This window comes from Myripristis murdjan, chromosome 21, assembly GCF_902150065.1.
Source record: "Myripristis murdjan chromosome 21, fMyrMur1.1, whole genome shotgun sequence".
Taxonomy (NCBI): domain Eukaryota; kingdom Metazoa; phylum Chordata; class Actinopteri; order Holocentriformes; family Holocentridae; genus Myripristis; species Myripristis murdjan.
The window spans coordinates 21,415,408-21,559,586 of NC_044000.1; the positions used below are offsets into that span (position 1 = coordinate 21,415,408).

At 43.1% G+C, this 144,179-nt stretch overlaps 5 protein-coding genes across 12 annotated transcripts; 2 read left to right on the top strand and 3 right to left on the bottom strand.

The window, feature by feature from the left end:
• Positions 1 to 16,529: 16,529 nt before the first annotated feature.
• On the bottom strand, positions 16,530 to 68,007 carry LOC115380479 (LIM domain only protein 7-like). The gene is made up of 30 exons (XM_030081696.1): positions 67,888 to 68,007; positions 67,501 to 67,593; positions 61,262 to 61,332; positions 59,005 to 59,074; positions 54,058 to 54,164; positions 44,092 to 44,122; positions 42,792 to 42,905; positions 41,578 to 41,794; positions 40,359 to 40,608; positions 35,424 to 35,453; positions 34,483 to 34,597; positions 33,315 to 33,460; positions 32,089 to 32,770; positions 31,207 to 31,467; positions 30,610 to 30,724; positions 29,171 to 29,332; positions 27,615 to 27,799; positions 27,367 to 27,430; positions 26,998 to 27,054; positions 25,575 to 25,600; positions 24,987 to 25,094; positions 24,126 to 24,212; positions 22,624 to 22,979; positions 21,867 to 21,923; positions 21,457 to 21,512; positions 20,251 to 20,455; positions 19,274 to 19,597; positions 17,994 to 18,102; positions 17,384 to 17,486; positions 16,530 to 17,283 (listed from the first exon to the last, which is right to left on the bottom strand). The coding sequence occupies exons 2-30, from the start codon at positions 67,567 to 67,569 to the stop codon at positions 17,261 to 17,263; spliced, it is 4,200 nt and encodes a 1,399-aa protein (XP_029937556.1). The 5' UTR covers positions 67,570 to 67,593; positions 67,888 to 68,007; the 3' UTR covers positions 16,530 to 17,260.
• On the bottom strand, positions 36,270 to 38,235 carry LOC115380480 (LIM domain only protein 7-like). The gene has a single exon (XM_030081697.1). It carries the CDS (start codon positions 37,736 to 37,738, stop codon positions 37,025 to 37,027), a length of 714 nt encoding a protein of 237 aa, XP_029937557.1. The 5' UTR covers positions 37,739 to 38,235; the 3' UTR covers positions 36,270 to 37,024.
• A 1,549-nt stretch (positions 68,008 to 69,556) lies between the features above and the next one.
• uchl3 (ubiquitin carboxyl-terminal esterase L3 (ubiquitin thiolesterase)) lies at positions 69,557 to 74,211 on the bottom strand. The gene is made up of 9 exons (XM_030081698.1): positions 74,064 to 74,211; positions 73,860 to 73,871; positions 72,868 to 72,996; positions 72,468 to 72,624; positions 72,107 to 72,192; positions 70,982 to 71,029; positions 70,748 to 70,823; positions 70,497 to 70,555; positions 69,557 to 70,385 (listed from the first exon to the last, which is right to left on the bottom strand). The coding sequence occupies exons 1-9, from the start codon at positions 74,103 to 74,105 to the stop codon at positions 70,296 to 70,298; spliced, it is 699 nt and encodes a 232-aa protein (XP_029937558.1). The 5' UTR covers positions 74,106 to 74,211; the 3' UTR covers positions 69,557 to 70,295.
• A 2,625-nt stretch (positions 74,212 to 76,836) lies between these two features.
• Positions 76,837 to 80,776, top strand: commd6 (COMM domain containing 6). 2 transcript variants are annotated; one of them, XM_030081699.1, is made up of 7 exons: positions 76,837 to 76,913; positions 77,281 to 77,339; positions 77,933 to 77,998; positions 78,088 to 78,164; positions 78,489 to 78,657; positions 78,814 to 78,966; positions 79,126 to 80,776. In XM_030081699.1, the coding sequence occupies exons 1-7, from the start codon at positions 76,877 to 76,879 to the stop codon at positions 79,174 to 79,176; spliced, it is 612 nt and encodes a 203-aa protein (XP_029937559.1). In that variant the 5' UTR covers positions 76,837 to 76,876; the 3' UTR covers positions 79,177 to 80,776. The 2 variants fall into 2 exon arrangements, with proteins under 2 accessions (XP_029937559.1, XP_029937560.1); XM_030081700.1 differs by lacking the exon at positions 76,837 to 76,913 and adding an exon at positions 76,977 to 77,182 and having other exon boundaries at positions 77,933 to 78,164.
• Positions 80,777 to 81,533: 757 nt separating this feature from the next.
• On the top strand, positions 81,534 to 123,721 carry tbc1d4 (TBC1 domain family, member 4). Of its 7 annotated transcripts, none has more exons than XM_030080076.1 (24): positions 81,534 to 82,671; positions 90,859 to 90,987; positions 91,093 to 91,330; positions 99,931 to 100,175; positions 101,246 to 101,335; positions 101,723 to 101,827; positions 101,971 to 102,103; positions 102,244 to 102,335; positions 102,517 to 102,627; positions 104,176 to 104,298; positions 104,856 to 104,915; positions 106,798 to 107,015; positions 107,539 to 107,691; positions 109,538 to 109,698; positions 110,688 to 110,897; positions 112,851 to 112,853; positions 113,432 to 113,593; positions 113,721 to 113,879; positions 115,647 to 115,747; positions 115,870 to 116,013; positions 118,016 to 118,175; positions 118,384 to 118,553; positions 119,898 to 120,074; positions 120,813 to 123,721. In XM_030080076.1, exons 1-24 carry the CDS (start codon positions 82,273 to 82,275, stop codon positions 121,041 to 121,043), a joined length of 3,774 nt encoding a protein of 1,257 aa, XP_029935936.1. In that variant the 5' UTR covers positions 81,534 to 82,272; the 3' UTR covers positions 121,044 to 123,721. The 7 variants fall into 7 exon arrangements, with proteins under 7 accessions (XP_029935936.1, XP_029935938.1, XP_029935937.1 ...); XM_030080078.1 differs by having other exon boundaries at positions 106,801 to 107,015; positions 120,813 to 121,043; XM_030080077.1 differs by lacking the exon at positions 112,851 to 112,853.
• Positions 123,722 to 144,179: the final 20,458 nt, after the last annotated feature.

A 144,179-nucleotide genomic window follows, 5' to 3' on the forward strand; every position in this document is an offset into this window, starting at 1 on the left:
TCTGTCAAGCCAGACTCCCGATTTCTTTGGTGTGAGGTGAGTGCAGAGGAGCGGAGCCAGGGCCGGGTATTGTACTCGCATCAAATGGATGCTCAATCAGTGCTATTAGCAACACCTGTGTTTACTCGCTATTCATGTCGAAAATGGTTGCTGTGAGAAAGGTCTGCTCAGTGAGCCGGGGGAAAAATGTGACTTTCCTCAATGTGAGCCTCAAAGGATCACCGAACAATTTTTAAACAATAAAAATAGTTCATATATTCTGTAAAATTGCTTTAATATATTTTAAATAGGGATCATCTCATGTGTGATCGATTCAGAATGAGCTGTTTTAATCTGTGAAGTGCAGACCCTTTGCTGTGGCCGTGACAATGGCATATTCGCTGTGAAGCATAAAAGCTTCTTGCATTATGAGTAACTAACCTGTGATTGTGGCAAGTCTTGAACATTAGAAATCACAACTTTAATAACCTTCAGCTGAGTTCAGCTGGCCAAGTTAGGGTAGTATTGATGCACACATGCTGATTTAGGTTGAATGTAAAGATAAAACGTCCTAAATAAATACCTTAGTGCTCCTTTAAGGGAAAAAAAAATAGAAAAGTTAATATTTGTAAAAATGACTTCTACGGCATAGTATTTTCTTTAATTATTTTCTTTTCTTATTATTATTTTGCTAACTTAAAAAAATAGGAATAAATGAGTTTCCGAAAGCAATACATTTCATTAATTCATTAAAACACATTTTAGACACTTCTATCACACTGTATCTTACATTATATGCTTAACATCATTTTAATTTGTGGGCATTTTATTTACTGTGTCATAACTTGTGGCAGCTAACAAATTAGACTGTTAGACTCACCAAAAGGCATATTTCTTACTGCATTTTTGATGGCATGATATGACTGTGGAAAAATCAGGCCAGCTGCAATGAAAATCAGCTTTATTCTGTGAATTGGTTGTGTTTGCCCACATGCAACCCAAGGTACAATGTGGGTGGAAATGTGCAGAACTGGCTTGCAGCAAAGGAGAGGCCTCACTTTACTTGTGTTTGTAACATGGAAGTATTACAATGTCATATTAAAGTCCATATTCAGTCATTTTAAAGTGCCGCTACTTTAAGGTTTAAAGAACACTGGAAAGAGGTTGCCACTTTGAACGTGGCTCTTTAATAGAGGGCCTGCTGTGGCTGTGAGCCATTATGTCTTTCCATCAAAACTGTTTTATTATTGAGTGTGGTCAGCTGTGCCTTGTTTTTATGTGTGTCTTTATTGTTGAACTGATTACTTATCTTAAATTCTGATACAAAATGTGCTGTGTGGCGTGAGCTTGAGATGGCTCATAAAGGCACTGCTTAGTTGTAAATAATCATTTCACACTCGGATGCACACAGACAGCACATTGTGTCTTCTGACGGCAGAGCGACAGGTGGTCTCAACAATTACCCTCCAAAACATTCCATTTTTACTCGGAGGCATGGCTCACGCCGCGACAGGTGACATTAAGATGACACCATAGTTACTCAGGGAAAAGAAAGAGATTTTTCCTGGAAATGTAAAGGCCATTTGATGCCAAGGCAGAAGGAAATATCAGTATGCCAGTCACTTTTGCAGCACTGATAGCCTGTCTGGGATTTAGAGATTAAAGCTAAAGAGAGGTAGGAAAGTTTTTGTCTTTCTTTTTTATCTCATGAGTTGAAATTATTACACCATATAAATGTAACTTCCAGAGGGCCACTCGATTTTAAGACTGACTGATAACTGAAAATCACAACCTACCCAAGGCTGCTCTTTATACTCCGTTACACAGGATGAATGTAGAATTCATACATCGTCCCCTCGACAAGCTGCTTCCTCTGTGCAGCTTTCCTCGCTGCCATTGGGAATCAATTCTGCTTATTGTTGTCGGGCTCATTAGCTCAATAACACAGTACTAATGGGCCACTTTTTTCAATTCTACACCGTGCAATCAATGACTGCCGACGCTCGAGACCCTCATTGCCATCTTCTGTCCTTCGTCACTCATATCATGTGGCTTTTTTTTTGCCCACTCCTCTTGTTTTGCACCCATTCAAGTGCACCCTCAAAGATGTGATTGTACTCTACTCCGGTCAAAAGCACAAGGCAGACATAGAGAGGTTTATTGACTGCTTTATCCATCATGAGGGCCCACTGAGAGCAGCACTGACAGGTTTTGGAAAAGGCTTGTGGAGGAGAGAAACGCTTTGGTGCTCAATACGCATGGTAACTTGGCATATAAGTCAGTGAAGATGCCGCAGAAGTGGACGGCTGGATTCATTTATTTACATGTATTTTAATATTCCTGGTGTATGAGGGACTGTTTGTTGCGAGGAAGCTCAAAATTTAAATTGCTGAAAGCCTGTGGCTGCATGTGTGTGTGTGTGTGTGTGTGTGTTGTTTGCATGCATGTGCCTGTGCTGGATATGTATGAGAGTATTACACAGACGCTTTCATCATGCAAACATTCCTGTCAAACCCTCACACTGATCTTTTGTAATGTCCTCTGAGTTTCAGCTACATGTGTATGCTGTTGCATGCACGCTGTTGCATCTGTGCTGTAAGTGTATATGTGTGTGTGTGTGTGTGTGTGTGTGTGTGTGTATCCATCCAGGGGCGGATGTGTGCCAGCCCAGCCTGCTTTGATGCTGAGCACTCCCTGGTCAAGCTCCTTTGTTGTTGTTTGTTTGGCGCTGAATCGTGGATCAACCTCCAGCAGGAATAGATGTCCTCAGCCTTTCTCTCTCGCTCTCTCTCTCTCTCTCTCTCTCTCTCTCTCTCTACCTGCGAGGGGACGAGTGAGGCTTTGCCTTTCCTCTCAGAGCGATGTGAGAGGTCTGCGGACACACGCCGCTGCTAAACGCTGACAGCGGCTCAACCCTTCAGTCCAGAGGAGAGTTAGTAATTTGACCAAAAAGTAATCCTTACGTTAACAGCCTGATTCATGGGCTGTGCGGATTGTGGCTCACAACTAATGTTTGTTTGTCCAAGTGAGGAAGTCTATTGAATTTGCAGGGACCTAATTACCGGCCTCTGTTTCCGCATGCAGTTGTCTCAGAGAGCTGCCGGGGGTCACGCTGCTTCAAGTGCCTTTTGTCAGATGACCATATTATATCAGGTCATCTTGCTGACTCTAAGTATTTGCCTTTTTTTGTCAGATAATAAATGAATAAATAAATAAATCACACCATATTGTGCTTGTGCTGGCAGCATGTTTGTGGAAATTTGTTGTCATTTTAGTAATTCTGCACAAACACTTGCGCTCTGTTCCAGCATCACATGTCCTGAAAAGTGAATCCAAGTTAGAAAGTGAAATTTGGTGCATGGCAACAATGACACCCTCCGTCTGCTTTGTAAGAGCCGTTTTACACTGGTGAAGGAAAAAAAAATAGTTTTGCTGTAAGTTGAACATTTCTCTCAGGATATCCTCCTCCGATAGTTGTAGTGGATCGTTTCGACTGAAAAAAAGGCTTGATCCTGCATTCAGCGATATGAAATTACAAACGGTGTGGAGATAAGTCACAGATATGACTTTGAAATACAGAGCGGGGTTCGGATTCTTTACAGTGAGTCATCCAGGATCAATCTCTGTTTCTGCAGTGTGATTATCCATGCTGTGATGCCATGTGTTATGAAGTCAAACCTTTCATTGGATCATGATAGGATATTTATGTGGATGTAAATTACAGGTATAATTGGAGACGTCTAGTTCTTGGCTGTCAGTTTGTCTCTCTCCTGTAATGCCATTAGGGAAAAGGAACAATTATATAATAAAGAAATTATGTAATGGTCTAATGGCAGTGCCAACACTACATGGCAACGGTGGATACGGTCTTATCGGCAGCTGAATGCAGCTGTAGTATGGCATGTCTACGGTTAGTGTATGTTGACTTAGAGAGTCTTAAAAACGCAATAATTGACCTTTACGTACTGTAACAATGTCATTTATTGTGTGATGGCAAGAACATAGAGAATTCAAGAGGATGAAAATGGCTGCGAAACCTTGTAAAAAGATGAGGGAAGAAAATGATCTCCTCCAGTTGAAAATGGACATGGGCTGATGAGCATTTTGCTGCAGCTCCTTTCGGTGTAGCTGAATGAAAGACATCCCACCTGGGTGAAAGGAGATCTGTTCGCTCTGCTAGCACTTTACTCCCTCTGTTTTGCTCTTGCCTTTCTATTAGTTTCTGACTGTGCCAGCGAGCACATGTGCCAGTGCCCTCACGCCCCCGCTGCGGCCTGATCAATCTCCAGGGGTAGAAGGAGCGGCAGCAGGTTTTCACAGCTTCCCACCTGCCCCGTAAGGGACCGCGGTAATCAGCCACTTCACTTCGATCACCAGCCCTCTCGCCCAGGGTGGGCTGTTTGCCTCATCCTGCTCACGTAACCTGCTTATCTCCCCCCTACCTCGGCAGCCATTGATTAGGTATTGATTGAAGAGTGCTTATCAGCGAGATAAAGCATGGTGCTTTGGAAGACTTGAAGGCTACAACAGCTGTGCTTCAGCTGGTGAATCAGCAGATAGCTGCCTATGAATGGCTTAGTGGTAACAGAAAAAAACATCAGCCTCTCAAATCAGAATATCTTTTCTTCATACCAGAGGTCAACAGCTGCCTCTGAATGTGGAAAGCAGGGTAGAAGAGATTACTAAAGGGCACAGGAGATTAATCGGTACAACAAGGAAGGATGCAACATGGATCAATATGCATACAACAGTGGCTACTGTTCCACATTTGATGCCTCTTCCTCCACCGTTTATGGCTCTGTTACACATGCAACAAGTAGCCCGAGTTGTGTTTGCAGAATGTTACCCTTCCTTCTGGGCTTTGTATGGGTGCAACCATTTCTAACACAATCAAAGATAACATGACTTCTAGCATTTTGCACATTTTTAAGTCTTTCAGATAAAACAGAAGTGGCCTGACAGAACAAAGACCAATTTAAGTCACAGCACTCCTGCCACCACTGAGGCTTGAATGCTTGAAATAGCCAGTATGATTCATGTGGCGACATAAAGAGCTAAAGCCCTTGGAAATCAATCAGTGGCTTAGAGAAATGCATTCAGCCTGACAGACTGGAGAGGCTTGCTTTACAATTAGCTTCAGGTATTTATCAAAAACACTGACTGCCAGGCTTAGCGGTGTTGTTGACTGAGAAAGGGATTAACAGCAAAATGATATGAAAACTGCCACAATAATGTTGCATTAAAGGAACAGATAAATGGCCAGTGGAAGAAGCTTTGCTGAATGCGAGGCTCCTGAGGTTGAGAATAGATGGTGTTGGTGGAGGGCTGTCTAGGGGGTCTGGCAGAAAAAACCTGTTAATAGCTAAGTAAAGAAAGAAACAAAATCAAAAGAGGCACTCAAGACTGAGATGCCGCATCTACTGTATGGTAGCCATGGAAACAATAAGTGCACTGTGAAGAGTATAACGTTTTAATGTCATAAATATTACTGTTGAAGCACCATAGAAATAAGAACCTGAGGGGCCTGAGACCACTCACCCGTGTTAGAGAGAGAGAAACACATGAGGATTCATATGTTACACACATGCAGGTGATTGTGTGGTATATTTCCCTCTGTGTGCTTACAGTACAAGTTTGTAACTTTCAGGTTAAAATGTGCAGTTTGTCTGACTTTGCCTCTATTCATAGTGTGGCTAAGTTAATCAATAAAATGAAGAATGATGAAAGGATGAATCAAAGAGGCAAGAAAATAAACTCCCAGTTGCCAGCTCAATATAAAATAAATATCAAGATTATAAAATGTCCCCGCACTTGGATTGAATTCCACCTCAAATTATTCCAGTGAGTGGGCAAGCAGTAATAAGCACCATATACAACATGTACAGAAGTCCGGTGTCCTCGTCAGAACAGGCAGTGATGATGATTTTAGGAAGACCTTTGAAGGATACGAACGGAGAACCGAAATTTGTGCAAGAAAAAAATCTGAACCTCTGACTAACAGTTAAGCGTGCCTTTTTAAGCTGTAATGGACATAGAGGCTTCAAAAGTCTGACGCTGTCATTCCCAGTGGCACGAGGTCTTTCCTGGGTGCGTGCTGTACCCATGCTGAGTGCATGGCGAAGGGGTGATCCGCCCCGTTCAGCCCCTCCTTATCTCGTCCTCCTAAGGACATAAAGCATCAGCTCAGGAGAGCATGAAATTGAGTTTAGAGACAAACGGACATAAGTGATGGTTTTATGATCACCTAGAGCAAACAGCCAGACCATTAGCAAGTTAACAGGCCAAACATTCTAATAAGCTCAGCTTTTCTCTTTGCTTTCTGTAGGACCCCGGAGCACTTAAGGGGTTTAATGATGAACAGGAGCAATGGCTGCAGCGATCGCAAACAGAGGATAAAGGAGGGGGGTTAGATACTGCTGGGGCAGGACAGCTGGAAGTCCGCTTAATCTGTTATTGCAACCTATTAACTCTGTTGTCTGTTTGCCAACGGTGGAATTTCTGGTCAGTTCTGTCAGGACTAAGGGATGCAGAGGGAATATGTTAGAGTGATTAATACATGGCAAATCAATGGCTGCACCCATGATCAAGAGAAAACATTCATCTCTTCATCTCAGGGAAATGTGCAGTGGTACTTGTCAGGGCAGAACAGAGTACACCTTTCAAAGGCACCGTTACACTTTAACTGAGAGGCAAGGCGGACAGGACATGCCTGCTAATAAAACAGTATACAGAACATCAGATCTACCTTTGCCCTTAAGGTTACTTTCATTAGTCTTTCATTAAGCCTTAATTTAGTTCTTTCCAGCCGTGGAGGAGCAGCGAGTGTAATGAGACGAAGGCTCTGTATTTATATTACACTTTTATGGATACGAATGGGGCAAAGTTATTGGGGATTTCATTTAAACCAAAATTTCATTTCATCTCTGTGCTGGGAGCCTTCTGAGTTTGAATATGAATCATGTGCATTCATCCAAAACAAACAAGTTGTCGAACAGTGATAGAGGAGAGAGGGCTTCGGAGGATTCCCTAAGGGGAGCCCTGTTCCAGCTCCAGCTCCAGCTCAATTCCCCCCGGGGCTGCAGTCAAGTATGAAGAAGATAGCAGCTGGCGTATCAAACTCCCATACGCCTGGGACTCTGAGGGGCAAAACCCTCAGAAAGTTGTGTGAGCTCACTCATTTGCAACCTTAAACTCCAAATTAAATTTATTCTGGCTCTGGCAGTCCTAGAGTATAGGTTGTTTGAAATGGGGCAAGTGTTCAGGTTTGTAGCAGCTCCATCGGTGTACAGCAAACAACTGATCTGAGCTCTTTTAATGTTCTTTTTATTCCACTAAGAGCAGCTGAAGTAAAATCTTAAGAACATGGGAAGCTGTCAATAGTTCTTCAGCCAATGTTCTCATTGATCTCTCCTCTCATTCTTTGTGTATAAATGCCCGAGTCTGCACAGTGTTATTGGCATGAAAAATACTAAAATCAATATATTGACAATAGCTCAGCTCCTCTGCTGTAGGACAGACAAAAACAAAAAGCTTACAGTTCAGGAAATGATGGGTTTTGGAAAGCTATTCACCATAGAGTAATTACTGCCCTGCTGCGGAGATAGTGATGTTGAATAGACCACAAACAAAAGACTGGACTGACAGCTTCACGTTCTAGTGTTGCTTTTCAGATAAAGTATTATGCGCTTACTGCGGCAGCAACAATAAACTCCCATCTAGCCTGCTACGCTGCTTTTCAGGAATACACTCACTCCTCAGTCTTGTGATTCTTCATGGACGCAGAGGCTCAGGTGGGGTAGATGGAGGTAAAGGCATGAGATACAGTTATAATGACTGCTGATGCAGAAGTGAGCACAGGATAATGAGGTATCTCTGCTCTAATCTACGCTGCTCCCGTTTTGTCAAATTCAATCACTGTTCAAGCCAAATTTGTTATCATCATATGGCGTTCTAAATGGCTGTTCACAATTCACAGCATACATTTAATCTCCTTTTGATTTTTCAGTGAAACAAGGTCGGGAATGATTGAATCCCACGAGGCTGTCAGTATCACAGCCAATCATCAATGCAAATTACTGCAAATTTACAGCAGTGTCGCATGAACATAGCACAGCTAGTGACATTTACAAGAATTACATTTTTCCATCTTGCTTGCTCGATGCCTGTTTGCATGATCAGATTTCTCCGCAAGATAGACAGCGAAGACTGAACAGAGACACTTGTTTGTCTGCGCAAGTGATGTCTTTGTCACACGGCCTGTGCAATGCAAATAAACTAGAGCACCGTGCTGAAAAACAAAACAAAAAAAATAATGATGACACAAAGTATATGACCAATTATGGGCATTTGTTTTTATCTTTGGTAAAACAAGAGCAAAAACAATTAAGAACAAAAACTCAGAATTCTTTAGGATGACAAACTCTGTGTGTGTGTGTGTTTGTGTGTGTGTGTGTGTACGTGCATGCCCACTGGTTGAGATGAAAAAACTCACATCCTTGCATTCCTTCTTGCATGCCTCTGTAGGTGAGAACAAATTCAAACAACAACCATTTGAAAATGTCAAAACTTTACAAATGACTGTATTTTATTGGCCCATTGTGTTAAGACACATATGGTGGAGACGGTCCCTTTGTGTCGGGCTTCAGAGCCGGCCTGGCATTTAAAGTGAATTCTCACATCGCTGCTTTGTGGTGTTTGTGGTTGTCGATCGATGCTCTGACAAAAATATGCTTCAAACTGATGTGTCATCACGCTGGCCTTTTAAAATGTGTAAAATCGCATTCCACACAAACCAGACACTTAATGAATTTTTTTTTTTTTTTGAAAACACCCTCCAACATCAACAAGGAACTGCTTAAAGACACTGCAAAAACTTGTGGATAGAGGTGTGAAGGCTGTTATGGAGGAAACGGACTGCTGGAAGAGATTCAGTCGGGTCTGTCCTCCGCTTCGACAACAAATCCTAACAATCCGAGCTCCCCTCTGCCTCCTGCCATCCATCACTCTGCATTATCTTTCCGTGACAATAGCTGTGGGGCCGATCCCGAGAGCAAGTCTGACTGAACTGTTAGTTGTGCGAAAAACACATCTGACTCACGATTCAGTTTTTATAGGACGGTAAGAAACCAAAGAGGGACACGACAGAGAAAGTTGCTCATAGACGCATAGAAATTCAAAGCTGTGGGGTTTTAACTACAACACCCATCTCTATGCATCATTTTACATATGTTAGGCATCTTTATCCTTTATCCCTTTATCTCGGCTTATCTATATATCATTATCTATATATCTTTGAAAATGAGATTAAACCTGATACAGTAACGGGAGCTCATTAATCAAATATGTAACATAGCGTTCTACATATTTTGAGCCTCCAAACCAGGTGGTAACCAAACTGCCTGTTACGCTGAACACAGTCTCAGGCATTACATAATCTACAGAACAGATTTTTCTGCCTAAAGTGATTAGAGTTGCTCAGACAGATCCTGTTTCTGGCCAAATAAAAGCAAGGATTATAAGGAAATGCATGAACTAATGAACGAGCTGCGCAGTCTGGGAGAATCACTTAGTGGAAGTTGTCATTCTGAGATTGTGCAATGTAGCCCGTGCACAAGCCAATTACTGTTAACTGTTATAACTCTCAAAACTGGTCAGATGCAACATATGAATAGATCTGCATGTGCGAAGCATAACATGTATAATTCAGTATATCATGGTTCATTCTCATGCATTATGCACTCAATACCAAATATTGACCTGGGATAAATGGTCATGCTGATGCGGGGAAATGTCACTGACTGTTGACAAGGCTGTTCAGTTGCAGCTTCGGGCTGGCATTAGGATATTCAGAGGATTATCGGCCCATATGGTTACTCAGAGAGACTGAGAGAGAGAGACAGAGAAACAAAGCTGTGTCCTGGCATTGCAGAAACCACTGAATGAGCGGCACTCATGCACAGTCACAAACACTCTCCACAGCTCCCTACGGCACATGGAGAATTATGCTATAATGCCAGAGATAAGCCTAACTGTTCTGCCTCTCCTTTGTCAACCTGCTCCCCTGCACACACACACACACACACACACACACACACATACACACAGACGCACACACACATTTAAAACAACCCTCTTTCATCCTACCCTCATTTGTCCTTGTTACATGACATGAGCACAAGATACGCCACACAACAACAGAGATAAATTTTTGCATTTTTTTCCTTTTTTTTTTTTTTGCATCAATGTTTCTGTAAACCATTATGTGAGCTCATCATTTACATACTGCAGCCACAGCCTAAACACAGATCATTTGAAACACTATTATCTTCTTTTTATGTCTTTTATGTATTTTTTCTATATGATTGAGGATTAATGTCCAGCATTTGTATGAGAAAGGCTCAGTTGGTAAGGTAATGTATACTAGAAAACAAGCAATTCTGGCGAAAATTGCACGTATAAAAAGAGTTTTCCAGGGTGAGAGGTGGAGCGGAGGTTGGCAGGTATTACCAGGACCTATCTCTGTGTCTTTGCAGTGATGTGCATATTGCAAACGTCAAACTGATTTTCCTGACATCAAATGAAGGACAGATTAAGAATGCGTCATCCTCCCTTTTAAGTCTTCCTCTGATAAAATTCTAATTAACTTCAATCCTGTGTGACAAGTGATGACAAGGGGTGGGAGCAGAAATAGGGCTGCATTTGAAGACGAGGTAGGGCCTGTGATGTGCCTAAATACGATGCCATATGAACAACATCTGAAAGAGAAACATTGCAGTCCTGGTCAGGGGATACCTGTTTGGACACACTCCCGGTTCAACCAGCAAGTCTGGCTCACTAAACACTTGCATTCTTTAATGCAGGACATTATTTTAAGGCCATTTGCAAATACATAGTATTTAATGTTACATGCCTTTATACCATAATGTAGGATGAGCACTCATCTAAACGTTCAGTCATATGTCAAAATGTTGATGCAGTGATGGTGATTATAGAGGCTATGCCATTATGAATGTGCAGCACCTAATCTTAATGTTACAGGGCTGAGTGTGTGAGTGCAGCCGTGTCATTGGGGTTGTTGAGTGGGCATGTACCATCACAGATGTTTCCAGAAGGCTAAATAGTAGTTTCTGGCATCTTTGAACCTTTTTCTACACAGACTCATCCCTAATTCCCAACATCAGTCAATATGTTCCAAGTCCACAATTGACTTCAGCAACAACAGTAAGTCAAATGGATGCAATATCAACAATATAACAATAGCAATGCAATATCAGTGCAATATCAATATTGTATCGGCAACAATGCCATTCACAGAGAACTGCCACTACTCACTCCAGATACTGGTTAGATGGATATTAAACCCCTGTCTTAATCTTAAGATAGATGTCAGACCCCAGCTGACAAATACCAGCAGGAAGAGACATGACATCATATCTATAACTTTCCATATTTACACTGGTGCCAAACCATGATGCCACTAATGCTGAAGTGATTGGTACGGGCACTGAAGATCCCACTTTTACACTTATGCCTTCCGAACTTTGATGGGACAGATACAATTTTATAACAAAAAGAACTTTACATAATACAAACTGGTGTAGTTGTCCTTTTTATTGGTCTCAAAAGATTGAGAGGCTGTAATGGAGCTGCACATAAACTGAGGGGTGGCAAACTCGTTCACCACTTTCCTTGACATGCAGAAACCAACTTTTCATTTTGAAGCACAAAGGCAATTCAGAGAGGAACAAGGGCAACACAGGACTGAGTGAGTGCAGCTCTGACATTAGCCTATAACAAACTCTGATAGTTCTGGGCAAGCCAGGATACAACCACAAAACTGGGGTTGTTCAGAAAATGTGTTGTGGTTATTGTTAAGTTGCTACAGCAGCGTTCATATGACTGTGAAAACCCAACAAATCCAAGCAAATAAGCCCGTCATGCCCTTACAAACAAGCAACTTTAGCAGTCATGGCATCAGAAAGTGGCCTAATGTCGGCCAAAGACAAGAAAAAGGTGTAACTACATTCTCTCAATGTGTGTGTATGTGTGTGTGTGTTTTAAATATATCATTGTTTACTGAGCATTAGGAATTTTGACTAGCAGAGGACATGAACATTATTATTCTTTTTAGGTTGAAGCAACATCATATAATCTAATCTAATCTTTAACGTCAAGTATATGTCTAATGCTGTCATGTTGATGTCAACTGATTTTTTTTTGTGCGTGCATGTCTCTCTCTCTCTCTCTGTGTTTTAGTATAACAGACATAGAGAAATTCTTATTTTTACATTGATATTGAGGGAACATAAGCCTACTGTAGGCCTATTTTCAGTTTTCAGCATTGAAGGATTGAGGGAACATGAAGGGAGAAAGGACTTTGGGAACCAAAAAAAAAAAAAAAAAAAAAATTAACATGCCACATTAACTCAAATATACACGAGCTGCTGTCACACATCTGCCCTCCCACTTCTGAAATCTCTCCTAGCGAGCAGTCTACCTTGCAGTATGCGACATCTGTCCTTGACGAATAGTGCTATAAAGGCTGTAAACCGGAAAACGCGACCGTAGATTGTTCAGTAGACAGACGGCAATGATAACATCCGATCTAGGCAGCTCATCTCTTAAGTGTGTTCGTCCTCGCCTAAACAAGCAGCTGAAAATGCCACCAGAGAAGGAGAGGGGAACAATTAACTGTGAATCAGTATTCCAGCTCGTGCTCAGCCATAACACTGAGGAGGGATGAATTAATATAAGGCCAGAAAACTTGGTCCCCTATCACCCCAGGCATAATAATGTTTCAAGCATATCGGGGTGCCCCAGCTGTGACCATGCAGCCTTATCATTTAGAAGCCATGTACACTTTCTATTTTCTTTTTTCCCCTACTCCTCAAAATGTAAAAGCATCTCCAATGCATTTGAATGCTCGTCATACTCGCCTTACTCGGCCAGCAGAGGAGCAAAAAAAGAGAATGGAGGGCCAGCAAAGCCACGGAGGGAAATCTCAGGTGTTGTTGCCTCTGATTCTAACCCTCTGATTGCATTGAGTTGGAGAAAGCAAGCCCTTTAACTTTTTGAATAGACAGAAAAAATATGTGCATACTGTTCTTTTTTGCCCCATTTAACCTGTTTCATTCCAGTACCTGGAGCGCTCCCCCCCATACGTCTACCCTGCTGAATATTGTTGAGAATACACAGCGGAAGAAAAATGTCCTCCTTTGTCGAGACGGAGACATGTGATGAAAGGAGAAGAAAGAGCAACGGCATCGTTCATGAGTCAGGTCTAATGATCATTCCCAGGAAACTGATTTCTTCCAGCAGCAGCAGTGAAACCCAGGTATTCATTTGGCGTCTTTGAGCCTCCACTCATCAATTATATCCCACAGTCTACCAGAATAAACACTATCAGTGCCATCCCAGTTCTAAAGTTGAATCCCTTTTGAATGAGTTTGACCCTTTTGTGAGACAGAGATTAGAGTCAGCATTCATAGTGAGGATGAGAGGGGATCTAGGCTATTTTCTTTGTTTCAAAAGATCAAAGAACAATACCTCTTCAAGTTTTATTAAATTATTATTTTTTTTTTAATCCAGGGAAGATAATTGATTATCAGAGCTATTTGTGATGCCCAAAGACCGAATTGAACTTCAACTGGAAAAGAATTTTACATAATTTATGCCATTTGCTGAACAGTTTCATCCGAAGCACCTTAACCTCCAGGAGTTTATGCATATTCTCTATGGATAGCCCCACTAACCCTGGCAAGGTCTGTGTCGTGCTGTTCCCACTGAGCCACAGAGGAGCTCATACTTTTAAAAAATCCAGAAAGACATGACCATTGTACACCGGTGCCCTTTACAGAGAGTGAACATGAACCCTGCTTAAAGATTGCACTTGAAAATATTGTAAAAATCACTCAACATCAGAGTGAAGGGAACATTACAGAGTACATCCGAAAGAGCAAAAACTCATAGGATTTTTAATACCTACCCTAGACTTGCAAGATAAAAAAAAAAAAATGTATTTGTGATTACTTATGGCATTAGCTATAATCTCTATTTGCAGAACATCAGCCACATGAGCCTGTGTACACTAGCAGAAACGCTGCAATGTAAATTTGTGTTTTCTCCGTTCAAATAAGATTATAAACTAAAACTGCAGATACATGCACTAATTAAAGCAAATCTAACATGATCATCGTCATCATTAAAGTGCCTGTTGTGTAACGGGGCTGGAGGTGCCAGGAAAACAAGTTTGTTTGCATACATTATATAGTGACAAGTCTTTTATATTATGTTTGTAACTGGACTGTCTTTTGATATTTATGTGTACACAAGTGAGTTTTTTTTTAACATCTCCACCTTATTGTTTTTATGTGCAATATGTTAAAGATGATCTCTACAGAGCAGCTTGAACAGTGCCACCACAGGGGGACAAAAGCCCAATAGATTAATCCAGACAATTTGTCCATCTGATCTTTCCTTAATATCCACTTTCCTTAATCCCTGTAGCTAATTCAATTTAAGACGGCATTCGAGTCAGTCGCATGGATGCTGCAAGCCATGGCAACAGGTCTGCTGAGACTGTTTGCAGTGACATGACTAATTATAGAATCAATTCAGATTGCAGGTGGATTAGTGTCTGGTGGTTTCTCTGAAGCATGTAAAGGACTCTTTTAAGCAGCGGGGAGCTCGACTTTTTCAACGCCCAACATGATGAGGGGCTGCGGGGTCTTAGATGTCTTTGAACGAAACAGTGAACCAAAAAAAAAAAAAAAAAAAATCAGGTGCATGTGGCTGTTAAGGGTAAATGCAATTTAAATCAGGCAAAGCTTACATACACATATATGGCCTTAACCCTATAAAGCCATTCATATCATATATGATACACATTTTCAATTCCGTTTTTCATTTTCAGTTTAATCAATACTTGACCAAAATACTGTTGTATACCTTTGAACATTTCCCCTGTTCACCCTGGACCATACCATTGGCACTTCGAGTACATATCATATATCATACACCAGAAAGTTTGTGCAATGACATATTTTTTGAATTTTTTATATATATATATATATATATATATATATATATATACATTGTTATAGGACTAAATACAGGGTTAATAGTGTTTGCTGAGAAGATATTCACAGTTAAAGCACAAATACAATGTGTGATGTTTAATTTTTCAAAGTGGATGTATCACCTTTTCTGCAGTGTATCATCTCATGGAAAGGTGTAATGTTTTATGACAAGCTGAGTAGTGCAAGTAACAGCAGTCAACATCCAGCTAAATAAAAACTGGCTGCAGTTGAACAATAATTTAAACCTTTGATTATTGTAATCTGAGATAACAGTGCCCCCTACTGGCCAGATGAAACTACACTCAAGCCTCCAAAAAAAAGAAGGAATCATCAAAATGGATTGTGTTGTGCAAATAGAGCATGATTATCAGACTCAGTGTTGGGTGCTGACTGTAATGCAAAAAAATAATCCATATGGCCCTGAATGGGTATCTCCTGAAATATCTGTAATCTTCTCTCACAGCAGGAGAGCATTAGCAAGAAACAAGAAGCTGACAGTGAGCTGGAAGAGTTAAGATAGACTGTTCGATGGAGGGTATAGTGGGCATATCATCTAAGCTCCTCCATCTGTGTTCAATCTCCTTACAGACTTCATTCTCCTGACCAGCCAAGCATACTGTTTCTGCTGTAAGCCGCAGCAGACACACAAGCCATTCAGACCGACACTGTTCGATTCTCCACATCAAAGCTCCTCATGGAGGCTGGCTGTGGCCTCGGCTTTGGACGGAAGACGGGATGCTTATGCTGGAAGGTTTTAGATTTCTTGGCCATTCAACTGTGTTTGGCGCCATGCAGGCCCCGCTTGTTCTCTAAGCATTAGGATTCAAATCTCTCCCACAAGAGAGCCAAGAAAAATCTAAAAAAGGAATCTAAGAATTTGAGATGTCTGCCTCCAGGGACTGTTTGTGCTCCACCTCGAGAATACAGGGACTATTAATGCTCAGTCCAACTTATTTCCATCTATTGCTTCAAAGGGGCTTATTGTCATGTATGGAAAATGAGGACAATTTCTCACCTTGTCATTCGAATGCATCGGGGAACTCAGAGCTGAGCAATCAGAAGTGTTTCCACTCATTAACATATGAATATTGAATGTATGTTTATGCAGATAGCATTTCATTTAACTGCTAGAATGACAGAATACATTAGAATAGCTTATCACAGTGTAATCAAATGTAATACATGCAAGGCTGAATGAAATATGCATGACAAATTGGCTTCGGAGAACATAGGCAGGTCCTCTGAACCTTGCACAAAGGCTCATTGAAATTCCTTTCATTACCACTATGGCTCAACAGAGAGGGAGGGAGGGAGTGAGAGAGAGAGAGAAAGAGAAAGATAGAGAGAGAGAGAGACTGACTGGATAATGAATTCCTGATTGCAGAGAGAGGATGGGCCTCGTATCATATAGTGGAATATTATTGTGATGTATTAAGCAATTTCATGGTTAAATGAATAAAAGAAAACTAAGGATGAACATTTGGTCATTTTATTTACAAATATGTCTGAAGAAAGTTTGCCTCAATGCCATTCAGTATGATATAGTTTCTCATGAAAAACTTGCTCGTGTAGAATCTTAAATCGATGCGTTGGAAACTCCCGGTAAGTGCTCTCCAAGCAAACTGGAACATTTTGTTTTAAATACATCTCGATATAATTCTAATAATCTTTATTACTTCTCACCTGTTACAAACAAAAAAGGCACATAGACATGATAAGAATACCTTGGTCAACAAACATGTTAATTGCACAGGACTCAGCAGAAAAGAAGCCTAGGTGAGAGGAGAAGATAGTGCAGGGCTCCCAAAGTCTAACATGAAAACTCTTCCATCTCTAAAATCTGTCACAATAACAAAGCTCTGCCTTGGTAATCTTATAGACAATATAATGCTTGAGTAGTTTCTGGCTAAAACATCTAAAAACTGGTGGTGCATGCATATCCCTTATACTTTGTACAATTTGTAATACTTAATATGATATAACACATTAAATTTTGCTAACTTTCTGCCACAGTTACCCTCCCAATCACACACACACTGTAAAAAGAAGAAATATGATTCTCACTGCTGAGTCTCTTGCTGCTTTCTAGAATTATAAATGTAGATATGTTGCCATTAAGTGTCCCGGCTGTTGGTCACGGCTGCAACGTTCATGGGTTGTTGTCGAAAGTAGTCTCTTCATCAATCTGCTGGAGTATGGTCACGTCACATGGAGGTTGGCTGGCCGGCTACAAGGAAGGGAAAGGCAATGTTACACATGAAGAGAAGCCGAAAAAAAACAAAAAAACAAGAAGCCCTCATGCTGATCGGTTTGCTCATGTCACTCACTTTTGAATCGCATGTAGCAGGAGTTACAGTACAGCTGTTTGTTTCGTATTCTGACTTCTGCCCCGGCTTCCGATCCTCCCAGGTCGGACTTACAGTCGATACACTGAGGAGTTGTGGAAAGGGAAGGGTTAGAGAGGCACTCGGCTGAACAAAAGCTGGCCCACAAGTGTCCAAATCCATGGGAGGGGAGATGAAGACAGACAGACAGACCCACAGCCGCAGAAGGACAGCCATGAGGATCAACAAGTGGGAAAGAAATCAGAGACACCAGACAAAGAGTGGTGGACAGGATCACTTAATCAGATGCAGGAGACCATTAGCTCATACCCGAGGGAAGATTTCAGCAGGATGGATCAGCAACCAGATTAAAGCGTAAGGATGTTAGGAAGCAGTAAAGTGAGGGGTTGATTAGTTTGGCTTGCAGATTTTGGCACAAATAGAGAAACTGTTTGCACGCAGAAAAATCAACTTTTCTCAGCTGAAAAAAGGGTCCTTGTGATCCATTCCTGTTTACCAGGTTAGTAGAGAAAGACTGATCAGACACGGTTAGTTTCTGTGGATCGGCCAGGACGGGCTGCCGATCTCCAGGCCACAGCAGTCCAGCTCTCACCTTAAAACAGCCCAAATGATAACAGAGCCCGAGGGACTCGATGATCATGGCTGCTCCCTTTCCAAGCGGGGTGTCACAGAACGTACAGATTTTCTTGCCACTCACTGACCTGGATTACAGAATGTACAACCATGATTTGAGAAGCAAGCACACATGCGTGATGCATGTATGCACGCACATATACAGTACATACACACAGACACATGCTCAGGCACACACTCAGGTTAGACGGATATATCGTTTTTTGCTGATATATCTGCTATTGGTATATTGGCCTTTTGTTAAATGGGTCAGTCGTGTTGTCCACTGCCAGTGTGATGGGGGTTCTTCTCTGATGACAACTCCATAAAATGTCTCTAAAACCTGCAGTGAAAGTCGATTTTCTTTTTACATTTTATTCATACATTCAACTGAAATAATTTCATTTATATGTGTTTTAATGCAAAGTATTCGTTCCAAATGATGATGATTCAGAGGCTTTTGCAACCTGCCAAGAAAAAAAAAACTCAGGGGGAAACACAGTAAAAATCTGAGCTGTATTTTTTTTTTTTTATAATTGTTGTATAAAAAGACAAAAAACATCCGTACAAAAAAATGAGCTGTTGGTGACTGCAGTTTAGAGCTTGTGATGGCTGAGTCCAGCTGATCGTTCACATCAAGTCGGGTCAGGTTTGGACAGAACAGAAATTTCAAGCACACAGGCGGCGTCGAGATAAATATTTAACCAGTTAATGATTAATTCCTATAATATATCAGGTTTTATGGAGGCCGTGGCTGCGGTGGTTCAGCTGAGGTCAGGTTGGGGTGGAATTTTCTCTGGCTTCAACATTTTGTTCTGGTTGGCGGGTTCAGGTCAGGTGGGACAAAAATTTTTTTTCATCGAGCCAAATTAAAAACATCAGGCGAGATTCAAGTATATCAGTATTATATATCAGTATTGGTCTTGAGCTTCAAAAACCCATACTGTGCACACCCACACACAAACACATACAACATACACACACGACAAAAATATGTGCAAATGAAATGAAACAGGGCATCTGCATGAGTATAATCTGATGGGTCTAAAACAGAGAATGTGTGGATGAAGTGGTGTCAAAACTTAAACATGATCATTTTCAATTGTGTATAATAGTCTGCTATCAACAGTGAAAACAAAAGCACAAGGTTCAAGTCACCATTTAGCACCACTCCCGGTCCAAGGTTATGGTTTTACCCCAACAGTGACCCGGTGTACCAGTCAGTGATTAGAGGCCTCTAGCTGTAAGCATAGCTGTTACCTGCTCCGCTGCTGAGAGGAGCGGCTCTCAGAGGTGGGCTCTGGAGAGGTGGTGGGCGAGGGGGAGGAGGGCGAGGGGGAATGTGACTGCTGGGACCAGGGGTACGAAGGTGTTCCCGCCCCACCTCTGAGGGATCCCATGGAGTAGGAGGAGGGAAGGGTGGCGGAGCCGGGCCGAGCCGCGGGCCCGCCGCCGTAAAAGGAAGAGCTGCCAGAGAGGGCAGAGTGAGGCCGAGTGTAGTTGGGAATGGAGGAGGTGCTGCCTGGCGTCCACGACGACCTCCAGGAGTTGCGTGGGGCGTCCAGGTTGTCAAGAGACTCACCTCTGCAAAACCAACCCCCGCCGGCCCATGTAAGCCCGTTAGTAGAAGCTTGTAAACCGTCTGGCTACCAACTTTACCTGCTGGGATTTTTTTTTTTTTCGACTTAAAATACTCATGAATGCTATAACCGAATTTTACAAGGCAGATTAAGACTGGTAGCCAGACAAATGCCATCACCATTTAATACCAATACTACTCTCTTCCACATTACAGAATATTAGTAAGGTTAAGGCCATATTAGTAGGGCTGGGCAATATATATATATATATATAGGGTAAGTTTTAATTTTCCTACTTTGAAAGGCTGCATTACAGTAAACCAATGAAATTTTGCTCCAGGTGTTCTATAATTTTTGTCTGCTTGGCCATCATGTCCACATTACTAATGATTGTTTATCAAGTATTCAGGCGAGGACATTGTGACGTTTGACTTAATTGTCCATAATGCACAGCCCTAGTTCAATAAACATCCTTTGCACAAATGAAGCCCACACCACCGTGAAACAGTAGAAATAGGATTTCTGCTCACTTTTAGGGCACATTTACAGCAACACTCCAAACTTCTGCAGATTCTTAGATCCATCTACCTGTTTCACGTCTTTATTTCATCTCAGTGTGGTTTGCTTGCCCACAGTGTATATGTCGAGGTAGGGTACCTGCGCATGGGGAGGTTGATGGGCTCCTTGTTGGTCGCGGTGCAGGTGGAGCGCTGGCGGATCCAGCTGCTATCTGTCAGCAGGTGAGTTTTCTTCTTCATCTCCTGCAGGATCTGCTGCCTCTCCAGCTCGGCCTGGGACTGAGGCTGCTGGCCCTTCTTCTGAGAGTCCCTCCAGGACGCCTCACCCACTCCGTTGCCAGCCACTGCACACAGGGGGAAGAGATAAACATTTTGGTGATAGAAAATTATGCGGGGTGAAATGGAAAGTTGCTGGAAGTCACAAATAAATCCCAACTCGCATTCGACAGAGAAAACCGAAAGAGGGACGGAGAGGATGGAATCGTGATGAAGCAGACGTTGGCGTTCCTCAAGTCTGTGGCGATCCATCCTCATGACAGAGGGATCTGCTGTAGCCAGTGATTAGGGAATTACTTTTATTGCTTTTATAAATTACTTTTAGCACAATTAGAGCAACTGCAATATGAAGTTTTCATTTCTCATATTCAATCATTCGATGAATTAAGCTGTATGAGATGCATTAACTTGAGAGCAAAAAGACTGAACCTGGCAGGTAATTACAACAAATCAACTGCAACAGCTGTGTAATTTTCTTTTCAACTGACTGTCTGACTGATTGATCAATCGACTGGTTAGCTGTTAATCAAACAGCTGTAACTCAAACTGGTGACATGATTAAGGGATCAGTTGATTGAGGGGATCATAATAAAAACAAATTGATTGAGTGGCGGCGCTTCGGGGGCCGAGCCCACCTCTCTCCGGCTCTCTGTATTTCATGGCATTGAGGATGTTTCTCCTCTCCATCTCCAGCTCTGACGCAGCTCTCTGACTTTGGGCTTGTTTGTCACGCTCACACCTCAGCTGCTCTTCCAAAAACCAGTGGGCCATGCCCCCGGCTCTGCCATACACACCTAGGGTACACCCAACACACAACAGCCTCTTTGGAAAGGAACGGATTTAATTAAGCAACACGTGTACACTGATATGTGTAAATGAACTTATAAATCGGTGAATATGCAGAGAAACACACACAGACGGTACAACACTCCTAACTACGCCATGTAAAAAGCCAGGCTGTCATATTCCCATTTTCACTTTGCATTCACAAAACTGTCAACAGACCCACTTTCCACTGCATTGCCATTTTCATGTGAATTGATGGATGAATTGCATCAAGACGACTGACCTTTCCTCTCGGCTCTGTCCACTTCATCGAGCTGGGGAGTTGACTTGGACTTTGCCCTGTCAATCAAACAGAGCAGGTTTAAGGATCTTATACAGAAATCAATAAATTTAATCATATTTAGCTCTACTTACAGGAATGACATTGATTCATAACCACTCTGATGAATCCAAGGGGAAAAACAACACATTGAAATTATGACTTGGAAACAAGGTAATAAATATCAGTCGATGCTGGACTCTAATGTGAAGCATATTGTGTAAATGTTAGCTGCATGTGCATTATTGGTTATAGCTGTGTCAGTTTGATTAGCTGGGGAATGTTTACACAGGGAGGTTTTATATATACTGTATAGTCTGGGTTCATGATAAACAACCTTTTAAAGAAATTCATGCACGTTCTCCCATACTAACCTGTCTGCAAATGATAGCTCGGGCTGTACATTGGCAAAGCCAGAGGATTCACCAGCCCTTAAGTGAATTGCAGGAAGCAGAGAGAGGGGAGGGAAGAGGGTTACACAGCACACACATGAAATGAGGACAAAGCACATGCATACACATTAGCCGGAGTTACGGTAATGCACAGACAACAAGGCGGGCAATAGTTAACGCTTAGTGCTTAACTTGGTTAGCATCAGCATGACGGGCAGACGAGGTACATGGAAGACCGAACAGGCACAACCATCTTGTAAAATGCATGTCAGCAGAACCATTTATTACCTCTTAACACCGTATAAAAACACACGCTGAAGTGGCACTTTGCCCGTGCCACTGTGTCTTCAAGCACGCCAGCCAATGATGCTCTTTTCTTTATGTAGAGCTGATCACATGGCATGTAAGCACCTCAACATATTTTGAACCTTGATAGAAAGCTGTAATAATGAGCAGGTGATTTAGAAACGGCAACAGCCTTATGTCATGATTTGTTATGCTTGCATCTTTATCAAAGCTGCTATGCAAATAAAAGGGACATCACTGATTGAAGTGATTGTGGAAACGATGACACAGGCAAAAGTGCCACTTCAATGCATATATATTTAAATATGTGCTGTGTTGAAAGGTAATAAAAATCTGTTTGCATGTGGATGGTTTTTGCCCCACTGGCCTTCAGCAGAGGGAGGTAAGTGACATTCAAACTAAGTGTGAGGAGGAGAGCAGTGGCTCCACTGACCACTGCTGCTGCAGCTCGGCGGCTCTCTCCATCTCTCTGCGCTGCTGCTCGGCTGCTTCCTGACGCCGCCTCTCCTCCTCCTCCTCTCTCCTCCTCTGCCATCTCAACTCTTCCTCCTCCCTCCTCCTCCTCTCCTCCTCCTCCTGCTTTTCTCTCCTCTTCCTCTCCTCCTGGAGACGCTGAAGCTCCCGTTCCTCCTCTTCCCTCTTCTGTCTCTCCTCTGCCTGCCTTTGGTGCTCCTGCTCCTCCCTCCTCTTTCTCTCTTCCTCCGCCTGGTCTTCCCATGGAGGGCTGAGGGGAGAGAGGGGCGAGCGTGGGCTGATGCTGTGGTGGTTCACCTCCAGGCTGCTTGGCTGCTGGAGGGAAAGAGAAAAGAGGGAGTCTTGGAACACATGATGATGATTTGTAAAGGGGCATTACGTCTATGACTTCAACTGACCTCTGCTCAACCATTTTCTCAACAGAGCAGAAATCCAAAATACATTTGCGGTGAAAAAGTACTATATCAAAGCGCAAAACACTGGAATAGTCACAGTGCCTTGTTATTTGCCTTTTTGGCTAGAGAACAAAGCCTATTAGGCTGAAATGCTGAGATGATTTGTGACGCTGGTCGCTTGCTCATGGCACTGTCCCTCATCGCTGAGCAGCTGAAAACAGGAGTAGAAAGGGGGAGGATGTTGGTTGAGTCTTGAAATTCCAGTGGGCAAGGTTTTTTTTTTTTTTTTTTTTTTTTTTGTTCGCTGAACAGAAATCAGGCCAGAAATTTTGAAAGCCCAAAATCTCTGTGCTTGGTGAAGTAATTCTTGAGTCACTGGAACTGATCAGCAACCTTTTCAAACACCCACAGATACATTATAGTTATTTAGTGCTATGTGGAAGTAAAAATAGAACTTACCATTACCATTTTAATATCGTCTGGCTGGTGGTTTGGTAGTCAGGCCAAGAATTAATTCTAATCAGACTACTTTCATGAGAAATTTATGAAGTGAAATAAAAATAAATGGATAGTGCCATGTAAAATTGTGTGAAATGTGTATAATGTAGTGCGCTGGATTGAAAACCAAAACACCTTTTCATATCAGGTTGGCCTAGGGTGGGGCAGTATATTAATACCATATTGACACAGTAATATGAGAGGATTTTGGATATTGTAGTATTGTATTATGGCATAAGTGATGTCTTTGCCTGTTTTTAAAGGCCTCAATGCAGGAAGGGGATGCGATTTTCTGAACTTAGTAGTCAGTGGTCTGCTTTTATTAATTGACTACCTTGTGTGTATGTATCTTACTATTAGTCATCCCTATAATATCATCACAATAATGATATAGAGGATATTTTCTGATATTTAATTATGTCCATATTGCCCAGGTCTAGTCTCTAGGGTAAAATTGCTTCTTCAAATGGGAGTCAGCGACTTAATGAAGGTCAGTTTTGAGTTTCCAGAACATACAACACCCTTGATGTTGAGCAGCTGAGGGGTGAGTTGGTGAATTGCTCTCTACCTCCTGCTGGCGCGTGGTGCTGGAGATCTCCTGCTGGGCCTTGCGCCACTCCTCGTCCAATTTCTCCTGGTCACGCTTATATTTCTCCTGGATGAACGAACAGAAAGATGTTTCACATGTCATCACGCTCAAGCAGACGCGTACACCTACATACTCGCGCATAATGTGAAATTACACGACCATATTGCGCGGTGCGGCAGGGATACCATGTTTAATGGAGAGATGAATAACTAAATTAGTTCCAGACAATTTCACCTGAAAGCTCACCCATGTTGTATCTAACTGTCCTGAAAATAGATAAAGCTAGAGAACCTTGCCCAGGGCAGGAGGGCTCTCCGGCACATCACAAAACCAGGCCATTTAACCAACAGGGAATAAGACTAGAGGAGTAACAAGGCTTCCCGGCTGTATCAGCGCTCCGCTTACACACCTTTGATCTCAGTCCAGAAATAGGCCCTCAGAAGAATGCTTTGACAGGATTCTACTATATGTTAGCCGGATTCTCGACAGGTTTCATTTATTTTGGGCTGCCTGGGTGCTGAGTAAAGTTTCTATTCTGAGATGATTAGGAGCAGTCCTCAAATCAATATGAGGACTCCTAAACAAATCACGACTGGGATAATGCATAATTGGGTTAACGAGTGTGTCAGCTCAGCGCTCTGCACCCCATCTCATCAACAGACGCGACACAAAATAGATTTTGAGAGAGAATTGGAACCAAATTTCAACTCCAGACTGACTGAATTGTTTATTTGAGGTTCTTTCGTTCTTTTTTTTGACACTGGGGCTCATTTTGCTTTATTATTTGATTACCAAGGCGCCTGTGAAAATGGTCAGATAATTGAGTGTGTTCCTGTTTACCTGTAGGAGGCGCTCCTGCTCCTTCTGCCACTTCTCCTGTCTTTTGCGCTCCTCCTCAGGGTCCCAAGACCAGCGATTGGAAGAAGGAGTGATTGAGGGAACGGGTATCTGATGAAAGAGATATTTGACATAATGTAAACACACATTAAATCTTCAGTCTACAGCTTGTGGTGTACTGATATGAAAGCTGAATCACAACAGACAAAAACTGAATGGCATCTTAACCAATCTTGGAACCCAGTGGATGATGATTTGCCTCTGGGGCCAAAGACCAATTTTATGGGGTGCTAATTTGCGTTTTCTAGTCATTCAATTTTCCCATCTGGTCATGATCCCAGATGACATAAAGTTTGTGGAACACTTTCTACCAATTTTCCCCCTGTACTCAAGGTAATTGGGCAATCAAGAGCTTAAGAGGCAGGGTGAACTTGTCTCTTAAGCGGGACACAACAAAGAAAATATGCAATGCTTAATAACAGGCTGGGGCTTTGTAATAACTGCGGTATCCGCTTTCAAAGATGCTGTCATGCTAGAAGAGTACACATCAACACAGGAAAAATCCCCCCTTATGTCCTGGTTACTACTCACATCTGATACTGCAGACTCTGATCCCCCTAAAAAAGAAAGAAATTAATTCAATTAATTCTTCCATAAAGCAGTGGAACATAATGTAAATATGCAGCTTAACCTTAAGGCAATATAACAAATCGACACAAAGTTGACAGGCTTATTAAACCTTCAACTCGATGTTCAAGTCAAGTACCAATTCATAAATGGAAACGGCATTTAAAGCCACAATAGTATTGATGTTTTCAACAAGCCTCCAGCAACAAAGGTCTTCTAATTTCACCCACTAAGAGTTATTGAGCCACTGAATTAAAGATCGCTGACTTGTTGACATTTACTTTGGATTGTAGCCCTAGATGTTTGAGTGAAAATATCAATGTACTGATTGTAAAGAAAAATAAGAGCAAACAAATGGAAAGAAATCACGAAAACACAGCGTGCACATCAGCTGCATGCACAAGACGCACTCAAGTGCCGAGCAACCGGTCTAAAATGTTGAAAGGCATTTCAATACATGCATGGCAAGGGCGAACGGACTGCTATTAATCACATGAGTGCAACAGGAATGCTTCAAACAGCATGCACAGCAAAGTGAAAAGTGTAACCATGTGTTTAACCTGGACACCAGACAAAAACACCACAAACACACCACGATCTCAAGGTCTGTTTTTGTGGTGGGTACGCTGGCAAAGTGTCTGGCATGCTGCACAGCCTCTGGAGTCAAAGCCAGTGTTCTGTTTTTATACGCAAATTCTTCCATTTTCTGTTTTCTTTTCCATGCTGTCTTAGCTTATGAGGTTATATCCATCTTAACTAAACAGCCAAGAAGCAGCACTTTTTTTTTTTTTTTTTTGTAAATGATGGATATTTGGAGCCACTGGGCTTCCTTCAGTAATAAGAACAGTTAAAGATTGTTATGTAAGGATGTTTGTGGTTAATGTGCCACAAAGGTGGAGAAGTATTATGGTAGACTAGGTTGGCTCCTTTGGCTTAAACAGCATGTCAGCGCCCGAAGTAGTACCAGGTGGAGATGAGAAGGTCACCGCACACTCAACCCTGTTTACCACAGAGGTAGACCAGCGCACTGACACTGGACCCTGAGCAGCCTGAGGGGGGAAGCGGCACAGCAGAGGGGTTATGCTCTCACGGCAGACCAATCTGACAAAAGAAAAGCAATAGCCCCAAAACAGATCCTTGGCAGAATCTCAAATTTTGCATGGCAGGTTTTAAGGCAATCCTCACGGTGGATGATCAGCTGGCGTTACACAGGTTGCATATCGATTGAACATGAGGTTTCGACTGACAAGAACACATGCGTGCCAGGTAAGAACCCCGTTGGAGATCGGTGGTATTTGGTGAGAGGAAAGCACAGAGCGCCCAGCCACCAAATCACAGAGAAGCCAATCCATTATTAATAGCCCGGCGTAGGTCAGTGCCTTTTTACCTTGTTCAAAAAACTCTGACCTCCGTTTTAAGTTTTTCAAAGATATGGATTCTGACTCTACATGGGAAATAGAGAACAGGGAACAATGAGGTTTGGTAAAAGAGAGAAGCAAGTTTTACCTAGGGAGAAAATGTCTTATGTAACTCACACATTGACAAGAATTAGATACACACAGAGAAGCAAAAATGCATCGTAATCATATCTTGCAGATGATGGTCTCTCACAGTTATGTAACGCTTAAAGTCTGCAAAAATATTGTCCACAGAAGTTCAGTATCCTTAATAATGTTTCACTTTGCATTCAGCGCAGGTTTCATGGTCAAAGTGAGTTTTATAACAGCTCTGTAAGACTGCGTGTTCTGCTTTTTACCTTTGTTTCTCATGGTCACTGGCTCCTCACGGAAACCCCCATTCACTCCATTTGAGGACGCGTCCTGCAGGGAGACATTGTGGGGTGTACACTCATTTCGCAGGCGTTGGGCCAGGAACAATAAACCATATGCATTATGGAAATCAGACTGATCGGCGTGGCCTTATCCAGGCAGGAGATACCCTTTTTTTAAACAGACAACAAAAGCTAATTAACCCTGTCAAGTTTACTCACGCTAATTCACTTACAATGAGCGGGTGGGCGGGGACCTCCTTGCTTGCCAGAGTTTCCGTAGGTACCCGTGAAGTGAAATCCAAGCTGGCTTTGATGTTATTTGTGTCAGGGGAACCTACAAATGTTGGATGATCCGTAGTGGTCAGATTGATGGTCTTATGGCTTTTAAATGGCAGGGAAGGTAGATCTCTGTCCCAGTCTGCATGCATGTAGACAATGCAATGGAAAAGAATATAGGATGCATACGTGTGTTCGCACATAAGAGGGTATGTTTGTGCAAGTGTACAGTATGAGTGTGTAGTTGTGTATGCACATCTGTACACGTGAAACCCACGGTACCCACACACGGTCACATGGTGGGAAAAAAAAAATATATACATGTGCAAATCTGTACGCTCTGTTTCTAAATCTGTGCACACAGATTCACAGACCTTAGCCACAGATCTATAAACTGTGCCCTCAAATTCTGTAAACGGCATACCCTTGGACTCTCAAATGACTTTTTTCTGCAAAGAGAATGTACATGGCAAAATTCAAAGTCAGAGGGTGATATATTTAATATATGTATTATATATTTAGTTATATAACATTATAGTGCTTTGTATACTTCACTGCATGTATATTGTGTATACATATACTATACTACACTACTGATTACAGTATACTACACTATATTGATTCTGAGGTCAAAGTTCACACCTCTGAGGACACATTTTGCATATTTGAGAGTACGCATTCGAAATTCAGGGGTATGGTTTAAGGTTCTATGGGTACAGATTTGCACATACGATTTTTTTCTACCATGTCACTTCAAGACAGAAACCCAACATTTGACACGTTATTGTCTGTTATAATAAATTAAAAACCAGCTAATGAGCAGGGAGTGAGGCTGCTGTTATGGTGTTATTGTAAAGAGCAGCAGGGGATGACAGAGAAACCACCTTCCCCAGCCATGCAGTCTATCCAAGCTTTTATAAACCCCACAATGTTGCTAACAGGCTCACATCCACCACATTCACATGAACTATTTCAACAAAGTACATTCGCACGTACATTCGCAACTTGACATTTATATTGGAAGTAACAAGTAAGCCTGTTATACTAACACTGTTAAAAAAAAAAAAGCACACTTGCACTCAGGAGACTGTGTACCTGAGCTGGGTTATTTCTCCACACACAGGAAATGACAAGAAAGAGGAAGATGAAAGAAAACTCCGAAACATAGAGCAACAAGGAAAACAAAAACAGAGACAGACATATGATATGGAAATACAGACAAAAGAGAGCAGCGACTAGTGCCTCACCAGTTAGAAAACACTCTCCCTTCTCAGAATAGAAGACAGTTTGAGACCTTTACCACTTAACTGTCATGAAATCATTCATGGATGGTTTCACAACAGTTTACAGACCAATTTAAAGTGTCAAAATCGTTTAGCGACGCAACCAGCGTAAACAGCCCTGTCAGTCCAGGAATGCAGCCCTTAAAGTGGCTCAACTCTTTCATTCTCTTTCAATCTCCCTCTCCCTCTCGTGCACACGCGCATGCACACGCAGCGCTCAGATGACTCACTGTTCTTGCCGTGGCGGCGTATATCCACGATCAGACTGCCCTGCTGCAGAGCCTCCTCCATGCGGGCCTTCCAGTCTGTGTAGCTCATGTCTGCCACCCGGTGCCTGTTCACGGTCAGCACCTCGTCCCCGACCTGCAGCTGGCACATCTCCGCCGGGCTGCCTGCACGGGACAGAGGACCGAGACATCAGACAACCCAAGCCCACCACTCCTGTTTAGAGATGCACCAACACCGACACAGGTATTGGTAAAAATGGAGTATTATATCTGAGATTTTACCCAGGATTAATATCAGATAACACATGCCAGAAATAAAACAAATCTTGATTTTCCCTGTTTTGGACACACACACCTGTTTTCTCTCAAATTGTAGGAAAAAGAAGGATTTTTATTTATTAGTTTTTTTTTTTTTTTGTCCAGTGATTTCAAACGAATGGTCCAAGCATGCAGTGTCCATGCAGTGTAAAGGATGAGATCAGTGCTTGGTGTTGGTTGATACCTTAAATGTACTTGCTCAGTATCGGTATCAGCAGTGAAAATGTGGGAATGGGTGTATTCCATCAGTCTTGTTAGATAAAAACTACACCACTCGTGGCTACTGCAACTCCCTCAACACCAGAGTGGACTTCTTATCATTTTGACGTAATATTAAAACTATACGTGTACAGAAAGTGTCGCATACGTCAGTCGCCTCCATGGGCCTCCCCCAGCAAAATGAGCAGCAGTTTAATTTCATTATAAATGATTAGATATTATCCCAATTAAGGAGCGTGACTCTTCTAATTATAGGTTTCATTCTCACCACTATTATCCCCCTGTACACTGCTGACAGCTGTATAATTTAATAAAACCTTCCCATATGGGGGTGCTTTGGGGTAAAATCTTACCAATTAGGAATCAACGGCCTGACATAAGTCTATCTGGAGTCCATGACATGAAAATCAGTATTTTTTACTTACAGTACATAAAATATATGTAGGTGTTAAAACCTCAGTGTGAAAGTGAGGCTCAGACCCTGCAGATGTGACCCAGATAGATGCTGCCCTACATAGGTCTGGCAGAGCCACTGCAATGGGCTCCGACTGCGCTCAAGACTAACCAGCAGCGCCTGACTGCAATAAATGAGACAGTGCATGCACTGGTTTCCAATATTAACCACTGTATCTGGCTTTAATGAGAATGAGACATGACAATTGCCTGTGAGCTCTTTTTTTCCACTAGCACTGACCACTGAGAACATTAGAGATGACAGGTGCCATTTTTGATTGAACTGCAGTGCTGGACCTTTGCTGGACCAGTGCAATTAATGCACTGGTGATGAAATATTGATTGCAGAAGGTGAATGAAGTTCTACCCATATCCAAGTTCACATTAAATCCATCGGTTTTGAAGTAATTTTGATATTTTCAGGGCTTGCAAAATGACAGGCATCTTGTTACCTGGCTGGATAGATGTGATGCGAGCTCCTTTTGAGTCCCAGTTGGCCTGGAAGCCAAAGTCCCGGCTGCTGTTCGGCTTCTGATTCAGACTGATTCGCATGTCACAATAGTTCTCCTGGAAACACACACACACACACACACACACACACGCACACAGATGAACATACATAAACTGTTTGTCTCTCCTTCACATATAAATGGACGCACTTGAGTGTCTAACTGTGGTCCTGGCTTTCCATCTGCATGACAGATTGTGTGTCCGTGTGTAAAGCAGGCCTGCTTCTGCTGGGCTTCAACATCGGCGACTGGACAAACTCTTGTTCTTCGGGATGAATGATTTATAGCTGTTGATTAAGACTGCAACTTTCATTTACAAACTGTCACAACCAGTCGAGCTCGAGATTCAGCTGAAATGCACGCATCTGCATCATTCAACAACCAGGGCTCGATACGCCACTACTGTAGTCACGATAATGGCAGACATGCATTATTTGACTGTTCACATTTCAGACAGTTTGTGTATTGTTTTACAATGCCTGTGACATTGCCAGCAGATAAAAGCTGATCTGTTTTGTCAACACGAGGAAATTTAAGCACCTCGATGGTATCCTTGACTGGATCAGGACTGACTGGGGCTTCGCTCTTGCCCTGAGGAGGGACCGGAGAGATGCTCTGTGCCGATATGACACTCTTCCCTGTGGTCTCCTCTTCCTCCTCTTCATTGTCGCTGCTGTGAGCCGAGCTGGAGTGGGAGTGAGCCTCGTCCTCGGAGGTCATGAACTGGTGATAGCGGCTTGGCACGGACGACTTCTTTGAAACGTCTATGTCGCCGTTCACGCGCTTGTGAGAGTCCTCCATCTGTCAGGGAGGAAAGTAGAGCAGCACCGCACACAGTGTTTGAACCTCAAGTACAAGAGAATGGAAAGCACACTTTAATGAACACGAACAAAGAGCAAAGCTGTTGAATACCGAGTAATCTCTTAACCCACAACAGACTTTTGGATGGGGGGATTTGGAGAACATACAGTAAATATGTGGGTCGATTCCCAGAGGTATGGAGCCTAACAGTTTTAAGACTTGAGAATGACATAACCATATTGTGTCTGGGCCTGACAGACAAGCACTAACTCGCTGAAGAAGCCCGACAGTTATTTCCCCTGATAAAAACGAACATTATGTATCATCTATCACCGACTGCAATAGGGCTAGGAGTGGAGTCTGAAAATAACAGCTCTCCTAAGTGAGTTAGCAATATAAAAACACTTGCTTCATCAATTATTCACAAACAAAGTAACTAGATCTGACTTGTGAGTGAGTCTTACGCACTCTAAATAGATAATACTGCTGTAACAGACCAACAAGCCGAGGTATTCCTACTGCCAAACAGACGCCAGCTCATCCTGTCCTCTAGACGCCCTTCATCCCCACGCACTGTGCAGGTCCAGGTTAGATTTAGCTGTCGAATAAGCAGGTACTCACTGCGAAGACCCGGGGAAGAGAGGTGACACGGGTGGACTGGGTCCCGAAGGGCCTGGGCGTGACAACTGAGGTGAGCCGGGCGCTATCCGATCTCTGGTAGCTCCTGGGGAGGGAGGCGGAAACCCGAGACACCCCGGGAGGCTTCGGTTCCACTGAGTTGTACTGTGGTGGTTTGTATAGGGAACCAGAGGAGGGGGGCTCCATCTCGGGCTGCGTGGCCGCCAATGGACGCCTGGGCTCAGGCACCTTCTGGAGCGAGATGGATGAGGAGACCGTAGCTGTGGATGTCTCCTCAGTCTTGGCTGTGCTGGTGTTTGTCTCCATGGGTACAGCTGTTGGTGAGCGGCTGCGGTGGAGGGAGCTATGGCTGGTGGTAGTGATAGGAGAGATACTAGTAGTGGTGTCAGGACTGTCCAAAATGTCAACTTCCTGTGTGGTAGGAGGGGAAGCGGCCCTGCCAGGAGCTGGGGAAGCTGCAGGGGGGTCCTCCTGTCCCAGAGAGGGCACAGAGGGAAGAGGGGAGGGGTCCACTAAAGAGTAGGGGGTGTCAATAGTGTAGCTCCTTGGAGGAAGAGAGCGGGTGCGTGGGGCAATGACGGGGGGGTCGAATACGTCCTGGTCGTCGCTCAAGTAAGAGAGAGAGGAGAGACGGCTGCCAACGGAGTTCTGTCCTCTGTTCTCTCTGCACGCCAAACAGAGGAAGAAAAAAAAGATGGGATAAGGGGGCAGGATGACAGTAATTGGTAAAATAAAGGAAGAGAAGGATGAAAGGGAAAACGTAATAGGGAGATGAAGGGAAGAAGTACAAAGGGTTGGGGAGCAGGAGTTGAAATGAGGAGGGGAGTGAGTGAAAGGGAGGAGAGTAGAAAAAGGAAAACAGGTTGAAAAGGAAAGGGTAGAGAGAGGTGGGGCAAAAAAGAGAAAGGGGGGACAGGTTGCAAGCCATGATTAGATTACACTTTCACACTGACTAAAGGCACAATTAGAGAGAGAGAGAGTTCTTTCACTGTCTCAGGAGCCTGTGCAGGATCCTATGTCTAATACTGCAAACTATGCAGCTTTTCTTTCACTGTCTCCCTGCCACTGTATAAAAAGCAACGGGCTTCACAAAAGTTGGATTAGAGCAAAAAATAGCACCTGTATAGCATTAAATCTTATCTGTTCACAGTAGATGAGCATTATCCGCACACTGCACAAAGTACCCAACCAGGTGAGTTTTTCCTTACCTCTCTTCTTGCATCTCCTTGAAGGTCTTAGACCTTCTGGAGCTGGTGCCGCCGTATGTGACCTGCTCAATCTGCTCCCTTTCCTCCTTCTTCTTCACTATATCAGAGTTGACGCTCTTGCGCCGATTCTTCCATTTGGTCAGGTCCTGCAGAAAAAGTCCAGGTCATCTCATCCACCATTTTATATATATATATAAAAAAAGGAACACTTAGTTGACTAATTCAGCTAACACAGACAAAAATAAATTGCTCTGTTGCATGGCTAACTGTACAGTTGAAGGGAAGTTGAGAAGGACGGAGAAAGAGAGAAAGAAAGGAAGAAAGAGAGGGCTACATTTGAAGGTGTTCTATTTGTGTGCTTTAGGCTCCTCCCGGCTCACGTCCCCTGAGTGTTGGGCACTGTGTGTGACCTAAATGCTGCTTTATAGGACTCCATTATTTCGCGATGACACTATTCAATCAGACTGCTGATAAACACACCACTCTCATCGAATGAATATGGACAGTATATGGATAGTAGGAGTATTATCATGTTTCCTGAGAGGGATCGAATGAGCATGATGTGTTTGGGATCTGTGGCCTTCAAAAGTGGAGGACGGTCATGTCCTTTTAAAATGATTTTCCATCCACAAAGCTGCCCCAAATTTGCACCGTATAATAAAACAACTTCCTATTTCATGTCATTTTTCATAAAATCAGACAAAATCATTTCCATCCTAGAATCCCTGTTTCCATTTACTGTACATGTTAACATCATAACACCATTACACAGTAATTTTGACTGTTTATGTTGTGATTACTACCGCACACTGTGATTTGGAAATGAGGACAGTCCATAGCCAGAGGGCAGCGATGCACCAATCACCGTATGCCTCCGTCTCTGACTTCTGTCTAAACAGCTCTCCTTACACCCCGTGGCCACCGGTTGTGAAACAACACCTGCTCTCCTTATACTACAGATCCAATAGATAACACACGCTCATCTTCAACTTCACAGTCATCTAAGCCGCAAAGTTATGCCGTCTGAGCTCCTCGTGCCAGAGTCAGGTTACAAATATGCGCGTAAGTGATCAGACTAGCCTTTTTTTTGTTTCATATATCAAGGTGGGTAACAGACAGGTATCCTCCAGGTGTGCTGTCAGGTAGGGCCTGTCAGATCTGTACTCACATCCTGCCACTGGTCCTCGCTTGCCTTCACACGCTCACGATACTTCTGCAGCTCCTCGAAGCGAGCCTGCTGCATGATGGCGGGGTCAACTTGGATGTCGCTCATTGATTTGCTCCTGTGGACAGCCAGTGGAGAAAGGGTAGATGGGAGAGAAAGTGGGAAAAACAGACAAAAGCTCACGTGAGAGGTTTTAGGGCCTGTAAAGTATGCGTTTCCTGGCAGACTGCTCACATCGAGTTATTGCAAAAGCTGGAAATGAATTCCACTCCAGTTACAGTATGCATGCATCGTTTCTTACCATTACGTCAAACAAAGTTGTAGGAAAATACCATCACGTGTCAAAATGTATTCCACCTGTATATTTTGCATTGAGGCTGAAAATGGGTTGGATCAATACTTAGTGTTAGTCTGCACACACAACACACAAGTAAACCACAAAACGACTGGGGAGCGGTTTAAGCTCAGTGGGTTAGAAACATGCTGCAGTACTGTGCGCTGTTTCCACAGCCATCCCCTTCATGCAAAAATATTCAAAGCTTACAGACCTGACAAGTATACTCTTTCTCACTTACCTGCAAAGGTTTATACGTGCCTCATATTGCTATCAGTAGTGCAAGGAGTGTTCAGGGATTCACACTGAGCTACTGTCATAACTCTCAGTGGGACACACTCACCAGTTTGGGTAGATGACCCAGCGTATTGGTATTGTGTGCATCCTTTCACTTCACTTTGTTGCTTTGTCAATAAGAGCTTTGTGGAACACCGCCCCCCCCCACACCCCCAACTTGGCCCTGTGCCATACAATCCCCAATGTTCTGTGTCAGCGTTTAGCAGCGAGAGAGTGAGAGCAGCAACACAAAAGCAGGAGGCAGCGGGGTGCGACTGTAGAGGGCAGAGCAAATGCAAACGTGCCACATTCCTTGGACCACGTATCAACTCACCCGTCGCTACCGTCGTGCATTTGGGGCAGTCTAGGAAACCAAAGACAACCACAGACAAAAAAGTCACATTTCTCCTGACTGGCTTCTGTCAGTGTGTGTGTGAGAGTGGACTGTTAATAGATAAGAACATGGTTTCCCTCATAAGGCCAATTCTCGTATAGGCTCAACTCCAATGTCAACCCAGACAGTAAAGACTCAAGACATGACTCTCCCGCTTTTTGCTTTCTGCACTGAAGAGGACAGGGTTTAAGGTGTGTATTTAATAGGCCTCCACAACTGCATCACCTTTCCTTGGTCTGCTATTCGGCTGGGAAGGTGTGTGGTCATGTATCTTTCTCCAAACAATAGTGCCTTTCTCGAGACTCCAAGGTGATGTCAGTGGAAACGCGGCTTTCCATATGCAAGTGGAGTAAATCCAGATGGCCTTGACTCAGGTTAAATGGCTTCTTTGTGTTTGTGTGTGTGTGTGTGTGTGCGTGTTTGTTCATTTATGAGCAATGGGATATATCTTTGTTTTCATTGTTACCACAGAATCAACAAGCTTTATCTTCCTCCAGAACTATGGGGAATTTCCATTTGGCTTTCATGTCCATCTCAATAGACAAGACTACATTTGATGACTCTTTTCGGGGTAGTGTGTGTTCGGGACATGCCCGGGGTTATATCTGGCCATTACTCAGGCTTGAACCCTTCCACACTACCCTGCCACACTGCGCTGTCAGCTTTACATGTCAGTGTGAAATTCCCCTCACCGTGAGGAAACAACTTTGTGCTCCGGTCAGATCCATGTAAGTGCTGTCACGAGGTCATTTGACGCCAGGTTTAATGTATTTCATCACAAAATCGTAAAGTCTGCGGTTTTCTTTATTAAGCTTGCAGAAAGTTGTTCCATTCACAGGCAAACTCAGTCCAATGAAAGAAAAATGAAGGCAAATGTAAAACACTGAATTTGAGTTTACCAATGCTGATGATGTACTTCATAATAATTTTGGTCAATGCTGTGAGACAGTTCATGCAATTTTGTTCAAAAGTAACACTTCAAAAGACATAGCAGCAGAGAGTTATGATGTACAGTAAGGGCATCCAATCAGGGCTTTGCAATTATGTTACTGTTATGCTCAAGTACAGTATACCATAATCAAGTGCCCATTAAAGGCAGTGTAAATTATCTACCTGACAGGTAAAACCTCCGTTTTTCAAATATGAGGTAAAAAAAAAACAAAACAAAAGAACATTGAAAACAAGATATAAGCAATAAAGCTGGTGTTGTAGGTTTTATCACTTCATTTCCCCCACTGGAAATGTGTTCAAATAGTCGCGGCTGATCCAGTGAACGCAGGAGGCACCTACATGTATTACAGAAGTTTTCAGAAGGAAGTGCTTTGTTGGGTGAGATTCTTGTCTGTGATCACAGTGGCCTTAGCACCACTCCATCAACATGCAATGTAAATATAGGCCACTTCAATATCAGACAGAATATAGTCCAAGAGTGAAATGCCACTAATGAGCTCTCACAGAAAAAAAAAAGAATGAAAATGGAAAGATAAAATACACAACCTACAGTGAGAGTAAAAGCAACAGGCACTGTTTTATCCAACCACCTACAACTTCAGAACAGCCAGCCTCTCCACCATCAGCCGCTTCTTATACCTGAGCCGACTGGCTTCCCTAATAGCCTGCCACTTCTGCAGGTCACCTTCGCTGCAAGAAGTTGGTACTGAGGGAGTCATCTGATTGGCTGATGGCTGACTTTGACTAGAATAAATCCCAAACTTCCGGACGAGCATGTCGTCAGTTCTGGGGTGCATCTCTTTCTCATCCTGATTCCGTTTATCTGCTGCTGATTCCTGGGATAAAGGACATGGCGGGCACAGGAGTCTGGCTTTCAGATTAGGAGGCAGAGCCCAGGGCTCTGGGATGGGCATGGGGGCGTAGTGGTCAGGGGTGCCTGAGAGTGGCTGCTGAACAAGCTGAGGATTGACCTTTCTGTAGACCATATCGTCCAGCTCGATGTCAGGGAATTCGATCCTTTCCTTGGTGCTGCCAAGGCCGCGAGGCTGGGTAACGATATTGAGTTGCGGCTCAGAGGTGTAGCGACGACGTGAGGAGCGAATGGCAGACAGCTGAGTCTTCATCATAGCCAGATCTATGTTGGACTGAAAGGCCTGGGTTCGCCTTGCAAACATATCGTCGTTCTCCAGGTCAGGAACAATGCCGTCATAATCAAAAGGGTCTGGGGGCTCCTGTGGGTCTTGGCGGCCCAGGAGGGGTCGCTTCTCACATTTGACCAGTCTGGGACCCGATGTGGGGTCCATTCGGGCAAACAGCAGAGGGGGGGTCTCTAACAGAGGGGGTGTGGGGAGCTGGGGAGTAGTGTGCAGTTGAATATGAGGACTGGAGGGTGGGCAGAAGGAGAAAGAGAAAAGGATAGAGAGGTGATGAGTGCATGCATGTGAACCAGATCACAGAAAGAGCAAGAAAAGGAGGAAGAGAACACACGAGCAGCCAAAGTGGTTGATATCTGATTCAAACAGAAGTTGATCAAATCAAGATTTTACAATCACACAGCTACTGAATAACACTGCCATACTAGTTGCTATAAAACAGTGAAGGTTTCTCTATCATGGTCTGTGGTTAAAAAAAAAAGCACTCAAACACAGCCTATATCCCACAAAAGGTCAGTGAAAGCAGGCCACTTTATCAGTCACGTTAGGGCACTTCCAGTAGCTTGACAGTGCATTTTATCATTAGTACGTTAGGAAGCAGCTTATCAGAAACTATGCCCTGATAGGAGCCATTCATATTTCTCCTCTGATACTCCGATGCTCTAGAACATTCCTGCATCGTCACTATCATGCAGCTGTATCGACCTTTTCCCCACAACACGGGTGGTGTTGGCGGAGGCCTCGGGAGTGAGGGGACGATAAGGAGAAGGGCCGGAGGGGGCGGGGGCAGAGGAGAGCCAAGGACTGATGTCAGAGTCTGAATCGTCTGAGGAAGAGCCCGACTTCTTATAGCTACAGCCACGGAGAGCAGGATGGAGGAACGGGAGGAGACAGGAAAAAGGACAGTTAGGGGCAAGGAGACAGGAAAAGAAGGAAACACAGGTCAGATAGGAATTCAGTAAATGCTAGGAGAACAGATCTAACTGAGTCAAAACAGTAATTTAAGTCTCATGATCCAAGTCAATATGACATGCATTAACTCCCAGGATAGCATATCAGTTGAGTGTGTCAGACAGAAAAGGAAGAATAAACAGTGAGCAGAACTTGGGAAACACAACAGGGAATAACCTCTAACTGTGAAACACAGGAATGATGTGCATTTCAGGCAGCCACTTGTTTGGTGAAATTGTTGGATGGTTGAATAGATTGATCCTTACAGTATATGTTTTCCATGTTCAAAACAGAAATCTATTAAGCCATCCACACATATATGTCTACATACTGATGGTAACGTATGCAGACAGAAGAAATGGCAGCAAGCTATGTGTGTGTGTCTCTGTGAAATCCATCTCACACTGAGCTCTAATGTCCTCACACACCTGAAGCCTTGCATCTTCTTGTACCAGGGTCTCTTCTGAGAGCCCAGTTTGATCTTCTGTATGTGAATGTCTTCTTCAGGCGTCCAGAACTTGGGTAAGAACTTGTCATAAGGTACACTGCCAGCTGGTGGGGTTGTGAGGCCCACCTTACGGGCATAGAGATCATCCTGGACGGGGTCGGCGTAGCCCACCTCATCATCCTCGTCCTCAGAGTCATCGTACATCTCTCTGAGCAGGCTGTCGGCAGACAAGGGCCGGCGGTGGTCCACCCTCACTGAGCCCCGCTGGGGGGATCGCATTGCCCCGCTGTTGCTGCTGCTGCTGCTCAAGAGAGACAGCCAATCATAGTTGTCAAAAGTATTTATCAGCAATTAGAGCACACCAGGCACATAACAAGCAGCATACAGTCTGTTCCTTCAACACAAAATTCTCCAATGAGAGCACGCAAATGTTAGGAAGACAATGCAAACTCAAGACCAAACTCAAACTGCAAAGGAGGCCAAGGTCCATTTCAGGAGTTGCGTCACTGATTCAAATCACTCGTCCAGCTCATAAAATCCAGAAGGGGCAAAGAAAGACTTGCTCAAGCCCAATTTCCAAACAATTCAAACATAAATCAACAAACAAAAAAAAAAGCAAACTGAAAAACTATGAGCTCTGTTAGCGGCAGCACACTACGACCAATAGCATTGCTCATGGTTATAGATAACCATGCAAACTGAGGGCAAGAAAAGCTCTATAATTTGCGCTCTCATCAGGCAGGCACATCAAAGTCACTCTCTTGCTTCCTGTTGCTCTGACCTGAGGCAGGTCACGTTCTGTGGAGGGGGGATATTGGGAGTCATAGTGACCTTGGGCCAAGGGCCCCCTTTCCCGCTTGACACCCCTCTCCCTGTCACTGGACTGATAGGCACAGCAAAGTTGGTGGGGGGTGCAGGGGAGGGGCTGTGGAAGCGTCTGCTGGCCAGGTCATCCAGAACCAGATCAGGGTCCGGTCGGTCCACATCAGAGTCACTGCCACTTTCGTATTCGTATACCCACTGCAGGTGAGCCGCAGGCAAGCCAGTCTGCGACACTTGTCCGTTGCCATGGGAGTCAGAGGCAAGCCTTGTCTCACTGAGGTCATCATTCCACAGCGTCACAAAAAGTCATGACCACAAAACACACCACCACGGTCATTCGCAGACAATACAACAACAACAACAATAGTGGGAGAGGAAAGAGTGAAAAACAGCTACAGAATAGACATCAAGCAATTGAAGTACAGTAGAATCCACGGATTTGGGTTCTCTGCTTTGCAGAGAGAAGCACAAAAGCCCTTTTCATAAATTTGTCAGGATGAGAAACAGCATCTGTATCAGGGCCATGTGTATACTGTTGTGTGGCGGTACCTGGTGAATGAGCCATCCTCCTCTGTGTACGCTGGACTGGCCCAGCTGCGCCGGTTGTCCTCGGTACGCTCCGCCCGTTTCTTCCTCAGTGGAGCAGGCACATAACCTGAGGACTTATCTTTAGTGGGCAGGAACTGGTTGAACTGAGTGGCGGTCTTGGGTGTAAGGACCAGCGAACGGCGGTAACTGACCGAGTCCTTGTTGTTGGCCATCTTGAAGACAGAATCTGCCTCTGTGTCACTGCAACAACCTGGGGCATGGGAGAGGAGAGGGAGGGGAAGGAGAGGAGAGGAGAAAAGGAGTAAAGGCAAACAGGTGTAAGACAAATTATGACAAATGAGTGAAGATAAAAGACTGATGGGAAAAGAAACAGCAGAGCAACATATGGCGGAGGAGGGCAGAGGTCCAATAAGGGCTGTGAAGTTGTAAGAGGAAAAGTGGGGTGAGAACAGAGGAAGAGAGGACCAGTGAAGGGAGTGTGTTGTGTCTCCTGGCGTGAGTTTGGAGCAGTAACAGAGGGGTGTTGGGTGGGGAATGGAGGCCTCCTCATTTACAAGCCTGTGTGGAGCGCTGTGGAATGTCTCACTGCCCTCTCCCATAGGGGGGGGCGAGCCCCTCTAGCTACTGACCACCTCCAAACACCCCTCTCTCTCAAAGCACTCTGCACCTATGCCATGAAATACAATCACACAAGAATTTTAGAGTTTAGTTTCTACTTCTCACCTTCCTTGCACCTGATGACTGTTCATAAAAGGCAAACAGTTACAATAACAAGCCACTAGATGGCAACAGGTATTTGTTTTCACAAATGGGAGTCAGCTTTCTGGCTCTCATACAGCTTATCTTCCCTGTTCACAAATATTTGAAGTTCTAGACAGATGAATTGAATTATAAATATTTTCATGCAGCGATATCATTTGAGAAAGTGCCGGCGCTTCAGCTAATGAGCCCAAACTATTGCTAACACACGCAGCTCTGCAAGCTCAGTTTGAGACGCCACTTCAAATAACAAGAAAAAAAAAACCCATAACAAAAAACATAATGTGATATCTCAAACACCATGTCAGATCAAGATTTCGAACTTAAGACAGAGGCTGTGGCAGGCTTTAAGGGCTGCTGAAGACAAATCGGAACAGCATAGTGGTTCAAAGTTTTTTGGCAGACGTGTCCATGTGTCTGAGTGTGTGTGTGAAATTGTGATTGGTATGCCTTCTCCTACCCTCGCTGCTGCCTTTAAGGGTGGCGTCAGATGAGATGCTGTGGGGTCGGGAGCCCAGAGAGTCCAGGCTATCCAGGGAGTCGTCTCTCCTGTGTCCTCGTCCTCCTCCTACTCCTCCTCCTCTCAGCTGGAAGAGCTCCTCTCGCTCCGAGTACCAACTGTCTCCAAAACCACTGTCTCTGACGTTGCTCCCTCTCTGGCTGGACTCCTCGAGAGCCTGCCACACACACACACACACACACACGCGGTCAGTTAGTACTGGGCCAATTACAAATGTTTGGCTCCTGTATGTGTGTGTGGCGCATGTGAGTGAGTGAAAGCTCTCCCAGGTAGAGTGTAAACTCTGTTTGTCAGGCCACTCATTCTTGCAGGATCTCCCTCAGTTACAGTACATATTCACTTATACGCATGCTGCAATTGAACTGGAATACCTCACAGATTGCTATTCAGTGCCATCTCAGTGAGAACAAACAGTGCTGTGATCAATACATCCTTGATGACTGTGTTTACTACAAAGCATGAACACAAGCAAGCCCTGGAGCCACTTTAACCAGTATGGTAACAAACATGCAAAAACTCGTCAGCTACATTCAAAGGAAAATACTTTTCAGATCTCTGATCCCCTGAATCCTGGTAGTCAATACAAGTCCGCTAACTAAGCCCAGCCTAACGCCGCTCCAGTGAACTTGGATTATCACAGCTAAACGTACAAAACATGCTGTAACCAGCAGCTATTATTGAAAATCCCGGCAGTCATTTGAATTATAGGGGCCTGACATGCTGCCACCTATAAATCTAAGTGAAAACAAAGTGTCAAATTCAACACGGGCATGAGAAGGGGGTGGGAATGGGCTTCTTCTAAAAAAGAGGCAGCTATTTTCAAATATGCACTATATGAACTGTGTGCCCTGCGGTAAACAAGATTAAAATAGCCGAGTCAAGGGATCAGATCATTTATGACTTAACGTAGCTTTGGTTTTAGTGGCTGGCGAGCTGTGGCCCCTCAGCCTATCGCGTTCATTCTTCCGCACATAGTCTACATACCAGGGAGGATACAGAGATGTACTGGGCAATGGCTGTAAAAGAGGATTTCATTCATACTATTCTTGGTTTCCAGAGGATAATTAAACCTCTGTTGCACGCCAGCGTACATGAGACAGCTGTTACTGTTCCACGGGACGATCACTCGTTTACAGCCAAGTGGGGCAGGTTACCTTGTATAGTGCTGTGCCCAGTAATCCCTCAAATGCCTTGAGATTCAGGTAAGGTCCATCATAGAACGGGTCACACTGAGCCCTTCTACCCAGCCAGAAAATGGTGATCAACACCTGAGGGGAGGAAAAGACATTAAAGTAATCATACAATTATAGATTTACACATGCAAATTATTATGTACTACTATAAGGCAAACAGTAGAATAGGCATATACATTATTTTCAGCAGCCACACTTATTAGCCTGACAGTAAAGACTAAATGTAGTGCAACAGGCTTGGTGCATCATTTAGCTTACCCTCAGTGATGAATGTATTGTGCAGTGTTAAAGCTGTAATTGTTATGATAGCTGTAGCCCTGCTCTGACAGAGGGTCATATTACCCACTTCTATGCTCCAGTTTCCAGGCCCATCCAGAATACTCTGCTACTGTTTGTGTGTGCACTGGGCTGGACAGGTAAAGCGTGGTGCAGTGAAAAAAACACCACCAAATCAATGATGCTGGTCCCACATTACACACGATCCGGTTTCACTCTATTTGTGAGCCCTCAGCTTGTGCACTGCAAAAAGTCTCCATGTTAACAAGTCATTTAGTTTCATATTCAGTGTTAAAAATCTTGTTTATGTTAAAGCAAGTGGAAAAAATGTCCCAGTTGCATGATATAACCCCACTTATTTCTAAAGCTAATCAACTTCTCTCTAGACTTTTATTGAAGAGTGAAAAGTCTAATTTTCTCAGTCCTAGTGAGCTGATCTGCCCTATTCTGCCTTGCATTGCCTGAAATATTTTTATACTTGTGCCCAGGAAAATTCAAGAACCAAGTCAAAACGCATTGGCAAGAAGTGGGATGAGATAATCCCACTTCTTGCCAATGCGTTTCTTTCACTTGTTGGAAGAAAAACAACATTTGATACTAAATCACTTGTTACGACGGAGATTTTTTTTTTGTTTTTGCCGTGTGCATTTGGTTTTAGTTCATGTATATGTCTCAACTTCTTGTAAAGCATAAATTAATCTACCTTGTGCACTGTGCTGTGGCAGAATACTGGAAAAGTGCTGAGAAACGTATCGTTTACAGTGAAGCTAAATTTCAAAATAGAACTAAGAGCGATAAACGTATGAGTGATGAACTGTGGAAAACCCAGTTATAATACCAACATAGACTTACAACACCTATAAAATCATGCATCACACTGGCATGGACTTGTATTTGAAGTCAAATAATATTTCAGCCTCACTGCAAGCTGACTGGCCAACAAATCAAACCTTCCAAAGGAGCACAGCATAAGTTTTCCACTCACATTTTTCAGCCTCCTGTTGGTTTCTTGATGCCTGTGAGAGCGAACAGAAAAGAGAGGTGTATTAGTGAGGTTTATCGCCCAAAGGCTGGGAAAATGATAATAAAAGAATGGAGGGCATGCTTAGGTCTCTGTGTTCGGCAGTGAAAGAGCTGGAAACTGAGAGCACAATCCAGACTACTGCCAGCGCTTGTATCACCCATGCTGCTGCCTCACACAACAACAGAAAGGCAGAGGGTAAACACACACACACACACACACACACACACACACACACAAAAACACACCCATTTCTGCAAAACTCATTGCAAGCTATAATGAAAACCGCTGTGGATGTGGAAAATCTGTTATGTGTGTGTAAACGAGTAAGCTTGTACAATTTTTACAATAATCACCAAATAATGCAACCATTAAAACATTCAGTGTTTGAAAAATAAAGCACAGGAATACAAAAGGTCATAAGATCAGACCAGAAAAAAAAAAAAAAAAAAAAAAAAAAAAAAAAAAAAACTTTATTGTTCTCTGCAAGGAAATCGCTTTGTTGACACTTGATCCATTGTTCAAACACACAGTTGGGAAACAGGAAGGAAAAAAGCAAAAAGGTAAAAACCAGTAAAAGTAAACCAGTAATAATAATAAATACAAAGCAAGTAAACAGAAAAATGTACAAATACAAATGTGCAAAAACAGTAGTATGCAAGAAGAATGGACAAGAATACAAAAATTGAAAATGGTAATAATAGTGTATGTACGGGTATATATAAAAGTCTAGACCATAATACGTAAATATTAAAACATTCAATATATTATTTTTTATATTTATATCCCCAAATAATGCAACTATTGAAACATTTGTTTGAAAATTAAAGAGCAGGAACACAAAGATCTCTTGTTCCTCACTCTAAATTGATAGAAATAATAACTGTAAAATCAACATTTAAATACCAAACAAGGCTCCTCTGTTAGGCAAGAGCCGCTCCAAATAAGTTACTCAAGTCAGACAGCAGCTAAGTCATGTTTCTGGGGTCTGGCTCTTGACCTGGCTATCACTAAATCACTTTCCCAGGAAAACGTCAGCTCATTCTTGCTCCCGTGAAAGCCAAAGTCCAGCGACGAAGCTCTCAATCTTCACCTGCTAGCCTGAGCTCACCTCCTGGCTGTGTACACTCAAGCAGCCGCTACCTGGCTCAGCTAATGTATCATGTCTGTCTGGAAGGGCTTATCAGCTGTGATAAAGGGCTACGCAAGCATGAAAACCACAGTGACAGAGGAAGATATATGGCCTGCCCCACACTCCCCGTGCTACACATTCCTACAATCATGTGGTAATACAATAGCCACACATGCCTGTCTACCCATAAGCACTTGGGTATCCTATAGCACCTTCCCAGCGTGCAACGTACTGTAACTGGCGCGGCTATGAGCACCTGCTGAGAATATGATGAACATCCTGTTCTTGCGTGTGAGATGACTGCCTGCCAATCAAAAAATTTCAGAGTCCTACAGGTTCATTAGCTCAGGGGCAGGCAACAAAGTAGGAATGTGTAATTAAACGCATGATTTCCATTCTTTGCAATCATAGCCGTACGGTTAGTCAGGAATCAGTGAACAGGGGTCAACAGCGCTGACAAAACAAGTCAACACTGACCGTGACGTTCACCATGACTGGTACAAGTTGCACCGGGTGTAATTCCGGTGTCTAAGACATTGCTGTGTGAAGATTTGGGAACTTATTGGTGGCACAGTAATGGGCCAATCAGTTTCACTTTGTAGACTGCATGGACATTTACTGATATCAGTATAAAAATATATAATTTCTCAAAGGTTCAACAGATTTGACCCAGCAGCATCTTAGACACTGAACGTGAAGCTTGGGGTCCTACTTGGTTGGTGGTCACACTGTGGTGGGCCAATGGGTTTTATATTCAACATACCAAGCCCCAGAGTAAAAATTTATCATTCCTCCTAATGCAAAACAGGCAGCAGAGGCTCAAAAATTGCACGTGACATACAGACAGAGCCCAATCCATAGTGTGTTCCCTGGTCCGCTTTTGAGGGGGACAACAATGCAGCATTATATAGGAAGAAAGATGGTCATCTCTCCCATCAGCATGAGTGATCCAACACCAGGGGGGGTCCCAACATGCAAATTCACCCAAGTGAAAATTTAAATGGATGTTTACCAATTCCACATCTCACAGATTTATGGGTCCAATAAGAGTAGTGAGGGGGAAAACCCCAGTCATGTGTGGCTTGGAACTCAGTCCCAAAGTCCTCGATTATAGCTGTGGTAGCCTGGTCCAGAGAGAAGGGGAGTTGTGGACCAACCTACCACAGCACAGCTTACCTAATGCTAATTTATGGTTAGTGGTAATAGCTGAACACAAGAGGGAATAAAAGGGGCTTTTCTCTAGGCTCCAGAGCCCCGAGGCTGTGCTGCAGCCTGTGATTATCAGCTGAGTTCTCATATGAATGTAGAGAATCACCAAAAACATCACTGGAGGCTGAGACAGGATGTTCTGCAAATGCAATATGGATTAATAATAGCATCATCACTCATGTGCAATAGTGGGCCACTGACAATAATCACATTTTTTTATTATTTAATATGTGGAGGGGGGAAGGAAGGTATTTCCATTTATTTATGGAAACTTCAGGGCATGAGGGCAGCTGATTACTCTAGGGGACCACATATTGTAGACAACAGTCTTAGGCCCTATATTCATAATCAGTTGGACATGGAGAGTGAATACATGAATGTATTTTGAATATTATCTTTTTCTGAAGGCCTTTGACCTTTGCTGTGAAGGAAAGGTCATCGCCAAGTTCTTTTCTCCAATTTGCCTCAAGCGTCTCTCCAATGCTCGCAAATGCAACTCCTAAACTCTGACCCATGATCATTAACCAGAATGACAAGGACCTAGAGGTCAACTATCATTACCACAATTAGGTGTGTTAGACTGCTTATTGCATCTTTAGCACAACGTTCAGATTCTGACCAGAAACTCCCCAGCATGACAAATTAACAGGAACTTCTCATCATTTCCCACAGCATAACCTTGTCAGCTCATGCGTGTGTGTCTGTCTGTCCATGGATTATCTCACTCAAACTACTGGGCCTATCAGCCAAACATTTTTGTGCACAGTAATGACTGCATGATAAAGAACATCTTGTGGTTGCGGTGATTCAAAACACTTGTTTTTGCTTCATCTCCCCTCTCTCTTCATTCAATGTGAAGCTCACTCAACCACTGCTGCTGTCTCTCTCTCTCTAGGCAACAGGGTCACTGTATGCCAGCCCCTCACTTCATTCACTGTCCAGATTGTTCTTTTTTTTTTTTTTTTTTACTCTACTCTGGCTGTGTTTGCTCTGATTGGGGGTGAAAAAGTCCAGGGCTTGCGTTGCATATTTTGAGCAAGTTTACTCACCACTGACAAGAGAGTCAACAGAGCACAAAGCAGACACACTGGGGGAAAAAAACACTGTAAAATGTGTCACAGTGGGGGGTAAAAATAGGTTACAGAGAGAGACCTGCAGTAGTCATTTTGAATTTTGCTATTTTAATATGTGCTCTTTTAAAAACATTTCTATTGAAAGCCATGTGACTTCTGGTAAAGAGCAAGAAATGACTCAGGTGCTATAGGTTCCCAACCAATGTCATAATGTGTGTAATAAAGTGAAACAGATGCAGAAAGAACAAGAAAAAAGCTAAACTTGAATGTGAAGGATTTGGGAGTTTTACATAATATTTTCTATACTGTACTGTATTATATCTGAATCATACAGTAATTTAATTTGTAATTTGAAAAGCGTTTGATAATACAGTTAGCTGCTGTGCCTCTCAGCACAGTGTTTTGCTCAGCACATCGGGTAGCCTTCAGTCTGGAAAAGAGGAGATATGCCTGACGGACATCTGGAATCTACTGAGTGCATTATTTTAAGTCATGAGGCCCGACCTTTGCATGCTTACACAAGCTTTGACATCACCACAGTCCTGCAGAGGTCAAAGTGTTTCAGACAACCAATCCCCGACCAGCTTGTGAGATCCTTCCTCTATCCACCTCCACTGGAAATGAAAAGGTACCGGATATGCCTCTTGTGCAGGTCAGACCCCTGGAGGGACTCCCAGGGTGCTTTGAGAAGAGTCTATAGTCTTTTTGCAACACTGAGACACATACTACCATAAAGTTACACAGATGGACAATCAGTCACTTGCTGTATAAGCTGCTTTACCACTTTTCAAAACCATAATCTGATATGATTTGGGATGATAAAATAATATGATTCTTATTGATTATTTCTTTAGCCTTACTGCTTTCTTTCTTGTCAATGTCTATGTAAACTGTACTGCGACACTCCTGTGTAAACTACACTTAAAATACATTGGGTTTGACTTGAAGGACTCAACGACACGTGCACATACACCACCGAAGAAACACTAGGCTCTATTCAAATGTTAGACAAATAGCTTCCTAAGGTAAGCCAAAGTAAATGATCTTGCCAGATTAGTTAACCAGTACAGAGTGCCCCCCTGGCTACGACTGGGACAGAAGCACAACCAAATATTTAGATCCAAAGCAAGATGTGAAAAAAAAAAAAATCTATGAGTGAAACCACATCCTGCAGTGCCAGTGCATGTAATCCCAGCAATTTGTTAATTCAACCCAGCCTTGCCATGCCTTTCTTTTAGACAATAACAATGAAAGAACAATGGCTGGATAGCATTCGGAGTGATCTCCCAACATTGCCCACTCTCTCTAGACTACAACACTATCACTAACACAAAATACAAAAGCCTTAAATTAATGGGTGTGCATGTTCACAAGCATACCTCTGTAATGAAGATCACTTGCTCTGCTGCATTCAACACCACGAGGAATGCCCCCAGTCCACGTTCTTACATTATAATGAAATTCCTCGGAATTAAACATGAACTCAGACACCAGGCGTGCATCGGGAGTTTTGAAAAACTCAGAGCTAAGCAGAGCTGTGCACAGAAGCCAGACGCGAGGAAAGTTTTAATAAAGGAATCAGCTGTGGGTGAGACAGTGTCGGGCATCATTGTGTCATACTTATCAGAAACACTGCAGCCACTGTGAGGGCAGAAACAGGGTGAGGCTGGCATTTCTCTCTCCGGTCAGCTCAGAGCACAAATATAGCCCTTGTGTCGTTCGTTTACAGCCTGAGCTGTAACCATGGAGTGGAGGTTTTATTGGCCGTTCACTATCATCTCTCGTTTGGTTTCACAATCCGCCCACAGTTCACTCACCAATGTACAAGAAGTGACAGCAGTGCCATATATTAAAATCATGAAACCAGACTTTGTAGTGCCAGCAAAGGCAACCACACCCCAAAGGCTAACAGACACAGCATTTGGTGTGTCTCTTTTACCTTATGCAGGAAATCCATGTGAGTTTAAAGACTGGCAATGAGATCAATAACTAGTTATATGTCAGCACATACATGCGTGATGCACAGTGGCACAGAAATGTAACTAGCATGTCACTGAATTAAGTCTGATGCCCAGTTAGTAGTCGGTTCAGTTTTGTTTGGGAAGCTAGACATTCCTTCAATCAACAGCCAGAGATGGCGTTGCAAAATCAAAATCAAGCTATCATGCCTCACTGCCACTCCTCTTTATCTATCATTATCAAGGGGTCATTCAAATTCCTCTGAGGGCAGATAAGTTTTGAACTACCTACCTTTCTTGTGCAGGTCTGTGTTTTTTTTTTTTTTTGGCTCAGAGACTATTCAATCCTTGTCAATAATTTGCTTAATCAAATGGCAGCCAGCAGTGAGACTTTGGACTCATCTCAGCAGGGGGTTTGTTCTGTTACTGCAGGTCACAGAGCGGAAGCCATCTGAGTTCAACATGATATATTTATATATAAATCATTTGTCACAACATATCTGGGATCAGACTGTACTGCGCTGTGATCCCTCTCCACCTTAGTGGGGTCTAGTGATGTGGAGGATATATCTGAGCCTTTATCAGTATCAGGTTACTGTAGCTCACACGCTGAAATAAGCTGAATAAGCATGTGAATTCCTCAGCAACTCACAGCACATTGTGTAATGGCATAATAACTTAGCATCCTCTGTGCTGTGCACTGTAATTTCCATCGTCTAATTCAGAAATCTCCCTAACAGTTAAATCTGTGAGAAATTCCATTCATTAAAATTCATAGAGGTCAAGTATAACATAATCAGCTAACAGCACAGGCCCGTAGGGAACACCAGGATTGAAACTTTCTATTTTTTTCCCCCTTCACAGCAGCTTAGAGCTGTGGTCCTGGTCTGGCCTGGACTCCATGCTGTTGCTGCTGAACAAAAGGAGGGTCAAAAGGAAGTAGCTTAAGTTAAAATAGAGCAGTCCTGTAAACTGCTGGCCCATTCTGATGCCATGATTAATCTTAAATGTTCTCATATCCTGTGCGGCTGTTAGAAACTGACAGAGTCCGTCCAAAATAGCTGGTGAATCACAGCCTCCGAGGATGAATCAAGTTCAGCCTTGTCAGTATGACACCCCTTGTTGTGGCTGGACAAAGTTATGTTGTTCTATGATAGGTGGAGGGTTAGAGGAAAATCTTCCAGAACAGTCTCATATCTTCTCAGGCCCTCTTATCAGTTTGTATGTCTATCACAACAGTTTTTTCATGCTATACGACCATTTTCATATTGAAAGTATGCAGGCAGCAACAGATAAGTGTCTTTATCAGAGGGCAGGTTGCATAATCTGAGGCAATAGAGCAATATACATGACACATGGTGGGTAAAGCCAATACTACAACAACTAACAAAGCTCAAAGGTCAGTATAGATGTCCAATTATCTTTTATGGTTGTCGTGGCAACAAAGCTTACTGTCAATGGAACTGTGATCTCAGCTCACGTTACATCAGTCAGTACGACTCCAATTCCTTGCAGAAAAGGAGATATGCCAACTCATTTGAACATTTGTCCCATGCTCAGTCTACTGTCAATGTTAGGGTTTGACTGCTATGGCTTTTTAATTTCTTTAAATTGTTTTTTAAATGAAGCTGCCAATATCTGATATTTTCTTCTGATATTCAGTATCTTTGGATTTGAAAATTACTATGCAAAAAATAAACAAAACTACAATTACTAGAGTAAATCTCTTTAAAGAAAAGTTTGAATAAGCAAAATGAACGAAGACAACATTCCAAATGAAGAATAAAAGATGAAAGTGATACTGTCAAGTAGAATTAAACATCTTAAAAAAATGGTAGAGAATAACCTCTTTGAAATTGGAGGGAAGACACAGACACGCCGATATCTGATATTAGGAAAAAGGCAGATATTGGCCCGATATCTGCTTTGTCAGTGTGAAAGTTCCCCATTTCCCATGCAGGTGTGAGCTGCAAGCAAGCAGCAGAGCCTCTCAATCCTCAGTCTGTGAAAGGTTAAGGATTCCAGTGCAACAAGGCACCGTGTTAATTCAGCTTTATGTCAAGCACCGGATGCTGCCAAGAGCACCAATATAAACGACCTGGCCAAAACACAACATACCAACATGCTGAGAAAAGCTGTACTGCTGCAGAAACTGAGAGCGGGGAGGCAGAGTGAAGCACCTGTCAGACTGGGTTTAAGGGAGTGGAGGTTGGATGAACACCAAGGGTAGAGACAGCTGTTAGAGACAATTCACCCTTTCTCTCTGCCGCTCATTTGCTTAGGCTCTGATGATGACCAACACAGAATAAAGCGATTGGTTATTGCTTTTCTGCAGCCTTGTTTGGGATTAGAGAGAGCGGTACCTACTCATGTTACTCCCTGTGTGCCATCCCTTCCACTCTTTCTTTACAGGCTATAAAAGCTCCAGCTGGGGAACCACATAAGTGTGCCCACAAACTGAACCCCCTCCGAAATTTACCATCTCATAAGAATTCTTTGTGACAGGAGTGTTTGGGCCAGTGACGTTGAATAAGGCCCTGCTCTATATAACAATAACACTGACTCTAATCTAAAGAGTCATTTTCTCAAACAATGAAGGAATTTCCTCCTCGCAATTCATCATGACTGACTCATTGACTGGCCACAAAAAAAGAAAAAAACGCTGAGTGTAACATAATATACTTGACTGACCACAGTTAGAGCAGTTACATGTTCATCTATAGATCAGAGACTGTGATTGTTCAGCATGGTTGAGATGAGCAACGGTGCATTACAGTGAAACCACACAGCCTCTCCTTGTCAGCCTCTCGACTTATCACCAGTGCTTTTTCCTGCAACGAATGTAACCACAACTGACAACCAAACTCAAATTACCAAATGCAGATGCACACACGAACACACACGTATTTTCAAGACATGATACAGGGGAGAATGCAGTGGGAGGAGGAAATGCACTATAAAAAGCTCCTCTCCCATGAGTCCTGACACCATACCAATCAATCCTGTGTCTCAAAGTGACCCTCCAGGTCCTAATAATAGCCCAGTGAACCCCCACTGACCAAGCCCCCTGAAACAGGGACTACGGAGGGGTAAAGAGTCAAACAGCAGAACGCTGACACTGGGATTAGCTACAGAACATTTGACCGACTCCATCCAAATTGTATTATTTTGAGGAAAAACTTACATATCAGCAATGAGTATCACTTTTTGCAATAAAGCTTCTCATTTACAGATCCTATCATAAGAAAGGGTTTTGTCCAAAGGAGGATAATGATAATGCTGTTAGGTTACAGAGCACTAGACACATAAAGAGATTGTCTATTTAATGATTATAACCCAATCCTACTTTATCATACACTATCTTAGGACAGCAAATCTTCTTTGTCCCCTGTTGCAAGGACTGGGAGGAGGGTGTGTCATGAAAATAGTCAGGCAGAACTGTTTAGTTTGAATTTGTATTTCAGTGTCTGTGTGTCTGTAGGCATATTACAACACAATTTGTGTGTGTTGTGTTTGTGATGACTGCGGTTGCAACATCATCGTCGGTGTTGTTGAAGGGTGGCTGCCGCAGTCTCGGGTGGATCATGGGAAAAATATCCCAGAGGTTGTGCCAACTTCTAAAAGGAGTGGCCAAAATGAGCATAATAGCACAATTAAGCGACACTAAACGACGCATGCAAGCATGGGGCTCAAAGAGCATGAACTGGAATACCAGGGGCACAGGGCATTTCATAATAGCTTCCAATTTCATGACACCACTGTGCATATGTTTTTGGCACCTGAAGCGTTTTGGTATAGAGTGGCAGTGAACTGTGAACTCAACAATACTGGGAGTAGTGTTGATCAAACAGCTTTATTTATGTTTGCACAGTGCTGTAGAGATCATGTTGGAACGATGGCCTGTGCTCTGAGCTCTGCCTCGCCTGGTCACCTCCTAAAGGCACACCTGTGTAAAAACTGAACAGGTTGTTCAACATACCGCGCGCAACTCCGTCGACCCATAATTGACATAACAGCAACTGACAAAAACACAAAACTATCAATGCTGTAACAGTGAAATCCTATCGCCTCCATCAGAAAAGCACCTCTTTAAAACTTTACAATGTGCACCTGACAGTAATGAAACACTTTTATCAGTAATTTTGAATGTCGATGACATGGCTCATGATTTGTTTAGGCTGCACCACAGGGAAGTGGACGTTATTCCTTTTCCTGTTCCCTAATCAAAATGCCACACAGGCAGGAGATTTTTTTTTTTTTTTTTCAATTAGCCATCATGTTTATGACACTTGCAGCACTGCGCGATAACAGGTGCTTACCAAAACAAGAATACATGATGCTGAAAATATCTTCCAGTTAAAAATATCCTCGAGTTTTACAACCTCCTCAGTTAGACGTAACACACCTCACACGAGAACTCACAGTGCTCTGAAATACAGTCTAAAAGAGTTAGTCTCGGTTTATTGCATGACCTGTGATCCCTGGATGGCATGGCTTGCGATCAAGATGGCATTAACATCAGTTTTTTGCACAACGTTTTCACAAAATATGAACTTACTTGACTGTAACTCTGGTGGAGAGGTCCTGGAGGTCTCCTGGGTGGAAGAGCTGTGCTTCCTTTAGTCCAAGCTTCCCGCAGGCCTTGAGGAAGACGTTTATGTTGTCCTGGACAAAGAACAAAGCAGGGGAGAAGGGTTGTCCACCTTCAGAGGCAAAGAATAATCACTCAGGAATTCTCTGGCAGGGACACAGCTACAACTCACTGCTTCCAAAGTTCATATCACCAGAGAACAGAGAGGGACGGGGAGGAGCATGTGTGCAGCAAATACGAAGTGACACAATGCATAACAGTCACAAACACACATGCAGGGGTAAAGCTGCGTGACAGGAAGTGACTGACAGCACCAAAACTACCTGTGGGCCGGGTTAGGGTGGGGACAGAAAACTAGGAAGGATGACATCAGAGCTGTTCACAGATCCCACCCACCCTGCCATGCAAGGCAAAGTCGCCACCCAGGAGTGCTATGACTGCATTCTCCTTCTCACACCCTGAAACTGTCCCCTCCTCTCCCCTCCCCTCCCGACCAAGCCCTGTACTGGAGAATACCTGTGGAATCTATGGGGTGGTGGATTATTTTGGAGACATTTGGTTGCTATGAAACAGGAGGTCGGGTGACAGAGACTGACAAATATTTCCCCGAAGCAATTCAACAGGACCAGGGAGTGGAAGTTTCTCCTCCTACACTTTGCCGATGCAATTGTTGATGTGTGAGTGTGAGAGTATTTGTGTGTGTGTGTGTGGGAGAGAGAGAGTGCTAGTTTGTATATGATTTACACAGATGATTGAGTGCACTGGAAGGTGTTGAAAATACATTTGGTTCTATGATTACACCTTACACATCTCAGGCATTTCACACAAATCTCAACACTTCCTTTCCAGGATAAAGGGATGATTCTAGCTCTATTCCCAAGTGTCTTGTTTGCACATCTGCACTTCCCATCGGGACAGCACTACCCAAAAGGGTTTCATGTAATGACACATGGCTTCAACATGGGCTGAAATAATTAAGGGGTAGCGAGTTCTATATTTAAATGGCAAACATGCCTATTAGCAAATGGTAGGAGAGAGTTGACCTCTCTGTGACAGTGTCCCTTCCTAACAGCTCTGCTTGTGCCTAAACGGCACTTTGCCGGGCCCCACAGGTCACTGTGAGCCCCTGCAGGCCAAAGGTCAAACCCTTTCATTTGGTATGGGAGTCAGTTGTGTTTTGAAGGCAGCAGCGCCACTGTTTACCCATAATGATACAGCAGAGCTTTCCCATTTTTCTTCTTCATTTCGGTTAAGGGGAAGGATAATCTAATTTGCCGGATCTAGATGGAACAGGGCGTGCAGATTGTGCAGGCTAATATTCAAGTGCCTGATTGGGTAGCTGATTTAATTACACAGATACTACACAGTAGCCCGCTCCTGAACAAGTGAAGTCTTCCTTTTAATCACAAGAAAGGCCATGCAACATAATTCACGTGTACATTCCTCAGTGACATTATCTTTTATGACCTTGTTATTTGGTGTGTACAGCATGTACTGTGCTCCTGTTCAAGAAGTAACGGTGTATGCATGACTGTGAGCAATAAAACTCTCTCATATTACGTACAGGCCAGGTAATGTACGTGGATAGTTCCTATATTCTTTGTTTGTGCTGTTTATTGCAATCCAGATGAGACTCTCATAACTTATCCTCACTTTATGAACGTTTTCCCTGCACAATTTGCCACTGTTAGGCTGAATGTTATCACAATGTATAACACATTCTCTACAAAAATGAGAGCAAATAATGACAGGAAATAGGGATATCATTAATAAAACAAACAAAAAAAACAAAAAACAATAGCATTAGTAACTCTGTAAAACAGTCTGAAAGCCCCCCAGTCAGTCTGGGAGCATGCAGAGATAATGATGTTGAAGGAATGTTATGCTGACTTGTGCCTGCACATAATCCTGCTAAATATGCTGTACCCATCCAGCAGCCTCTAATCCTCTCATACATACTTGAAGACCCTGAATTGGGGATTTCACACAAAGAAGCGGAAAGATTTTACCGAAAAGTTGCCTGATTTCATACAACAGGACCTTCCTCCATACTGGTCACATTGTGGTAGTTCTATTTATTCCACTGGATTCTTGACTGGGATGGGCGAACTCTACAATTACCCTCAACTGACCCCTGGCAATGCATCAACCATCTAGCCACACCATGGTTAAAATATCAGGCTACACATTTTAAAATCCTGTCACAATAAACCGAGAGAAGATGAAATACTTGAAATGTTCCTTCTCTTGAAACAGACACCATAAAAACCTCCTGTCCTGACAGTCAGCTCCAGGCATAACATGCACCCGTACAACACAAACAGTGTAACAAAACATGGTCAAATGCCTGTCGTTACAGAGATTATTACATAGGCATTTAAATGGGGAAAGATGCCCTCAGGGCCAATGAAAATGTCTGTTTATCTCCTTCTACCTTCTATTTCATACGGCTTCAACTCACCAAGGAGCTGTGTGTGTGCGGGAACATCCTGCACCCTGTCAATTACAGCGTATTTACGATGGGCAGAGGCTGATGGAGTCATCTGTAACTTCGTCCCTCTGGCCTCAGCCCATCGGGCCTCAAACCCCAACCCCCTCTCATGTGGCTGGCTGGCCCACCACACAACTGCAGGCTTCCTCCTCAGCACTGGTAAAAGCAGAATCAGCCTGAATAAGGGCACCAATACCCAAACCCACAGCTTACTGAGTGCTCATCAGGGACAGAGCAGGGGGAGAGAAGTGTGCTGACATGGGAAACATTCCCTTGGACACAAGTGAAACCAAAGAATAGGCCAGGATCTGGAGCCAATGTTGCTAAATATTCCACAAAACCAGAGATTTCCTTTTTTTCCCTCTGCTTCCCCAAGCTTTTATTCTGCCAGAGCCTGGAGCCTGGTATCGATTTTGAGTGGCGAAATCTTTCAGAAAGCAAAACGAAAGGGACAGATATGACCATAATGGCAGCATATTTTCATATTTGAGTGTTAATGAGGCATGCATGTAGGGAGCCTTTCATTCAGCGCTGATTACAGTCATATCCAAATTACAGACAAAAAAAGCACCGACAGCATTCCTCTTGTTCTTTGTCCATTGTGTTTTCTCCCCCAGATGCATTCATCAGCCGACGAGAACAACATTTTTCCTGTTCCTTCCTCTCCAAGAACAACCGATGAAGACGCATCGCAGCATACACTAAGACAACTATTATGCAACAGCCAAATGAACAGACCACAAATAAGCAAACCTAAAAATTTCATATTTAAACAACATGTTCTTCCAGGACACCCTGAGCATAAGGACAAAATTTTACAGACACAAATTTAACTTTCATAATATTCCAAAATAAGGCTTTGCAAATGTATTTTGAGATAGGAGATGCATTCAGTTCTGTTTATTAGGCCTCAAGGACATACACAATGAGTTCTGGTGAGAATTTTTTGCATGTAAAGAGAAGCAAGTGTGTGGAAAACTACACTTGATACCTTTAATTACTTTAGAAAACACATATAAATCCCCTAATCATCCAAACTCAACCGTAGAGGCGGGAGAAGGGGAAAAAAAAGCATTCCTGCCATCACTTAAAGACCAATCATAGGGCTATTTATAACGAAGAGAGATAGAGGAGCAGAGCACTCTTAACAGCTCATAAGGGGAGCAACAGTCTGGACTACTTTGGGAGAAAACATCTTCCCACAGCAGCCTGGCAGTGAGTAATCTTCAGCTGGAGTGCTTTCCACTTTTCTCCATGTGGTTGGCAGTAACTGATAGCCCTGGGCCAACCAGGAGCTTTTGCATTTACTGAAGAATTTATGATCAGGTGGTTTCAGATTTGAGTCCAAGTTTTTGGAAAAACCATGCCAATGCCACTGATGGAGAAGATACTTATCCTCATTAACTCAGCAGGTGCCCCGCCAGTAAAAGGTGCACTAGTCCAAAACAAGCTGGCTGGCAATGTGATCGGTGTCATAACATGATGTGATAGCACTTTATTTGGTGCAGCAGATACTAAGTTTACTGTTTACATCTAGCCTAAGTGCCAGTCTGTTTCTACTACAGCCAACTTGTCATTGTCTTGCCAAACATGTTGAGTGTTACTGAGCCCACCATCAAATACCCAGACTCAGTGGGTTAGAGCTGGGGCTCTATATAATTCCTCTTGGCAGCTGGACTCAATTACACCCACAAGAGAGAGCTTTGTGAGGGATGGGTTAAAGGTAGTGCATTTCAACCCTCTACTTCCTAAGTACTTGTATGCAGACACTCCCAAAACATTTATTTCAATTGAGCCACTGTGGCCCAAAAGGCCATGGCCGCAAGTTGCTAAAAAATTTGAAAACATTACCAAGCCTACAAAGGTGCATTCTCAAGGAGCTCCTGTCCAGAAGATTGAGAAACACTGATCTAATAACAGCTTATTACCTAACCCAAGCCCCACCCCTACCTGACCTCCCACCACTCAATCAAAAAACTAATTGCCATACTGGTACAAAGACATTTTGTCTCAGATGCCAGTTTTGATTGAGCACAGCCTCGAGCCAGCAGACATTATATTTAGGGTGCACTCCAATGCGTCCACTGGCCTTTCAAGCTGCTCAACAGTAACTGCGCTTATTAGCATGGATGGAAATAGGGAGCGACAAGTCACTGAGGCAAACACGTCTCTCTCGCTGGCAGTCGAGCCTCAGACCTGTCATCAGTCAACTCAAGACCTGCTGCCTCTCACATCTCACCACAGATGTCACCCTGATACCTTGTGGAAAAATTATCATGACAGCAAACATCCATGTATGGAAAGAAACGTACGATGAGCTGCTGAGCCTGTGTGTTAAAGTATTAACATGGATATGAAGTAATATAAATATTTCTTCGAAACAGAATGTCAAGTGAAAAGAGAGCAAGACTTTGTGAACTTACCAGTCCAGCGATGGGTGTGGAGAGCCTGTTAACCCTCTTGATTATACCAGGTTTGAGCTTGTTGAGCAGACTGTGGAAAAAAGGAACAGAGAGGCAATCAAGGAGACGGAGACGGTAAAGTGAGAGCGGCTGGTCACTGGCCACGCTGGTCTGACTAGCAAGGAATGAACATAAACAGTTGCAAAGTCTGGGTGTTGTGTGTTTACGACTCGCTTTAATGGCGGCCACCTGGCTTCGGTTTAGTAAATAGCCAGTTCAACACCATGGAGTAAACATGCCGGGCCTCTAATGCTAGAACATACTCTGCTCTCCTGAAGCATGTAAACACAAGCACAACATCCAATCGTCACCGTCTGGCTTGTACCTTCATTTGTAAAAGGATTAAAAAGTTGTTTTTTAGCGTGATAAAAATACACTTTTAAATTTGCCCAGTTACTTTCAAAATAGTTTCATAAACCAAAACAGTTCAAAGATTTTCCCCCGACATATACATGTAATCCCTCAACTGATGTTAATAAAAAAAAAAGAAAATTGGCTAAAAATTGAACTTACAAGGATTTCCCACAACAGTGCTGTGCTTGCGATGTCTGTTTTCCAATTAGGGGATTGAAACAGACACATAAAGATAGACTGCTGTGCTACATGATGGTTAAAGTTGTGGGCCACATTGAAATTCTGCCTCATCTGGTCACAATTAAGTGACAGCAAGCCATGAAAGTGGCACTGCAATTACTGACGGAGACCAAGAACGGCAAAAATTAAAAGAGAAAAAAAAAAAAAACTGGTATTGATCGGTGTCTCGTTATTAAACAGACATCACCGACAGACAATGAATGCAGGTGATAATGAAATAAACGAAGGAGCCATTTTTCTGCCATATTGTGTCTCACACACCGTGTCGTCTGTGCTGAATGAGCAGAGGATAAGAAAATACACTGTGAAGCTGTATCTTCTGTTCATTCAGCAGACTGACTCCGGGGTTGCACGAGTGGTGTGTGTGTGTGTGCGTGTGTGTATGGGGGGGTGGGGTTGGGGATGCTGCTGCTCTTCTTTATTTGCTCTACTATATTTTCCTGGACTGGTAATCCAGGCAAACAAAAACATTCGGGTCCATAAGTTAGCCAATCAGCAGCACTAAGTAAAACAATACAAAGCCGCGATGGTTTTGTTATTCAAATGACACATGGGTGAAATATCATAATGATCATGTGCAGCACCCCTTCTAAACATAGTGAAGCAATTCTTCCCATGCACTTGTGATAACCACAACACAAAGCGCATGGAGGCTGAGTGTCTGTGGGTGAGGCAAATATATTTCGCTGTCTGGCTTCCCTTTCCTCACGCTGAGAAAACATGGACAGCTCTGTGAACGACAATGTGCCTGCTGTTCTCGGAGGGTGATGAAACAGTGGAGTCAGGCTCAGATCAGCAGAATGAAGAGCTTCTTCTTAGAATAGATGCCAGGAGAGGACTGGGAGAATTTGCATGGGCCGCTGGTAATTACAGCATCCTGCTGACTCATGCAAAAAACACAATTGTGTCCATCCACCAGTGTTGCCCACCCGCCCACACCCAAACACACACACACACACACACACACACAAACATATACATATACACAAATGAACATGAGTGCACACACCCACTTACAGAGACACACACCCATTCACATCCCTGATCCAGTTTACATCTCAGAAAAGCCACAACTCGTAGACTGGCAGTTAGTGAATTAATGCAAAAGCCTATTCTGTGCAGCCAACGTTTGTTTCTCTAACTCATCAAAACTCCTCATTTTCAATGCACCCGGTCTAATAAGAAAGCAGGGTGCCCGGGCTCTCCGATGTGGTTTCAGCTAGAGGATTTCCAATTACCGCACAGCTCCTCACAGCTCTCATTAAAGGGTCTCTTTTTAAGGATGGCGCTCTTCCCATGCACAGCTCTGTAACATCTGTCAAACGGGGAATCGCAATCCCTCCTGAAATAGATCAGAGTGCATAATCTCAAACAAGACCACAGAGGGCAGATCTGTCACTGAAAACACTGAAAAACTAGACAATGCAAGCTCTGTTCGGCTCTCTGAAAACACTGGTCCTATTAACACGGCCGACCAACAAACATTTGCGTAGCAGGGGGTCTGCCGGGCGCCCTGGGAAATATCAGTAACACTTACGGTGGAGTGCAGACCTGGAGGAGAGGAGAGGGCTTCCCAATGAATGAGTGGCTTAAGAGAGGTGCCTGGGAACAGCAGAGTACTTACTCACACAACAGAAAGCCATTCTCCAGCGCTGATCGGAAGTCGTTGGTCCCAAATTTTTTCTTGGTTACTGCCTGGAAAAAAAGGATACAGAAGGAGAGAGAGCAAAATAGCGAGAAGGGTGGGGTGCGGAGAGGGGATGGGGTGCGGGTGGGATGTGGACGGTGGGGGAGTGGGAGGGGGAGGTCGGAGAAGAAAGGTAGGATGTTGAGAACAGTAGAAGAGGAAGTCAGTGGTATTTCCTCCTGAGTTCCTACAATGTCTCTGGGACAGAGGAGAGAGTTCTTCAGGTATTCCTCAGGAGGTCTGGAGTGGCTCAGCTTTTCTCACTTTGACGCTAAAAGCATTTGGTAAACAGGAGAGCAGTGCTTAACAGAGTCAGAGGCAGGCAGCACAAGCCGCAAGGCTATGGGAGCATCTGGAGCGCTGGAGCAACACAGCGCTGGGTTATAGCCTCATGCCTTTCCCATGATCTCAAACCACCACAGAGGAACTCCAAGTCCCATTACGCAGGCAAACGTAAGCACAATGTATGCATGACATGCAGGCTCACACACATGCACACATACCATACATACACACAAACACACAATGTTTACAGTGTTGATTGTACACAAAGCACAAAACTGACCACAACTGCCTTTTAAAAGCTCAGTCATTGGAGGATTTCAATAAAAGTGAAAACTTTCGGCACCACACAGGCTTTACATTTCTTTTAAAGCAAAACAGGGATAGAAGTGTGAGATTTTTTTTTTTTTTTTTTATGATGAGAAATTATGAGAGGTTTAAAGGATGCTGAATTCATTCCAGCAGCCACTCCTAAAGCAAGCTTCCTGTTCTCTTTTCTAAAATGCTTCCTCCAGCAATATCAGCACCTGAGCTGTTATTCCAACAAAAATACTTCAAATAATTACAGTGGGCGGTCAAGCCCCAAACATAAATACATTTGTGTCAGAGATAGAGCAGACATGGGTGAAAAATGTGTTAAAATAACTTCTGCAACTTGCAGTTTTTAATGACCTCACAACGTTATGGTTAGCTTTGAATCTGCAAGGGAATTCATTTATATTTACCATGAGAATAGGATGTTTACCATATTTACCATGCAAATAGGATGCAATATATGAAGGAAAACACACATACACACACAAACACACCCACACACACAGGCATACACAAAGACACACGAGCAAAACAGGTCAAACAGGGCACACCAACTAAATTGGTCAGATATGTCTGGGTTCAGGCTTTTGTCCCTCTCTATTTTAAATGTTCTTTGAGAGAACAATTACTAAAATAGCCAAGTAAAGGTCATCATTTTTAGTAGGGGAGGAGAAACCAGGCCAGGTAGCCAGACTGACAGGAGGACACTCACTATTATTTGCAAACAAAGCCCTGTTAAACCCCAGAACACGCCCTAGGAAACTTGAGCTAGCCAAGGCCTAAAATGCTCATCATTCCTAGAGAATCACACTAAACATCAGCAGACTAGAGAATGTTGTATTAGATGAATAAGATGAATGTTGTGCTTCAACACAGGAATTCCTATTTCTCTTGAATGGGGTGAGTGTGCAGGCTGATTACACTTGAAACTTCACCGTGATCAAAGACTTGTGACAAAGTGAGGGATGCAGCACAAGTGTCATGAGTCTTATCCCCCAGTCGTCTTCAAGTGGTGCTGCCATGTGATCTCGCCATAGCTGGGAAATACTTTTTTTTGTTTACAAAACACAGCAAGCACTTGGCTTGCTCCACCTCCATTGACAAAATTATAATCATAACCAGACACCAAAAACACAGACAGGAACACAGACAGACATGGAAAGCTGTAAACACTCACATCCACACTGACACTGACACTCATACACACACTAAAGCACAATAAACACTATCATCAGTTATGTCTTAGTGTTGGCATATGAAATCCTGACCCCTACTGTTCTACTGGGCAACCTGCTTTTATCAGAGAGCACTGACTTAGGGCTTTTGCACTTGTTTTCTGTGTTTCACTTGATAAATGTCAATATTCTGATGATGAAAACTGCAGGCAAAGATTGAAAAACTGCAAAATGTTAAAAGAATCAAGTGGAGGGGAAGCGGCTTTGCGACTCAGTGCATGCAGCTTGATCTTTGTGGTCATGTGTAAACTTGGCATCAGAGAGTGCACAGTGCTTTATCAAGCTACACTAGCCAAGCAGAGTGAATGGGCTAATTACGATACTATCTCCCTGCCCAAATGTGTAAGGAGTGACCACCCTGGTGCTGGCTCTTGGCTGGCCCTGGCCTGTAAGACGGTACTTTACCTCCCCTGTATCGTCATCATTAGAAGTATTAACTCCCCTCAGATCCAACCTACCTCGCCCTCCCTCCCCTGCTGAACCTGCCATGTTGGATTACAGCTCTAATCTGCAACAACATACCGCTACTCTGACAAAACAAGAGAGACTTAAGGCAGGAGCGGAGATATGAAAAACAGCTTGCCTTCCTGCAAACACCACCCTCCCTTCCTTTGAAGAATGTGCTAGAGTTCCTCTAAACTGAAGGTGTTGAGAGGCGCAGTATATAGAAAACCACAACAATTTCCCTCATCTTCCCATGACAGAACAGAGGGAGCCCTTGGAGTCTGTAATGGGGCCTAAATTCAACAGAAAACATTTTTTTCATTATTATTCCAGTGAACCAGATATACATGGTGGAATTTTGTCTCAATAGAATGTGAATCATCTGAAAAGTGGGACTGACCGGATCCCTGACCACAGTCATTGTTTATTCATGCAGGGCACTGAGGCAAATCAGTATTCAAAGTTTGTGTGGACACATGAAATGTAGCCACCACTAATTGTTTCTAAAATTCTCTGCGCCTCCTCCGAGGGACCTGGAATGGGACGTCAGAGGGCAATTACAGCATCTTCCAAATATCTCAGGGACATGCCTCAAGAAATACACCACTGCGGGAGCTATTTCTATTAACGTCACAATATAAAACATCAACGTGTGGCTGCGCGTAGTAGCTACATGTGTGAGGTCCCACTTCACATGAGTACATCTCGATGCGTGTGTCCTTGCTGGCTGGGCATTGCTCTCTATCAAAACAGTCAACAAACAGAATGCCAGTGCAGTGACGTGATCAGAGAGCAGCCCAGTCTCACTGGTTGTGGTGTGACAAAGCAACACACTGCACTATAGGTCACGGAAAGCCAATACACTGTAAATTACTGAACGGAAGCCTGCACAAGAGAAAAAAAATGAGAGCAGAAAGGAAATGGATGGAAATATCAAAAGTCATGATTTAAACTGCAATCTTAAAATCTTGAAAACACGCTGATTCCTGAGTAATTCGCATTCAGAGCAATCCATCTAAGCTTCCGTTCATAACAAAAAATGCACCATGTTGCACTGCTCTCCACACACTGTATCAAAAATGTAAGGCAGATAGTAAGTACAGTCACACTATAGTTTTTTTTTTTTTTTTTTTCAGTGCAACACGAGAACAGCAACAGGACAAGTAACAAACTTTAAGAAACCCACGGGATCACGTTACCTCCTATCAGTCGCTTTATTCCAGAGTTAAAGAATTCTGAGGAAGCTGATACGGTCCATTTCAATCGGTCACTCTGACACAAAAGCAGTCGACTAAAATCAAAGCTACATCTGAAATCTGATACCGAGGAGAGATCATACCCTGCATTGTTGAATGACCTTCAACCAGATCGTGAGCAAGTGTGCTGAACCTCTGCCTAATGCTCCGAGAAAAGAAACAGTTGTTTAAGGAGCTATTCTAAGTATTCTGGCTAATGCCCCTCTAAGTGGCGGTACTATAGTACAGTAAACGTGTGTATCACAACCTGAATGAAACACACTACAACGAAATTTGCAGGGCAGCTGTTTTTGACACTCCTGTGTATTTGACAAATCACTTTGAATCACAGTAAACAAAACACTTGATCCCACTTTTCCAAATTATCAACAGTGTGACACACTTGAAATCCTAGATCTTTACCACTATCACCATAAACAGCATGACAGCACAGATAAATCATAATCTTAACATTAAACCTTTAATAAGTAGCTAACTGCTATGACAACTCAGCTGTTTCTCATAACAGACCTAGTGCGGTGATTTTCTTGCTCACATTTTCCTCTGGCCCGTACGTCACATACTCACTGTCGCTTGCTTTTGACTGTCATAACAGTCACTTATCAAAGGCCTTATTCAGTTAACAAGGACCATCATTAACGCACAAGGCCCTGTGGCTGCAGCACACAGTGGCCTGTGCTGACAGCCAGCCAGATCTGAGGGGGCTACGCTCACAGCCATGGTAGCTAATGCAGGAATGTGCCCATGTAACAGGCTCCAGACCATTTAGTCTAGTTTTAACACCACCACCTACCTAGCCATGCACACACGCCTCTGTTAAAGTGCTGTGAAACCAAACAGCTTGTTAATCATTCAGTGGCAGACCCCATGGCCACACAACTTTCCTTTTGAAGGTTAACTATTACTCCAGAGCCACAACTGGGCCTCTGCTTTTTATTGTACTGCCCCTGCCTCCTATACCTATACCATACCTATAGTCTTTACCTTTCCAGTCTCTTACTAAGTCCCCCTTCACCTCCCCTTCCTGCAATCTGCCTTCTACGGCCTGAGATCATGCCCCAACCAAAGTCCACGGGCCAAGCCACTACAATGGGCCAGTGTGCAAGTGTGAGAGACGCTGATGTCACATTGAAGGCATTTAGATTCACCCCTCATGAAATTAGAACAATATTTGTTTAGTTACAGCCGGTGCACCAGCTCCATGACACCCCACTGGGCAGAAAATTCATGGGACCAAAAAAACAGAATTTCGCCTGCCTATAAAAGAGAAAAGAGAGAATGGGAAGCTGGCTGGAGGTTTCATGGAAACTTGAGATAATTTGAAATTTCAGAAATTAAAAGAGGGCATTATTAAAAGTTCTGGATAGGTTTGTTGGTTAGGTTGCCACTTGGCACTTTGGCATACTATTGCACCAAGAAAAGGGCAACATTAGATGATCATAAAAACTAAAGGTGTTTGTTTGGCTCAAGTCTTTGTTTGGCTATACCCTACAGCTCATTAACAGCTTGTTTATCCTCAGAGAAAATGTTCCTGGCTTTTATTGGAGGATTTCTTTCAAACACTATGGTAATGTGACCTGTACTAGTTGATACAAGTGATAGAACTGGAACTGATTCAATATACAAATTCAGTGTGGTTATGCCAGATTATGCATGAGTTAGGAATTTTGACAGTTTTATTGGACCTGTTATGAACTAGGTGAAAACCAAAACAAGACACTCCTGAATCTGGCTTATAATCTGCATGCATGCAAACACTGAAGTCTGTATCATTCAGCTACCATTTGCATAATTAGCACCCTTGATATTTCTTTCCTCTACTGCCTGCTTGCACTTGGAGTCCCAAAGCCCTGAGATTGCTGTGGAAACATTCAAAAATCTGATGAGCAGGTCTGGGCACGATCTGACAAAGGAAGCAAGTACATAATAATGATGAATGGGGTCACCTGTGCCTGTGCTGCAGAGAGAGAGAGGGGGAAAGAGAGAGAGAGAAAGAGCAATGACAGATACAGTACTGAATCCACTAAACACACACAGTTTTCCAAAGAAGTGATAAATGTTTAGAGAAGTAAAGCCAACTGAGCTCTATTAGTTAAAACAGCCTACTGACTCTCCCAGTTTTTTATGTCATTATCTGAGAGGTGAGGTCAAGAGTGACACATCCTGTCATGCCTCTGTTGGTGTGGACTGCTTGCCTCTTCTCTGGGGGCTTGCAGATGTGCAAGCCTGATCAGTTTTCACCCAAAGGCTCATCAACAGAAGCAAAATGTTTGTCAAACAGAGATGATGATGATGATGATGATGATGATGATGAGTAAACTCCACTGAAAACTCAGCTTACTCTCCCTTTTAAGGCAAACACTAAGCTGTTATATCTACAAATAGCAGTATAAGCTGGTGTAAGTTTATAGGCTACTGGTGATAGAGTTGTTCAAGGGGGAAAAAACTGATCTGATGGTTTCTTCATATAATCACCTACAGGATGCACGCATATTTTCCCACAGCATCACTGGTCCCAGTCACATTTCACACATTGCCCCAACTACACGATTGTCATTAAAAATCAATGAAATCGTGGATTCATTCCAACAGCTGTTTAAAGTACGTTTTGTGGATTATTATTTTTTGTGGTGGTTGCACTCACCTCAAGCCATCTCTGCGCCTCCAAGTAGGCTTCGTCGCAGCTGACAGCGGACTGCTCACGCCACTCCATCACACAAACTTATCCAAGCGCGATCTGAGTAACACAGCGGGCCAAGATCAGTCCCTACTGGTCCGCATTTAAAGCCCAGTGACACCAATGTGGGCCACACCAAACATGCAGACACAAGACACTCAGATCGACACTGCAGCGCACTTTGAGCGTAACAGGTGATCGTGTGACACAGCAGCAGCACTCCTGACTATTCATAATGAAATATGCCTCCTATTGTTAATTCCCATCGATGTGTGCGGGGCTGGGTCGGCTACTGACTCAGTGTTATCATTTCAGTGGATGAATGCAGGGCGTAACAGTTATTAATTTGCTTACCTGCTCCTTCCTCCGACACCTTTTTTTGGACCGTCTGTAGGCTGCTCCACCTTTTGCGCGATCGCACTAGTCTTCAGAGCCGAGCGGGGTTAACAGCGTTTGAGAGGGGGGAAAAAAAATAAAATAAAAAAACACCCGCAGTGTCAGACAGAGGGATTACAGACGCTCTCGTGTGGAGGTTGTGTTCAAGGCTGCGGCGGTGCTTCTCAAAGTGGGGTCCCGGGACCTTCAGGGGTCCTTGAGGGGCAAGGGGGTCCACGGTAAAATAGCGAATAGTTTAATTTCAGCAAGACTACTTTTACTGCTGGTGTAATAGTCTCCTCTCTGTATAAGGCACAGTAGTTAAATCCCATGACAAAAGTCCATCACAACTAAAATCCTCACAGGTGAGGCTCAAATGCGTATCAAATTGTGGTCCGTGGTTTAATGGGGCGAAAATGGAAAGGTCTGGGAGTCCCCGAGCGACAGATACCACTTTAAATAAAACTTAAAATCCCCCCCAAAACTTTTCGTTCCTGCCGCGCGCCCCAGCGGTGATGAAGCTGTGCTGCAGCGTCACGAGAGAGAGAGAGAGAGAGAGAGAGAGAGAGAGAGAGAGAGAGAGAGAGAGAGAGAGAGAGAGATGGAAAACTTCAACTTCTTGGCCGGGGCAATGGAAAACATCATCATCAAACTGTCTTCAGTCAACATCCCATCAAACAGAATAGAGGAAAAGAGTTGTTAATAATATAAATTTATCTCCAGCAGTAATTAGAACAACACTAAGTAGAACAGAGCGGCCCATCTGCAAGTTTTAGTCTTTGAGACAGTAACACATACAGACCTGTATGTGATGTGTGGAGGAGTGAAATCTTCCTGAAACGCTTCTTAAATGCATACGCACTGTGGTTGTAACACTAGATGGAGCCATTTAACCATCTGATGGCCAATAAAGGTTGAAGGAGGAAGTCATAAACTCTAGTGGTGTAATAGCAGTATTGGTCGTAATAGTGTGTGTTTCAGTGAACAGTTGACAAGAATAATTCTGGGGGAATATTTTAAAATAATCTCTGCTTTGTTTAATGGCCTGGAAATGGCCAAATGTCTAATGAATATCAACGTCAGCAGTGTCAGATGTGCTCAGTAATGTGAAGAACCCATGTTGGTCAAACTCTGATCGTTGCCCCACACCTATCAGATCAGATCGTTTTCTGGAAAAGAAAGAGGATCAAGGTTCAGCACTACATGAAAGCAAGTCTCTTGCTCCATTGGATTGACTGAACAAGTAAATACACCCAGGGCACAACAGGGATCAGATATGGGAAAAATATCCTTTGGAAGTAAAAGTAATAGCCTAGTGATACTTTGGAAGAGGTATGACAGCTGGTGTAAATACATACACTTAAATAAAAGTAAAGAGTGCTCATTTAAAATGCACTTGTCTGTTTTCACAAGAGAACAGACATATTTGAGGTGGCAACTGGCAGCTACATTGAGTACATGTCAAATTTCCCCTCTGATGACAAGACAGTTATCTGCGATTCTGTTCAATTCAATTTAGGAGCAACCTTGCTGCATACATTGTTTCAAACACAAAATTAGATAGCTGTATAAAGTAGATAACTACATGCATGTTGCAGATAACTCAAATGCTGTTCATTTGTACCATAGAGTAGATCCACAAGAGAAGTGTTTAATAAATTTGCTTTTTATTTGACAGAATGTCTAACACTTCTTAAAAAAATGTAGGCACCTTCTGCATAAATGCGTCACTTCCATTTTTTTTTTTTTATCTCATATATCCCAAGTAAATCAGTTCGCCTTGCATATAAGAGCAGGCAAGCTCCCTTGATCAGCAAGCTCTTCATAACACCATAACCGCATATACAGCTTTAGGCCTACCTGTGTTCAAAACTGTTACGCAATTAACTGTAATTATCAAGGCCAAGTAAAACTTGTTTCTGAAAGGTTTTTATGATATTGGCTTAAACAAACATCACCTCATATCACTTTTAATTCAGTTCACTCTGTCATTTGGGAAATATTGCCCCAATGTTTGCAATTTTGACCAATGACTGTCAAATATAATGTAAACAAACTTTAGTGCAGGGCAAGGCAGTACAAATGAAATCTGCAGCAGCCTACAGTTACTGGGATCTTTCAGCGATGGAAACTGGTGTACTTTGATCTTACACAAGCCATTTTTAGTTGCACAGCAACATTCTGAATCCTTTAAAAGAATGCGCGCAACTTACAAGTATAACAAAGTGAACATTATCTTAGAATGATATACCTTAGGGTTTATTATTTTCTCCACAACACAGGCTAAACTACTTCGTAAAAATTCTAATTTTCAAATAAAGTCAGCACTTGAGTTTGATTGGCAGTTGCGTTTTCTTCTTTTTCTTAGTGGTCACAAGGAAGTCTCGTCAGTATGAATCTTTGGAGAGGGCGATGACTGTGAACCGAAGCTCCTGAGGGTCACGAGCCATAAAAGTCTTACACACCTCTATAGCATCCTGCAGAGTATGGGAATACAAAAAAAATAGAAAAAAAATGCAATTAAATGCAACAATCATTTTATATAAAAATGAAAAAAATATGAGAAAGTGTATTATTTTCTATTGTACCTCAAGGAAAGCGTCTTCAGAGGTTTTTCCGTGGACAATGGGGAACGGCTTGCGGCCATCTAGGCAAATGAAAGACCAGTTTAACAAGACCTTTTCAACATGTTAATTTTACTGATGTAACTAAGCTTTATCACCACTAAACTGGTTTTGACTCAAAGCTATTACTGTCAACAATATGGTAAACATTCAATCAAACAATATTTTATGCATGTGTGATATGACACAAGACACTCGACCAGTGGACAACTTACCCAGTTCATATAGCTGTCCTTCAACATTCACCAAAGCTATAAAATGCAGATTTACTTTCTCATCTATGCTTGGGGCCTGCGACACACCAAAAATAAGACATGAGTTTAAGCCATGCTTTTAAATCAATGTGCAATACGCTGCATGTCAATCACATAAGCAGAACGTGTGTACAAGTTTCACCTCTGTCAAACCCAACCTCAGACAATACAAATGATGTTTATCTCAACACTAACCTCAGTCTGTCCTTCCTGTGCGCTGGATTCATGTGTAACGCGTATACTCTGAAAGAGAAAGCAGAAAAAGTTATTTCTCACTTCACTTACCAAAGTGTTTACTTTGCAAAGGTTAGTCATAGTTCCCTGCCTCTAGAATGGGCATCCACTTAACTCAATTTTTATCCAAACAGTTGAGTGAAGAGAGAAAGAGAGAGAGACGGTGGGATGTGATTTTTGGCCCGTCAGGACACATCCGCAGTTCCACTTCCAAGGAACATAAAGATGCTTTTGGTCCTGTCCTGATTGTCCTGTTGGTCGGCTATGTGACGAGAGCACTGACACCAAAATCATCCATGTATCTCTGCTAAAACATTTGATGCCAACTCTTTAGCACACTGAATTGTATTACTGTAGATTCTTACTCTTTAAAATGAAACTGCATCGACATAGCTGATATAGGCAAATTTATTTTCAAAACTATTTCAAGTGAGCAAGTACACTTCTTCACAGTGAATTTTAGCTGTAACTTCTCCCACAGCCACCACTTTCACTTCCCATGTCAATAGTAGTTTTTAGTGCTGTAAGTGGGTTATTTTTGCATCATATTGAGTTATTTTTGCTCCTGCTTGAACCATAAAGTTACTGTGGTGGAAGGGTTTGTGTGACTGCGTGACCCCAAGAGCTGTGCTGTCTGGAGCATCTGGCTGGACGCCGTGACGTACTGGTCTCTGATGAGAGCCCAGACAATTAGCAGTCCAACGGACCTTTATGATGGTCTGGGAATACTCTGGGATTGACCAGGAGATGGCCTTTTGCCACAAAACCAAGCAATATGTGGCTTGAAAGTTGGTGGATGAATAGATTTACCAGTTTCATACATAAATCTGGCCAAAATAGGTAACTATTTCGGCCAGATTTATGTATTATTTTTGTGTTACTGAAAGTTTCCTTACCTTTGAGATAATGATTGTGATATAATATCACTACACATAGTGTATGCTAAAGAGTCTGCATGAGGCACCAGAAAAATGACCTACTGGGGAGATGATTTTGGTGTCTGTGTTCTCACCACTGAATAATTTCCCCAAAAGCTTAAAATATCCCTTTGATCACTGTGTGTCTCTGCAATTCAGAATTTCCTACCTCATCTTTTTCAAGGAAGGCAGCCTTTTCCTCTGGGCTCATTTTTGTGGTTTGGTCCAAAAACTTCTTAAGAGGACAATCAGGCTCTAAGGAGAATTGAAAATGTACAATAGAAAGTTAAGCAAATTGCCTAAAGCCAAAATGTAATTGGATGTTGATGTTTCTTCTACGTTGCTCTGAAAACTACTGTTTTGAAACTGGTGTTAATGGAAACCTATCACTCTCTAACTGGCATCTTAATTCTATCTTCCTACTCTAAGTAGCAACCAACATTACTGCTTTAATGAAGTTCCACTACAGAAATGAATGTTGTATTCAGCATTCAAGTCATAACACAAGGTAGCTTTTGTTAAGCACTTACCAAATTCCAGATGTGCCAGGTTGTTTGCCACAGCATGAATTAACCCTATTGTTCCACAGGCATTTCCAATGGTTTGCTTTATGAAGTAGACATTAGGAGAGAGCTCCTGTCCCTGCGCCTTAATTCTCTCTTCCTCTTGCTGCTTGAACGCCTCATACTGGACAGAGTGATTACAGAAAGAGAAAAGTTTGCCATTTGTTATTTGTAGAGTGTTTCATATGATAAATTACTGCAAAATGGGGACTGAATACATAGCTATGAGACAACATTATTACGAGAGTGCTTCTAAGATCTTGAGGTTAAAACAAGCATATTTTGGAGACATTATGCATGGACATAAATATTTGCTATATTAAGTCTTAAAGGTCGGGCAGCTGTAAGGAGAATTTACTGCGAGTACCTTCTCTGTCAGAGGGAAGAGGAGTAGAACTGCACACACTGGTCTTGGTACCATGCTGAGGAGCTCTGGATCCAATCCATATACGTCCCCAAACTGCCATGTTGGAAGCATACCCAAACTATGGAGGAACTATGCAAAAGAGAACCGTCAAACCTTATGCATGCAAAGACGTACGCAAACCAGACAAAAGTGCATTACAACATACTTTTGATAGTGGTGCTAGCATCTGTGAGTTAGTTGACCTCGCTAACCAGCTACCCCACACGGGTCAGGCATGACGGCAAGCATGTCATCATCAACCTAGCAGCTTAGACATCTCAAGTTTGCTGCACTGGCCTGACTCAATTCTAGCGATCATTTAAGATTCACTTCATCTTTGTACTGCCTTTTAGATTCCCATTAAGGTCAGCAGATAGTTCAGTCTGTCCCTTTCCTTCTCCAACATGGTCCCTGTCCCTTAGATCCCCTTTACACAGTATACACAGCTGGACACTGTATTACAATTACATCTTGTTAACTCAAGTTGGCTTTGTCTAAACCTCCTTGACATCTTGCCACCGTGTTCAGCTGACACTACAGGGAAGTGGCAGTGGCAGGTGGATATACAAGGTTGATGTGTTTGTGAGATGTCCTCATAATAAGCCTGTGTAACTCAAACAGCAGTAGACTGAAGTAATAATGTTTTGTCTAAAGAAGATGGGACTACATACAACGCAATGTATGAACTGTAAAATACACTGAGATAACATTACAATTATAATAACAAACAAACAGCTACGAATCATGATGCTTATTGTCTATTTGTGTCATTAATTAACATGTCCAGTTTCACTAAACCAATTATTTAATGGTGCACTTAATGCAGACATCACCTCTTATACTAACATATAAAGCATCTTAGGCCTGATGCCTCTGGACGTCGCTTGGCCACACAACACTGCTGAACAAACTGGCCCGTCCACAGTGAAGTACAGTGATGAGGAAATACTCACTTTTGACATGACCTGAAAAGAGAAAACAAACAAACAAATAATAACGTTAATAAATGTAGCAGACGTTACTTTTAGGTTTAGCAAGCTAGCCACACCGGCTTTAGCTTTTGTTCTCTTTCCTAGCCACCGGTCAGCTCTCATACGCTTTTAAATGAATGACTCTGATAAGGTGATATATTTTGATAAGATAACAGCAGCACATACCTCTGGATTCGCCTCCAGGGGTAACCAGCGTGGGTTTTCCATTTTCAGCTAGCCTTCGTCGTTATTTCACTGTCAACCATAGACAACCTCCTCATTCCTCCTCTTCTTCTTCTTCTTGAAGTCTTGATGGTGGTTGCCAAACCATCGTTGCGCATTACCGCCATCTACTGGATTTTAACAGTTCCACGTTGCAAATTACACTATATGGACAAGTGTATTGGGACACACATTACACCTTTTATTTCACCCCATTCTAAATCCTTAACCATTAATATGGAACTGGTCCCCCCTTTTGTAGCTATAACAGCTTCCACTTTTCTGGGAAGGCTCATTCATTCATTCTTCTTTATTTTTATTTATTTATTTATTTACTTACTTAATCTGTAATCTGTGGATACTGCTGAAAAAATGTGAATTTCCTGCGGGATGAATAAAGTATCTATCTATCTATCTATCTATCTATCTATCTTCATCCAGAGGAGCATTTGTGAGGTCAGACACTGATGTTGGACGAGAGGGCCTGACTTGCAATCTCTGTTCTAGTTCATCCCAAAGGTGTTGGATGGGGTTGATGTCAAGGCTCTGTGCAGGCCAGTCAAGTTCTTCCACACCAAACTCAGCCAGCCATGTTTTTATGGAGCTCGCTTTGTGCACTGGGGCACAATCATGCTGAGACAGAAAAGGGCCTTCCCCAAACTGTTCTTACAAAGTCGGAAGCAGAGAATTGTCCAAAATGTCTTGGTGAGCTGAGGCATTAAGATTTCCCTTCACTGGAACTAAGAAGCCGACCCAAGAAAATCAAGCCCCTAGCATTATCCCTCCTCCACCAAACTTTACAGTCAGCACACAGGTAACATTCTCCTGGAATTCATCAAACCCAGACTCGTCCAGACCGCCAGATAGAGAAGTGTGATTGGTCGCTCCACAGAACACATTTCTACCACTCCAGAGTCCAGTGGCGGTGTGCTTTACCCCCTCCATCTGACACTTAGCATTGTGCTAGGTGATATTAAGGCTTGCATGTGGCTGCTCGGCCATGGAAACCCATGCTATGAAGCTCCTGGCACACAGTTTTTGTACTGATGTTAATGCCAGAGGACGTCTGGAGCTCTGCAGTTATTGAGTCAGCAGAGCGCTGGCCACTTTTACACACTATGCACCTCAGCACTCTGTGACCCCGCTCTGTAACTTTACGTGGTCTGTCACTTGGTGGCTGAGTTGCTGTGGTTCCTAAACGCTTCCACTTTGCAATAATATCACTTACAGTTGATTATTTTAATTTAATTTAATTTTATGTAATTTAATTTATTGTCCCCTTGGGGAAATTGGTATTGCAGCCAGAACAGCAAACATACACAAGATAGCCAACACAACAAATAAACAATGTGACATAAAACAGCTTCACAGCAGGATTTAAGATCAAGAGCTCATACCAAAAGAGAGACCCTCAGAATCAAAAGGTGCAGGTGCACACCAGCCACAGGCCAGAAATAGACCAACAGTCTCAGTGTTTATTGCCAGTTGATGGTGGAATATCTAGGAGGGAAGACATTTAAAAAACTGATTTGTTACCAGTAGCATCCTATTACATTACTATTAAAGTACTACACTTGACTTCAGTGAGCTCTTTAGAATGACCTATTCTTTCACAAATGTTTGTAAAGGCAGACTGCATAGCTAGGTGCTTGGCTTTATACACCTGTGACAATGGGACTGAATGAAACACCTGAAGTCAGTGATTAAGAGGTGTGGTCCACGACTTTTGTCCAGATAGTGTACTTACAATTTTCACCCAAAGTGCTCCCACTCACAACATTGTCCACTTTACAATCAGACCCAGTTGTCTGAGCTGGTGAAAAACCCTCCCTTAGTGTATTATCCAGCTCCTCCCCAAAAATACCCACAATATTCAAAAATCTCCTGGCAGCATCTTAACCCTCCTGTTACCTTCAAATTCACTGATTATTATTATTTTTTTCACCAATCGGGGTCAATTTGACTCCAACAATTTAAACCCCCAGAAAATGATTATAATAAAAATTGCTACCCAAGTTCATGTGTCAGGAGTAATTTATGTTTCTTGTTGATAACCTAAACAGCTCTTTAAATAAAACATAACCTCCCCCACTCACCACTTTATACTTCAAAGTTCTTGTGGGAATCATGCTTTTCCCTCACAAATGTCTTATGTATTGGACTGGTTCTCACACAATTACAGGTGTGAGGGCCCAAAAGCAATGGGAAAGTTTTTGGATGATTATAAATGGCACGTCATAATTCCTCAGTGTCATTCAAAACAACTAAAACTGTGTAAAATGCTGGTAATTGTCATATGTTTTACACAGCAAAAAAAACAAAAAACAAAAAAAAAAAAACCTGTCATCACTAAGAAACACTGATGCTTTCAAAATGTGTACAGGAAAACATATCAGTGTAATTTTATGTTTACCCAGCTGTCCCCATTAAATCTGTAGTATGGTTTACACACACCAGTAGCCCAACAATGGACCATTCAAGGGTCACGGGTGTGTGTCAGAGGTCCATACCCAGTATTCATCCATTCAGCACCTGTACATTATAAAATCTCAATTTCATAATTTTTTATAAGATGGCCATTATTAACCCGGCTTTGCAGTTATTTAAAAAAAACATAATCTAATATAATAAAATCTGTCAACAAGCAAAGGGAGTATGCAGTCATAAATTATGTGATCATGACGTCTGTCATCCGGTAGAGGGCGCTGTTGCATTTGATTTGACTTTAGGGGAAGCGGCTGTTCATTTCTCAACCACTTCTCTGTTTATGACACTGGATGAGCGAGAAGATGCCAGCAGCAGAGGAGCCGTATGGTGGGTTTTAAACACAAGCTACACCACAGAGTTAAAGAGCAGTGTGTTTTTGTAAGTTAGTTTAATCTGGAAACCGTCTCCCGAGGTTGAATTTGACTTTTCTCGACCGTATCTATATCATTCGGCCAGTTTTGCGGTTAGCTAACTTACTTGTTAGCGGTAGCTAGCATCACATAAAGCTAAGTACCCAAGTTAGCCTGCCAGCTCGCATCTCATAACTACATCCAAGGCTGGCTGGCGAAAATGAGCTGTCAGTGTCAGCCGCCCAGGTACACATGGGTTCGGGTAGCATGGTGTTGACTGTCATTACTGACTGTCATCAGTTTGTAAACGTGAACTAACCCCGGCTGTACTTTTTGTGTTTTAGGTGTTAACAAAATTGTGGACAACATTGGGGGGCTCTCTCTGGACCTGTTGGCTGAAACAGTGAGAATACTTCTCTATTTTTTCTTCATTTGATTTTAGCCCCAATGGGAGTCAAACGCAAATATTTAATTCCTACAAGTTAGTTTAGCCAGAAGTGCACAATGCCTACAACAGTCAGAGCCATTTGTTAGAGTCTGGTCAGGTGATGGTGAGGAAACAAGTCCCTTTTACAACATCACCACGTTGAGATACTAACCTTTTAAAAAGCAAGTTTGCATAAAATCATATTTGGCCGGCAAGAGTCTTGGAGCAACACTATGGAGCTAAGAAAACTGTAATTATCCAAAACTTTGATGTCTTTCTTTTATTAATATAGTTTTGTTTGTTTGTTTTTTTGTTTACTTCAGCATTAGTGCTCCTGACCTGAATGTTCACAGTATTGCCACTGACTGCAGCCATTGCACCTGCGGATGTGCTGCTTGATCAAGCTGCTGTAGATCAAACTCTTGCAGGGAACAACGAGCATGTGCACTATAATGTAATGCATGTCATACGAGGGCTATAAGTAGCCAAGCTCTGCATGAGTTGCACTGGATGATGTGTTGCCGCCCTGGAGGTTATAGTTCTGATAAGTAATCTTATAATCTCCACAGTGTCAGCACATTCTGACTTATCTTCAAGGGCAGACCAAGGGACTAGATTGTGCTGAAATCTCTGATGTGAGTCAATATTTCCTTACAATTTTTCACTCTCAGCAACCCATCTTCACAAGTTCCTCTTTCGTAACTTGTTTTCTTGTTCTGGACAGAGGTTTCAGAGAAATGGAGTCAGGCTTGACCATGAAGCACTACAAAACATTATCAGATTTCTGTTGTTAACATTCAGGTATGTTCCCTCTTCTGCTCTGAATGGGGTTTGTGATATTTCTGCAATGGATGGATGTTCATTTTCCTTATTAGCCCCTTCTTCCTCTTTCAATACTTATCAAGGCCCAATGTGTTAGCCCAGTTTGATGCAGCTGCATGTTAATCCAAAGTGCTCATATACTAGATAGAAGTACAGAAACCTTAGAATCGTGGCTTAATCTGACCATGGCATGGGCTCCAATGGCTTAGTGTAGTGGGCCTCATTAAGGCCTGACACATATGAATAAGCACATAGTCATTTTGCAGGGTGTGATAATAAAATATATCTATTGCTGTGTATCAGGTCAGCTGGGAAGAGCAAACTCTCTGGGGATGAGCTCGTGTTGCAGCTGGAAGAGAGCTGCGGCAAGTGGCCTAAAGCTTCCCTGCAGGTGGTGCACAGGCTGTGGACTGAACAAGGTGCGCAGGTCCATGCCCAGCAGGAGGTCCAGTCCATGCTCAGCATTGGCCAGGTATGCTTAAGCCATAATGCAATGCAGGATAGCAGTCTTAATCACGGCAAGATGAATGCAGCATTTATGAAGCTCCTTGATGTTTTAAGAAGAGAATAGTGACAAATGAACCTGATGCTGATGAGACACAATCCATCTCTTCTTGTATCTTTCCAGTTAATAGACCTGCAGTGGAAACTTGGCATGGCAGTAAGCTCTGACACCTGCCGGTCTCTCAACTCTCCATATGTCTGTCTCCTGCTGAAGATTGCTGAGCCCTCTGGACAGATCCAGCAGAGGTCTTTCGAAATGACCATCCCACAGTTCCAGGTTCGTTTGTGAAAGGGTGTGTCATGAATGCAGTGCCTAGTACAGACTGTATTATCTGCTTTGCATGCAGAATTATGTATGACACCTTAGATTTACATCACAGTAAGCCATGCATTATAAATTGGCATAATTTTGAGATGATATTTCTGTTCTTTGCAGAACTTTCACAAGCAGTTGAAGGAGATGGCAGCTGTCCTGGAGACTGTATGATGGTCACAAGCACAGAGAAACCTGTCCAGCTGTGTGCTAAGAAGAAGAAATAGCAATTTACATGGAACCAATAGGAGAATGGCTTTGCACAGGTGTTGGACTACAAATGCCTTTAATCAACCATTGAGTCTAAAGATGACGGGGCTCTACAGTGCCACTTTATGTCCATGGAGCACACAAGCTCCTAAACTATTAAATTTAGGAGCAGAGAAAGAAATTTAGGAAGTTTAAATGTGAAAGCAATTTGAAATGATTTGTACACCTTGTGTTCATACTGTTGAGGCACAACATTGTTTTTGCACTGTCTGACATTAATATGGCTTATAGTGATTGTGACATGGTTGGCATTGAAACTTACTTAATATAGCTGTTGCTTATGCTATGTCAGCCCACAACATTTTTGTCTGGGGTAGGGTTTTGAGACTAGCCTGTTACACAACACACTGGGCCAGATGCAGGCAGCGATATAGGAACAAATTTCCTCTTAATTTTGTTCGAATGCACTTTTTTTTTTCTTATTTTGTTAGTACCCCATTGTTTTTTGTGATTCACCAATCTTAATTTAGTTTTGCTCTTGGTAAGAGAAAAAATTATGAGTGCTCGAGAGAATCCTTACCAAGATAAGAGGAAGCTTTCTCAGTGTCCTGGTCCACAAATTGGTTGTCCAGCACATGGAAACATACATTTTAAAATTGAAGAGCATAAAACATGCATTAAATGAATATGAATACATGATCACATTTAGATTATTTTTGGTTTTATAGTAATTATAAGGATTAGATTACATAGATATTTGAGAGTTTGTTGAAAAAATGCCAAAAAAAAAAAAAAAGCCTACAGACTACAAATATGAAAATAGATGTATGCATAAATTAATTTTAAGAGTGTTTATACAGAAGAACTGCACTTCTGTTGGTGTCAGGGCTTCAGAAACTGTCCTGTCCCAAGAAGGGCAATTTGACTTGGCTCAGCACAAACTACACAATAACCTCTGATTTAAGCTGCTGGAGTGTTTCTTTTCTTCCTACAGCCTTGTTTGGTGGCATCTCCAGTTTGTAGGCATGTGCCAGAGCATTTTGCACACGGCACAACAGCTGCCCTTATATAGTGTTTAGGGGGTGTTGCCTTATGATAATAAATGCTCAGACACACTCCTCCAGTGTATGAACAGGTGGGATTCATCATTCAGCACACCTGGGTGAGAGCACATTTGGACGGTTGAGAACCTTTGGTGAATCTGGAATTGATTTCTCATAATTTTTTTTTTTTCTTTTAACAGAAAAATAATAGAAATTAAAGAGAAAGTAGCTGCATCTGGTCCAGTGTATGTCACATGTATGGTCTTGTTGGCTAAAAAAATATTCTTTGCTTTTTAATAGCTTATGAAGAAGTGTCCAAATCAACTGTTTGTTTACATTAACTCCTTATGCCTTGTTAATGTCTTGGTTATATAGGCAGTTATCATTATTTCTGTGTGTGTGTGTTTTGGCAGATAACACTGGTATGCATGTGAACATATGGACATGCAGGTCTTTGCTTTTTTTTTTCTACTGAATGTAATACATATTTAACAAGTTACATAAATACATATTTAACACTGCCTGGTAATTTCATTCCAACTTAAGTCAGTATGAAACTGAAACCAAGAATTAGTATAATGTTTCCTTCTAAGCACTCTCTACACTAGTGAGTAGATCATAGGTTTCATGTCTCTGGTTTCAGATAATTCACATCAATATTTACTCTCCATCCAGTGTACACAGCCAGTACTAAATCAATACAAAGAAACTAATGTATAATAACATGAGTGTGCATCTTGGGGTAAAATCTTATCCAGTGGCCATCTGGATCCCTGGTCCAGTCATTTACAATTACATATCTGCATAAAGAGGTTTTTGCAGGCTGTGGTGCACTGAGGACACTGCTTTCATCATGAGAGATCATCTAGTGCAGCTGCTATTTATAGGACAGAGGGAATATTTGAAACCATGGAATTTGGTTGGTAGTAAGGGAACTCCTCTAGTGCATAATTGATATCAGTTATGATTACATCTGTTCAAGTCATCCTGCAGTAATTTTCGAGTACACACAGATCCGAGTTGAAAACACTTCTCCGTGTTCGTAAAGTGTCGCTGTTAAGATGCTTTTTAAAATGGCCATCTTTTTCGTTTGCGTTACGTTAATTTTTACCTGGTCGAGCCTCTGCCTCATCTTTGGGTCCGCCGTGCCAGCACACACTTTCCACATTGACCTGCCAACTATCATGCACAGCGGGAAAGGCGGAGTCTCGTCCGTGTCACGTTTTAGGAGGCGGCCCGGCCCACTCCCATCTGCACTGGAGATGGGTGGGCATGTTGCCGAAGCGCACGGCCGCTCCGCCTCCAAGGCGTTGTGGATGGAAGGGATCGCTGTCGGGGAGACTGCACCAAAGCGATAAACAGGCATCTATATATGCCTTTACAGACACAGTTTACAAAGGAAAATGCGAGGCAGCGAGAGTGACATGCAACAGGACTTCAGGGATACAACAAATAAACGCGTCGCCCAGCTTTGCGCGCAAGAGAGAAGCAAAGTCCAAGAAGTGTAATTTGTGGGCGACCACTGTTTACACTGGAGGCTTCCAACGCCACGTTTTAGCAAGCAAGGTTGGGAAACTACAGTGCAGGTTTGTTTAGCGCTGTGCCCACTGCTTATCCACATAGTGAATGAGCAAACTGCAACTGCACGGCCGTATAAGTAAATTTAGTTGACATCCTTGCAGGAAAAATACCGGATTGTTTTGAGGGGCGTTTGTGGATAAGAAGGGCTGTTGCACGGGTCGACACGAGGAGCACATGTTGGTGTCTGTGTGTGTGTGTGAGTGTGAACTTCTACAGGGAACATGGACGTGCACACTGTTACCAACTAGCCACAACTTGGAAGGAGAGACGGGCCAGTCTCGGGTGCTCAGATTTGCGCTTGCCCTTGGCACGACAAAATGACAAATCTGCGTCCGCAATTTTTAAAGTAGCATTCAAATCAGTGAAAAGTCAGCCTCATATCGTTGTCATCGGGCTTCAGGACATCGAGCCTCTGGCAGAAGTCTGCTCGGTCGACATGGAGTGTCAAGACGAGAAGGTCAGTGACGCCCCGAAGTCAGACAAAAGATTCAGCCTGACTTACGTCGGCTGGTCGTCTCTGGACAGGCGGACCACCCTGCCCATGCTGCCGTGGCTGGTTGCTGAGATCCGGAGGAAGAGCGAGAAGAGTGACTGCGGTACCCAGGTGCAGGCTAGAGAAGTTCAGCTGGTCCTGATCCCCCCCTTCATCCGATGCGTCCCGTCCAACAACAGCAGCTCCTCAGTCTTCATATTCGAGCATAAAGCGCAGCTCATCTCCCGGTTCATCCACAACAGCAATGACCTCACCTACTTTGCCTATCTGCTGCGGGGCCAGCCTGACAACCCCGAGTCCGAGATGTCCTGCCATGTCTTCAAGGCCTGCGACCCCAACCAGGTAGGTCTGCCCAAGGCTGAGAGATAAACTCATGCACAGCAAGGATGCATAACAAATGTGCAGAAAATGTGACTTAGAAAACCAAACTCATAGGCATCTGAATTATATCCATGAGGGAATCAGTAGTCAGTCAGATCTTATCCTAATAAAAAATCCCTAAAAAATTGTGATTTTCTAATAATCTCATAACATTGAATGATAATTTTTAAATTTCCAATTGAATCAGTACATTTCCTTGTAATTGCATTTAGTTTTGCTGTGATATTGGTGTACTGTCCTTGCAAAATGTATATAATACAGACTCACTCTAGTTCTTTCATGGATCAACTAGACAAAGGAAATCTTCTGCAAAGCCTTGACTGGATGCTCCTTAAGATGACTGCTGTGTTATTTCATCTCAGATGCATGCTGTAGATTACTGAGTGGGCAAAACATGTTTGCCTTTGGTATTAAGTATTTAGGCCAGCAGTTGGTGTGGATAATACAGCGGGCAACCTGGATTTTTTTTTTTTTGGCAAAGTTAATCTCTGTGCTTTCCTTGTAGGGAATCAAACATCTCTGGCCGCCTGTGTTGCGACAGGAACTCAGCCGGCATAATATTGAATCAGCACATTTACATGCTCTGATCAGCACGCCACTCTTGAGTAACAAAACCAAAATCTGGTAAACACTCCAAATTCAGGAAGGTGCGAGTAAATGTCAGACAGTCAGTGAGCAGTCATTGTTTTTTTTGTTTTTTTTAATGCAGAAAGTATGACATATTTAGAAGAGTGTGCTCAAGGGCTCACCCCAGTGGCGCTGATGTGATGGCACGTGTGTGTGTGTTTGGGAGGGAGAGGTTGAGGATTTGAGGGAGTGAATGAGAACATGTGTTTAATCCATGTATGGGGTTAGGCCTTTGTGCAGTTTATTGTTTATACATGGGTCACGTGACCTGGGGTTGCACCAGGATCATTCCTCACACAGCACAAGCCAAGCAGACATGTAAGTCTAAATAAGCTGATGTCCTGAGACCTGTCCATTTTACCCCTATTCCTCCAGTGAACCAGCAAACATTCACAAATATTGCTCACAAACACAGGTTGAGTAATGCTCACATTTTTTCAAGGATCTCAAGTGTGCCTGTATAGGCTGTATCACGTTTCCTGTGGTATGTGCATACCCAGAACAGGATATTTGTCTGCTGGTGAAAGCCGAGAGTGGTAGAAGCAACAAGTTAGAGGCAGATGCACGTTCGAGGCGTTTGGCCTCTCTGCTGGGACACACATGCGTTTACAGGCAGTTACAAAGCCAGCTCTAACAGTACCTCACTCTGTATTGTTACGCAAGAAAAACTGGTTTGATAGCCAGCAGCTAGCAACATGTGCAAGGTGGACCATGTGGAATGCACGTTTCATCCAATCAGACAGTGTTGCCCTACTTGCCTCCCTTTTACTCTTACTGATCTTCTTATTAACCACTTCATTCCTGTCTGAAATGCAAGCACTCTGTTTTTTTTTTAATTGTGTTACTTCATCCCTTCTCCCTTAAGTGAGGGTGAACACATGTTTTAAGTATTTCTTTATTTTTAGGCAGTAGTTGAGGAACATAGTCTGGGATCTATTCTTAGCTTTTCGGAGTGACAGGGGACATTGTGTAAAGCTTCAGGACAGACTTGCTGCCTCTGTCAGTAAGATTTGAAAAGGTTAAGATGATGAGTTGACTGTCCTGCTGTCGCGTAAAAGCGAGGGGCGTAGTTGACACAAGGGCGATTCACAGAAAGCTATTAGATTATGTAACCACAAGAAACTATCAAGTGCAGCATGAGCAACTGCTGAAAAATAATAAGCCTAGCCCGTTGCATGAAAGTTGCATGCGACATGCTCTCTGTTCGTGTGTTTGAATGGCTGCCTAGTTAAGACCAAGTTCTGCTGCCGGAGCTTGAAGTGCAAGTTCAGTTTTAATGAACTCTATCATCTCTGAAACTTTCGGGTCCAGTCTAATTGGTGATGCAGGTGGTGAAACCGTTCTCACATTTAATGCCAACTCTTAAAGAACATTGTCTAGACTGTTGATTAGACTGTTGACAGATTGGTGTATCCATGACAACAAGCTAAGATTGCAAAGTTACACTGGCATAACAAATGACGAATTTAACCCAACATGTCAGTCAAGCATTTTTAATAAAAAACAGACCAGGCCAGGTGGGGCTTCGGTGTAACCTTTTACCTGGTTCACAGTCTGGCATGCTCCTTTACGTCTTCATTGAGGCTGGCATAGCAGTGGGCACAAATAGAACTCTGACTCAACCCTGTTGCGCCATTATCAAGTCAGCAATAGGCGGCCTGAGCCTGCACAGTATAAACAGTGGGCCCATGTTTCCCCATGTGCTCTGACTTGGAACAAGACCACTGTGGAATCTCTCACTCCCCCCAGGCCCACTGGGTGACTCTGTGTCGTCCTCTGGGTCCTCCTGCGTGGTCGGTGACATGTAGGATCCGGTGATACCGGTGCACCCTCATCCAGTCGGGGCAAACGTGACATGCCTGACTGGACCTCTTGAGATAACACGGCTGTTTCAGAATGTCATGAGATAGGGGGTGAGGAGGCTTGGGGCTATAAATGAATAGGTGCTTTAGAGGTCTTCTCATAAAGAAACATTTGGAAGGAGTAGCTATACCTGTCCACTTACCAGCTGCACCGTGGATCTTTTTACAAAACAAGGAAGTTTTGGAAATTACTCAAGCAACATATGATTTACAGCTGTTCAAAAAAGTATTGCAATGTTGTTTTTCACAGTACTGTATCAGTTCTCTCAGTATTATTTATCCATGTCATTTTCATATGATGAAGTGAGCACACTGTGGTAACGGTTTAAATTGGAATAGGATTCCTGAATTCAATTGTTTTATTAGTTCAACCCGGTGTAATGCGGTAGGTTGTGTTTTAAGCTATGTGTATACATTTCAGTCAACTCTACAGAGTACTGCGTTGTATTGTGATATAAATCGTATCGTGATGCATATTGCATTGTGAGGTCCTTGTCAATACTGGACTTGAATTTGAAATCCCCCTTTGGTAACCGCCCTGACAAAAAACTGAAGCATGGCCTTTTACCACCATTGGTTTAAGGCTGTACCAGGCAGCTTTACACATTGGCAGCTCTAAAGGGCAGCAAGATGTGACTGGAAGCTGGTTGAACTTCAACACTCACAAAACAATACGTCATCACAGCCGACACCAGAATTTCATTTAGGCAGTAAGGTCAGTCTTAAATGGTCACAGTTAGTGAAGATGGGATGCTGTTCTTTGCTTCAGTCTAACTTTATAATTAAGGCCGGTAAGACTGGTGTGTTTTCAGTTACAATCTTATCTAGACCTCGTGCTGCTTTTAAGAATTCACCTGCTCTTATCACCTGAGACAGAACCAAAAGGCTAGTCTGTGATGTTGTGACATTTTGATGAAATACGTGCACTAACACTGATTTGACAGCTGACTCATAATTCAGCTTACTGTTTACATCCAAACATGGTTCTGCATTTTTTTTTACAGCATGCAATGTTATAGCAAGGCTGCATGTTTGGAAATATCCCCTTTTATCTCCAAAAATATCATATTTTGTAGTCCATACTCTGAACTGCACAATGTCTTGGTGTGGCATTACAGACTATGTGAAGTACATAACAAATTGCCAGATGAAAGTGAAAGTTCGTGAGTACAGAACTGGCTGTCCTTGGCCATAGACTAACACATTTTAAAACAGAAAACCAGTGGTCTTCCTCTGACATTGTATTTCAGTGAAAATACTAGGAATGTCCATTCCTGTGTTCTGCTGAATAGGTGGGGAAGCAAAGACATCTGTGGGAGCGGAAGGAAGATGTGGATGTTTGATGTTATAAGTACAAACACCGTGCAGTAGGTAAAAGTAAGAAAAAAAAAAAAAAAACATGTAAGGAGAGACAGTAACAGCCAGCTGAGTTCACCGCCTTGGCCCACTGAGATTTTTCATTGTGATATGAGCTCATTCCTCTTGTCAAGGTGACACAGGAGCCTGTGTCTTGCTTTGTTTTGAGTTGGGACATGACTTTTGAGCCAGCAGTGGCCGACATGTCCTCGGGCAAATGGAAAAGCACTGGAAGGACGTCAGAGCTCTATTGAGATGCAGCTGAAACACTCTGAGAACAACAAGGTGCCTATTAAGCCAATCCCTGTGTCTCTGCCTCCACACAGCGCTGGGGTCTGGCTGCTTCTAATTAAGTGACATGAAGGTTAGACAAAAATGGATATCGGGTCAACCAAAGCGAGTGATGGCCTAATACAATACAAACTTATCCTCAATATTAAAGCCCCTGCTTTTTTTGTGGGACTGTGTGTGTCTATGTATAGTGGACATGTTTGGAATAAAAAAGTGAAATGTTTGTCAATATTTATTCTGAAATATTCTTTATAACCCAATCATAGCCTATGTTGTATTTGTTACCTAGTTAATTCTTACAGTTGCACATTTCATAAAACATATTCCCCGCTGCCGTTTTTATGCTTGTTATTCCTATTTAATAGTTAAGAGAGAGAGATAAGAGAAATACTTTCAACTCACATCTGAAAATGGGACAAAAAATAAATGGTGCTCAAAGCCCATAAGCTCAGCTGCACCACTGGGGGCACACCCCTGAAGGAGGCGTGTAGTTGAAACATATGGTGTTCATTAGTGGGACATGCTTGCAAATAATTAAGAAGAATATAAATTACTTAATTTTAGAGGGCTGGTACTTTTCAATACTTTATCCAAAGGTCTGACCTCAATTTTTGAATCAAGCTCTAACTAACATTGTCCTCTTTGCTTTCCTTTGCATAGCTTTAATAGCGCCTTACATTTGGTCTGTTATAACTTAAAATAACAAGGAATCTCGGAATCTGTTCTCTGACAGACTGGAATTTTTTTTTCCATGCCTCATCCAGTGTTTTTGTTCTTATCTTGTGCTGATAAAGTGATAACCTGTGTCTTTCAAAGAGAGTCCAATTGGGTGTAATCACAGTCACTCTGAGAGAACCCAGTGTGTCGGGCTCTCATCATTTCCTTGTGGTTTGGCATTAAGGTGATGATAAGTGCACTAGAACTCTGTGTGCCGGCCCCTGTGTTTGATCAGATATTAGGCCTATTGTAGGCCAGTTTGGCTTGATATGAAACATGAGTTCACTCACTGACAGTGCTCAGGACTCAACCAGCTCAGAGGGGGCAACCCTCATGTTTGCTTTCTCCTAAGCTCTAAAGCTGTGCTTGGCTGATAGTGTTGACACAGACAGGCCCTCTATCGCAGCCAGTGTTACTGATACTGTTTGAGAAAAGCAGGCAATGATGAGTGAAGGCTGAACATTTAAACAGCTTGAGAAACAATTGAAGTGAGAAGATTCATTTGAATATATCAGATATCTACTGGAAACCACACGTCTGTGCACTGTACCCGTCCGCATCCCAGGAAGGAGCGCCTTCACTGGCTCCGTATTGGGTTGAATACAAATAATTAATCAGATCAAATGGTGCTGTGGAGTCATCTTGCTCATTTATAATCCAGCAGGCCTTTTAAATATTAAGAAGAAACTGTGTCACATTTTCATCAATGACAAAGTGGTGTGAGACTCGAGGCTGGACATTTTCTGCTGTGATTCCCTGACAGGGTCCTCTCCAACCAGCAGTATCAAGGCCTCTGAGTTACCTTGACTTCACAGTGTCAGCCCAGCCTGTTGCAGCCTGTTGATGCAGAGAATTTGCTGTTTTTCACCTGCTTCGCTCTTGATTGTGTAATGCTAAAAAACCCTATGAGCATATCAGATACATGATGATGTCAGCCTCATAGTTTTATGTTGAGACTAGGGGTGGGAATCACTGGGTAACTGGGTAGGATTTGATACTATCACAATATTTTACCCACAATAATGATGTTATGCAGGTGTGTGGTATGCAAAATATTGTAAGACAGTCAGCTACGATACATCACAATGTCTGTAGCCGAAGAAGAAGAAAATACCCTGGAAAAGGCAATATAATTTTCCAATAACCAGGAATCCGTCATGTTTATCAGTCTTTTAATATACACACTGTCATGGACATGAGAGAAAAGTTCCTGTCAAAATACGTAAAGGCAGGGAAAAACACCCCTCGCTGGAACTCAAATGTGCATCTGCTCAAATTAAGTTGAAATCTCAATTATCTATACTTGGCACAAACCTATCTAACGTATCACAAGAGGAAGTTTTGTGATATATTGCGTTATTGATTTATTGTTCCACCCGTAGTTGATACTGTTTTTCATTTCATTGTAAAATGCATTGATACATTTGATAGGTATTGCATCATGGGATGAGTCATAGAGATAATGTCTTTACCAGAAGACACTGTGCAGGTGATTTTAGTCTTTTGAGCCAATGTTCCCAATTGTATGCATTTACGTCAGAGTTTGCCTAGAGTTCGCAGAGTTTTGTTTTGCAGCTTGTGGTTTGCTGTCATCTCAAAAAGATTTACTGGAAATTTTCAATGATCCCTGGGAAATAAGCCAATTGACAGTTAGAAACTCAGCCACACCCTCTCTCTTACTTGTACAAGTCAGACTTTTGTTTGAGTGAAGAGATGGTCCAGTATGCATGACAACCCTCCACCTCCCCAACCCCAACCCCAACCCCAACCAAAACCCCCATGTCAATGGAGCCCTCTGTCTCGTGCTACGCTCAGTTCAACCCTGGAGAAGGCAGGCAGTTGCAAAGTGTGACCTTAAAATGGCTCATGCAGCCACAGCAACAACATGGCAGGGGTCAGGCAAAATATTTGATCTTCCTTTCTGATGTGGATGAATTGGCGTCTGTGAGTAGCATGGATGTAATTATTCAAGATCACACTTTCATTTCTTTTGCATTTCCCATTCGCTCCAAATGAATTATTTGCTTCCCCTCCTATTTTCGGTTGTCCCGATTATTTCACTGGAGTAGAGCTGATGTATTTTGTTACATAATTTCCCTCTCAACTAAAAGCATATTTGCTCAACAGGCCATATGCAGCTCTTATCAGATCTCATGATAGGAGATGTGTGCAGAATGTGGAGCCGCTGTTTGCTTTAGCATTCATTGTCGCCTCAAACAAGCTATTTGGCTGACCTTGGCTGAGGCCCTGGTTTTACGCACTCTTGCTTTTTGGGGATCTGGTGTTCGTGCATATTGGCCATCCGTCTTGTCTTCCAAATTTATGGCAGCGTGCTCTATTGATTCTCTCTTCCACACTGTTCCCTGACATCAGCCTTCCTGCACGGTTGTAAAAATGTCTCAAGGCAAACAGATGGACCGGGCTCACATTCCCTGGCATTGCTTAACAGTTGACTTGGGAGGACTTGAGGTCTTTGTCTTGACTTGTGCAGTTTACTTTCTTCCCAGGATGTGCATTACCAAACATTTTCCTATGTTTTCTGGCATGGATGGCACCGGCGGCTCCTCCGGCAAGTGTGCGACACAGTGGAGCACAAACAGGCCGGCTGACCTTCGCGTTTCTCATTTCTTTCAGCTTTGTGTTTTGTCTCCAGTCATATAGAGCCTGGGCGTTTCCTGGCTCCTCGCCTGGTTTTGTCACCATTGTGGTGTTTTGTCTGTCTGCTGTTGACTTGTCTTTGTTAGTGTAAATCTTGTGTTGTATTGTTCGCCTTGAACTATTTAAAGTAGCAAAGTGCAGTCAGCCCATCTTCAGCGTTAATCAAAAGACGCTCTCATGTGAACTGCAGCTGCAAACAAAAATGAATTTACGGTTCAACCATGTTTTGTTCTTTTTATGATTTCTATATACAGTACATTTGAATCCACATCGTCTGGGCTTGGCTGATGCCATTATTTCTTTTGTTTATGTGTTGGATTTACTCTCAGAAAAATTGTTTATTTCAGCATCCCATTAGTGTAGTGTAGTGTTATTTTAAGGCCATCATATTTTTGATATAGTAAGAACTGAAAACAGCTGAAAATAAAATTGCTCCATTCTAGGTAATGCAGCTGTTAAAGTTTTATTTCACTGTCCTCTCTGGTGAGTGTACTGATAGTGATGTTGCACTGTGTTCAGTCTTAATCTCTTTTGGTAAACAATAGAGATAACCTCCTGCACTTGTTTCCAGTTTGTTTTCCTTTCTCTGTCTTAATTCGTCCTCCTATTTTTGTTTTTCCTCTCCCTCTGTCTTCAGGTTCCTGAGGTGATCAGCAGCATTCGCCAAGTATCCAAATCAGCCCTGAAGGAAGATGCCAAGGCCAAGCAGGAGGCAGATGAGGCCTTCTACAATTCCCAGAAGTTTGAAGTGCTTTACTGTGGCAAGGTGCGGCAAATGAGCGTACATGTCTGACTTGCACGGGGTGTTTACCTTTGACCAGGTCACTGAATCATTATCATTGAATTAAAAAAAACAAAAAAAACATTCCAGGTGACAGTTGCGCACAAGAAAGCTCCATCCACCCTCATTGACGACTGCATTGGTAAGTTTCGCCAGCATGAAGTGGAGCGCAAACGCCTGCGACTGCTCAGCGGCCAGCGAGGCTCCACGGAGAGCGCCCCCCTGGAGTTCACCATGGGCGGAGAAGGAGACCCCCTCTCCTCCACCCTGAATGAGAGTCTGGAGGATCCCGACAGCCCCGAAGTGGAAGACATGGCCAATGGTGGAGGTAAACACTTCTTGAGTTTTAATCTAACTTGATTTATTGATTTGTCTATAAAGGAAAATCCTTCTTAAAGCATTTTTAAGCTGTTAAGCTAATGTTCTTTGGTGGTGTAATTTTCTCATTCATGCGGGTTAGTGGCCAAATGTTTAACAGCATGATGTCACTTGAGTGTTTCCTGCCCACCTACAATTTTATGATGTTCAATAAATTCCTGCTTTCTAATGTTGCACTATCAAACCATAGTCGCTGAACTGGAATTTCCCTTTAAAAAGAGTTCTTGCTTTGCTGATGTACCGGAAACTGCTCCCCATAAATAATGACCGAATCCGTAACTAGAAATGTATTCAGAGAGATGCTACTCCTGTGCCACGTGCTATTTTGGTATGAACATCCTTTGTATTATCTTATCTCAGTGTTTGACTTCCTGCCGTGGCCGAAAGCTTTGACAGATTTGAAAAGGGGAAAAAAGCGACAGCGAGGTTCCGGACCCCCATCCAGCCGGCCAAGTTCGATCTAAACTTGGCCAAACTGTCCGCATGTTGTCTGTGCATTCACACAGTTTCTACTGACGACACCATCTAGTGGTCAGTTGCATACTGCACCTTATTCAATGAGGCGGAATCGTTCACCTCGTTCAGTCCGCTACATCCAGAGATCTAGAGCTGCCATGTTTACGCAACACGGCTAAAAAGGGTAAATAAAGAGATAAATCTTAAAAATCCGCAATTCATTAATGTTCTAGTTAAGTGAATTGCCTGATGAGGTAAATTCAGGCTTCTATGGCACACTTTTTTTTTTTTTTTTTTATCGCTAGTGTCTAATCCCAAACAGCTTAAGAGGTGTCACCTCAGTTAACCTATAAAAACAGCTCGTGTAGCCAGCAAGATAAAATGTTGCCCTTATGTAAACAGAAAATGGGTCATAGGTATCACTGCAGAAATGATCTGTCCAGGTTAAAACAGCATGGCCATTTGATACTGTTGGAATTGGAAAGAAATGCAATCAGCTTTTGTCAGTCGTTGTTGCCCAAGACGTGAACTCTAGTGTGGCCGTTGGAGATGTTTCATCATCTCAAGCCCTCTGCACACGAGCAGGGCTGGTTCCCTCTCGGGAGCAGAGCACAGAGACAAGATCCTCACAAACAGTCCCCCACAATGAAATTAGGGAAGACTATGGGTCACTCTCTACCATTTGCTCAGTTTGTTTGTTCGTCCATCTCACACAATACTGTAGACACTGATGCATTGTGACTATAGATTGTATAAAAAATATAGAGTATATGACTGTGACATTTTGAAAATTAGAGTACTGGCCTAAAATGTGGTCCTAAATTGTGAATTAAGGAAATAAAAATGTGTTTTCCCATGTGTCCTGTATCTAAAACATCGCTGGTTAGATTTTGATTAAACTTGCAAGTGAAGCTCCTCACCACGGCACTCATTGTCGTCAGTGTGGTGCAAGTTCACGCTTCACAAGAGCTAGTTCAAAGTTGAGTTCGCACAGATTAAAATGAACTAGTTCACGTTGATAGTTAACAATTTTGAATTTGGAATAAAGTTCATAGTTCCAAAAACTGAACTAGTTCACACTCATTTCGTCCAGAGATTACTTTTAAAAGCCCCAATGTGAGTGTATGTTTTACCACCAAATAATGTGCCGTGTAACTCAAAACAGATTGGTTGGGCTTCCGGTTTGGCGATGTAAGGGAGAAGACGTAGGCAACAGGTCTCTCGATCACATTGTCATTTTTTACTACTTAAACATCAGACTTTGCACTATAAAAACGTCACAGCTCGCTATAAACCCTTGTGACATCTTTTGGCATCAAAATGAACAACTTAAAACACAAATCCAGCGCACTAGCTCAAGTTGCAACACGCGCTAGCACTAGCCTAGCAGGCAAACTTTCAACAATGGCGGCTAACTCAGCCGCAACTGACAGCGAAGCTGCTAACCCACCTGTTCGAGAGGCTCGGGAGGAAACGGGCACCATCTCCATGAAGCAACTGGTGGCCGAGCTGGCGAAACAAAGAGCCGGCTTGAAGGACGATGTCTCAGATCTGATTCAAGAGTCTCTAAAGCCACTCCAGACAGCTGTGGATGCCCTCCGAGACACGGTCGGTTCGTTTCAGACCCGCCTTACAGCTACGGAGACCGTCGCCGGGGAGAACTTTGAACGACTAACCGCAGCCGAAGCTACAATCAAGTCTCTCCAAGCCCAGAATCAGGCACTGTTGGATCATGTAGATGACATTGAGAACAGGTCACGTAGATCCAACTTGAGGATCCTTAATATCCCGGAGGGCAGCGAAAACGGCAGGGACCCGGTCAAGTTTGTCTCTGAGCTCCTCATGGAATGCATGGGCCCGGATGTGTTTACCGAGCCGCCGGAGCTGGAGAGGGCTCACCGGTCTCTTGCTCCAAAACCGAAAGACGGGAAACCCGCAAGACCATTTGTCGTTCGCTTTCTCCGTTTCCAGGAGAAGGAGGCAGCGCTACGGTGGTCCAGGAATCATGCGGTGAAATACCGGGAGACAGCTTTGAGATTCTACCCTGACCTCAGCTCGGCTTTGGCGAAGAAACGCGCAGCCTACAACGGAGTGAAACAAGCACTTTACCAGAAGGGAGTTCGGTTTCGTCTGATGCACCCCGCCCGGCTGGTGATAACTTTCGAGGCGCAGACGTACACCTTTGAAACACCTGAAGAAGCCCAGGGATTTTACAATCGTCGGGTAAATAAGGAGTGAAAAAGCATCTGTGAATGGTGTCATTCATCATCGGGAAGAATTGCTTCTACAACAAGTAAAGGACTTAACGATCAGGACTTCATATAAACATTTGGAACCCTTTTTCCTTTTTTTTAATTTTCTATTTTCTATTTTTTCCCCCTCACACTGAAGGCGGAATGAGGACTATTATGGCTCTACATATTAAAACCCACCATTTACTGCCGCAATGTGTGCTGCCAAATGTTACAGCAGTCAGCGTTTGACACCTGCCCACCTGCCTCAACCCCTCAGCCAAAGGTTTTCCGGTATAACTTTCTATTTTATGTATTTGTTTACTTATTTAATTAATTAATTTATTTATTTTCTTTCTGATTTTTTGCAAGCAGTAGATCATTACCTCTAGACAATCAGCCGCTGTTTTTGGTTAGTCCAACCACAAGTGCCAAAACAATCTATACAGTTCATACACTGAGTTTTTTGTTCATTTGTTTGTTTGTTTGTTTTTGTTTTTCTCTTTTCTTTACAATTATTTATATTTATTTTTCAACTTCCATCATAATAGCTGATGTCTGATAAATACTCATTTACACCTGCCCATGTGATAAGTACCATAGGCTGCATTCCTATTTAATTATTATTCATTTATTTTTTCCCCACTCTCTCTCTTTGACGTTTTTCTTTTTTTTAATATACACGTTTTATAGCGATGTTAATACTAAGTTACTTACACTGTGATTGGGAGTACCTCGAGTTAGAATAGTAGTTAGAGGAAGTCCCTCTGGAAGAATAAGAAAGAAATGGTTAGCCTGCAGTTTGCCTTAGCTACGGTTGCAAACATAGGCGATGTTTATACTATGTGTTACTATGTTTTACTGTTATCTTGGGGAATTTGGGGTTCTGTTCGGGGTATTAGGGTACTGGGTTTGTGCATCCCTGGATTTCAATTATATTTTGCAGGTTATATTGTATGCTTTCATTATTCTACCTTATATTTCTTAGTAGACGTACCTTTTTACATGCCTTTCACAGAAGACTATGTAAGTGTTGGACTGCGGTATGGCAGAGCATGTAGACCCACAAAACATTATCAATAGATCTCAGATTATGAAGAAGATACAGAATGGTAATCCAGATGTAGGAGGAGCAAGTGCAAGATTCATATCATGGAATGTCAAGGGCTTGAATGGACCCATAAAACGAACTAGAATATTCACACATCTCAAACTTCTAAAATGTGAAATTGCTTTCTTGCAGGAAACACATTTAATGGTCAAAGATCACACTAGACTTAAAAAACCTTGGGTTGGCCAAATTTTTCATTCAAATTTTAATTCCAGGTCACGTGGCACAGCAATCATAATACATAAAAAAACACTTTTCAGTGCCTCAAATATAATATCTGATCCACATGGCCGTTTTATCATTGTATCTGGGTCCCTCTACCACAAACCTGTACTATTGGTTAATGTATATGCACCCAATTGGGACGATGAGAAATTCATGGAAAAATTAATTTCATCTATCCCTGACCTAAATTCACGCAGTCTAATTTTTGGAGGAGATCTTAACTGCACAATTGACCCCTCTCTAGACCGTTCCAGCTTAAAATCAAAAAAACCATCCAAAATGGCTAACATTTTATCAGCGTTTATGGACCAAATTGGATGCATTGATCCATGGCGTTTTCGTTTTCCTCAAGTTAAAGAGTTTTCTTTTTTTTCACATGTCCATAATTCGTATAGCCGAATTGATTATTTTTTTATTGACAGTACATTACTTCCCCTTGTCAGTAAAATAGAGTATTCAGCCATAGTGGAATCTGACCATGCACCAATAATACTAGATCTCTCCTTCCCACTCAACTACTCTGAACGTGCTCCTTGGAGACTTGATGCCACACTATTAACAGACAAAGGATTCTGTCAAATGATCTCAACAGCCATTGACAACTTCCTGAAAACCAACAAGAAAGATGATGTTTCTCCCTCCCTGCTCTGGCAGACCCTTAAAGTGGTAATAAGGGGGGATATTATTTCATACACATCTATGGTAAATAAAAATAGAAGGCAAGAACAAGAACAACTTCTCAAATCAATAATTAACATAGATCATCAATACTCCACTTCTCCCACTCCGGAACTTTACAAAAGTAAAATTGACCTTCAAGCCAAATATGAATTACTGTCTACTAGAAAAACAGAACGCATGTTACTGAAATCGAGAGGCTTTGTATACGAACATGGGGAAAAATCTAGTCGACTCCTAGCTCATCAATTAAAATGCAAGGCTTCTGAACAGCAGATCCCACAAATTAAAAAGGAAAATGGTGAGCTTACTACCGACCCCCTTGAAATCAATGAAACTTTTAAAGCATTTTATTCAAAACTGTACACCTCTGAAGCACCGACTGACGATACCGAAATGCAGAACTTCTTTTCAAACATACAAGTCCCTGTTATCAACTCTGTTCATAAAGCAGAGCTTGAACTACCTTTCCAACACAGTGAAATTTTAAATGCAATCAGGGCAATGCAAAGCGGTAAGGCCCCAGGTCCCGATGGATATCCTATCGAATTCTACAAAAAATTCTCAGCTAAATTAACTCCACTTATCTTAGAAATGTTTAATGACTCAATGTGTAACGGGACCTTGCCACATACACTAACAGAGGCATCTGTAACACTTTTACCAAAACCGGGGAAGGACAGAACTGAGTGTGGATCTTACCGCCCCATCTCCTTATTGAATAGTGATATTAAAATACTGGCTAAAATGCTTGCCAGACGGCTTGAGTCTGCTGCAGGAGAAGTGATCTCCTCTGATCAAACTGGCTTTTTGACAGGTCGACACTCATTCTCTAATATCCGAAGCCTGCTTAATGTCATATTCACTCCAGCATCCGGGGAGATACCAGAGGTGGTTATCTCCCTGGATGCGGAGAAGGCTTTTGACAGAGTGGAGTGGGCATATTTATTTAACTGTTTGCAAGTTTTCGGTTTTGGACCCACTTTCATTGGTTGGATCAAACTCTTGTATACATCACCTAAGGTCTCGGTGGTCACAAATGGAAAACACTCTAAATACTTTTCATTGTCTAGGGGGACGCGTCAGGGGTGTCCATTAAGCCCACTTTTATTCGCATTTGCCATCGAGCCTCTGTCTATCATGTTAAAATCGTCTCGGTCAATAAATGGAATTTCTAGAGGGGGGAAAGAACATAAGTTGTCGCTGTACGCTGATGACCTATTGTTGTATGTGTCTGATCCCGTGCGGTGCAGCCCCCATATAGTTCAGGTTTTGCATAGATTTGGTATTTTTTCGGGATATAAGGTCAACCTCACTAAAAGTGAGTGCTTCCCAGTGAACAACATAGCTTTTTCCATCCCACAAAGTGACCTACCCTTCCATTTATCTAAATCTGGTTTCAGGTATCTGGGAATTAATATCACACGAACCTACTCTAAACTATATCAAAAAAACTTTGCACCGCTCATTGAAAAACTAAAAAATGACTTACAGAAATGGAGATCCATTAACCTGTCATTGGCAGGGAGGATCAACTGTATTAAGATGAATGTCTTACCCAGGTTTCTTTATCTTTTTCAGTGTCTCCCAATATTTCTCTCAAAGTCTTTTTTTCAGTCCGTTGATAAGTCTATATCATCATACATTTGGGGAGGCAAGGTACCCAGAATACAAAAAGGGCTATTGCAGCGGCATCGGTCTCAGGGTGGACTGGGTCTTCCAAATTTGCTTTATTACTACTGGGCGGCCAACATCCAGAAAATCATATACTGGGTCCAATCACCAAAACTAAGCTGGTGCGAAACTGAAAATGAATCTTGTCTCTCTACATCCCTCCCTGCCCTGGCTACCTCCAGTCTCCCTCTATCTATCCAGCAGTACACCTCTAACCCTGTTGTTGTTAGTACTCTACGAATTTGGTCACAATTTCGATACCACTTTGGTCTAAAAGACTTCTGTAACTTGGCCCCTATCTGTAATAACCACCTCTTTGTTCCTGCTAGAATAGACAATACCTTTGCTGTATGGAAGAGGCTCGGTCTCTCCAAATTTAAAGATTTCTATACTGAAGGTATCTTCTCCACCTTTACTCATCTTTCTCATAAATTTAACCTTCCCCACTCAAGTCATTTTCGTTATTTACAAGCCCGACATTTCATACGAAGCCTTGAACCAAACTTCCCAATTACACCACAACCCTCTGCTATAGATGACATTCTCCAAATTCCTTCCAACCTGAAAGGCCTCATTTCGAGAATCTATTCTATTATATCATCCCTTGGAGATGTTTCCCTCAACAAAATCAAAGTGAGATGGGAGGAGGAACTAGGGGTTGCAATACCTGATGATTCTTGGAACGAGGCCTTGACCAGAGTAAATAAGACCACATCATGTGCTAAGCTAGGTGTAATTCAGTTTAAAGTTCTGCATCGTACCCACCTCTCCAAGTCAAAGCTTGCCAGAATATATTCCAATATAGATGAGAATTGTAGTAGATGTCATAGTGCCCCAGCAACCCTAACACACATGTTTTGGTCTTGCCCATCCTTGTCTAATTATTGGTCAGCTGTGTTCAGGACCCTTTCACAGGCACTAGACCTAAATCTACAACCTAATGCTTATTCAGCTATCTTTGGTGCAGCGCCACTTGAACATCAGATTATTAATAAGCATAAAGACGTTATAGCATTTTCCACTCTACTTGCCCGTAGGAGGATTCTCATGCATTGGAAATCCTCGATTCCGCCAAAAATCTCATTATGGATGAGTGATCTTATGCTTTATTTAAACCTTGAAAAAATCAAATACACACTTAGGGGGTCCAAAGACCGCTTCTACTCTACCTGGAACCCAGTGATGTCATATTTTGCCACACTTAAATCACTCCCTGATAACTCATGAATGTTAAATGATGAGTGATGACATGTGATGACACCCGGTCCAACACAACCATTTCATTTGTTGTTCATATAACCTCACTAAGAACTTGACTCAATTTTATTTATATGTAATGAATTGTTATTATTATTGTTATTTTATTTATTCAGTTAATTTTTTTTTTTTATTATCAGACTGGGTTGCACTACCTGGGGTTGTTGGGATGTGGGTGGGTGGGTGGGGGTGGGGGGATTTATCTTCTTGTGAATCAAAAAAAAAAAAAAAAAAAATGCCTGTCTTTATATGCCTGGAATTGTATCTTGCTTTCAATAAAAATAATGTTCAAAAAAAAAAAAAAAAAACAGATTGGTTTACAAATGTTCTGACCCTTTGTTAATGATTTCGTGTGATCACTTGTAAATATTTCCCCAGACTGGTTTGGATGCTGCAGCTTGATCTGTCTTTTCAAATTCGAGGCCAGTGTGGCTGACATTCTGACTTGTTGTTTTTTTTTTTTTTTTTTTCAGACTCGGCAGGCACTATTTGCATAAAAATGTGATTTTTTTTTCCTCCGTTAAAACTCATTCAAATATTCATATGGATGCACGTCAGCAGTGCAGCAGTAACTGTGTTATCCGAACATTAGCCATGCTGCATATGTGGGTTGCCGTAAATCGTTGGCCTTGGGTGCTGTAAAACAGTGCGTTAGTTGCAAACTGACGCATTTAGTTCAACAAAAACATGAGCTCATTCACTGTGCCCCGCTCTTTTTAACATGCTCATGTGCAATACTGAGTATTGTATTTTCAAAATCACACTGACTCAGCTCAAGGAGGGAGCTACAATTGCAGCTTATCTTTTTTACTGATTAATGTGAGAGTTTCTGTGGGACAATTTGTTCTTTTTCTTTCTTTTTTTTTTGTTTTGTTTAAGTTATTAATTGATGTGTAACTGATGTGTAATGTGGTCCAGGTAAGGGCCTGTCCAGCAGTTCCAGTCACGGCAGCCTGAGGGGAGCGTTCCCTGAGTGCATCCTGGAGGACTCCGGTTTCGAGGAACAGCAGGAGTTTCGCACGCGCTGCAGCAGCCTGGCAGGGAGTCTGCAGAGGAAGCCGAGGGAGGGGGTCATGATGGCCCCCATTCGCCGCAGACATTCGAGCGCACCCAACCATGTTCAGCCCTCCGATGCAGACAAAAACCGCACCATGCTCTTCCAGGTACAGAAAATAAGTGACGTGCTCAAGTAGTAATGCACCTCACACCATTCATATAAGCAAAAAAACAACAACAGCGTGGTATGGTCTAGTTACTCTGTGAAATGTCAGATGTCATCAGATGTAATCAGGGGCTTTATTATTGTTGAGACAGACTTAGCTCTTCAGAGGTTTACTGTTTTGCAGTCTGGCTGACTGAAGAGTCCACTAGAGGAGGAAAACACAGCAGTGTTTGTGTGGGAAAAGTGCTCATACAGCCTTAGAGTTGGAGCTTTAGCATAACAGCGTGCCCTGCCACCGGAACATGTGGTGGAACATGTGGCTGAACATGCACTCACATGCTTAGCCAAGACCGAGGGATCCATTATAACTGAATTTTGTTCATTTGCAATAAACTATAGGGAATGAATATTGTGTGCAATCATAGTATTGGTGGAAGACATACAATGTATTAAATTATTTGATTATTTTATTCCTTTGGATTTTGTCCAAATTATAGTAGAGGCCAAGTTTATGAGCAGAACTGTTAATTCACATTGTCAATGAGATTGATTGACCTTTTTATACTCACTTGTAGCAAGTAATAATGAGGCAAAGTACTCCATGTCTTCTGTCATACAAGAAAAAAAATGTTTGCTTGCTTCAGCACAGTTTGTCATTCAATCCCTGCCTGCATTTAGCTCAGCCTCTGAGCTGCTTGTTACCGCAAATCATTTTAATGTGCGACCGGCTGGCAGTTACCAACTGCAGGCTTGCAAGGCCCTGTGTTAGTGCCTTGAGTAAAGAGGCTGTAACTCTTCTGAGCTGAATTTGTGACTGCAGCACTGCGCCTCTTTATGATTAGCATGCAGGCTGTGGGGTTAGCCAGCTGCCAGTCCTCACACACCATGCCCATTTCCTCATGTAGCTAATTTAGAGAACTAGAGTGCAGCCTTCAATATGATACTCTCTGTAGCAGTCAGTTATGGGAAAAGTTATTTGTGCTGACGATTGACCTTGGTTGTGTGTGTGTGTGTGTGTGTGTGCGTGCGGGTGTGTGCATTTATCTGCCTGTGCATGTTTGTATTTCACAGGTGGGGCGTTTTGAGGTAAACCTCATAAGTCCAGACAGTAAAACAGTGGTGCTAGAGAAGAACTTTAAAGACATCTCATCCTGCTCTCAGGTTGGTTTGTTTTAACTTGGCTGCATCTGCTGCAAGCTCAGTTGCACAAACTTCACATTGGAAGTCACGACTTTACGACTTTACAATAAATCATCTTTGCCAGATGCTATCTTATTCCTTCATATAGACAGCCTGCATAAGGATAATGCACTGACTGCTGTGAGTGCAGTGGCTATTTTACAAATTAAATTACATATGTTTGGCATCATAGAAAATGTCAAAAGCTGTTGGCATCAATGTCATATGCTGTAGTTCAGGAGTTGCAATTTTATCATCGCTATTATGGGAGTGAACCCAAAGACCCAAAAGTGTTTTCCTTACATCACTGTGGTTTATACCAGTTGCTTATTTGTTTGTTTTTCTTTTTTTTTCTGTTTTCTAATGCAGGGTATAAAGCAGACAGACCATTTTGGATTCATCTGTCGGGACCCTGCGGAGTCTGGTCCCAGTCAGTACATCTGCTATGTCTTCCAGTGTGCCAGTGAGTCCCTGGTGAGTTGCACAGAGCACCAGAAATGAAACAACCTCAGGTTTTACCGCTGGACTCAATCCCTTGTTTTCAGGCACTACAAGCTCCTGTGTCTCTGTGTTTGTGTGTGTGTGTGTGTGTGTGTGTGTGTGTGTGTGTATGTCAGGTGGATGAGGTGATGCTGACCCTGAAGCAGGCCTTCAGCACAGCAGCCGCCTTACAAAGCAACAAGACTCAAATCCAGCTATGTGAAGCTTGCCCCATGCATGACCTGCACAAGCTCTGCGAGCGGATTGAGGGTACGCAGCGTGAACTCAGCCGCATATCCTCTACTGCCTTCACGGGCTCGATTCATGAATATATTGATGTAAACTCTTTCTATCTCTGTGAGAAGTCGTAGCAAGATGAAAAATGTTCTTGTTTCCTCGTGTGCTTCCAGGTCTGTACCCGCCTAGAGCGAAGATCGCCATCCAAAAATATCTCTCCCAGCTGACTGACAATGAGCAGGCAGAGATTTTTGAGCGGGTTCAGGTAAGGATTCACACTGTGTAGGGAAAAAAGCTTTCAGCACTGCAACAAATTAACAGTTGCTGGTGGTGTTTTACAGGAAAAAGATGAATATGATAAATACTAGGTTTATTCGTTAATTCACAAATAAATTTTTTCCATCCCAGTGGCTGAGGTGTGTGCGTTTGTATATTCATGCCTGCAGAAAATGAAGCCTGGCTCAGACCAAGAGGAGAATGAGCTGGTGATTCTCCATCTGAGACAGTTGTGTGGAACCAAGCAGAAGTCCCACCTCCACATCGGAGAGACCCCCCAGGTAAGTGCACTGAAAAACCCCAGCTCATCTGTATCACGAGCTCAGAGATGAACCCCTGTTTTTCAAATAAGGACCAAATTATAAGACAAACCTTATTGATGTCACAACTCACAAGATATATAGAGATACCGTGCCATAGCAGTCCAACTCTGTCATGGTCTCCTGATCATTTTTTGATGTCCAAAAAAAAAAAAAAAAAACTTGGTCAGTGTCAGCTTAATTTTATCAGTGCTTAGAGGCAACTGAGGCAGTAAAGTAAGAAAAAATAAAATGTAGGATAGGCTTTACTGTGTTCTGTTGCTCATGTCAAAGAGGCTGTAGTGAGCTCGCATATCGAAGTCTATGTAATTTACTGCTTACTTTGCCTCATTGTCACTGTCATCACTGAACTTATTATTTATTGCCAATTACTGTCATCATAATAGGCCTATTGTGGCTGTTTGTAAAATGTTGATGATAAGACAATGTCGTGTATTTTTTCTCTCTTGCTGCCTCACTCTATATCGATCAGTGTTGGCAGCGGTGGTGGTTGAATGCTACACATTGCTGCATGTGTGTAGACCTATTTGGCCAGTAAAAATGGTCAGAAACCCCCTGTAGTCTCAGCTAACGCCTGACTGGCTACCACAGTTGGAACTCACAACATTGCGAGTCATGAAAAAAACATAATATACTATAATGTATAATGTAAATTTGGGGGAAAATAAATGAAGGCCTTTTAAATATTTTAGAAATTCAATTCCTCAGTTCTTTGAACCTCCCATAATCTGTTGGGCACCACTTCACATCTCTACTGTCTTGCTTGTTTCATCATTGTCCTTATTATATATATATTTTGTTTATACTTGCGTGATGTAGCATCAGTTTTAAAATGAGCGGCTTCACCATGATTTCTTGACAATATCATGAATACAAAAATGAGGCTTCCTTGATGTTGCTGTTCACTGCACAGGTTTTCTCCTATTTATCCCAAGCAAACTGCTGTTGCTGCAGCTGGAAATGTAGAGTGCACCACTCACTGTGTGCCGGGGGATTTTCTCCCAGGAAAGACCTTATTTGACCCCGAGTAACAAATATATACAAGCTTTCCTGAGCTTGGTGTAGGTTGGATCACTATTGTGTGATGCCAGTTGTTGATACACGGTAGTAAAATAAAATTTGCTTCTTTGAAAATGTTGTTGTCATTGTTCTTTTAACAGGATCTAGAGCAAGGGATTTCATGTTGAATATTTTCAATAAAACGGTTCATTCTAAATTCAATTGCGGTAATGGTTTAATGCCATCATCGGCTTTTTTTTTTTTCTTTTCGCAGACTTGTTTTCAAAAAACGCTCTCATGTGTTCTTACTCCGTGACTGTGACTCAAAAACACTTGGCCATGTGGTTTGCTTGTAAGAAATAACACAATCTTTATATAGCCACACAAATAATATGCAGTTTGTGTGCTAAAACAATATTGGCCCACATTAAAAGTCATCGCAGTCAAGTCTAATAACCATTTCTTTACTGTGCCTCTGACAGCTTGTTTCTGTTCATTGTTCTGTGACAGAATGCGGCAAATGCCTCAGCGGCGGGAGACGGCACAGCCACTGGCGGTCGCTTCAAACTAGATATCCTGAAGAATAAAGCCCGCACCTCCCTCACCAACTCTCTGGAGAACATCTTTTCAAGGGTAGGATGGAGCAGAGAGGTTTTTTTTTTTAAACACTCTTTCTTTTCTGCCTATTCTTTTGAATTTAATTTCCTTCCCTGTTATTTGATCTCCCCCATCTCTCTCTCTCTCGGTGGCCTGCTCTCTTATATTCTCTCTTTCTAAGTTTATCCTTGTCTCTGTCTCTTATCTTCCCAACTCCCAGCAGATCATAGCCACTCTGCTGTGTGTACCTGTGTGTGTTTCTCTCTACCCTCTGTTTGTGCTGCCCTCTCTGTTGCTGTTTCCGTGTCATCGTCATCCAGGGGATTTGGATTGACCCATATCTGCCAGCGAGACAGTAGAATAATTCCTTAGTTGAAGGATCCAGGCAATCTGAGACCTCTGCTGCCATCTGTTATTGTCTCATAGACTTAGCCAAACAATGACACTGTCAGTCAGGGAAATATTTGTGCTTTTTTTTTTTTTTTACATTTCCTGATTTATTTCCATTTTTACTCTTATACTGCATGATATTCATTAACTCGTTGACATTTTGAGAACTCTGTGTGATCTTGCGTAATCGCCTCTGTCTCCAGGGTGCCAGCCGGATGCGAGGCCGTTTGGGAAGCATGGGAAGCATTGGCAGTTTTGAGAGAGTAAGTGTCCTTGAGGAAGAATGTGAAACTTCCCAGAGTAGCTGCGGTCAGGGGCCTCTGGGAAATCTCACTTTTCAGCCTGCATCTATTAGAGGGATGTTATATTCCAGCCCTGTCCTCATAAGGGGGCCACTTTGATAAGCTGGCAGCCACTTTTAGATGCAAAGGCCGTACATACTGCCTATCAACAGCGTTCCTCTCATGTTGGGATAGTATACACTGAGCTGCATTATTCTCAGATAGCTCCATGGTTTATCTATAGCGCCCCCAACGAGACACGGTACATTAGGGAGTGTGTTTTTCGAGCTGTCAGTTAAACATTTGCGGGTGTTGGATGGCAGAGGGCTCCACTGTGTCACTGCCGTGCAGAATGTGGGGTGAGTGTGTGATGGAATCCCCCCCGACCCTCCCATCAGCCCATCAGTCATAACAAAAAGGTATACAAGGAGGATCTGTGACTTATTATACTAAACATGCAGGCGAGACATGAACCCTGCTCTGCCCTGACACGTTACCTGTCATGTGACTCCTGCTTTGCCTTATATGCTCACATCAGTCCAGATTTACCTTTACGAGCCTCCAACTGGGATGAACTGTTTACATCGGCTTCCTAGTGGATGTATGGGATGTTTTTTTTTCTGTTACCTGCTACTTAGTGTCATGAAATGCGGATGTGTATTAACACATGTAGTAAGCACGGCGACAAATCCACTCATCCATGTCGTCCAAGATCATAAACAATATGAAATTTAGTTATAGCCGCTGTATTACAGTCAACCTGACTTATGTATAATATATATATATACACTAGACTCTACTTGCTGGTTTGTTTCAAGGCTGTTTTCTCTCTATTTTTAAGCGATTCTGCTCGCCTCACTTGCGTTCTGACCCTGCGAAACAATTATGTTGTTTTGCCCCGCGGTAAAGCTGAGTAAGGAGCAGTCTGGGGATTGTGTCAGGATGCAGATCTCCTGGCAAGCAGGAAATAAAGTCAGGATGTCCAGCTCTGTGTCTGCAGAGCCATGCCTCTCCTGGCTTCCTCTTCTCATTCCCGTAAACACAACTCAACACTATAGAAATGTGGCCACGCTCCTCATGTGGTAATGGTCCTGTCCTAATCTAAACTACTTCATCTTATCTATATAACCTGCATTGTATAATTGATATTTTAAAGCCATTTAGCTGACAGTCGTCGTTAGTGTAATTTACATATGCCGTGTGATCAGCAGTACAAGGTTTGAATCAGCTTTAATCACTATGTGAGGTAGTGATTTCACCAAACCCTGCACAGTTATTATTGCCCCTCTGTCACGTCAGATCATGCAGTGGGAGGTCTCTCGTAGTGCAGAGAGAGGAGATTGGAGGGTTTGGTTAGGAGTTGAGCCGTCAAGGGCTTCCCTGCCAATAGCGTGTAATACTATGAGTCACATGACATCGACCATTAGAATACAATAGATAGTTGGAGTTGTATGACTAGGCATGAGGTGGCTCTGAGTGTAAGAGCGTTGCGTGGAGTTGAAAGTGGAATGAAACTTGTGGGGGGCACTGACTAGGTGAGTGTAGACCTGTTGTATTAAGAGAGTGTGTTTAATTTGGATTTTGGCTTTACATAACCTCTGGAATAGCATAACATACTGGATGTGGATTAAACAGTGTGCCATATCAGTCCTTTTGAATTTTGCCTCAACTATTTTATGGATCATCATTCTTGTCATTGTTTGAACTCGTCACTCAAAACCATTATGGGATGACATCCAAGCATACTAAAAATGTTATGAAACTAGACCTATCTTCAGAGAAAACACAAGTTGCAGTGTCACCATAAATGGTCAGTACTCCGTCTCACTCCCTTTAACATCTGTGTCACCCGTGTCACCCTCAGCAGGACGAGGAGTCTCCTGGTCACTCCCCTCCAGGTTCCCCTCTCAGTTTCCCTGACGATGATCCGGAGGGCGGCCTGCAGTTCCGTCGGCGTGCTCACACCTTCAGCCATCCTCCTGTGAAGAAACGCATCTCCTTCGAGGGCCAGCCGGCTATCCAGAACAAACAGGCCCCGCTCCGCAGACAGCAGTCTGTTAACCCAGAGCTCCTGCAGAGCAGGTACCTCAACCAGCACAGCACTTCCTAGGCACTTTCTTTCTAGTTTGAACATGTAAGAGTGGGAAATATATATATTTCTAGACACAACCGAGAATACATATTTCTTTGGTAAATGTTTTGGTTTGCAGAGAGTAAATTATACTGAAATGTTTGGAATATATTGGAGAATTTTTGAGTCCTGTTTGAAAACACACTTGACTAAAGCAAACATTGTCATGGAAAATGTTAACCAGATGCTCTTCTTTATTCAGTTTGACACTAACTGGGAAATCCTAAATATTTAGTTTACCTTTGACATATATAGACAATGTAATCTATTTGCAGTGCTTTGATCAATCCAAAACTCTTGAAAAATGCCTCCACCTCCAGCCTCACTGTCTTTGAACAATAGCATCACAAGTTTCCTGTCACTGTTTGATGTCTTATGAGTCTTCAGTGTTTTCTGAGCTCCAGCAGCAGCCCTTTACTTTGTATAATGTGTTTGTTTTTATTTGTGGGCGTTTCATGTGTGTGGCTCACCCAGTCCTGCGTCCGTCTCGAGAACGCGCAGCGTCTCAGAGAGCGAGTCCTCCTTCGGCCTCCCTTCCTCCTTCTCCGCTCCCATTTTCCTGAAAAGCTTTTACCAGGGCTCACTGGGGTCCCTGGGCTCCCTGGGTGACAGTGGGAGCCTCAAGAGGTGAGAGGGGGTAAACAGCCGACCCCCTGCTTAGACTCATCAGGATCAACCAAGGACTTGACAGGGACTTGAGGGGATGGGACGGGTGGGCGGGACGCACTGTTCTTCACTGCGATGGCAGTAGCCATTTTTTGTCTTTTCTGTCTGTCCATGTTAACATCCTGCTTTTTAGTCTCCATGTCTTTCTGTCTTTTCCCATCTATCAACAGCCTGTTTTCATTAACAAACGATTACTTTCCAGCTGTTCTTCATTGTCTTTCCAGCTGGATTCTTCCGATTTTCCCAAGAAGATGGGGATGCTGATAACGCCCCTCTCTTGTTTTACTTGCATGTGGGCATGAAGCTTTTTTTTTTTTTTTGCACCGCAAAGCTATATTTAACCGTGAATTAAAGCCTTCATTAATTGCATTACACACTATTGCCATTTACTGACTAATGCAGCGCATGATGTTTAAAGAATCACTAGTGTCACATTTGAAAGGAAAAGATGCCCTAGAGACTCTTGATTCCCTTTGGTGTTGCACCATCGTGACAGAGTCTAGCTGTGTTAGGAAATGGCAGAATGTCTTGCTGGGGGAAAGAAAAGGTTAACATTTCAATTATGAATGAGATTCAGTTGTGCAGACTTTCAATTCCAGGGGATGTTTTCCCTCTCTGACAGGAGTCTAACCCTTCAAGTCCTCTCATAGTCAATGTCACCAGTAAGAAGAGTAAAAATGGAGCTTTCAGCACACCTCCCCCATGGGGATGATTGACAACATTTTGAGATTATAACTTGTTGAAAAGTCTGGATTTGCTGAGTAATTCAATCTGAATATGTCAACATGTTTCATGGCCAGGGCTGCATTATCTGCCCTGCGAGGTTACCAAACTGCAGCGCTGCTGTTTTGCGACTTCCTATGGCTTTATTTTATCTGCACAGGCAGGAAATCATGGGGAGATAATATGACATGCAAAGAATTTCAGTTGCATTACAGAAGCCGAGCAAAGAAGAGATGTGAAATCTCCAGAACAGCTGTACGAACACAATCACCGCCCCAAAGGCCTCAGCCCCAATCAGAGGTCACTTCCTGTTATTTGTTGTGCACATGATCGGGCAGGCGCTGTGTGCTGACCAGGCTTAGCACCAGCTCTCAAGTGATCCTCCTCTCATGACATAATAGGCTCAACTCTTCAGCGGTGAAAAATGAGCTGAAACTGAGTAGTGTGAAGTTTAAGCATCCATCAAGTCATGTTACATAACCTCTTACTTATGCACTTGACATTTCAGCTTGACACTCAGCAGCTTTGGACTCTCGTGTGTGTATGACTTGACGTGTTCGAGTGACATGCGTTGGTGAGCCGTGTGGTTTTTTGAGGATATCCAGCAGCTCTTTAACTGTTCTTTTCCCTCCCCACAAAAACAAGTTCTTTTCCAGGAAATGAGCAAAACATTCAGGCACCGCAACTTTGGCTGCTTGTGTGTCTGATATCTGCCATTAGTTTTCTACTACAGACTAATTATGAGCTGCAACACTACCAGCTGCTTTATTAATACATGTTTTTGGTGTCAGACAGTGCACTAGCCTTGTGTGTGTTTGTCGAAAGTATTCTTAAGTTTCGTCTTGACTCTTTCACAGCATCTCTTGAAAGATTGTGCTGGTGAGAAGCCTGTGTAAGGTTTCCTCTGAGAGACTGGAAGTGTGTGTATGTGCACAAGTGGATGTGTGCTTATGTGTCTGTGCATTTTGTGTGTGTGTGTGTGTGTGTGTGAATGCCTCCTGAAAGGGTGCTGAAAGACTGTTAGTGTAAGATGACACCTGACTCGTTTATTGGGTGTTGGTGACTATGCTGCCTCCTCTTGCAGTAATGGGGAAGGCAGGAAGAGGACACTGTCCACCTGCAGCAGTGACTCTGTGAGCGGAGGGGGTCTTCCACCGACCCCACGCAGGGTCTCCTGGCGGCAGAAGATCTTCCTGAGGGTCGCCTCGCCCATGAACAAGCCTTCTGCCTCCATGCAGCACCCAGGTCTGACACTAGATACACACAGAGCCTCCTGTAACACAATCACATTTGACATTCAAGCACGGCACAACAAGCTCTGAATTATCAACAAGTGCCTGGAAGACAATGCATAACACTCAGCCTGCGGGAGCATTTAATTACTGCTGAAAATGACATTTATAAAACTATTTTTAAATCACTCTCTTGCATGGCAGTCACAGACATCCAATAACGTTTCAGGAGAGGGTGTAATTTCTTTTACGTGCTTTTCAGATGAGCACCACGGGTACAGGAGGTCTTCAAGTGATCGTGCAGCCTATTTCCACAACTATTTTTTTTATCTCTACTTGCCAAAACATACAGTCTGTCTTAGCACAGTCTGACCTCGGGGGATTTTGTAGTTGAAGAATTTTAACTTTGAAATGATTCCAAAGTCGAGGGTATTAAAAATGCATTTTGGGCATTTCTTTGCAGGGTGCCTCTATGTTTTTTGAACCTGATTTGGGGAAAAAAAAAAAAAAAAAAAAAGTTTATTGAATTTTACTTTGCTTGTTTTTTTTTATGCACTGTCCTATGTTGCCATAAATCAAAACAAATGAAATAATATACTGAGAAATGCAGTGGTGGAAATGTGGTGGCAGTCTTGACCTCAGGAACTGGAATCATTTTGAATCATTGCTCATTTCTATATTTGTCAGGACCAAATCTTGACGTGCCAAACCCAACTTACTTACTTACGCTCTTCTGCCCCTATGGAGCGTAAGGCATTGATAATGTTCCTCCACCTATAGATGTAGGTGACATTTTTGCAGTTTCTGTAACAACGATAAGGTAGATACCCACAGGAAAGGCCGAACCCAAAGACAGGATTTTCTTGCATTTGTGGGCTTTGAACCCAAATAAAGGCAAATTTTAAACCCAGTCCATATATTTAAACATATATCAAAACTAACACTTATGACAATTACTTCACAACTACTTTGTCGTGATGTGTTTGGGGTGTTTTCTTTTAGACTGCGATGCCAGGGAGCTGTTGCCCCTCTCTCCCCGTTCCTGCGACTCAAGTCAGGACCCCTTTGGGCGCTTGCTGCCCTCCTCAAGTGAGTCCCTGAGCGGGGAGAGGCCTAAGAGGACGGGCGCCGACTACCGTGCCCTCTGGAAGACGGCCATCCACCAGCAGATCCTCCTGCTGCGCATGGAGAAGGAGAACCAGAGGCTGGAGGGTGAGTTGCAATTGGTATTGGTCACATGATATATAGAGAAAATTTGCAGAATAAATCTTTCCTTTTGATCTTGTGAACCCCAAATACAAAGAACACTGTGTTCTGTGTCTTGTTGCAATTAGATGATTAAGCGTTCTTTGATGTGCTTTGTATGTACTTTTTTGCAGACACTGGAGGTATTTATAGTTTGTGGCTTTTCTAGTTGGTAAATAGTAACACTGGATGTCATTGTTGTTGCTTTGTTATGCTTCGGCATACGTGCATCCATGTGTCCCATTTTTGTGAATGCAATATCTCAGGAATGCCTTGAGGGAATTTCTTCAAATTTGGCACAAATGTGCACTTGACTCAAGGATGAACTGGTTCGATTTTAGTTGTCAAAGGTGAAAGGTTTCATGTTTTGGGCCATAACTCATGAATTTGTACGCTAAAGTTTCACAATAGGATAAAATGATGAGGTCATGACATTTTATATCCAAAAGGTCAACTTCACTGTGACATCATCATATTCTTCAAAAAACACTTCTCTAGCCATTATTCAACTCCATAACTCAGCATTTTCACTTCACTTCCTCTCCCTGGATGACAGTCAGGACAGGGGCCTCCTGTTCCTCTGGTCGTCCACCACAAGCTCTTTGGCTCATTTGCTGATAGTGAGCTTTGCACCATGTAACAAAGCTCTCTATCAGTCCTCTGTAAAAATAGTCTCAAAGTGAGGACAGAATGTTTCTCACTGGAATCATACAAGCCAATATTGGGATAACTCATATTTTGCCAAAAAATATACTTAATACCTTTTTATTAATTTCTTACAAAACCCTCGCTACAAATATTATAAGTCTGGACAGACATGGGACAATACCAGTCCAGTTTAAAAAAAAAAAAAAAAAAAAGTTTCAGCCTTAAACTTCTATATTGTATCCATATTTGTTGTAATATGCAACTGTAGTTCCTGTTCCTGCATCTGTCATGACCCCAAAGCCGCACAGCCCGTCCTCACCACTTGCCATAACACTTGAAGTTTTGTTGTTCCTCACTGGAATAAAAATCCCAGAGTTAAACCAGCCGTTAAACTGTTGTTTGTGACTGCTGTGTATTTTGGGAATAGTCAAACACTGCTGTTCCTGGGTTTGGGATTCTCGAGCACAGCTATATTTAGAAAGAAATGTTTTTGGTGAACATGTGCAGATGTACATGACCGCTCATATCCACACACATGCACAAATGCGCACGGACGCAAAAACACTCTGTAGGTTAAAGGGCGTGGAACTGATTCCCTTTCATTCTGAACCAACAGTAATGGCACTGTTCACAGCTCTGTGTTTAAAAAAAAAAAAAAAAAAAAAAAAAAAGTCCACAGCTTTTGAGAATATTGCCCTCTATTGGCCAAGATCGTGGGTGCATCCTGAGGCTTTTTCATTACTTGTCCTCTCCTGCCATTGGATTGGAGAAGTGGTGGCTGATTGACACAGTTTTTTTTTTTCTCCTTCATCAAAAATCAGTCATAACTGTTGCAGTTTTAAATATGAATGTTGCATTCATGTTCTTTTTGATTCTTAAGTTATATTCACTGTTAAAGCCACTAGGTGAGCACACGGGTAGTTCCCCTGCTGTGTTTCTTCAGGTTGTGCCATGATGTCATATTTTGGGTGAGGTCAAACTGAAGTGGCCCATCCTTCCCCCTAAATTACTAAGACTTCCCATGGATGATAAAGCTGACTTCTCTCATTTCCTACCCTATTGATACAGAAAGCAACGTGTCATCACCAACATCAGTTTTCAGGTCACATAGGAAAGGAGGAGTAATGTTTTTTTAAGCTCTGGAATGCACCCACTGTGCCTACTGCCAAGCAGCCTTTTCCTTCTGAACACCAACACATCTTTCCCTTTGTTTGTTTACCATGATACCAATGCTGGTCTGAGGACCTAACTGTGAATAACCATTTTGAATAGAAGGTAAGAGATACAAAAGCTGCCCTTTGGGTCAAGGCCGATGTTTTGCATGTTGTTGGTGTTGGTTATTACGTGGGCTTCGCTCATTTAAATCAGCATCTTTCGTTTGCATGTTCAGAGTCAACCATATTTTATGGTCCCTGTGTTCCTTTTGTCCTCCTATCTTGATTTGGCCTCACTGTGACTCCAATGTGAAAGCTTTGGATAATTATGTATTTTTTGGTGTTTTGTGGTTATTGTGGCTTGCATTCATGTGTTAAGGTTACCATGGGAACTGTTCCTGGAAGTTGGGAGGGACTCTATCCGCAGTCGCCCTTTGCTCTCAAGTCTGACCTCTTTTAATCAGCTATGTTCTGTTTTACAAAGGCACCAACAGAAGCACATTTCTATGTACACCGCTGTGCTGTCATCCTCCTGTCTTCTTTCTCTGGCCGTCCATAAACTGGGGATGCCATGTAACGCTGAACGCTGTTATTGTGTACTGGGGCTCCACAAGCTGATGTCACTTTTTAGAGACCCTGGCTGACCTGAGACAGAATGTGTTCACTCATCCCCTTTCTCCTCTGGTGATCATGCTCCAGCGAGCAGAGATGAGCTGCACATCCGCAAGATGAAGCTGGACTACCAGGAAGTGGGCCAGTGCTCCAAAGAGGTGCAGGGGTTATGGGAGAGGAAGCTCACCGCCCCGGGAAGAACAACAGTCCCACAAGACAAGGAGGAGATGCACAATGCACTCTGCCAAGGTGAGACGATTGTGTGTGTTTAAGAAAGAGGGTGCATCTGCATATACATGAGTATGCATGTTTCTTAGAGGTAGTCTTGTATGTAGTGTGTGGGATGAGCACATCTGTTCCCTCTCTTTGTGTCCAGGTGTTCCTAAGAACAGGCGAGGCGAGGTGTGGCTGCTGCTTTGCCATCAACATCGGTTGCGACACCGACTGCCTCCGCGCCAACAGGCCCCGGACACGCCGTATCACGACCTGCTGAAGCAGCTCACGGCTCAGCAACACGCCATCCTGGTGGATCTAGGTGAGCAAATCCACAGGCTTCCCGCAGTCTGACAAAACCAAGAAAAAATGCACGGAAATTGACTGTTACATTTTCCAGGCCTGGTCAAATTACCGGGAAAGAGTCAAGAAGTTGTGAAAATATAGCAGCTGTATAAATTTTCCTAATGTGTTTTAAGTGTCTTATGTCTTATGGGTTTTCAAACTTTCGTTTAGCCGCAGGCCCCCACTTGAACTGATTTTGCCCCAGGGATCCTGACATTAAAAGATTAGTCACATTCCTTGCTAAATTTTAAACTGTTTATATGTCATGCATGAACGCAAAGAGATTGAAATGTATTAAATAGACATATACACTACTCACAAAAAGTTAGGGATATTTGGCTTTTGGGTGAAATTTATGGAAAATATAAAAAGTTCACGCTACAGTGATATTATATCATGAAAGTAGGGCATTTAAGTAGAAGCATACACTGGTGATTTCCTCATCTCAAACAATTTCTTGAAACAAAAGCCAACAACAGTGGTGGATATACCACAACAAAAAATGTCAGTGTCAATAACTTGTCATGTGCCCTTGAGCATCAATTACAGCTTGACAACGACGTCTCATGCTGTTCACAAGTCGACTTATTGTCTGCTGAGGCATGGCATCCCACTCTTCTTGAAGGGCGGCCCTCAGGACATTGAGGTTCTGGGGTACAGAGCTCCGAGCCTCTACACGGCGACTCAGCTGATCCCATAGGTTTTCTATGGGATTCAGGTCTGAGAAAGTGCAGGCCACTCCATTTGAGGTACCCCAGTCTCCAGCAACCGTTCCCTAATGATACGACCTTGATGAGCTGGAGCATCAAACACCTGATGTGAATTTTGCCATTAAACTCCTTGTTAGAGAACAGCAACTTGTGCAAAAAGTACTGAAACATTGAACAGTTGGACATTTTACAGAAGGTCACCTGTAAAGGTTATAATGCATTTTAGCTTCATCCTGAAATTTCACCCGAAAGCCGAATATCCCTAACTTTTTGTGAGTAGTGTAGATACAAAGTGGTGAGATAAAACATAATCTTCATGACTTAGACCTCTTCATGTGGTCATTTTAAATAAACTATTTATTCATGTAATTTACTCAAAATAGGCTATATTGTGATATATATTGTTGTTGCGATATAAAATAACCTGCACCAGGATATGAGATTTAGGTCATATTGCATAGCCGTAGCTGCAGGTAGATCAAGTAAGTAAGTAAAATTTATTTATATAGCACTTTTCCCAGAGAGAACTCACAAAGTGCTTTACAAGTTAAAAATACAAATGCTCAAAGATAATAAAACAACATACAAATGCGATACAAAGGAAATAAAAATACAATAGACGACAATAAAAACAATATAAATATAAATATAAACAGTATAAAAAGGTGATGCTAAGAAAATATAAATGCAATAAAAAAAAAAAGATCAAGTCACTTAGAATATTTATCGGTTACTTTTTAAAAAATGTATTGCTTTGAATTTTACTCAGCTTATAAAGCTGTTTATAACTTATTCATGGAGCAGTTTTCTATAAATAAAGCTTGTTATTGTTGTTACTATTAGTGGTGGAAATAGCAGCTTTCGGTCTGTTGCTATCCTAACTTTCTTTCATTCTTTGTATAGGCATTTATATGATGAATTATATAAATACAAATATAGAATACAGAAAAATCATGGATTTTGATCAGCAATCGCGTATGTGGTCGCAGGGCAGGATGAACAAGCTAACAGCGTCTTTCTCTGTCGCTCTTCAGGCCGGACGTTCCCCACTCACCAGTACTTCTCCGCCCAGCTGGGAGCAGGGCAGCTCTCCCTCTACAACCTGCTGAAAGCCTACTCTCTGCTGGACACAGAGGTACTCAGTGTGGTCACGTGTTTGTGTTAATGGACACATCTCTGAAGATACACTCTATAATGCACTGCTGTGCAGCCAGAATGTATTGCGTGTGATTTAAGCTCCTGTTTCCTGCCGCTCAGGTGGGCTACTGCCAGGGGATCAGCTTCGTGGCTGGAGTGCTGCTGCTGCACATGAGTGAGGACCAGGCCTTCGACATGCTCAAGTTCCTCATGTACGACCTCGGCTTCAGGCGCCAGTACCGACCAGACATGGTTTCACTACAGGTCAGTAGATGGATGGATCACTTAAGCATTATTATTATATTCCAGTAACACTGACAAATTGAATGCACACAAGAAACCAGATTATTGTGAGACCCAGGTTGTGGCAGGAAACCAGGTATCTAGTTTTAAAACACCTTTCATACTTGCGCTCCCCAAATGGAGTGCGCCTATCAGCCGATGTCTTATAGGAACTTCCTCGAGCTCCGCCTCTCCGCCACAGAGGGTGGAAGCAGGCGGTGGCAGATGTGTTTTTTGTTTCCTTACATTTCTTTCCATGCCGTGTTGCCGTAAACATAGAACATGAAGTTTTAACTCTCCCGAGCTTTGTTCAGTCTGTGTTCATTTTGTCTCCTCTGTCAGTTTCCTTATCTGCTCTTTTTAACTGCGCATGTGCACATATAAAAAAAGCCATTAAAAAAGGTTTACATGGCACAATGGGAGTGTTGACCTAGCAGAGATCCAGCTGTCTTAACCCGATTTCCCTCAATCCCTTACCTCGATCACGGAAACCGGCGTTCCTGTTTACATGGCATTTAGGAAATCAGATAACTGCCTGAATGTGGCAAATAACCTGATAAGTAAAGTGCCTGTAAAAACCGCGCGCTGCGTCTGAGGTGTTACGGATTCACCTCAGCCATCGCCACAGATCCTGCTTGTGAAAGTTATAACTCAAATATTGTTTATTTTAGTTTTTTTCAGATTTGCAGTGACACCTAGAGGAATAAACCAATTGATTTTTGTGACCCCATGACCTTTCCTCTAGCACCACTGTATTAGTGCTATGTTTAATTACGTCCATCCCAGGGAGTCTTGATGACTGCTGACACATTTAACTGTCTCCTGTCATTTGAGATCGCGTTTGAGCACAGTTGGCAGAATTTCCTCAAATCCAGCTGCACAGCATTTAGCTTCCGAATCCTCTGTTGTTCTTACTGTTGTTTTTCGAACTTGCGGTTAAACATTAAACATGTTGATTTTTCTCAGTGATTTACGGTTCAGATTCAGGTCACACTGGAGATACATGATGCAAAATGTCCTGCAGTGTTTCTGCAGCCTACACTAAACACTGTTAAATAAGGGGTAGCTCAGTTTACATGTGCCACTAGAGAAAAAAAAAAAAAAAAAAAAAAAAACGAAATCCATGGTGTGAGATACTATCATGTTTAAAACAGTGAGTGTGTAACAGGCATGTTCGACACCTGGGCTCAGTTTTCCGCTGTCATTTGCATGCTGTGAGAGTCCCAACATGCCTCTCACCTGTGTGGGTTTGCTATTGACGGCAAACATTAGCCAAGTGCCCGCCGTCCCCACCCCTTATCCAAACCACACAAGCGGCTTACTTGCTCTGTTAACCGCAGTTACATGTCAGCTGACCTGACCGGGATGAAGGCATCAGCAGGCGTGGTAATGTTTAATCTACATCAGGTAACCATTCAGCCAACCAGTGCCCTCCTGGGTCTCTCTGTGCTCCCATTGTGTTCCTTTAAGACCAGCCCAAAGTTCACAAAGACAGGAAGAATATGCGCTATGGTCTCTGTGCTGTTACTTAGTACCAGCGGGGGAAGGTAAATTGTGTTGCTTTTAACTGTCAGGAAATTTGTAAGGCTGATAACAGTCTAATTTTAGCTTGATGTAACTTCTGCTTCTCTTTTTTTTTTGTCCGCCAGTGTGTTTTGCTACAGCACCAGAATCGCTTATGTTACTTGAGAACTTTTTGCAGAGTGCTTCTGAAATGCGCGGCCTCTGTACATGTTGGAGCATGTCTTTGAAAAAACGTGCTAAATACTAAAGGAGCTCCTCGGTCGTGTAAAGGTTAATTTGCAGTATTATTTTGATTTGTGATAATGTGTACTTTGACCTGAGATATTGCATCTTCTGCAGATCCAGATATACCGGTTTTCTGCTGGACGGAGCATGTTCTTGCCTGCTATTGTCTCTGTTCATATCTCTGTGTGTTGAAACGCCTGTGTATGTGTGTGTGTGTGTGTGTGTGTTGTCCCAGATTCAGATGTACCAGCTGTCACGGCTGTTGCACGACTACCACCGTGAGTTGTACAATCACTTGGAGGAACACGAGATCTGCCCGAGCCTCTACGCAGCACCATGGTTCCTCACACTCTTCGCTTCCCAGTTCCCCCTCGGCTTCGTTTCCCGCATCTTTGGTACATCTTTACAATACTGGGTTATAATTTTGTTCTCTCTCACATACACACACACACAAACAGACATATTTATAAGCACAACGCTTCATTTATCAGAAGAGGAAAGCCATAAATCTGATATGCCTCCTGTTTTTTTATAGTTTTACTGCATTGTTTAAAGAGTACTGCTGTATTTACTACTGTGTGACTTCTGTTTTTTTTTTCCCAGATTTTTTATTTGTCCAGGGAACTGAGGTGATCTTTAAGGTGGCCCTGTGTCTCCTGAGCAGCCATGAAGGGGAAATAGTGGAGTGTGACAGCTTTGAGAGCATCGTGGACTATTTAAAAACTACAATTCCCAATCTTACCCAGACACAGATGGAGCAGACAATCACTAAGGTACAAAGTGGGCAGTTACTGGGAGTGGAGTTCTAAGTTTCCAGATAATTAAAAGTCATTTATATCTAGTGCTTTTGAGGGCACTTAACCCCAGATTTGTGATGGTGAGCTGAATGCTTATCAAGCTCATTGATGTGCTTGTAGCCCATCAGCTCTCTCAAAGGTCCTGTATTACATTTTTCATGTTTGTTTTTTTTTTTCCAAATGTGTGATGGCTCAGAGTAAGAAGAATATTCTTTGTGATGATGTGCAAATACAGCAAATGTAGTTTTAATTACAGGTTGAACTGAATTTATTGCAAGTAAATGAATTTGAAGACTTTGTGGCCGTTCATACAGATAAACGCCGCAGTGGAAAAATACTTGAATCTCCATGCATTTCAGTGCAGTCGTACACCTGCATGCATGTAGTAGCCTGGCAGACCTGTCAAACACAACAGGTGACCAAGAGCTGACAACGGAAGGGGGCGTAATTGTTTAGTTCAGCCAAACTCCTGTTGAATATCCTTCTACTTTTTGTCATGGCTTATCTCTCTCACCAACACTCGTATCTTTGTGCACCCAGAGATTCTCTTTGTGAATAGCCTTTAAGAAGCCTTTAAGAGGTGAATCTGCAGTGTAGATGCTCACCAGTGGTGAGTTTTTTTTTCCAGCAAAGCAATTGGCTTACATTCATTCTCACTTCATTCTGCGGTATCCCTTACGTCAGCCGTAACCAACTTATGCCTAACCCTAAGGCCGGTGTTATACTTTCTGGGTCCGCTAGGGTCTGCATGATGTAAATTTCATCACTCCTCAAGACTGTGAGGGTCCCCATAGTTTGCCACTATGCTACTCTCGGCTGCAAGACCACAAACTGCAATCTACTGCGTATCTGTGTCCGCTGAGTGGCCTCCAGAAAGTACAATAAACAAGATAACTATCTGTGGTGTCCACAGCTGTTAGTGTATATGTTTACTCTGGAGTATATGTGAGCCCTTACCTAACCCTAACTTTAACCAATAAACCAAAATGACCACTCAAAATGTGAGAAATATATATATATTAAAAAAAAGTTGCTCACGAGTGTGTGTATCAGTTTAAATGCTGCAAACTAACCTGATTGGAAGGATTTTAACAACAAAGTAAACTGGGGAATTATTAGATTATCTTGCAAATTACCTGAAAATTTCCCCTCAGAGATCAATAGAGTATTGTGATTCTTAGTGTAATTCTAAAATTAACATGAAAATCCACATACAGGGTACTGGCTGGACAGTATATGGTGTTCTAACACTGTCAAACTACGATGACTTTGTCAGTCCGTGGCATATGAAGTTTCACTGTGTGACTCGTGGATTTTCAGGTATTGGAAATGGACATCTCCAAGCAGTTACATGCATACGAGGTGGAGTACCACGTCCTGCAGGATGAGATGCTGGATTCGGGACCGCTGGCTGATGATTCTGACCGGCTGGACAAACTAGAAAAGACCAATATCCAGCTGAAGAAACAGAACATGGACCTGCTGGAAAAACTTCAGGTAAGCAAAAAGACAGGAGGCTCAAGCTTTGGTCTGGTTATAGACCAAAGCCTTTCCCCTCAACTGTTGCCTACATCAGAAGGAAAGAATTATGAAAATCACATTTATTATGATTATATGACTTAGAATTTGTATAAATATTTGTGTGGAATCAAGAGGAGGATTCCTAATTTTCAAGTTCTCTGTCACATGGTTCACACCTGCTCACTGATGTTTACAAAATTCAAAATTGGTCATCTCTCAGGCAACCTATAGATGGCACTAAAACATAGGTGAAAGAGGAAAGACAAAGGGATGAAATGCTTCTCTTTTTTCTAAATATTCCTACCATTTGGCTCAGTGCTGTGTGAATCTGTGCTGTCGGACAGGTACAGTCACAACTGAGGGTCTGCACATGAATAAAGGTCAAAGAGGTCGTACGTTTGGCCAAAGACATCGCAGAGAACCTTGAGCTGAGTCCTCTTTGACCTGTCAGAAATTGTAGCGGCGTCTTAGTGCACTATTTAACAAGTGGTTCACCACAGAGCCATAGACTCTGCATTGACTTATGCTGCATGACCTTAAGCCTTATTGCTGCATTTATCAAAACAAGTAAGATGAATACAGTGTGCTGGTGCTGACCCCCACATTTGTCCTCAAGGTTTGTAGCTCTTTTACTTTTTGTTTACTCCCCGTCCAAACAGCATGTTGGTGTACCATGCCCTGTACTCGGTAAGGTAAAATATCTGTGTCCTCCAGGCTGCACGACAGAAGATCCAGACGTTGGAGACGAACGTGGAGAACTTCCTGTCTCGGGAGAGCAAGATGAAGCACATGATTCGCTCTCTGGAGCAGGAGAGGGTGGCCTACCAGAAGACCATTGAACGCATGCGCTCATGCCTTCCCCCCGACGCCCTGGCAGATGTGGAGATGACCCAGATCAAAACCGGACCCAACGGGAAAGCCAAACCAGCGGCCAAGAAGCCCTGATGGCTACCATGGGGTTGGATGCTCTGGGCAGACACGCAGGCAGAGACTGCAGTGAACAAATCGAGACTGGTTGAACACCGAGAAATTCTTCTTGGTGGAAGGCTGGCGAGCTCAAATGCTGTTTTTTTTTTTTTTTTTTTTGTATCGCTGCACAAAGCATGGCAGCGCTTTGTTAATGATGTCTGGACCTTCAGACGGGCAAATATCTGAGTGATTATATACTCTGACTGCGGTGGTAGGATGGTTCCTACTGTATTAGCTCCAGACTGATTCATCAGTGCATCAAAGCTACCATTCGCTCTCATCTGTATCTGTGCCAGTTGAGATCAAGATGCACAACATCCTTTTTTGTTTCTTTTTAGTAATCACAGGGGCGTTTTTTCCGGTTTGCTACAAGTGAGAACTCTGCCTCTGCAACCTTTCTTAAGCACTGCCTTGATGTATAACCAATCTCACCCTCTCAGTAGCTGCAACGGTGGACAGACGGTGCCTGTTAGAGCAACACGCTTTCAGCCTCAAACTCAACCTATAGCCAGAAATCACATTGCTTTCTAATTTCCTTTGTTTTGTTTTTTTTGTTTTTTTTTTATCGCTATACTTGAAAATTTCGTGAATGTACGTCTCCCTCCAAAGAGCATTGTGTTATTCTGAACTGTGACACCCACGTGCAGGTCGGGCTCCGCTGTTCGGCTCGCTCTCAGCAGCACACCACAAAAGGGATGTCTTTTTGCTGCACTCGCGTGAGAGAACCAAATGCTGAGCGCTCGCACTGCTGCTTTTTGGGGAGGAAGTGCTTCGTCCGAAGCCTAGACAGGATGCGAGGTCGTCTGCCTTCTCAGCTTCCTGTGTGACTGACCGAGGTGTCACCCCGCCGTCAGCGCCGCACTCAGATGCTGAGGCGCAGCTCGAGCTCCCCGAGAGGAACTTGTGGAGGAGCGAGAGAAGGCGGAGGACAGATCTGATTGAATGCTGTGATTCAAATGCTTCTGTCTTAAAGGTCTATGTGGCATTTTTGTTTTTGTTACTGGCACTGTCGCTCTCTTCAGTCTCCTCCTGTAGCTCTTACATGTGGGCCCACGAGCAGCCTGTGTTTCCCCGCGAGTTGATGGCGATGTCGCTTGCTTGAGATTGCGAGGCAGCATGTATGCCTGTGGTTACATCGCTGTTGGTCACATGGTCTGCTTTCTGTTAGCAGGGAAAGCGTATGAGTGCTTGAGGAAGGCCACACAGGAAACAAGGAGAGCATAAAGATGGCTCATGGTTTCTTTTTGAGTGGAGAGGAGTCTGTAGGCCTACTCAGTAACACACATGCACACACACACACACACACACAGAGACACACACAGACACATACAGACATTGAACTAGCTGACCCAGTGGACAGACAGTTCAAATGTGTTCAATGAGTGTCCCTGGCTCTCTCTCCAGTTGTTTTGATTTATCCCACCTCCGTGTCTGACTCACCATCTCCAATGGTTGTGATTGAAAGAAAAACACTCCTGGGCCTAACTCCACTTCTATACAACATTTTTATATGGCAAAAAGGTAATGTCTGATTGGAAAAAAACACAGAATATTCAGTCGTTGTTAGCAGTCTCTATCAGGCTTTCTGCCCTTGCCATCAGTTGTTGTGACACGCTTATGTCTCTTTCACTGTAAAGTTAGTTTGTATTCAAGGTTTAGTCCTAGTGGATGTTTTTTCTTTTTTTGGCATACAATGCAATATGTTCTCTTTTGCAATGCTGTATAGTTGCATAGACCGAGAGCACTTGTCTACTTTGTACCTTTGCAGAACACAACAGCTTATCCAAATGAGCTAGAAGTTGATAAATCCAACCTGACGTTGTCTGTCATGGTGGCGTGTTCCTGTGATATTGAGGCGTCATTATAAAAGTGTGCACCAACCTTTTCAGACATAACAGACAAATGGTCACCAGTGAACAGTATGGATTGTCTCTGCAGTTTGTACAACATATCAGGGAACTCCATTTTAAAGCATGTTGAAAAGACGCGTAGGATACACTGCTTCCTGGGCTCTTTTTTGCCTGTATTTAGCACCTTTTACGGTATTTGTGCATCATTGACTATCAAACTGTTCAACCAAAGATGTGATTATTTCTTGAAAAAAATCAGTTAATCAAAAATGCTGTATTGTATTTCTATATATTATGTGGTAAACTTGTTATCACTACATGTACTGTTGAGCAAACTGAGAGGAGCTTCTTCATACAAAGACAATAGTTCCAAAAGGATACCAAATACTGTCCGTAAATATTCACATTAAAAAAAAAAAAACACTGCCCATCAGCAGGCTTGTTTACCTGTCCTAACCCAACGTTTATTTCTTCTCTCTCTCTTATTGATTAGTGCCAAAAGCTGAAGACGGCCTCTATCATCTGAGTGATATGAGAACATTTTGGCAATGATAAATCTGTCCATACCTAATGTAAAGCACATCCTTATGGTCATCAAAGGGTTTTCTTTTATCTTTATAATACCTCTGGTGCTTTCAATCCCAACCCTTAAGTCGTGTTTGTATCACTGCGTTTAATCATTGAGGGAAGACACACTCAATAAAAAAAAGATTGCTTGTTTTTCTGTCAACGTGAGGGCAACACAAAGCAAAGAAACTGTCATGAGTTCTTCAATAAACCTCACCATGCCTTGTTTTCTATCTACTCATGTCTGAGTGTCTTTCATGCCCTGTAAGCTCTCATAAAGAAATCATGCTTCTTTACTGTTCTACAAGGTAGCACTCCAAGTGTAGGATGTAGCCTCAAGCTGAAACGGGCTCCGTGTGTGTGTGTGGAAACATTATTGCGTAAAAGGCCAAGGTAGGCTTAGACAGTTTTAGAGACTCTATTTAAAGGCCTTTCAAGAGTTTTACTTTGGTTAACACCTTGGGCAAAGAGAACTACAGCAACCACACTGGAAAAAAAAAAACAAAAAACACAAAATCCCCAGTGAAACCGCATTCTTTGCAAAGTATCGGTTCAAACATTTTTTTTTTTTTATCGTATACATTTCTGAATTAACCATGACATAGTGAATGAAATAAACTGTCATGCCTCAAATGCTGGACTTCTGACTTAGACCCGAGAATACGGGTAAAACACACGATTGTTTGACTGTGTGAAATGAAAATATCACTGCTGCACGCTGCTAATGACATCCTGAAAGATTCGTTGGAAATAGTTGTCGGCCCTTTGTTTAATCTGTAGTCTATGGATATGAATCACTGCTGGAGACCCAGCGAGGCCTCCGTCAGCCAATGAGCGGGCTTGAAAAATAGCAGCCATATGCCCAGTCATTGTTTTCCTAGGAGGGTCTTGCCCAAAAAGGACTGTGGAGTGTCGTCTGATCAGCCACCGCCAAGCCTGGAGCTTGTCACACATTAACACACACACACACACACCAATGATCGCCAACTAGGAGCCTATCGCATACTAAACAAAAGGGGCCACATTCCTGGTATATTCCCACACGCAGACACATCCTGCAGCAGGGGAACAGTGGGATACTGAGTCTCCACTGGGGACTGGCCAAGAACGACATTTCCTCCGCCGAGGGTCTTATCAGCTCTGTTTGTGTTTTTTTTTTTTTTTTTTTTTTTTTTTTTTTCTGTGTCCTCCCTATCTTCATCCCTCGATCCATCTCTCCCTCCCTGCTAGCCTTGCCGCTTGCCCTCCCTTTGGATTGTAGGATTCAGTCAGAAGCCTTTGTAAGAAACAATATATTATAATATTTAGGTTTCATGCCTTCTTATAGTGGGGGCTGACAGAAAACCCCACAAGTAGCAGTGCCGTTTTCCAAACACGCTATTTCAGGGAATGATTCCAGGCGAAAACAAAAGCATATTAGTACAAGTATCGATACTTAGGTACCAAGTCAGTACCAAAATTTTAAAAAAAAAACAAAAAAACAACACCGATACGAGTGTTTTAAGATTTTTGGTAATATTGACACAACTTGAGCCTTCACGCTGTAATTCTGTTCTTCTTCTATGTAGCGTTAACAGGTGCTTACAGGACTGTAAATCAAAAAAAAAAAAAAAATGAGGAGACACAATCACACCATTGCATGTATTGTAGCAGCAGAACATTGCATATGGCTCCTCTAATTTGTAATGACTTCTGCCGGGCTGTTTTATTTTTATTTTTTCTCATCTGAAGGCGACAGGCCAATGTTGCACTCAAAGTGTTCCTATTCTAATGTTGCCTATGTGTTTAAATACTTGAAACACATAAAGTTTCTGTTTACTTGTTAATGTTTTTAAAGCTTTTCAATAAAGGAGTATGTGCTGAGTGGGATTTCTCTTTTTGTCATGGTATTGAATCAGGTGTCAGCTAACCGAATTCTGGTATCGTGACATATCTAAAACAAATCAGCCCTTCATGAACTGAATGAACCATTCAACACTTGGAGGCTCTTGTCAGGTCGCTCTCTATTGGGGTTGGCCATATTCTCCTCATGTGTTTGTGTGTCTTAAAGGCACTGGACCAGGGTCAGAGCAGAAAGGGGAGAGAGGGGAGCTAGCCGTGTTGAGCTTATAGCTGCTTCAAGCAAAGGAGTGGAGAGAATAGGAGAGAGAGAGGATGGGGGGAGGAGGGGAGGAGGACGATAGAAAGGGACCTCCTGCCTTATATGGGAATTCATACTGCTCCGCTTGTGGTGCAGTCTGGAGGCTGGAGTGGATTCAGTAGAAAACACTGGGAGAACAGCCGTCAGTACAAAGTACTACAGGTCATGGAATATGATCACACCAGTCCAACTTCTACTTTGCAGCATGGTTATTCACAATTCGAATCAATAATGTGGTTCTCCAGCGAAAAAACATTACACAACTGCAGCGAAACGCGCAGAGAAGGGAGTGGTGGTGGTTGGGGGGGGCAAATGAGCTCATCTGAGCAACACTAAGGTTGTAGTCACACACAGAGTTTGGGAGTTACTGGCAAGGGAAAGGAGGATGGAGATTGGGGTGATGGGGGGAGGTTTGGAGATGTTGAGGGAAACAGCTGGAGGGGTGGGAGAGAGACTCAGGTGGGCTCAGTCTAGTCCAGAGAGAGGAGCTGGCTCCCCCGAGGCCACACACACGCGCACACACACACACACACACACACACAGACAGCCCATATCTCCCCGTCTCATAGTTTAGCCCTGCCTTGATTTCTCTCTCCATCTTTCCCCCAAACCCTCTGCTATGCCGTTATACCGCTGCTCCAGCTCTTTCAAAGCTCTTTCCCCTTTCTCTTCCTACTCGGAAGCAATGAAATGAACTCCTCAGTATGGCAGTCTTGGATTCCAATCAACAATCTACACCACACGGGGTGTGCACGCGCGTGCCCGTACACACACAGCACTCCCAATGACATGTTTTAGTTAGCGTGGTGACAGATTTGCTTCCTACAGAGTGCTTTGCTCTCTCTGTACCTGTCAGGGATGTGTCTGCCGGAGGGGCTGATGGTACACGGCCAGAGCCAGGAACGACACAAGGAATAGGGAATAGGACAATAATGAAGCCACAGAAGAAACACGGAACTATACACACACACACACATACACACACACTTCCTATTCCCATGACTAGTCCAGCTTTCCATTCGCTTTGGTTTCCAGTGAGTGCAGGTAGATCCACTAACACTGCCTGGAGAATCTTGTGATTAATGACACGCCTGTCATGTCTAATCCCTCTTCATCTTTTTTCTGACGAGCGCCACTCTTCCTCTTCTTGCCACCCCCCCCACCCCTTGTCCCCCAAACGGCCTGGCAGACACACTACCCATAATCCCCCAGGGCCGGCTGCTGCACATTCTGGGGAGTATCACCGGGTTTACCTGATCCAATGCTGCATTCATCTGCGGAGCCTCTGGAGGTCTGCAAAACACACACGGCACACTTACACGCACGTGTACACACAAAAATCCGCATATGTACACATGCACTCACACACACACACACACACACACACACACATTGCACAGACAAACACGCAGGCACAGCCCACAGACGTGCTCCCCAACCCCCATTCCCTCTCGTCTCCGTGCTCTGCGGCTGTGGTGGGCTGCTCGCAGACATCTGGGGCAGAGCTGGTGCACAAATACTGACACATGTACAAAAACAAGGTTAAAAAGAGGAGAGGCTCGCAGACCGTAAGTAACGAGACATAAGATCTTATTGAGGCCACTTTTCCAGCTGAGGATTCCTGACAAATGTGACGGCAATCCCAGGTGACTGGAGCGATCAGAGTGGGGACATCGCGCCTGAGCCCCTTCTAATCACATTATCCAGTGGCCCTGCCCAGCCCACATCACCTCAGTGATGATTAAGACAAACACAGGCAAGAAGAGAGGAGTAAGAAAGAGACACTGAGAGAGAGAGAGAGGGAGAGAGAGTGTGTTGGCGAGCTATAGAAGGAGGGGGTGGTCAGACAGACAAGGAGTGAGTCAGACAGGCAGATATCCTCCTACATTGAAGCCCATCAAATCAAAGTGCAAATAATATGTAAGGATCAAGTCCCACAGAGACACCGTGAACATGTTCACTTCTTCCATTCTGAGCTGACATTATCTCTGGGCAATATTTTTGTGTTCAGGGTTAAGCCCTTAAAACCAGGGTGTATGATATCAGTGATAAGGGACTCCTGGGTGTGAGAGGAGGAGAGTGAGGTACTTCTGACATCATGCATTGTGTGTGTACGCACATCCTTTCCACAAGGCCACAAAGGGCACAAATACAAAGCTGAGGCGGGAGGCTGGGCTTGCTTGTGTGTGACTCAGTGTGCTCTGGACATGGTCTGACGTCAGCCCGGGGAAACTTGATGAAAACACTGTGATTTGTGCGAGCAGAGGCTGCCAGAGGTGTAAACGTCCACCACTGGCCTCTTCCACCCTGCAGTCTGCTTGAGTGTCGCTGGGATTTGTTCGAGCAACTCATCAAGCTTGAGGCAGACAGGGTAAGGATTTAGTGATGTACAATTCTCCTCTCTCTTTTTCACTCATTTATCCCTGCTGGGCGGCAGCCTGGAGAGGATCATGTGTTTAGTTGTGTGTATCTGTCCTTGTACGTGTGTGTATGTATGGATCTGCAGCTAATCGTGCATACTACTGGGCCTATCAGCCTAATATTTTTTGTGCACAGTTATGACACTATGATCAAGAGCCTCTCGTGGTTGTGGTGATTCAGAACCTTTGAAAAAAAACTGTTTTATACCTCAATTAATTCCTAACTCCTCACTTCTCTTCACATAGACAGACACTGAGAGGAGCAAGGGCAACAACTGCTTCAAGAAGAAATCTTGTTTTTTTAAAATGTTTTATTTATTTATTTTATTTTATGAGACCCCAGGGTGGCTGGTGTAGGCCCCTCACTCCTCAAAAACCGCAAATGTATTCCCCTTCATCCAGGCAAATCCAGTCTACTGTGTCACACACACACACACACACACACACTGTCGTTGGAACACAGAGTCTTGTTGCCACAATTTCCAAACACAGCTACAATCCTGTGTTTTTCCCAGACCAAAAAAAAAAAAAAAAAAAAAAAAAAAAAAAAAAAAAAAAAAAGTTAACCTACATGTTTGGGCATGTTAGTCGGAGGATTCTTTTGTTGGGGTTTTCACTTGGAAATGGACATTTTATACCACTGATCATTTTGAATTGTTCCTGTCCAGATTTGCATTCCAAGGTAAGATCATTGTGGCTTGTCCTCATTTAAGTAAACATTACAGCATTGTGGTCATCTGAAAACAGTCAGTAATGTCAACCAGCTGCTAAAATGCCTTGGTCAGTTAACTTATCACTTATGGTGGTGATATACTGGGCAACTTTTCGGTCAACATGAACATCAGCCTGCCTTCCAGTTCCTGTTTGCCACCTACATGCCCTCAGACACGCCTGGCGGAGATCTGCTCATCTGAGTGCACTCTTATTGTTTTTTTTTTTTTTTCATTTTTTTTTTTTGTACCGAACCACCCAGCTGTTCTTGTGAGCACAGACTAACACACAGGGTTTTATTATGCTGATCTGCCATTGCAGAAGTTAGGAGGGGAGACAGCTGTACTTCTGTGGCCTGGGGCGCACCCTTTATTAGTGCCAGCCTAACTCCACTCTTCCTCCATCCCTCGCTCATTCCAGCTCTCTATCCCTTCCTCTCTCCACTTTCCTTCACAACACCACACCCTTTCGTAATGTCTAACAGACTTAATTTCGGCCGGCCTATCCATTTGAACGGATACAAAACGTCTCTCCATCTCCCTGCTATCTGTCACCAAGTGAAAAAACAATCCCACATCTGGCTGCTGACTATGGTTTGTGCGTTTGTAAAAAGATGGGTGGCTGCATGTATGGTAGTTTAACTAGAATACAAAAAAAAAATCCACTTAACCCTGGTGCAATCTCTCCATTCAGTGTGTGATTTGGTGAGGTTTCCCATCTGCCACCATCTCCTGCCTCCTTCCCCCCAGTACATGTGAAAAACTGAACAGCAAACAGCTTTTTTTTTTTTTTTTTCTAGAAACAATGACCTGGCCACCGGATATAATCCTCATCGGTGTACCGAATCTATCCACCTTTAATTTGTACTTGTAGGTGGCAGGTAGATGCAGTTGGTAGTTGGTAGCAAACATGGAATGTCAATCATGCAGGGTATCTGTGTCACTGTTTTTAGAAAGATATGTTGCTGCTGATTTTTTTTTTTTTTTTTCCACATGTAAATTTTTGATTGTTTGTTTGAGATCCAGAAACAAACTTTAGCTTTCCAGCCCAAGTGTGCTGGGGTGCCAGACTGGGAAGGTCACACCAGACTGGAAACCTCACCAAATCACACAGAAACTCTCCGGATATATAGATTGCACCAAGTGGGAAAATATCTTTTTTAGTATTTTTGAGAGAACTTCTCTATTAATAGATCTCCCCGACTGATTCTATGTGTCAGCATTCAGAAATCATCCCTCCCTTTTCAGAGCTCCTCAATGTGAGCTATGAGAAGATCTCTGTTTGTCTGTGTCTTACACTGTGTATGACTGTGTCTCTCTCCCCCTCGCTCTCTCTCTCTCTCTCTCTCTCTCTCTCTCTCTCTCTCCCCCTTATTCTCTCATTTCCTCGGTCCATTTTTCTCCAAGGATCTGGTAATCCGTTCCTTGTCTCATTTCCCATTTCTACCCATTCTCCTCTATACATCTCTGTACCCCCTTGCCTGTAACAAGGTCTTTCTCCTTTCTGTCTGTCGCCATGTGATACATTGAGAGGTTGATTTCCCACTGTGCGTCATTAACCTTTTCTCTCTCCTCTTGGTTAAACCCTGCAAGTAGAATCTTCTGCTCGAGACCGAGGAGACTCGGGGAGCGCATCACACTCGCTCAAGTAGGATGGGAGATTCACCAGTGATCATAATTACATCCTTGTTAGGAACACTGAATTGAGAGTGCAACTGTAGTTATCCTTCCCATCATACACTGACCTTATTTCTCTCTTTTACCTTTATGCCTGGGGGATTGAGGAAACTAATAGATGCCATTCTGACTCCCTCTTTCCATGCAGTTGTCACATGAGATCACACCAGTGATGGACAAGAACATACATATTATCACTGTATCCTTGATGCTCACATGACATAACCCGGCACGCATTTGTGGTCATAGTCGTGATCCGCGCCTGCAAGGAGGGTAAGATAATTTTTTTGTGTATAAAATAGCGTCTGCCAGCCTTCTGTAAATGTGTGTCTAATAATAATGAGTGAGGTGTAATTATTATTTCACCGCTTGTACATAGAGGACCGTGGGTGAGAGGATGTAGTGTGTGGTCTCTCTAACAAGCTCCCACTCACCCCAGTGGAGGCAGGCAGGGAAGGCTGGAGCGACTGGGAGGCTGTTAGAGCAAGTGGGTTGTGTTGGACGTGTCCGTGTCTGTGTGTGAGCGTGCGTGTGTGGGTGTGGGTGTGTGTTACGTGTGTGTTTGCCAGTGAGTGTGTGCGGGTGCGCGAGAGTGCGCATGTGTGTCCGTTTGTGTGTGTGCTGTACTGAGATGTGGAAATTGAATGGAGCCTTTCAGTTCTACTGCTCGTCTCCCCGGGGGTGAGAGACTGGTTGCCATGGTTATCCTGGAATCCTGCCGCTAATGGGTGGGAGTTTGTGTAGCTCTGGCAACCTGGTCTGTCTAGGGCGGAATACTTACTGTGTGTGTGTGTGTGTGTGTGTGTGTGTGTGTGTGTGTGTGTGTGTGTGTGTGTGCGTGCATGTGCATGTGTGTGTATGTGTGTACCAGGGGGTGTGGTTGGGTGGAGGCGGCATTCTAGGACACAGGAGGTCACATATGTGAGAACACAAGCTTCCATTCCTGCAGGCTCCTGCGTGCGCGCTTGCAAAATGTACACTCCAACACAGACCCATCTAATGTATACAAGCACTTCACACCGTACGCAGTTTGCACTCACGGACGTCAAATGCAGTCTAACGGCGAGCACTAGCCCTCTCCCGCCCTCCATCCGCAGCCACGTCTCAGCGCAAACTCTGCGAAAACAATACTGCCGTTCGATGTCTTTTGTTTCACTGGAGCTTAGCTTAGTGTTTTCCAATAACCATCTACAATCTGTGCCGTTGCAAAGTGATTTCATCTCTGTCTTAACCCAACAAAGTAAAGCTACAAGCATAGAGGATATCATAATCATGCAGTGATGAAATAATGTTCTACTTTTACAGCACTATTGCAAGTGCAAAATATAATGCAGTGAAATAGTTAAGCCCCGCTCTCCCATCATCCCCATCACCACACTTTTACCCTGAGGCAAGTGGGACTCTAACTGGCCACAGAGACCCCACTGAACATGAACACAGTTGATAGTGGATGGTGAAAACCTCTACGCAAAGTAGATTACTGTAGGGAGTCACACATTTTGTCCGTGTGTTTCCTTTGCTGTGTGACTTCACCCAGTTTCACGTAAGATTATATATGCTTGTCCACAAAAGAGTTCCGCCCTACAAATATGTGTACTGTATCTAGCAATGCATGCTAATGGGGATGTATTATTCAAATTGCATAATGAATTTAGTACAAAGCACTTTATGGATGGCAATGAGGCAGGGCATGCACTATTGTACACAGACTATATGCCCGTGATATGCAATGTGACCAGATAATCCTGGTTTTCCTATTCCCAGTGTTCTGGTAGAGGGGATCAGTCCCTGCTAGTCACACAGATGTCTTGGCTCCTGTTCCTCTTGGAAGACTGATCCATACGCTGCATGAACCCCCATGGATTTAAAGGAACTTGGCGTAGGAATCCACTATCCTCCATTCCAGTCACTACACACAGCCAATCCACTGTAGCCTGGAAAAATGAGCGAAAATGTTTCTCTTGTACCGCATCCAACATGCATAAAAATAGAAAATAATGTGCGTTAAAAAAGCAGAGGCAATATTGTGATTACGACCGTGCGTGATGCTTTCAATGTGTGCTCTGGAAGTGAGACTGAGGGCAAGGGGATGAAATCATTTGTCAGGAAATGCGTTGCTGACGAGTAAGATTGTGGCATTATTCATGATGGATTGAGCCCCTTTCAGAGTCTAGCCCTTGAAAAGCACACAGATCTCCTCTGAAAAAGAGTGAGCAGAGGCTTAAGAATGTGGGCAGGACTTGTGGTCAAACCCAGCATATCATGGGGGGTAGAGGGACCTTGTGGATCCACCCCTTGCTCCTTAGCCCAGATTTCTGCCAAACAGTTATGTAATTCAATAAACACTTCCAACTCTGTCGCTGAAGTCCGGCCACAGGCCATCTAACTCTCAGACCACATGATCAGCATTTTCAAATGCATTATTACCAACCAATTATAAGGCTATTTGGAAAAATGAAGCAACTGAATAAACTGTAGTGCATGTTTTGTCTCATAGCTGATGGTTTCGTCCCTTTTGTTCATACTTGACGGTGTTTTTGTGCAGCAGATAAGGAATCTGCAGGAGTGAAAGGTTTTTTTTGACAGAGAAATACAAGCCAATCCCCCAAATCTTTATAATCTCACTTCAGAGCTGGGTTTGACATAGATTTAACCACTTTCCGTCTCCTGAACCCTTTCTTTCCTGTCCATTCAGACTGCTACATAATGACAACACAAACCCTGCCTCTGTGCATGTCCTGTTCAGTGTATATCTTATCTTATGTAATGCACCGTGCATTCCTTCCTACTGTGGTGCTATACTGTACCAGTAAAGCAGAGGAGTGGTGGCAGCAAGCTAACAGAGCTTCCCCTAATCCTTTATTTTGCATGTTCCCATCTCCCCTCCCCTCCCTAACCCTTAGCCTTTTTTGAGTTTTCCACTCACTAGCCCAGACAGCCTTAGCCTTGACTCCAGGCCACCCCATGCTCTCACTGTCCAACTATTTAACTAACCGCAGTGAAACAGCTTTAATTTCAGCTTACTGCTCAGCCTGGCTGAGCGCGGCATCGCTTGGGGGTCTTTCTGGAGACCCCGGGTAAGAGGCCCAACAAGCCAGGCAGGCAGACAGCCCTGTGCAGTTAAAGCACAACGACCCCAGAGACATTTACGTCAGTCAGACAAGGGTCCCTCAGGAGTGATTTGGTTAGTTATGGCTCTTTAAAAAGCTACTCTCCACCTCAGCTCACTACGTGGGGGTGAGAGTTATTGGATAGCCAGTAGTCAACAGCTTGGTAGAAAATCCATTAAAGATAAAACATCTTTCAATTTCAGGGGTTTGGCTGTATGCTCCGCTATAGTCCTCTCGTATGGAAAAAAGTATATTGCTTGCCGAAATTGTATGCATGTCACAATTCTGTAACTGTTTTCTTAGATATTGCAGCAATAATTTTGAGCAGGTAAGTGACTTTTCACTTGTTATATTGCAAGTTGTGAGCAAAGTATATGGTAAAACAAAAAGTGAAGAGTCCATGTTCCAGAGACAGTGGTTGTGTGTGTGTGTGTGTGTGTGTGTGTGTGTGTGTGTGTGTGTGTGTGTGTGTGTGTGTTTTTGCTGACGCAGTAGACTCTGGATTTGTCTGGATGAAGGGGAATACATTTATGGTTTTTGAGGAGTGAGGGCCCACACCAGCCACCCTAGGGTCTTGTTATCCTCTCCTATGCCTGTGCTCTCGGGGCGACTTTAATGAATACTCCTGTTCCAGCCCCTCTTCTGGCTCCAGTCAGGCTATCTACAGGGCTACCCCCTCCTCCGTGGCTGTGCCTTGTCTGCACGGCAGGTCCTTCTACAGCAGGAGAGCAGGCTAAGATGGAGACAGTGAGGAGGCTAGGTGATGGAACTGAATAATTGATGCGTAAAGTTCACTTATCAACTTCTACACCTTCAGAGTTTGTCGGAGCACACACTGGCCATCGTGTGTGCACTTGCTCCAGAAGAGATTTGAGGTAGAAAGAGGTAAGATAGTGTGCACTTTAGAGGCCTTACACTGCCAGAATCACACCCTGTATCCCTAGAAGGAAACTGTGAGTGCCTAACTAAAATAGAAAAAGTTGCAGCACCTAAAAAAAAAGAAAGAAAAACTCATGCTAAACCTGGAAACCTTTCTCTTTCCTGGACGTTTTACCATCAGTGTGCAGTATGGAATCATTCCAGCATACTTGAATTTTTTTCTACACTATCCACTCTCTATTTAGATATCCATGTATTTATTTATTTACATAAAGGAAGAAGGGCGGAAGGCAAGTGAGAGTTTTTTTTAATTATTATTCTTCTTTTTTCTTGAATGTGTAAAATTACAAAAAAGGAATGTGCAACTGTATAATGAAGTTTGAATTTGCTGTATGCTGTATTCTGTACATTTCTAATACTACGACTATTACTATTAATAAAGATCTATTAAAAAATACACCCATATCTTAGGTCTCACACTACCAAATGCTTTTGATTAAACTAACAGAAGCTTGCGTAAGATGAGAATAGAAATGAAACAAAACTCTACCGCATGCTAAACAGTGAAGTCATCCTTATTGAACTGATAGGAGACAACCAGTGTCTCATGTTTGAACTGCGGAGAGGGTCAAACAGCAAGTGCTGGAGCAACTCCTGTTACCTCATGGGCGGTACCGGCGTAAGAGAGCCAAGAAACTTGAGGCAGCAACGCTGAGCAAAGAACTGTTTCAACACTATAACTCCCTATTGTGATGGATAGCTGGCTCGCACATGTGGCAAATAACTGTACTGTACACCTCCGTCAAATTTTGTCAAGTGAGAGCTGGAGCAACAGTGTGGTAAATACTGTACAACATCATACAATACTTTACGGCCTGGTTTCTTTAATTATGGTTTGAGGGACAAAAAGGATCATGGGCACATTGCTAGTGGGTCCCCACATGACGAAGGAAGCAATATATTTTAATGAGCGTGTGTCCTAAAGCAAGTGAGACCGAAATACTTAGGGATTTCTAACTGAACTAGCTTGAGAGTCAAATTTTGCTTCAGATTAGCACTATATTATGATATTGGGATATACCACACACGTGGATATGGTACATAATGAACCATATTCGGCAAGAACAGGGTATTATTTACTTGTTGAAACGTCAGCTGTTGTCTTGAGAGGACACTATATGTACAGTGAGCTGGATTTTTTTTTTTTTGTTCTTTTTAGGGCAAGGGTAACAGCGCCGCGTGTGTGTCTGTGCGAGTGTATGTGTGTGTGTGTATGTGTGTTTGAGTGTGGAGGAGGGCTCAGAAAGCTAACACTTCTGGAATGCCCCCTGCAGAGTGCGGACTTGAGGGTTGGACGTGTGTTTACTGGAGCGTTTTGGCAGGAAGAGGCAGGGACCTGGTCCAGAATAACGGAACAACACTGGAATGTGGTGCAGCGGGGAATATCCTGAGTCAAAGAGAAGGCAGTTTTGGGGGGCTGAGGAGCAAGGCTTTGCGGCGAGACTTTGAAAAGCTGTATTTGCAATCAGCCAGATGACACCCCGCAAGCCCAGCGTCCTCTTGTGTGGACGACAACACGACACGGACGCCTGCAATCAGTTTTCGTTCGACTCTTTTCATTTCACACCAACAACCAAATTAGAAGACCATGTCCCATGGAATGCCTTTCAAACCTGTGACTCATTCACTGAAAATCTCTGCCCAAATGCGAGAGCCTCAACTGTGGCAGTGGTTGAAGTCACAGTGAATATGAAGTGTTAGTATTTCTCTCCAGGCTGTGCATTAGGCCGGATGCCACGCACCTTCGCCCACTCGCCTCCCACGACCCAGCGCCCGTATACAGAGGGCAGAATCTGAGCCCAAGCTGCAAGCATGCAGATAAAGGCAATCTCATTGATGTAGGAGCAGCTCACTGGTAAAAAGAGACATCTCTGACACAACCCTGCCTGCGTTAGCCTTGCTTTAGAATTAGATTAACAAGTGCAAATATACCACGGATGGGCTTGAAGGCAACGCCATACAGTGAGCTTTTACATACATCCCAGCATATCTAGTAGTTATGGTGTGTGTCTGTGTGTGTTTGTGTGTGCGCGCGTCTGTCAATGCATGAATTTTTTGACCATAAACCTGTTGGCTGTAGGGAAATACCTTTAACTGAGACACTGACAAGCAGCTAAAACCATCAGCTCCTCCAGGAACCATGTCTTTGCTTGTAATGACATAAATATGCACTATGTATATATGAATGACATATTCCACCCACACTGCCTGTCTCCAAACTAGACACGGGATCATTATGCAGGATTTTTTCTCCTTACATCTGTTTTGTTATGTGAAAACAGAATTAGGCTTTTTAAATCATAATATAAACCTGAACATCTCTTCCGGGAATTCAAGAGAAATTTTAGCCCCTCTGGTGCACCCGGTCTCTGTATTTTTTTTTTTTTTTTTTTTTTTTTATTGAACAGTGTCCTTGTGAACCACGGTGAACTTATCAACCCCATAGCACTGCCCATTACTTTACACCACAGGACATTAGACAAATGCCATCAACATTCCTGTGCCGTATCTCTTACAGTATACCTGCCTTCAGGAACATTCCACCTGCTTTGTCTGGGCTTTTTTTCCCTCTGTCATTATGAACAAGCTGTTGGACCAGTGCTATGTGTGTATTATCTGGATCAAGTGGCTTTGTAATGAGCAAGGGCTGGGCTGGCTTGTATTTCTGTCTTTTTTTTTCCCCCTCCGTTTCGCTCATATGCTTTCACTCTCTCACTCTCTCTCTTTCTGTCCCGATCTCTGCCTCCCTCCCTCTCTCTCTCTCTCTATGTATCTGTCTCTCTCCGACTTTTCCATTTTCTCTTGCTCTGTCTCTCTCTGTCTCTCTGCCAGCCCTTTACTTTACACTCTCCCTCCTCACTTGCCTCCTCCCTGAAACCAACTCCTTGGCAACCAGTTGCAGCGTCTCCCAGAAAGGTAGACAGCCTCTCTCTGGTGCCACAGCAACCTTACACAACATCAGACAGTGAGACATGCTACATTATTAACCAGAGGCAAGCCTAGAGAGGACAGCATCGAGGGCAGGAGAGGGAGAGGAAGAGAAAAAACTCTTAGAGAGAGGGAGAGGGAGAGAGTGAGAGAGAGAGAGAGAGGCTGGGGATCTTACAGTTTGGCAGTCCCAAACTGCTGGCTGGTACTGTCAACTTCATTGGGGAAACAGCACTTCCAGCTTCGATTGGACATGCATGCACACACAAGCAGACACAGTAACACGTATGCACACAGCAAGAAACAGCTCCCTTTTGTTTTTGTGAGTATGCAAGAGAGAGAGAGAGACACACGGACACAGCACAGAGAGACGGAGAGAGAGAGGGAGAGAGAGAGAGAGAGAGAGAGACAGAGAGAGAGAGTTTGGAGCGGTTACATTCAGCCAAATCCACAGGGGGATCAATAAGGAACATCTGGGTCTGGGGTGGACAGGGCGGCTTTTGTTTGCAGGCAGTACATTGGCCTGACACATCACCCAGATTCTCTCTGGGTTTCCACGGTGAGGGAGGGAGGGAGGGAGGGAGGAGAAAGGGCTGGGGAGGGGTTGGAGGGGGAAGGTGTTTGCTTTTCTCCAGGCAAAATTTGTCTGTTCTAGGGCCAAGGATGTATGACCAGGAGTGATCAAACCATAATGCAAGTATGTGCATGAAAAAAGGATTCAATTTTCTGAGCAGAATTTTAAAGAAACAATCTGCATAAAACATTTCTGTTCCTATTGTCAGCTGACACAATAGCGCTTCAATGTCGAGCCAATCCACAAAGATTTTTTATATTTGCTGTTTCTAACAGCTTTGTCAGTCCGGTCTTTCGTGCAAAAAGAAACGCTCTGCTGCGAGGGAAGTGATGCAATGTATGTTTCTACTAGCAGCAACAGAGGTTTGTTTTGAATAAACAGAGGAAAAGCTCAGCCGTGATAGCCGCCATGGCTGAACAGACAAAGAAAAGAGCACTACCTGCAGAACCGCAAAAGAAAGAAAGACAGTCCAACATTAAAATAAATAAATAAATAAATAAGTAGTACTACAGGAGACACTGTTGGATATAAAAGCTATTTCTGGTCAGTGCAGTGCAAATACATCACTGCAATGAGCACATAGCACCAAATATGGAAAAACAAAAAACAAGGATCTGGCACATTACCACTTTGTGCAACACAAACTTTTAATAGTATCAACTTCCTACCACTTACTTTCCTCAGTCCTAATTATCCAGCTGGGTAATACTGGATCAAAACACCGAAAGCCTGAGTAATTATAAATACTGTACTTAAAGTAGGACAGAGATAACCAGCACCACTCAAAGAACTTAACAAACTTTTACAGGGCATATAAGCACAAATAGTTAATGTAAAGTAATGTGAGTAGTTCAGAGAAAGTTCCTTGCATTGTGCTTTCTGCCTCTGTCTGACGTTTTTTTTCCCTGGTAATCCTGGATAAAACGATTTCTTTTACTGAACTTGTGTATTGCTGGAGGAGTCAAACAGTAGCCTTAACTGTACTGAACTATAGCGCTCCACTGAGACTCGGATTGAATAAGAAAAAAGAGAGAATCATCATTTATTCTCCATCAGGTAGTCGGGGCTCTGTAGCAGCCCGGCCCACTCCACGGTCCTGGAGATGAATGCACTCTCCTCAATCAGTTCACTGCTTTAACCGAGGAAAACATACAAGAGGAGAGATGGAGATGGAGCAAAAGAGAGATAAAGAGAAAGAGAGAGAGAGAGGAGGAACAAAAGTAAGGGTGGGGAGGATGGAGCTGGAAAAATAAGCAGCAGAAGTAGAGAGAGGGGGAGACCATGAAACGGAGAGAGAGTTGGAGGGTGGCAAACAGAGAGAGAGAGAGGAGGAGAGAGGAGAGGTAATGAGGCCAGTGACTGGCTTTACACCTCGTCTCTGTGGAAACTAATTGGGAGAGAGCTGGAGGGCACTAATTTGAGCACTCTGCTGGGTAAATGTAGTGCAACGAACTATGAAGGGTAAATCAATGTATTACCTCTCCCTACACCTTGCTTTCTCTCTGTCTCCGCCTCCTGCTCCCCCCATTATTGTTTCCTAATAAAAATTCCATTGACTTCAACTGTGCTTGTGGGCATAAAGGTATTGACCTGGGTAGATATCATGCGTGCTGATGAGGTACAGCACTCCGGAGAGGAATTCAGCTAGTTAGCTGCAAAAATACTGAATCATCAGGACTTGAGATCTCGGTTCAATCAAACTGGCAGCATGAGGTGCAGGCATGTGGCATTGTTCCTGAGAGTGGCTACCGAGCTCAATTATACATCGTGGGAACAGCATTGTACAGTCGCATACTATCATCGGCCAGTACATTTTACCTTGGTTTGGTGATGCATTCTCTTCCTGCACTCGCTGATTATCTGTGGAATACAAAATAATGATTGAAACACTCATTTGAAACAAAAAACAAAAAAAAATCTGCGCATTCCTGCACAGACCTTATTATTCCCACCTTTATTTTTTCTGGCATAAATGTACGCATGTGTTCTCTCCCAGGGTGATGTGCTCTCTGATGGAAGAGCAGGAAACAGAATGTATAGTTACCGCCCATGGTGAGCCCATGGGTGGTTGAACATGGAGCCAGAGGAAGGGGTCTTAAGGGGAATTATACTTACCCTCTGGCCCGGGGATATAGCAGGCTTTTCAGCCTCACATAAGAGAAGAGTCCTGCTCTGATCTGCTCACAGAGAAATTCAACAATGCTGAAAGACTAAGGGCGGAGGAAAACAAAGCCTGGGCTATGTGCTTTTAGACAAGGGAGAATATAGCTGTGAATTGCGCGGCGTGTGTGCAATTTATATACAGCGTTGTCTTTGGTGTGTGCAGCAATTATTGGGGTGTATTGCTGTGAATATGTGAGTAAAAAGACTAAAAAAAAAAAGTTTAATTATCTTTCTCTTTGAGTATATACTCGACTGTATGATTGCTTGTGTTTGTCTAACTCCACCTTTCATTGTGGCACTTGGAGGATGCTGATCTGCTCTGTTCAGCGCCATCTGCCCCCCTCTCTGGGCGACCGTGCCTTGCAGCTCGGCCCCCTGGGAAATAGCTGTGGATAAGTTATTCAATTAGAGGGGCATTATTGGCCTGCTCTCTCAGAGGACAGAGCTGATGATGCTGTGATTATCCTGCTCTGCATTCCTTTATGGCTCGGCATCCCGTGTGTCTGCGTGCGTGCGTACGCATGTGCACACTTGTGTAGTTATATGTATGTGTGTATATGTGTATATGTGTGTGTGTGTGTGTGGGAATGTGTGTGTTTTGTGGATATCTGGCCTCCATACAAACGCACTTTGTAGTAGAGTCGGTGTGGTTCTGTGTGTGTGTGTGTGTGTGTGTGTGTGTGTGTAACCGCAAACCAACAAATAATGTTTGTAGGGTGTGTGTGCGGGGGGGTTAAAAATAGGGGTCTATCAGAGATGCTTGAGCGATTTTAAATGAGCCCTCTAAGCTTCAATTCACGCACACGGACGTACACACACACACACACACACACACATATACAAACACACACGGGCTGACCATGCAAGCCGTCTCAGAGAAGTGGGAGACGTGCCCCTTCTGACTGACTAATCAGTGCGAGATGGAGAGTCTCAACAACTCCCACTGGCTTTCAATTATCTGTTCATTTTTGTCATCCTTCGCTGCAGAAGAGACGGAGGACTGACTTTCATCAAATGAGTTATTATGCGGTGAAGTGCTGGTATGATTCCACAATAATATTGAGTCACCATTATCTACTGACCGTGAGCTTCTTGGATCCATCCTGGGATCAGGCGATTGCTTTTATCACCAGCATTCTGGTCAGAAAAAGACAAACCCACTTGAAACAAAGAGTCAGAGCAGGAGCTGTCTCAGCGGGCCAACATGTAGGCCTACACGCCCACACAAATCCAAACACATCCTGTCTCTGCAGACCAGCGAGGTGGTCTTTAAAGTGCTGCCATGATGGGTCTGCCCTATCTGTCCAGTGCAGCCCCACAGATGCCCTCCCGAGGGGACGGGCTAGAGGGGAGCAGGGCAGCGGGCCTGGAGCCTCATCTGCTCTGCCCAGAATACAAATAGGTCAGTGTGGGAGAGGAGGGGCAAAGGGAGGGACATACACATGCATACGCGCACACACATACGCACACAAACACTGACCATGAACAAGAAAGGGTCCTGCCAGCTGAATTCCTCCATCGGCCATAATGGGAAGGGCCATCTGGTATCAATGTGGGGAAGTGAAGCAAGCACATGAGCTCATGAGCTTGTTCACACACACACCCAACCGCGCACACACACACACACACACACACGCCCAACTGCACACACACACACACACACACACACACACACACACAAAGACAGCACGATCCTCTTTTTTCTCTGAGAGCTTCGAGGCAGCACCTTAGCATCCTGTCAATGACCTGTCACTCAGGGTACAGTTCTCAAATACAATGCTCGTCTCCCTGTAGTGGGCCACGCTTGGGACGTCACCTTTCAGCTGATGTAAACGCTCCGGCGATTCCCCTACGCATGCAGCTGCCTAATGCTGGACCAAAGTGGACATCATGCCAACTGGACGAAAACATCCATGCAATAAAGTAAAACATTTACTCCTGTATTTATGCTTGTCCTCGTGAACTACTCCTGAATCGTCCCCATATTAAATCCAATACAATACAACTTTACTGTCCACACATAGTGGAAAATTTTCCGTTGCTGACATGGCATAAAATCGCAGTCATACATAAAAGCATGAACAGGAATACATAAAAACAAAGAAAAAATGAAAAAATTATATCAGTGCAAAAAAGTGCAATCATAAAATAACTGCAAATAAAATAAAATAAAATAATAAAATGTTAAATAGTGAAGAGTGTGCTTTACAGATTGCCGACTGCAAATGGCTGTAAATTAAGTTATCTCAAACAGTGTAGCTACATATCTGTTTGCTTTTGTTTGCAGTGGAATATCTTTAATGAGAAGACTTTGATTAAAAAAAAAAAAACCCTTAGACAAGGTTTAATATCAGGTTAGACCTTGCATTTATGACTGCAGTTTAATTCAATTTTTTCTCTCCCTGCTTAATCTTTCACATTTCTCCTGTTTTGGAAATTCCTGGAAGTAAGAAAAACTTTATCTGGGTTAAAAATAGACATTGTTTGGCTGTGATGTAATCCCATGGCAGTATTCTGAAGTTTTCTTTCTGTTGCCGGTGCAGGCTCAACATATCGCTCAAAAGAGAAACTGATTTATTTTGGCCTAATATCAAAACCCTGGTCTGACGAGGGACGGCTTGCGCAGAGTAAATCAAGTAGAAAATAAGCAGGGTTGAATTATTTTCAAAAGCCAGCGTGCTATTAAACCAGAGCAGGCCCGTGGCAGCAGTTCATGAAAAGAAAACATTTCAGCGTTTTCCATCATACTATTTCTTGTTCTTAATATCAGCACCTCTTGGAAGATACATAAACTGTCAGAAGCACAGGAAACGCTATAGATCAGCCTGCTGCAGGAGTGTATGGTAGCATGTGCTCCATAAAAAGTGTGCAGCACCGCCGCTGTACAGTATATCTGCCAACGGCAATATATGAGCACTTTCAGATGAGAATGAGAGTTGAGGAATAAGAGGCCTGGCTAAGTGCTACTGTTTATGTACTCTGATTCGATGTTTCGGAAACTTAACCAAAAGTTATAGAGACGGATCTGGAAATAAACCTGTGAAATTACATAAACTGCTAGTTGGGAACAAGGGATTGATTTGTTTCCCAGACACTCGCATCCTCTCGCTGAGACAAAGCATTTGAAATGATTGCGACCTGAGCCTTCCCTCCTGCACTTGCATTTGTGAGATAAGTTCTCAACCAGGCTCGCAAAATATCTCAAGCATCCTTGTCTCCACCCACCACAGTCTTATGTGTGGAAAAAAATAATCATTTGTTGTGCAGCAATCTGTGTCTTTTGATTAACACCCCCATTCTACTTCCTCGCCGTGCCCCCACCTCACCTCTCTTTCTCCCTCCCGCTCTCTCTACATACATCCGTCTCTATGATTATTTAAACGGGTGCCAGAAAATGACTGTGACCCGTTTAATTTGGGCTGCGAGATAGAGGAGAGAGGGGCCCTGCGATTCTCCACACTCCCTTTTACCGAGCGGGGAAGTGGCGGGTGAGAGAGAAGCTGTTGCCATGGCTACCTGCTGGCAGCTTCTCTCCTTGTGTTCGGAGAGCACTGGCTGTTCCCTCTCTACCCAACGCCTGGGAGGGAGAGAGAGAGGGAGGGAGGGAGGTGAGGGAGAAGGAGGTGAGAGGGGGAGGCTGGGGAGGGAGAGGGAGGTGACAGAGGGAGGCTGGGAGGGGTGGAGCTGCCAAGGGGAACAACGCAAGGTCTCTCCTCCACAAAACCAAAGGGCTGCGGGCTGGGAAAAGAGCAACAAAAGAGCAACACTGGGGGCTCCGGTGTCAGATCGGCCCCTGCTCCACACACACCAGTGTCCCTGACAGGCTTGACAGCCGTGGGGGGATGTGGGGGAGTGGCAGCGGATAATTGCTTCAATGCTGCCATACAATTCAGGTGTCTCCATTGCCATCTGGGGAGGCTAACCTCTCAGCCGTGCCTTGTATCTACCGTATCTGGTTAAAATCCACTGCAAATCAGGAACTGAGAGTCAGATCAAATAAGAAAACGAATATTTTAATAAACACAACTTTATAG

Coding starts and splice junctions, on each gene's coding strand:
- LOC115380480 (XM_030081697.1), bottom strand. CDS start 37,738: ATGGACCCCACATCGGGTCCCAGACTGGTCAAATGTGAGAAGCGACCC.
- LOC115380479 (XM_030081696.1), bottom strand. CDS start 67,569: ATGGAGTGGCGTGAGCAGTCCGCTGTCAGCTGCGACGAAGCCTACTTG. Junction 59,075..61,261: donor AATGGCTTTCTGTTGTGTGA/GTAAGTACTCTG, acceptor TTTTTTCCACAG/TCTGCTCAACAAGCTCAAAC. Junction 21,513..21,866: donor GAGCTATCATTTGCAGACAG/GTTAGTATGGGA, acceptor TTTGATTGACAG/GGCAAAGTCCAAGTCAACTC.
- uchl3 (XM_030081698.1), bottom strand. CDS start 74,105: ATGGAAAACCCACGCTGGTTACCCCTGGAGGCGAATCCAGAG. Junction 72,193..72,467: donor CCTGGCACATCTGGAATTTG/GTAAGTGCTTAA, acceptor AATTCTCCTTAG/AGCCTGATTGTCCTCTTAAG. Junction 71,030..72,106: donor CCTTCCTTGAAAAAGATGAG/GTAGGAAATTCT, acceptor TTTCTCTTTCAG/AGTATACGCGTTACACATGA.
- commd6 (XM_030081699.1), top strand. CDS start 76,877: ATGAGCGAGAAGATGCCAGCAGCAGAGGAGCCGTATG. Junction 78,165..78,488: donor TTTCTGTTGTTAACATTCAG/GTATGTTCCCTC, acceptor GCTGTGTATCAG/GTCAGCTGGGAAGAGCAAAC. Junction 78,967..79,125: donor TGACCATCCCACAGTTCCAG/GTTCGTTTGTGA, acceptor TGTTCTTTGCAG/AACTTTCACAAGCAGTTGAA.
- tbc1d4 (XM_030080076.1), top strand. CDS start 82,273: ATGGAGTGTCAAGACGAGAAGGTCAGTGACGCCCCGAAGTCAGACAAA. Junction 115,748..115,869: donor ACTCTCTGCTGGACACAGAG/GTACTCAGTGTG, acceptor CCTGCCGCTCAG/GTGGGCTACTGCCAGGGGAT. Junction 116,014..118,015: donor CAGACATGGTTTCACTACAG/GTCAGTAGATGG, acceptor GTGTTGTCCCAG/ATTCAGATGTACCAGCTGTC.